The 121,896-nt window shown below is 34.3% G+C and overlaps 11 protein-coding genes and 1 long non-coding RNA gene across 13 annotated transcripts in view; 2 read left to right on the top strand and 10 right to left on the bottom strand.

Moving 5' to 3' along the window:
* Nucleotides 1-1,401: 1,401 nt before the first annotated feature.
* LOC140890838 (cell division protein FtsZ homolog 1, chloroplastic-like) lies at nucleotides 1,402-5,099 on the top strand. The gene is made up of 6 exons (XM_073298954.1): nucleotides 1,402-1,743; nucleotides 2,748-2,847; nucleotides 3,201-3,430; nucleotides 3,980-4,147; nucleotides 4,235-4,468; nucleotides 4,623-5,099. Exons 1-6 carry the CDS (start codon nucleotides 1,471-1,473, stop codon nucleotides 4,893-4,895), a joined length of 1,278 nt encoding a protein of 425 aa, XP_073155055.1. The 5' UTR covers nucleotides 1,402-1,470; the 3' UTR covers nucleotides 4,896-5,099.
* Nucleotides 5,100-8,299: 3,200 nt separating this feature from the next.
* On the bottom strand, nucleotides 8,300-12,413 carry LOC140891946 (grpE protein homolog 2, mitochondrial-like). Its single transcript, XM_073300654.1, has 6 exons — nucleotides 12,206-12,413; nucleotides 10,102-10,303; nucleotides 9,814-10,001; nucleotides 9,543-9,710; nucleotides 8,970-9,098; nucleotides 8,300-8,647 (listed from the first exon to the last, which is right to left on the bottom strand). Exons 1-6 carry the CDS (start codon nucleotides 12,338-12,340, stop codon nucleotides 8,573-8,575), a joined length of 897 nt encoding a protein of 298 aa, XP_073156755.1. The 5' UTR covers nucleotides 12,341-12,413; the 3' UTR covers nucleotides 8,300-8,572.
* A 3,831-nt stretch (nucleotides 12,414-16,244) lies between these two features.
* LOC140892800 (mitochondrial pyruvate carrier 3-like) lies at nucleotides 16,245-17,844 on the bottom strand. Its single transcript, XM_073301801.1, has 5 exons — nucleotides 17,782-17,844; nucleotides 17,617-17,715; nucleotides 16,750-16,802; nucleotides 16,574-16,647; nucleotides 16,245-16,317 (listed from the first exon to the last, which is right to left on the bottom strand). The coding sequence occupies exons 1-5, from the start codon at nucleotides 17,834-17,836 to the stop codon at nucleotides 16,275-16,277; spliced, it is 324 nt and encodes a 107-aa protein (XP_073157902.1). The 5' UTR covers nucleotides 17,837-17,844; the 3' UTR covers nucleotides 16,245-16,274.
* A 2,259-nt stretch (nucleotides 17,845-20,103) lies between these two features.
* LOC140892583 (protein FAR1-RELATED SEQUENCE 5-like) lies at nucleotides 20,104-23,087 on the bottom strand. Its single transcript, XM_073301527.1, has 3 exons — nucleotides 22,882-23,087; nucleotides 20,465-22,501; nucleotides 20,104-20,316 (listed from the first exon to the last, which is right to left on the bottom strand). Exon 2 carries the CDS (start codon nucleotides 22,132-22,134, stop codon nucleotides 20,557-20,559), a length of 1,578 nt encoding a protein of 525 aa, XP_073157628.1. The 5' UTR covers nucleotides 22,135-22,501; nucleotides 22,882-23,087; the 3' UTR covers nucleotides 20,104-20,316; nucleotides 20,465-20,556.
* A 1,300-nt stretch (nucleotides 23,088-24,387) lies between these two features.
* Nucleotides 24,388-29,004, bottom strand: LOC140887247 (EH domain-containing protein 1). Its single transcript, XM_073294366.1, has 16 exons — nucleotides 28,746-29,004; nucleotides 28,589-28,668; nucleotides 28,199-28,267; nucleotides 28,055-28,112; nucleotides 27,878-27,933; nucleotides 27,745-27,784; nucleotides 27,600-27,664; nucleotides 26,892-27,005; nucleotides 26,632-26,734; nucleotides 26,495-26,544; nucleotides 26,107-26,235; nucleotides 25,766-26,017; nucleotides 25,581-25,660; nucleotides 25,168-25,294; nucleotides 24,909-25,052; nucleotides 24,388-24,831 (listed from the first exon to the last, which is right to left on the bottom strand). Exons 1-16 carry the CDS (start codon nucleotides 28,828-28,830, stop codon nucleotides 24,646-24,648), a joined length of 1,638 nt encoding a protein of 545 aa, XP_073150467.1. The 5' UTR covers nucleotides 28,831-29,004; the 3' UTR covers nucleotides 24,388-24,645.
* A 7,415-nt stretch (nucleotides 29,005-36,419) lies between these two features.
* LOC140891827 (uncharacterized) lies at nucleotides 36,420-39,140 on the bottom strand. The gene is made up of 4 exons (XM_073300486.1): nucleotides 38,404-39,140; nucleotides 37,365-37,814; nucleotides 36,956-37,265; nucleotides 36,420-36,837 (listed from the first exon to the last, which is right to left on the bottom strand). Exons 1-4 carry the CDS (start codon nucleotides 38,809-38,811, stop codon nucleotides 36,701-36,703), a joined length of 1,305 nt encoding a protein of 434 aa, XP_073156587.1. The 5' UTR covers nucleotides 38,812-39,140; the 3' UTR covers nucleotides 36,420-36,700.
* A 6,811-nt stretch (nucleotides 39,141-45,951) lies between these two features.
* LOC140890830 (ethylene-responsive transcription factor 3) lies at nucleotides 45,952-47,228 on the bottom strand. Its single transcript, XM_073298940.1, has one exon. The coding sequence runs from the start codon at nucleotides 46,930-46,932 to the stop codon at nucleotides 46,237-46,239; it is 696 nt and encodes a 231-aa protein (XP_073155041.1). The 5' UTR covers nucleotides 46,933-47,228; the 3' UTR covers nucleotides 45,952-46,236.
* Nucleotides 47,229-57,631: 10,403 nt separating this feature from the next.
* Nucleotides 57,632-61,927, bottom strand: LOC140893193 (uncharacterized). The gene is made up of 3 exons (XR_012153057.1): nucleotides 61,872-61,927; nucleotides 58,911-59,487; nucleotides 57,632-58,838 (listed from the first exon to the last, which is right to left on the bottom strand). It is a non-coding gene; the product is annotated as an uncharacterized lncRNA (long non-coding RNA).
* Nucleotides 61,928-87,793: 25,866 nt separating this feature from the next.
* Nucleotides 87,794-89,793, bottom strand: LOC140890442 (glucan endo-1,3-beta-glucosidase 12-like). Its single transcript, XM_073298224.1, has 2 exons — nucleotides 88,343-89,793; nucleotides 87,794-87,987 (listed from the first exon to the last, which is right to left on the bottom strand). The coding sequence occupies exons 1-2, from the start codon at nucleotides 89,727-89,729 to the stop codon at nucleotides 87,953-87,955; spliced, it is 1,422 nt and encodes a 473-aa protein (XP_073154325.1). The 5' UTR covers nucleotides 89,730-89,793; the 3' UTR covers nucleotides 87,794-87,952.
* A 24,200-nt stretch (nucleotides 89,794-113,993) lies between these two features.
* LOC140891040 (small ubiquitin-related modifier 1) lies at nucleotides 113,994-115,988 on the top strand. Of its 2 annotated transcripts, none has more exons than XM_073299271.1 (3): nucleotides 113,994-114,144; nucleotides 115,331-115,480; nucleotides 115,723-115,988. In XM_073299271.1, exons 1-3 carry the CDS (start codon nucleotides 114,067-114,069, stop codon nucleotides 115,786-115,788), a joined length of 294 nt encoding a protein of 97 aa, XP_073155372.1. In that variant the 5' UTR covers nucleotides 113,994-114,066; the 3' UTR covers nucleotides 115,789-115,988. The 2 variants fall into 2 exon arrangements, with proteins under 2 accessions (XP_073155372.1, XP_073155374.1); XM_073299273.1 differs by lacking the exon at nucleotides 113,994-114,144 and adding an exon at nucleotides 114,165-114,289.
* Nucleotides 115,989-117,048: 1,060 nt separating this feature from the next.
* Nucleotides 117,049-118,546, bottom strand: LOC140893165 (uncharacterized). Its single transcript, XM_073302231.1, has 3 exons — nucleotides 118,429-118,546; nucleotides 118,121-118,350; nucleotides 117,049-117,913 (listed from the first exon to the last, which is right to left on the bottom strand). Exons 2-3 carry the CDS (start codon nucleotides 118,310-118,312, stop codon nucleotides 117,773-117,775), a joined length of 333 nt encoding a protein of 110 aa, XP_073158332.1. The 5' UTR covers nucleotides 118,313-118,350; nucleotides 118,429-118,546; the 3' UTR covers nucleotides 117,049-117,772.
* Nucleotides 118,547-119,514: 968 nt separating this feature from the next.
* The window catches only part of LOC140890625 (GDP-L-galactose phosphorylase 2-like), a 2,557-nt gene continuing 175 nt past the window's right edge, over nucleotides 119,515-121,896 (bottom strand). The window contains exons 1-6 of the mRNA XM_073298542.1: nucleotides 121,408-121,896; nucleotides 121,176-121,297; nucleotides 121,015-121,074; nucleotides 120,650-120,892; nucleotides 120,122-120,556; nucleotides 119,515-120,034 (exon numbers count right to left, since the gene is read on the bottom strand). The exon at nucleotides 121,408-121,896 is cut by the window's right edge and continues 175 nt beyond it. Coding sequence (XP_073154643.1) covers nucleotides 119,699-120,034; nucleotides 120,122-120,556; nucleotides 120,650-120,892; nucleotides 121,015-121,074; nucleotides 121,176-121,297; nucleotides 121,408-121,531 — 1,320 coding nt within the window. The 5' untranslated portion in view covers nucleotides 121,532-121,896 and the 3' untranslated portion in view covers nucleotides 119,515-119,698. The remainder of the gene's footprint in view (nucleotides 120,035-120,121; nucleotides 120,557-120,649; nucleotides 120,893-121,014; nucleotides 121,075-121,175; nucleotides 121,298-121,407) is intronic.

Here is a 121,896-nt window from a genome sequence, read left to right as displayed (position 1 = left end):
GATAATATAATAACTACTTTTAATATATATATTTGAAAACCTTCCAAATTGATCAATATTAACTACTATTAATTATATAAATTATCAATTACATTTCTCATGAATTTATTTTTAACAGCTTGATCAATATTTTTATTTCAAAATAAAAATCAAGTTTTTTTTCTAATAAGTTTCCCGTCTAACAAAATCGGATACCATAATTAATACAATTTACAAAAGTTTTGTTATTTTGTCTACCTATCATGACCACCTAATATGCCCAACACGGGGTGTCATTCAATCATTGGATGTGATGAATTGTTTATCCAATGTGATGAATTTTGCATCCAATGATTGAATGACACCTCGTGTTTGACATATTAGGTGAGCATGATAGATATGCAGCATAACAAAACTCCAATTTACAAAATATGATATTTTAAATATAAAATTATCTTTTTTTGTGCGTACATATTATATATATAATTTTGATGTGTTGTCCATCACTCTATTATCTACCTCTGTGCATGTATTTAGAGCTATCATACGGGCGACGGTCCGGCCACCAAAAACCCATTTTTTGGCGGGTCGAGGGCGGGCCGATCCACCATCCCGGCGGATTATAAATCCTCAACCCAACCCAACCCAACCCAACGTGGGTTACGTGTTAGGGGAACCGGCCCGTAGGTTGGCTTACAACAAATAAAAATCATTATAATTAATTATAAATAAATAAATATTAATAGAAACATATTACTAAAAAATTTAATTATTAATTTCATATGTGTAAATTTTATATAAATTAATTATTACAAAAAATTAACAACTTGCATTAAAAAATACATATATCACAATAAAAATAAGAATAAAATAATAATTCTTCAGGCCCGTAGTGGGGCCTAGGCGGGACCTAACCCACTTAAATTGTGTGACACAATTCAACTTAAATTTTGTGGCACAATTCAACCTAACCCACTTAAATTATGTGGCACAGTTCACTGTATCAAGACGAGTCTGTTCATCGTTCTTATGTCTTCACACACACGCAGCCTGAGAAACTTATCAGGGGCACTCATCCTACGGTTAACTTTGGAGTTCTTATGTTATGAACTTTCGAAAATAAGATGCCCCTTATTGATATGAATTATACATATCAAATCTTTTGTAGCTCTCATTCCAAGATCGGTTCATTTATGTCACTCGTTGTTCATTCTTTATAGTGGGGTTTTTATCTTTGTATTAACTACCATATCGCGGAGGTTACCACCTTAGTATTTTTTTGGCTCCAGATGATTAACCTAAATTGACGGCTCTATATGTATCTGTCATTTATCGAATGTATGTATGGAATGCGATGAATCATAGATCCAATAGCTTTGAGTGTAAATAAGAGACAAAAGCATAAAAATAAAACCCTAACAACCGGTGCAAACCGGAGACAAATATACAAAACTCACAGTTTCTGAGACCAAAAAAAATTAGCTTCCATTAATGGCGACGCTTGGATTTACAAACCTTTCTTCCGAGTTATCTTCGTCTCATTCATCCTCCATTTCAATTGGGTTACACCCATTTCTTTCTAAAAATGCTCGCAATTACAATGTCTCCTTCTCATCTACGAATTCGCCGCGCATTTCGAGACGACGACGTAGTAATGGGGTTTACAGCTCGTTTGTACCGATGGACTCCGCTAAGATTAAGGTTGTTGGTGTCGGCGGCGGTGGAAATAATGCCGTTAATCGCATGATTGGCAGCGGTTTACAGGTCATTCTCCAATTACCATTGTTTCTGTAGTTTTGTGATATGGGTGCCCAGTGTTGATTTTTTGTATATCCAAATTTCAATCTTTTAAGTATTATTATTGTCAGCGTGGTGATTTCTTTTAATGCGTGGTGAATGCCATAGCGCTTGAAGTAATATTTTCAGGGGATAGTATGCATAGTTCTATATAGCTAGTGTTACGGTGACAAAAACGAGTTTACTCGTAAACGAGCATTTGAGAATGTGAAATGTACAAATTTAATCCTTTAAATTGTTTCCAGGGCTATGGGTTGAAATTGCCTTTTATGAAATGAAGAAGTTGATATTCTATATAATATATATCTATATATATAGATGCTGTTTCCCTCGTTTTGTGAAGCAGTAGGATTGTTTTTGAGAGCATTCGTTGGCTGTGAGTTGTAATTAGTGTTGCCTCCTTTCACTGTATTAGATACGGCTCACTCTAATTTTGACAAACTCAAAGGTTGCAATCTATATGTCATACAATCATAATAATTTTATTGATATAGTTCCTAGTTTGACCTTGGAAGGCTCTAAAAAAAGAAAGAAAATGAGAAGGAAAGATCAAAGATAAATGAATTCAAGGCCACTTTTAAGCATATCTATTATTGTTCTGGAATTTACAATTCAGAGGAAAGTCCAGACTCCTGATTCTAATCAAAATATAACTTGAGTTAAGGAACAATCTAGATTTTCATTAGCTGTGCGTAAAGCTTAATGACTGAAGTAATCGAACAGTGCAAAATAGTTATATCCATTTGTTATGGTCTTCCAGTTCGGTGCATAAAGTGTGAATCCATCTTAATTTATATTTTCTGGAAAAGTCACTTTATAGTCAATCTAATTATTATCCATGATCCAGCATCAGCATACCAAGGATCAAAAAAACTTTCCTTCTCTGACTTGTGGAAATGCTCTTTCAGACGATCTGATTATTTATTGTTTCAATTATCGGAAATAACTTTTTCTGAGCTGTTTTATCTCAGGGAGTGGACTTCTATGCAATAAATACAGATGCTCAGGCACTATTACAATCTGCTACTAAGAACCCTATTCAGATTGGAGAGCTTCTGACTCGTGGACTCGGTATGTATCTCCATTTGTACTTTTTTAAAATGAAAGATTTGCTTAATATGATGCATACTTCTCTCTTATAGCTTGTCAGGCTAGATTTGGTAGCATTACTCCCTCAAATAGTGGAATGCATGAATCATATTGCTGTCCCTCCATGATAGTTCTCAAGGAAGAAAAGAGTAACCGAATTAACTAGATGTGATAGTAATCTCCCTCATAAGAAAGAGATATACCATATACATAAAAATTTATTGTGTGTACAGATATTTAACACCCAAGTCTCACATAAACTATATATCAGTATTCTAAAATAACCAAAGATTTTCTGATAATAGTTTTTATTTTGAACAATTTCTGGGATGCAGGAACTGGTGGCAACCCGCTTCTTGGGGAACAAGCCGCTGAGGAATCAAAGGATGGTATTGCAAATGCTCTCAAAGGATCAGATATGGTGTTCATAACAGCAGGGATGGGTGGGGGTACTGGCTCTGGTGCTGCTCCTGTTGTTGCACAAATAGCAAAGGAAGCAGGGTATTTGACTGTTGGTGTTGTTACCTACCCATTCAGCTTTGAAGGGCGCAAAAGATCTTTGCAGGCAGGTTTTATTTCCATTCTATATTTACAACAGTTTAAGTATTTTATTTTACTAAACATTTGGACTAGGCGCTTCCTCATGAGTTGGATGGAGAATTATGTCAGAGTCTATGAAAACCATATCTTTGTAGGGTAAAAGGATGAGAATTCGCTGGGGACGCATAATTAACTCCACATTTTCTGCCGGATTCCTAGATTCATGAATTTTCTTAACAATTTCACTTATACCCTGTTTATCTGTGAGATTCAGTTTATTGAGGGGATGGGGGAGGGGAGAATTTGTTTGCCTAGCTCCCTTTCTTGTTGTTTGACTTCTACGTTCTCATCCTCTTTTCCTTTTCTCGATATTTGAATGAAATTTTGGGAAGTTCACTAGTTTGTAGTTGCTTTGATTTCATTTGAGGATTATGCACCAATCCTGCATGGACTTTGGGAATGTTTTTAGCTAGTGAATATAACCTTGAACTGATTGTGGCTTGCAGTGGCATCATCTTTTTCGTAAACTTTCACAGTTTTGATGTTATCGCATTGTGATCTGCCATTGTTTCAGGCACTTGAAGCAATTGAAAAGCTCCAGAAAAATGTGGATACACTTATAGTAATTCCAAATGACCGTTTGCTGGACATTGCCGATGAACAGACCCCACTTCAAGATGCTTTCCTTCTGGCAGATGATGTACTCCGCCAAGGGGTCCAAGGAATATCAGATATTATCACTGTGAGCTATCTTGTTTATCCGCTGCACTTCATGCACTGATTTTTGCTGTAATATGTTGATCTTTTAATGGATTCTTGGTTTTCGCAGATACCTGGTTTGGTAAATGTGGATTTTGCAGATGTCAAGGCAGTCATGAAGGATTCAGGTACCGCTATGCTTGGGGTGGGCGTTTCCTCTAGCAAGAACCGTGCCCAGGAAGCAGCTGAACAAGCAACTTTGGCCCCATTGATAGGCTCCTCAATTCAGTCCGCAACTGGAGTTGTATACAATATTACCGGAGGAAAGGATATAACCCTTCAAGAAGTGAATAGGGTATCTCAGGTATTATATTTTGCCTTCTTTCTTTTCTCCTGAATACATCATTCATTATATTTTTTTCTGGTTTTACGGGGAAAGCTGTTACCCGATAAGATACTAAAAATTATTGTTCACCATTAAAATTCTGGTCACACTCATTCTCCCCATTGGACAATAGGTCGTTACGAGTTTAGCTGACCCTTCAGCCAACATAATTTTTGGTGCGGTTGTGGATGAACGATACAATGGAGAGATCCATGTCACTATAATCGCAACTGGTTTCACCCAGTCATTTCAGAAAACTCTTTTAACTGATCCAAGGGGAGCAAAACTAGCTGCTGATAAATCTACAGGGAGCCTTGACACCCTCAAATCTCCGGTCACTCTCAAATCATCGCCTCCCACTTCTCGAACCCCTGCTTCTACTTCTACAAGGAAGTTCTTATTTTAGCAACCTTTTCTCTTATCTTGTTTTCCTTCCTTGTTTTTGCATTTGCAAGGTTTAAGGTTGCATTTTTAATGTAGTTTTTATGATGCCTTGTATCTCGTGGTCTAGCGGAAATTCCTTTTGTTTTTTATTGTTTTCTTAGGGTTCGGTACATATTACATCTTTGAACCTTTGCAATTGTAAGTGAACAAATTCGGATCCACAAGCTTCCTTCACAAATTAGGCGCCAAGAATTGTTGCAGACACATTCGACTTTCGTAAAATTGAAGTAAACGAGGCAAACATATAATACAAACAATTGAAGTGAAGATTAAAAGGCGTTGATCCTCAAAACCAAAAACCAAGGTATTGATTTATTCTACAGCATTGGCTTCATGTGAGTATTCCAGAATGAAAACCTCAGCCACTTCAGGCGACCTAAAACTCACCTTCTTCTTCAACTTCTCACTTCGACCTCCGTGAAACGTCGAACTATTCACCCGCCCGCCTCCACCTTCTTCAGCCTTCATCGCCATCCCCGCTGAAATACTCACCTTAGATTCATGCAAAACTTTCTCTCGTCTGGTGTCTGCGTCAAAGGAGGGATGAACCCTTCTGCTTGAACATTGTTTAAGCGCATGCAGATGATCACCGCCATGAACGCCACCGTCGTCGAAAGCTGGTGAAGAAAGAATCAAATCCTCCAAAGTTAACATTGTATTGTAGGTGATTTTGTTGTAATTCGCCTGCTCCTGCTTCATTTCCAGAGTCCGAAAAGTCCTCGGCTTAAAAAATTTCGCCATTTTTAGCCCACAATCAGGATCTGCTTCTTTCTTGGCTGCTGATCTATTACTGTTACATGTCCTACTCCCAAGACCGCAGAAACACAAACCCATTTGCTGCTTCTGTTTTTCCGACAAGGAATCTTAAAAACTTGAAATATTCAATCCACTGGCATTCGATGAATATCATGTGGTTATCAATGCGATGTTTTTGGTTTGTGAGTGTTTATATATATATATATATGTGAAATCGAAAATGGATTCTTGGAGGGGTGCGTGGACGGGCGAATCTTCATAGGATGATATTTCTATGTTGTTATTAGCAAAGAATATGCAGATAAGTGTGAAATGAACTAGAACAAGTTGAACATAGTAAATACCGAAGGTTTCGTCTTTGTTTCACTAGATTCACCATAGCACTAATTTTCTTGTTCTACGTATTAAATTCACGCATGAATCCAAAAGAAGTCAAAAAACTATAATTAATTTCGGCGTTTTTGGATCATTCAGTACAAGGATGTTTTGTGGATCTTGCGCACTTTATCCGAGACCATAATGGCTTGCACAAGACAAATTTTTGTTCCGTCTTTGATTTAGTTAGGACGGGAAAAAAATCATGAAATGCCGTCATATCGCATGTACCGTACCCAAAAAAATCGTATATATCGAAAATTTTGGTATATCGACCGTACCAAAATTTTCAGTATTGGTATAAGATTTAAAAATTTTCGATATTTCGATATACCGAAAAAATATTTAAAAAGTCGGTATACACGATATCAGTATACACGGTATCGGTATACCGACTTTTTAAATATTTTTTAAAAAACTGTTTTTTATAATATACACGGTATCATACCGGTACCGAATTTCGATATACCAAAATTTTTTGGTAAGAATTGTATGAATTTATGTCATACCGATTTTCGGTACGGTATCGGTACCGAAAATTTCGATACATCGAAAATTTCGATACCAAAGCGGTATTCGTTGAATATTCGAAATTTTGTATCGAAAATTTCGATATCGAAAGCGGTATTTGTTGAATATCACGGTACACCGTATCGAACCACCCTAGATTTAGTTGTTTCTTTTTTTCTTTTTTACGAGTTATTTGTTCTTGGATAAAGAAAAGTAGTGATAATTGTCCCGGAGTTGTATAAGACAGCTTATTCTTCGGCACGAAAACTTCTGACAAAAGTTACAAAGTTGTTTAAACCTTAGACGATGAAATTGTTTTATTGTAGCATATTGATATCTGCATATACTTATATTAACATAGAATATAAAGAATATAAAAAAAATTCTCTTTCATATTTTCTTGGGTTACCAAACCAACACTCTCTCTTGGTACCATAACTTTCATCTTTGATTGAAATTTTCTTATGATTAAGAGAGAGATATACATGGGATTTTGCCATGCGTGATGGGTGGTTATTATTATTTTTTTGAAAGTAAAATAACCCTCTTTATATTTTTGCAACTTTGAAGAGAGCCCTTATTTATCGACTCGCTTGGGCATCCATGGCTGTTATAGATCGACATATTTATCATTTGGCTGTGGCCTCGAGCTAAACAACTGTTTAAAATGTGGATGTTTTAATGTATTTTTAATGGCCAAAATGATCGTCTTAGAAAATCGAAGTGAAGATCAAGAAACTAATATTAACCCGCAATTGTGAGATTCCCCAAGTTACTTTTAGAAATGTAAGTCGTTAATTTCCAGACGAGCTTCTTTATTGGCAGGAAACGAGTGAAGATCAAATCACGGTATTAGCTATATAAAAATGTCTCTTTCGGAAAGATCGACTGCATTAACCATTAAGTACTGTAAAGACCAAGTACAATGCTTGAGCGGTTGATGAGATGCTAGCATAAAGATAATACCCTTACACTACATCCAAATATGAGATCCACATATTTTCATGGATCCCGCGTATCCAAATCAATTTTGAATCATTGGATCTTACATTAGGGTACTACCATTACGCTAGCATGAACTTATGGAGCATTGGTGGAAAATGGAAATGAGGTGTGAAAGTGAAGGTCCTTGAATGCGATAAACTTATGGCTGCATGATGGGTCAACATGTTTGGCTCTATGATTGGAGAAATATGGACGTGGATAGATGGAGGTGGACAAGTAGGTGGATTCACATATTTTATTATTTGGTACATGGATGAGATTTATCAGGATTTATGGGAGAATGGAGATTTCTCCTACATTACCCATAATATTACCCACAATATGTGGAAGGGTCGACGTAATTTCATAGATTGATGCGTCATTTGCATACAAAATTCTGGTCCATGGTGTGTTCTACGAAGACCGTGGGAAGAAGGATGACTCCTTAGGGTGAGGTTACAACACTGGTTGGAGTTGGATGAAGTTGGATGAGCTCTAAATTCTTCAAAAACCTCTTAATAGATAGAATAAGAGGAATATATCTTTCATATCCGTATGACCGAAAGATATCGGAATGCAGTGGCTGCCGCTCTCCAAATTCAGATTATTAGGACTTTAAGCTACATTGCTGAATTTATTACATTGATGGTGTCGACTACTCGAGAGATGTATGCTGTCTGTGCGTGCACAAGACCAGAACACAAGTTAAAAGAGTATGAATGGGTAAAGGATCCCTTGTATGTATAATTACAGCTAAAGAAAAATTGAAGGTGACATGGGTGGATAGATATCGACTCTGCAGGCTCAAAATTCCATTACTGTGAAATGCATTAAACCGAGACACATTATGGTTGTAACAAAAAAATCTCAAGGATAAAACTATGGTTTATGTTCATTCCTTAGCATTAGAAATAAAATAATGCATGCTTAAGCTTACCGCAACATAACATACGGTCAGTTTGTTCATTTTCTTGTACATCAGTGTGTTTCTCACGACTCCAATCCTTTTTCAGCCTATTCATTGTTCGTTGCCACAGTCACACCAACTTCTGCAGGCCTTATAACTCGATCGTGCAGCATGTATCCAGACTGCAGCAAGAATAAAATAAGTGAGAAAGGTACTTATGAAACTAAGTGCTTCAAGTTAAAATGCCAAAAACCATTGATAAGTCGACATTATAACACATACATAACAGCACCGTAAAGGTCAACAAATCAAAGTAAGGTTGTTCACATTATATCAAGCTAGTAGTCATATGAAGTGATGTGCCAAGACTTGATTTCCAACTCCGTACTTGTTATAAGATTTCATATCTTAAACATCATGAAAAAAAGGGGGGAAATTAATCAATCAACCTCAAACAAACAATTCAGACGAAGTAAAGAATCAGGTAATGGTTAGTTCAAATACCTTGAGAACAACTGCGACATGGTCCGGTGGCTTTGAGGCATCTGGTACTTGGAATACAGCATTATGTCTGTTTGGATTGAATTCTTCATTTATAGGGTCGTATTTCTCTAGTCCAAACTTTTTAAATACCTACAAATGGCAAAATTCAAGCATGTCAAGTTAAAATCTTCATTTAAAGTTTGGATGCCAGTTAGTATCATGTGCCAACCATAGTTTATTGACTCCCCAAATAGCCCAATATTTGGCAATGTATGGCAAAGATATTTAAATGGATGAATGACCAATATTTAACCATTACAATTTACACCCACCAGTCAATAGCATGCGAAGAAATTTTTCAAAGAGACGGTGCTCACCAATGGTTCAAAGTTCATAATTCAGAGTTCAGACATTATAAATCACCTTCCGCATCCAAACCATCTTCAACCAATTCATTTTCTGACTCTTAACAACAATGATTCTCACCATGTACAATAAAACTAATTAAACGAAGTTCCACATACCGATGGCAACAACAAGTATAATATAGTCACCGAGTGAGGTAAATATTACTAGCCAACCAAAAAAAAATACCTCTGTTAATTGTTTCTCAGTCATTTCAACGCCATCGAGGAGTATCTTAAGTTGTTGAACAGCACCATCCGTATCTGTAGATGCATCAATTTTTGCAAAACTCTCTTTTGCAGCAGAGGAAGCTCTCCCCAAATTATCCGCCACATCCAACAGACTCTTAGCGAAATTCTGCAGAATAGTAATCTCATAAATAAGTGACCAAAAAACAAGCACGAACTACACGTGGGCAATTCAACAGTACGTCATAAATTTAAAATTCAAATCCACTAGCCTGAATAGCAAATTTCTTTGCATTTTCTGCCTCTCGTCTGGTACGATCCTTGACGTTTTCCATATCTGCAAAAGTCCTCAGAACCTTATCCTTCATTTTCTCAACTTCTTCCTGCTTTGCAACCAGAAGTTGTTCCTTCTCCACAATGATTTTCATAAGATCCAGTCTTGAAAGGTCATTCTTCAAATCTGAATCAGAATTTTTTTATAAAAAATGCAATTTGTTTAGCACCTTTTTGCCTTCTATTCGCAGTATCAAGCGTACCAGAGCTAGATTTGGAGGAAGAACCTGATTCAGTTTTTTCATCGGAAACTGATACATCTGAATGATCGGGAACATCATCTCTTTCTGTCTTATTTTCCACTTCGCTCCCAGATCGAGCAGTCTCCTCATTTACTTGTGGTGATGAAGATGATGAAAAGCCGAACCATTGGAAGGCAGATGAATTCAGAGATGAATGATGTAACAATGATATGTGACAGCTTACCACCTAAAATGGAAGAAGAGTGTCCTTATTACTACCAGCTTCACAATGCATAAATAATGCACCAGTAACATACAAAAGCAAAGACAGAGCATAAACAAAGTAGATATCCACACAACTCAATAAAGGATTATCCATAGGCACAGATCGTAGTGCACGACTTTCTATTTTATTTCTGATAAAATAGAAGTCTACATCTATGTGCTTCATGAGTAAATGGATGTCAAGATCTGACCATGAATAATCAGTACTGACATGGAGGTATACAGCAATGGGATCTACCAACATGGTCGCAACAAATAACCAGGCAGAGTGAGCAATTGAATCCGACTTCGGATGACAATGATTAGAGCCAAACAATTTCAGTGATTGTGGAGACCAAGGTGGTCAATTAAAATAGAGTACCTCAGCACCTAGAAGTTCTCCTTAGTTCATTGGAACTTCAAGAGATAGAACTATACCTAGGATGATACCATTAGCACCAGCAAAGGTACGACTGTCGGTGTTTTTAACTCAGTATGCATCAGAAAAGGAGAGAATGGGAAATGGGAGACCAATCCCAAAGAAGTAGGCCATGCTCAAGTGTCTCACAGAGGTCTTGAAGTAAATGTTGATGGCAGGTCAATATCGAGTTGTGTAACGATGAAGGAGTTGAGAACATGTTGACAAAGAAAATATACAGGCTGAATTTCCTTTATAACGAAGAGAAACTCAGCAATGTGAAGCATAGTGCCCTCATTTGGAAACACCGGTGTTTGGATGTCAGTAGCATAAGCGTTCTTGTTCTTTCAGAAGATTGGGAATGTTCTTATCCCAAATTTAATCAATCAAGCCAAACATAATTTATTTATTCGACCTCACCCCAGCCAAGTGATCATCGGCTTATTTAATCAACAATATTTCACATCCTACTCAAATATTTTAATAATACAACGTTATTTATCTACACAATCCCATCAACTCAATTGAACGCAACATGAGTACTAAAGCTGCTTTTATATATAAAGGAGACAGTGAAGAGAATGAAATTCTCAGTTTTGAATTTATAATTATTTGCATGGTATGCTCTCATGGGAAAATTGCAAATATGGTCCTTTTTGTTTGTATAATTGGGATTTTGATCATATATGTTCAGTTATTTTCGATTTTCTTGTTAGCAATTTTAGTCCTTTTTTTCCCACATGAGCTTGTGTTCAGTGTCGTGCAAGCACTTTCATGTAAAAAGGAGTAATTTGCAAAAAAGAAAAGAAAAAAAAAACAAAATATCCAAAGGAATTAAAGATACATGATTAAAACTCAATGCTGATAACATAACAGACCAAACACGCGAAGTGTAAGATATCGGGGATGGAAAAAGCCATTTTCTCATAGTTGCATGATAATGCCATGGAGAAAGGAACAAAAAATGTAGAGCATATAATGGCTTAACATCATAACCCAGTTATAAATATCTAAAAATCATGGCATAATTACAAATAAGTGACCGGAAGGATATCCTAAAAATGACTTCTTTTATCCAACAAAAATTTCTCTCGGTGTAACATCGAATGTACCCATAAAAACGATTTAAGATAGCTTCAACATATTAGCCCACAAATTGATGGAGAACACTTGTGCTAAACCAACTCGTATATAAGACCAAGACCACAGGGCAAACAGAGACATGGTGATTGAAGATGGATAGAAAATAAAGAAACTTAAAGCAAAGAGAAAGCAAGCAAATAGTGAACAATAGAATGCATTAAACTACGAGCAAATAGATACAAGCTAAATGATCCCCCCTCAAGCACAAGGCACAAAGTACCAACCTTTACAGAAATCTTGTGAAAACTAAAAACAAGGCAACTCATATCCGAGGAAAAAAGCAATCAAAAAATCAGCGGAAAGCGCAATCAAAAGAAGGTAAACCTTATCGCAGGGATAGAGCTGGTTAGAAAAAGAAGAAACGCAATGCGTATTCTGTCGCCCGAAAAGAGGCCGCTGGTGGCGGAACTGATTCAGCGCCGCCCTCGAAAATCTGGCCGTGATTCTGCTCATCGACATGATTCTCAATCGGAGATTTTAGGTTGGAAAACAGAGGAGGTGTGCAAGGGTTTAAGGGGGGGACGAAACCTCAGCTGAGCTTGAGGGGAAAGAAAAGAATTAAATATATAAAAATAAATAAATGAATTCTTTTCTTTTTCTTTTTTTTTAGGCCAGCGGTTATCAGCACATTAATAATAACAAAGACAGAAACTAAAGTGGTGTAAATTAAATAATATAATATTTGTCTACGGAAGTTTGAAAGTTAAAACCTTTTTTTTTTTTTTTTTTTTTTAATGTTTCTCTTCCTTTCAAAAACTATAAAACGTCACTAAAACATATTCATTATACACAACATGATGATTTAAGATCGATGTAATCTAGATGACTTGACGATATCTGAATTACACAATAAAACAATTTTACGTGAGCAAACATAAAATGAAGTTGGGTTGCAGAATATTGAAGTTTTGGTTTGTCAACATTGGATTAACAAGATGTTGGATCATAAATCCAAAGTTACATTTATATATAAATACTTATGTATTGCGGTTTGTTAAATAAGATTAGTTCATTAGAATAATCTAAATAAGGTTTCGGGTTATTTGAGATTTAATATATATCTAATAGGATGTGGACATTTAATGTTTAGATACTAGTGAGTTTTTTTATTTGATTGATGGACTTAAATAGAATCCGATATCACACGACGAAGTCATACTATATTATACATCATCATGAATAGTTAGAGAGCGTGATAAATTTAACATGATGGATTCTGGATTAATTAACATATTTAACATTATTGTTTTATACTAATTTTGATAATTTAACATGATCGATTATGGATTTATATTATATGATTCTTCTCCAACACAAGAGAACCTTTGATGCTCTGATATGCTTTTGAGAGCTTATTAATGCCCTTGATCCGTGACTCTTATGTACGTTTAACTTCTTGTTACTCATAAATGACTCAAATTAAGATGGGGTACTATTTAATTTATAGCATTTGCCCGATGGTAGAAAACATTATTCTAACACTACGTACACATTAATCCTAGTACATTCTCTGCAAATCATGTTAATTACGCTCATGGGTCGAGGTATCACTTGTTGATTCAAATTTTGTTTTTGGAGTGACATGTACTAATTGTGAAATCTGAGCTTCTTTGATTGTCTCTCAGACTCTCAGTTAATTACTAATATTTTATTGATCTTTACTCTTGAGTTTCTGCTTCTGAATTAAACTCTTACTAATAGCTACTCTATTCTTCAGCAGGTTTGTTAATAAAATATTTTTAAAAAATTATCAAACTATATATAATAAAATGAGGGAAATTTAAAGAATATGATCATCGGACGGATCCTACTCGACTGCCTCCACAAAAGATATGTTGATCGTACATTTTAAATGATTTCAAAATATTTAGAAATCACATAACTTAATATGTACTTCCAGTTAATTTGGTTATTGTTAATATGGCAATTGCATGATTAAAGCATACATTGTAAGATCACTAATTAAAAAAAAATCACCATAAGATCAAATGAATTCATTTAAATTAATGTAAATGCACAACAAGCAATTTGACCTTGTCGCGAGGAGTTTGACATTAATCAAATTTATTCATTTGTGCATCCCACATCAAATATTAATTTAAATTGATGCTTTAATTGCAATTTGCATGAAGTTAAGATTTTTTTATTTTCCCTTTGTTTTCCTCGAAAAAAAACACCCAGGAGAAAATTATCGGCGGAAAGTTGAGTTCAGCCTATCTTTAAAATATTGTCTCAAACATGTATCCATTATTTTATTTTTTTTACATATAAAGTCCACATGTTTCCCTGTAAACCCTATATTTAAGAACGAATAAAGATCATGTGACAACTTATAAATAAAGATTTATAGCAATATATATGAAATGTTAGCGCACGTTCACGGTTCCCTAAGGCCATCTCCAATCCATTAAACTATCTTAGAGGGTGTGTTTGGCTAAACTTATTAAAAATAGCTTATAAGCTTCTAGTGCTTAAAAGCTGTTTTACAAGCTTATAAGTTGTTAGAACTTATTTTAAAAATAAGATGTTAAAGTGTTTGAGTAAACTTATTTTAAACAACTTAAAGATGTCGATATGTTTGGTATTATAAGATCTTTTTATTGTCAAAATTACCAAAAAGGATATAATTCTATGAAAATAAAATTTTGAGTTATACACATACGAAAATAGTTTTAGAATAAACATATATTAAAAAATAAAATTATTTTAATATTTTACTTTAGAAAATTTATGTGATTTGTAATTTTTTTAAAAAATAATATTTAATATTTAATGGGTGGAGGATATGATAGAGATTTATGAAAATATTCAAGGATATTTTAGAGAGATAGAATATTAAAATAAGATCTTTTTGAAAAAAATACCTCCCCCTTACTTTTTTAAAAACAGCTTATAAGCTGTCTAACAGCTGATTTTGACAGCTTATAAGCTGTTAGGTCTTATTTTAAAAATAAGTTCTTAAAGTGTTTGGATGAACTTATTTTAAACAATTTAAAGATGTTGATGTGTTTGGTATTATAAGATCTTTTTAGTGTCAAAATTACGAAAATGGTATAATAATATGAAGGTGATGTAAATATTATATATATACGAATTTTTAAAAAAAATTATGTTAAATGTTAAACTTAAATAAAAAATTATTTTATATTTTAATTAAAAAAAATCCGTATGCTTTGAATTTTTTTTTAAAAATATTTAATGTAATGATATTTTTAAAATTACTCAATAATATCTTGATAGTTTAGTTTTTTAAGTTCTAATAAAATTATTGAACAAAACCTTATTTTAAATTATATATATATAAATATAAAACAAATTGATAAAGGTTGAAATCTGTATGAAGATGGAAGATTTAAATCTATTAAAATGAAGAAGTCGAAGGCAAATGAAAATTTGGGAGAGATTCCGTGCAAAAAAAAGAAAAAAAAATATGGGAGAGAAGAAGTCGAAGGCCACGCGAGAGAAAGCTTTGATTGTGTAGGTAAAGTTAAAAATGGATGGAGGGTATGGTGGACATATGTGAATATATACAAAGATAATATTGGAAAGCAAAATATTAAAATAAGACATTTTCTTAAAAAGTAGGGGTGTATCTACTTTTTTAAAAACAGCTTATAAGCTGTCAAACAACTTATTTTGACAGCTTGCTGTTTATTAAAAAAATTATCAAACACTTTTAAAGAGCTTATAAGCTCTGAAACAGCTTATAAGCTGTTTTCAAGAGCTTATAAGCTCTCCCAAACACCCTCTTAGTGTAACGCTAACTTCAAAATAGTGTAATTCCTACACCAAATACAACACTCATCTCCAACCCATTAACTCTAAACTCTACACTAAAAGGAATATTCTCGGTATATTTATTATTATTTTATTTACAACAATTAATTTATTCCACAAAATATTTTTAAACACAATAATTAAAATATCAGTATTATCTAAAATAATAATTTATATATAAAAATATTAATGAATTAAAATTTTTAATTACATATATTTTAAGAATTATGTTAAAAATTTTAAAATATTTTATTTTATTTATTAAAATATTTAAAATTATTATTTAATTTACAAATTTAATTTTATTTATTTAAATACTTAAAGAATTAATTACAAACAAAAAGAAAAAAAAAGAAAAAAAAAGAATAGCATAGATGATGTTCATCTACTCCAACCTGGCGCTGAAAATAGCGTTGGGTTGGAGTAGATATTGCAACACCAAACCAAATTGGTGTTGCATTGGAGATGGCCTAACAACGAAAACTATGAAACAGAAAGACATTTATTTAGAAATCTAGAAACTTGGAAGCAATTATTAAATCATATTTTCACACATGCAAAATGATGAAATTACTGTTTTATTAAATTCCTCAATAGTTCAATTTGGAAACTTTATTTACGTCTTCACTGGCCCTTCTATCGGCTCGAAGAAGTCCATCCTGTATGACAATATAAATTAAAGGATATATTAAAACGGTAGCCTGTCTCACGGATTCGTCTCACAAAATGCTTACGCAAACTTAAATAGTAAGGTCTTAATTGAAAAATAAAATTTTAAAATGTTTGGATAAAATAAAACAATAGATCCCGGGCCAGGGGTAGTAAAATAATTATCTAACCGAAATAATATTATATTTAGTAATAATAATAACTATATTATTATAATTAATTACTACGAATAATAATCATACTTACTGAATTTTACGTGCCAGCTGATAAAAACATGGAGCAGACATTCCAAGGCTGGCCCCAAACAAATTCCAATTTTTCTGCAATCATAAATAATGATTTAAAAAAAACTGTGAGAAATTATAAATAAATTATGGGCAATTAACAAAATTGAATTAACTTTGTTAGGCGACTAGGTTTACCGGGGTAATGACTGTACTATAGCGAGCCCATATGAGTCCCGCCGTCGCAATGGCTAAAGAGAAATTATACAAATTAATTATAAATTATTTTAGGAGATAATTGACTTTCGCAATCGAAGAAGCTAACATTTTAGTAGAAGTATTATGTATGTAAAATATTGACAACGTTACTATTAATTTGTGTTTGACAAAATTCGTGTTTTAAATATGTTAAAACACATTTATTTATATAAAAAAAAAAGGTTTCACCCGATAAAAACTAAAAGTTATCATTATTAGATCGATGGATTTAAAACGATAAATTTCAATTTCTCAAACTGTTTGGACGGAGAAATTTCAAGTGAATTTCAAATCCGTTGTATGTGAAGTTGGACGTACAATTTCAGTTTTTTTTTTTTCTCAAATCTATAGTTAGAATTAAAATTTATCTATTGTTTTGATGATAACAAACAGTTACTGCCTATTAATGTATAAAGACTGATAAATATCTTTGTATCGTATTTGTGAAAAAATTCAAATCCTCAAGCACACGTTCAATCTATTAATCAAGTTGCAAAACGTGAAATTAATGAAGAGACGTATGAAATTACGATCGAAATCCATTACTATTAGGATCAATATGTTTGTGAAATCAAACGGTATTTAGCTACGTTATCAATAGGATTGTCAAACTAAAATATATTGAGTCAGTCAGAGATATATGATGTATTTTGTATGTAGGAAATTTAATTATATTTGAAGAGTAAAAAAAAAAACACAAAATATAACATTTAATATTTCTGGAGATGGAGATGCATAATATGTATAACACACATCGATTAATTAAATATCCATATATGAAACTTTAAAAATCATAACATAACACACCTATTTGCTGGGGATAAGAGAGTGATTCAGGTGGCTTTGAGAAGTCGGCAATATTTGCTATGGTCACACCCCATTTAAATGTCGGAGCCCAGAAGTGAACTGCACCCATACAATAAATATATATCATAATTCATCATAAATTTGAAATAAGAGAATTAAACATACTGGTTTTAGGGCCAGCTGGATGATTCCACAGTGCTTGAAGCTTGGAAGATGCCATTGATGGTTGCTAATTCTCCATTCATCGTGGACTCTATATATTTATATATGAAATGAAGTCAAGCTAAACCCTGCCTTAAATCAATATATTATTGGAATGTAAATTCTTCTTTTTATAATATATATGTTATTTTTTAAAAATCAAATTTGATACATTAACGACGACATACATGTCAAGAAACTAAAGTTATGCTTGGATTGATGGATTTGAGATTATATAGATTTTAGATCCATTGATTTCAAATTCTTTGACTTGGTTGAATGTCAAAATTGAAGTGGTTTTAGAATATAGTACTTTATATCAAGTTATGTAATTTTAATAGTGATTATGGTGTCGACCATTGAAATATACTCTCAAATACTTCCTCAAATAAAATCTCACATTTGAAATAAAATACATAGATCCAAGCACAACCTAAAGCATTCTAAAATTATTTGCCCAAAAATAAAGTAAGCCTTGCTTGCTAAATAAAATATGAATTTATGCAGTTGTTATATGAATTGTGTATATTCTTCTTTGGTGGTGCAGTGTCCTTTGGTATATGGTGAGAGACATCAAGGAAGGGTAACTACATAATTTCGCATCTTGATGTATGTGAAAGAAATCAATATTATGTTGAGATACTCTTGTTTACACTATGCAGATTATAAAATATATTTGCTTAATTTATGATAAAATTGAGTTTCTTCTACATAACAAACATTAGCTCATTTCTACATAAGAAATAATATATTTGAAAAGCAAATATTTTTATCATGATACTGTTTAGTAGATTACCATAATCAATTCAAACATTGACCAAATACATAGTAATCTCATAGGTTTGATCAGGGGTCGGTTCCAATCATAATTATTTTGAACATTAATTTACAGTATTGATTGTATATTGTTACAATACAAATAACTTTAAGTTACTTTGTGACACAATTTTTTTTAAACTTTCGTACTTGTAGATTTAGGCCCCGTTTGGATTTGGTAGACATTTTTTTAAAAAAAAAACACTTTTTTAAGCTATAATTTTTGGCTTTTGAAAAAGCTCTAATTTTGACTTAAACAAGTGCTTATTTAAGCACTTTTCTGGTCAACCAAACACTTTATTAAATGAAAAGCACTTAAAAAAAATGCTTTTTTGGTCTGACTTTTGAAATCATACGAAGCCTTAGACTTCATGATGTCCTGTTTTTCGAGGCCCCAAAATGAAAGAAGCAAGTCATCAGCGATGGTCATCTTTTATCCCAAGTATCTTGTGAGATTTTTATTTTTTTTTTTGGGCGAAAGAGTTTGTTACCATTAGATTTTAACACGATATTTCGTATTTTTCAAGCATTTATTTACTTTTTTAAGAGAACAATAAAGGCATATAACAATAGTGAAATATCATTACTTTTTTTTTTTTGGCCAACATCTTACTGAAAGAAGTGATTAATTCTAACAAACAATTCATGTGACAGCCACAAGTGATAAATTCAAAGCATGGAGTGGAGTGCAAATGCTAAATAACATCACTTGAATGACGAAACGAAAAATTGCCATCATAAAAAATTATTTGCAAATTCATACTTGCTGAGTATCAGCTTGGTCAAGCTTTGTTCAAAACCACACGTATTTTGTCATCATCACCTCCTAATGATCCAATGACTCCTTTTAATTCATCACTTTTATCAAGTTTGTGAGGATTAGATGGCACTTTGCAGCAAAACAAGATGTTACACACCGGTAAAAGTCATGGCTTCTCTAAGTCCATTTGCTTTTCTCGTGCTAAAACTCCTGGAGTATTCACAATTGTAATGTGCTCCAGAAGCTTTTAACATTCAAACAAATCGTTAAACAAAGAGGCGCATCAGGTTCAAACAAATCTTTAAACAAAAGGCGCATCAGGTCCATTCTGCCTGTAAAATAGTGTTGCTAATAAACAATAAAAACATTCAGGTTCTACTAAGCAACAATGTTCCAAATGAAGGACAATAATAACCATGTACAAAAAATAATCATGCAAAGAAAACAAAATCGGGAGCATCAAGCTAACATGGCTAATGCAAACCAATGAGCCAAGTGAAGAATACATAATGAGTAAGTGCCAACTAATGTGAGACAGAACCATAATAAACATGTGTTTGTGGAAAGAAGACAGTGAAAACTTAACATGACAAAAACAATATGTCAGTCGTGGCCTCAGGCCAAATGTGAGCTCCTGTGAAAAGATATAAAATAAATGCAAGAAATTTCGAGTAATGAAAAAAACTCAGTTAATCAAATATCATTTTGTCACAAGCTGAGTATTCACCATTATCCAAAACGAAACTAACTGAATACAGAAACCATTTCTTCTCATGAAACTGGAAATGTCAGAAGAAGGATATTCTACTAGTAAAGGAGAAACAAAAATCATTAAACTGAAAGTGACTTCCAGGGGCTTCAGCTTCTGAACATAGAGCTTCTTCAGGCCATCAATTATTGAAGTGACAGCACTCAAAAGGTACCTAACATCACGACAAGGGAGGCAATTGGCAAACATAATCAACAACCAAGTGAAATATATTAATAATAGAAGAAACAGAAAATATATTTGCATGCTCAAATTTAATCAAACTGAAAATTTTTATTATTTTCAATAGAACAGGTCATTACCGGTGCTGGTGCTTCATCTCTTAATTGAGCACTATAGGGGTAGTAGTCTTTTGAATATGGTTCAGAACAGGCTTTTGTAAGGCTGCCACACACTATTGATGCCTATGGTATAATCGAAGTTTGCTACTGATATAATCAAATTGTTCCTCCAAGAACTTTGTCCCCTCCTCAGTCAAAGATGCCTCGTCAATTAATAATGAAACTTTATAGAATAATCTCGAGCGTCTTGACATCAAAAGCTTTTCTGGATCATCGATGGCGGACATTCCTCCAACCTTTGCATCTCGTGTCCATCGCCTGAGGATGTACTTATCAGGCAATTGAAACACTTGGTTGATACGAAAAAAAGCTAACATATGTCTGCATGGAATGCCCTCGAACTCAAATTTCATACAACTACACGATATATAGTCCTTTTGTTTGTAATGTGTGAGCACCCTTGGTTTGGAGAAGGAAGAACTTTGAAAATTCATCACGTTGTAAACCGCTAACTCAACTCCAATAGATGCTTGTTGCACACAATAACCATGACTCTCATTTATCTCTCTTTGAAACTCCAAAAACTTCTTTTTCGTGTACACCTTAACCATTTGAGTTTCCATTGGCCACTTTGACATAATCTTGGGATGCTCATTCACATCAACATGGTCAGCAACTAACTCATTGTGTCTTTGGTGTCTGAGTGCCTTATTGAAACGAGTAATAAAATCCACAAATGAGTTCTTATTTGAGACGTACCTCTTGAAAAATGAATGTGAACTTTCAGCTCTTAGACTACTTGACATTCCAGCACAAAATACATGTTTAAAATATGCTGGCACCCACTTGTGTCGCAATTCATACATCAATGATAGCCAATCATTTTGCTCCAAGTTAGTACACTTGATAACCTCTTCCCAAGACTTCTCAAATTCATCAGGTGTTGCCGATTTTTCAATGACATTCTTTATACTTTGATAGTAGTCACAAAAATTCACAGGGTGTACTTTATGCGGCAATTTGTTCAATATGTGCCATAAACTATATCGGTGCACTGTTTGAGGAAAAGCTATCGCAATGGCTTCCATGATAGTAGGATTCTGGTTAGTAATAATCATGTTTGGTTCACCTTTAGGCATGGCTTCTATCAACTTATTAAGCAACCAAATAATAGACTCGGTTTTCTCGTCACTTAGAAAGCCTCCACCAAAAACAATTGTTTGATGATGATGATTAACTCCTACAAATAATGCAAAGATCATCTCATATTTGTTGGTGTTATAACTGATATCAAACGCTACTACATCACCAAATACACTATATGCCCTCCTTGAATCAAAATCCGCCCAAAAGCACTTACTAAATCTGCTATCTGAATCAGTCTCATAATCAAAGAAAAAAGATGAACTCTTCTTTTTTTCAGATTCGAAGAAATCAATCATTGTTTCAGTATCGATTTCCTTTTGATCATCCATTGCTTCCTTCTCAAAATTTCTAAAATCTCTTTTTGTGCAATCCACAAGGTCGGACTCTCCATGATCTTTCTCCAATCTATGGATTTGCTGACCAGTTGGCACATTGGATTCTGAATACTGTTTAGTCAAAGCTTTCTTAGTTGCCGAAACATTACGATGTGAGCGTAGCAAATGCACCTTCGAAGGGGTCGAAAGTGGGTGATTATGGCTTTCCATGAAGGTACTCACAACCCAATTATGTCCATCATGTTCTTTGACAATTGAAACTTTGACTTACAACCAGTTCTGACTTCGCCACGAGCTCTTTCCTTTTTCGGTGGATCATATTTAGCCTTTTTATTCCACCGGTCTTCATCTGTATGCCGTTCTTTAAAGCATACAATTTTTTTCCACACAACTTCGTTTGTACTCTTATTTTTCTTGCTATTACTTATTCTTGCGCTAAATCCGGCTTCTCGTGCATATTGGTTGTAGAACTAAAATGCCTCCTCTATTGATGCGAATTTCATCCCAATTTTTGGCTTTCGATCATCCGCAACTTGGGGAATGTAGAGCTGTTCATCGCCACTGTTTTCTTCCATTACTGGATAATACAACATTGCAAATATATTAACAAAACAATAAAGGCATAACAATTATGAAATATCATTAATTTTCCCCTTATTTTTTTCAACATGTTACAGACTAACAGAAGAAGCGATTAATTCTAACAAACAATTCAATTATCACAATAGGCATCAGGGACTATAATATCCTTCACTTTATCATGCATTTCTTTGTGACAGCCACAAGTGATAAATTCAAAGCATATATATACATATTTATTTATATATATGTGAACTCTAATTATTAAAAGATTCAGATATCTACATTCTACCATAACATCAAAGTTTACTGGATTTTTATACTGAACAATGCTTATACATGTTTTAAATCCATAAATGACAGAGGCATGATACGAACCTTTCCTTCTCACAAGCAAAAATCAGACCAAATTGGCGTCGAAAATCTTCTCACGTGCTTTTTTTCAGTTGCGTGAGATTTCAGGGCTTATAGTAGCTTTCTAGAACAAAAATTAGAAGCGAAACATAGATCTCGGACGGCAGACAAGAGCTGGCGGCGGCGGCGGCGTTGAAGGTGAGTGATGTCTAGGTATGGAGAGTACTAACGTGATGGAATATGGGCTGGGTCAAAATATTTTTAAAACATTGCAGTATATCTTAATGCACGCATCATTTTGTATTTTTTGTTAAATATAGAGAGACCGATATTTGAAATTATTAGTCGCAAAAAATAAGTTAAAAAAAATTAGTAAATATTTTAAGACGGAAGTTAATAACGTCGGTCTCAAATTAGCGACCAATATTTTTTGTATCTAATACGAGAGATTAGTTTTTTTTTTCCTCTATTTCAATTACAAATAAGCAATTTTTTTCTATCGATAATACATGGATTAAGATTATAAAGAAACCAAATCATTATATATATAGTTATTTATTTGAGACTAAAATGTTTGTTTTTTAAATCAAAATATTTAGAAATAACTTAGCTGGTTATCGTTTAATATGATAATTGTGTGATTAAAGCATACATTACAAATTAAAAACACTGCAAGATCAAATACGAATTCATTTGATTTCTCAATGCAAATACAAGCACCTTGACCTCGACAAGAATAAGATGAGTTTAGCATTAATCAAATTTATTTGTTTGTGTATTTCAAAAAAAGAAAAAATTTATTTGTTTGTACATCCACGTCAAATATTGATTTAAATATATGCTTTTAATTGCAATTTGCATGATCATAACATCTTTTCATTATATTAATTTCCTTTTTTTTCCACCGAGAAAAACCCGTGAAATTAATAATCTCATTTTAAGAGACAATTGATTTCATGATCGAAGAAACTAACACTTGGTACAATTATTATGTAGGTAGAAAATTAAATGAAAAATTTTCACGTTAATATCAAACTCAATCTATATCAAGTTAGACAATTTCAATATTTCTCAATTCAATCCACAAACAGTATTAATTATTTATTGCTAGATAATAAATAACTTTGAAATTACTTCAATAAGTAACCCAGATTCTCTGTTGTGCACAATCCGGATTCTCTCGTCTTCCTGGACCCTAAAAAATGAAAAGAGGTTCATATTTTATCCCAATAATCTTTTGACATAAATTATTATTTTTAGATTGGGAAAAATGTGGTCTGGTCTAGAACATGAGACATCTTTCTAAATTCGAAATCTTAGTGTCAATTATATATCAAACGAGTTACAAACCAATGAAAATTCAGTACCAAGTATCGAATGAACTACAAACCATCGGTAAAAAAATCAGTAATTTAAAGTGAATTAACATGTGTCGTACATTATTTATGTATTATTTTAAGAAATTGTAACTTTTGTTAATGCATTATTTTTGGAAAACAAGAAAAATAAATCTCCAAAATAACAACGATATACAAGATAACGAACGTAAATACTTTGGAAAAATACAGCAACACAAATTTCAAAGATGGATGTGTTGCCCACTTCTGATGTTTGCATTCACAATTTAAAAGGGTTGGTGGCGAAAATAGTACAATACATTAATATTGGACTTTCTTCAATTTCCAAGTCCTCTCAAACAACAAAATTTTGTTCAACATGAAATACAGATGACAATGTACACACACTGACAAGTATACATACAATACTCCACCATTCAATTGCGCTTCTCTAATCATAAGGGTTGCGGAAGTTCTTCAAAAGATCGGGGATATCGTATCCAAGCATCTCGTCCACAGATTGTATCATTTTCGGTTTCAACTTCTCAAACCTGTCTAGACTATAACCGCTCAAAACATCTCTGAACTGTTCGACGTTGGGGAAATCCCCGGGTGGAAGATGATGTTCCCTTTGGACCTGAAATTTCGACAGGACAATGAGCCAATATTCGTGCTCATGGAATTTAACATGCAGGGAGAGGAAAGAATATGAACCTTAGCAAATTCATCAGACAGATTATCAATGAGTCTCTGTTGTGTCTTGGCTTTGCCCATCATCGCAGGCATCTCTTTTCTTAGATGACTGATGATGTATGCGTGTATCTTAGCAGCCCTAGCGCGCTTTACAAATTCATTTATCTGCACAAAATTAAAAAAGCATCTACATATATATCTCTTGAACCATGTATCCATGCAGAATGCGAAAATGCCGGATTGAAAAATTTTTGACTTCAAAAGATGGTATTAGACTCACACGTCGATCACAAGCCTTCTTTGGTATGTCTTTTAAGTCGGCGAGAAGGTCCTCCTGTTCTTTTTCGAAAAGAACTTTGCCAATTGGACCAGCAGCAGCCTCGTTTATAGGCCTGTCATTAAATGAACTGGAAAGACAGAAAAACAATAAGCTATACTGAAAAATCAGGGGATTGTAAAAATAAAAACACCCACCACATAGCAAATCCAAGTTTAAAAATTTTAATTTTGGCACTCTATGCAGAACTTCGACCTCCGCCACAGTGCAAATGTTAGCCCCTTCTCTCCCAAATCATCCACAGGTAGAGTATTTTTCACCAGGTGTGAAAAAATGATTATTGGATCATAATCCATGAGCCAAATACATTTCAGGTATTATAAATCAGTACATTATCACAAAAGCACAGAACTTACCCGATATAAACGCGCATAACCTCAGGAGTATTCAGAACTTTCCCAAGGGACCACATCAAAGCTCCATATACCCGCATAAGCTGCAATTAGAGGGCGAGGAGAATCAAGTTGCAAATTCTTTATTACATCACTTGAAAGACGAATGAAAATTTGCCATCATAAAAAAATTATTCACAAATTCATACTTGTTGAGTATCAACTTGGTCAGCCTTGTTCAAAACCACACGAATTTTGTCATCATGACCTCTTAAAGATCCAATGACTCTTTTAAATTCATCACTTATATCAAGTTTGTGAGGATCAAACAAAAGAAGGATTAGATCGCACTTTGCAGCAAACCAAGATGTAACACCAGTAAAATCATAGCTTCTCTGAGTCCGTTGCTTTTCTCCTGATAAAACTCCTGGGGTATCCACAAATGTAATGTGCTCCAGAAGCTTTTACCATTTAAACAAATCATTAAACAAAAGGCGCATGCACTTTACTCTTTATTTGGAAATTTTTTGCAGTAAAGTTTGTAACTCACAGGATGAGGCATTTGTGAACACTCAAACTTTGACAAAAATGATGTTCCAAAATTTGTCAGGCCGCTGAACGGCATATCAGCTTGAACAGCAACCGTGTTACCCGGAATACTTCTCTCATCAGGTCCGTTCTGTATGTAAATAGTGTTGCTAATAAACACTAAAATACCCAGGTTCTACTAAGCAACAAAGTTTCAAATGAAGGACAATAATAACTATGCACCAAAATAATCAGGCAAAGACAACAAATTGGGAGCATCAAGTTAAACTGGTAAATATAAACCAGTGAGCCACGTGAGTAATACATAATGAGTAAGTGACAATTAATTTCAGATAGAACCATATTAAACATATGTGTGGAAACTGGAAAGAAGCATAGTAAAAACTTACCATGACAACAACAAATCTGTCAGTTGTGGGCTCAGGCCCGATGTGAGCTCCTGTGAAAAGAAATAAAATAAATAAAAGCAATTTCAAGTAGTCAAAAAAATTTAGATGAGTTACACCACAGGGAGTCGTTAATATACCTGGATAGCTAGTTCTAAGCAAATGTTTTATGAATGTTGTTTTCCCTGTTGAGTACTGGCCCAGAAGCATCACCATCGGTTTAGCATCAAAGTCACTATTTGTCTTCCAACATACAACACAATATCAGATGAGTCAGAATCAGTCGGTAATACACTTTTGTCAGAAGCTGAATAATCACCATTATCCAAAAAGAAATTAAATGAATATAGAAGCCATTTCTTCTCAAACAACTGAGAAAGTAAGAAGATGGATATTTTACCAGTAAGGGAGAAACGAAATCGTTAAACTGATACGTGACTTCCAAGGGCTTCAGCTTCTGAATATAGAGCTTCTTCAAGCCATCAATAATTGAAGTTACAGCACTCAAAGATACCTAGCACCACCAGGAGGGAAGCAAACATAATCAACAACCAAAAAGAAATATACTAATAACAGAATTAATAAAACCTATATCTTACTTGTACAGGGGGGAAAAAAGAAAAAGAAAAAGAAAAACATATATCTTGCAATACCAAAAAGAAAAAAGGAAAAATTGATGGAAAGGCAACAGACTAACAGTAAGGGAATGATCACATTCATGGACAAAATGGCAATTAATTAAGATTGTATACTACGACCCAATCATCTTTAACTCATAGCCCATAACTTGAATTAGTTTAGACATTTAAAGAAAGTGATAGCATAAATAACTAGTATAAAGCTTCGGACATAAACAACGTATTCCTCCATCCCACACAATAGTGAAAAAGTGAAACACGGCATAGTAATGGTTAGTAGCTGTAAGGGGGGGGGGGGGGGGGGAAAGCTCATCCAGATGCTGAATTATTGAAATATAAGGAAAAAAGGTAATGAGAATTGACAACCAAATGGATGGATTGCATAGTAGGATTACAACATGATAACAAAAATTTGTGGAGACCGACAAAACTAAAAGAAGGTTTTGGGAATACACAAACGGTGGAGTTACCTTCTTTGCAGATTTTGAAGACGAAAACCAACTAGCTGATGGTGAAGACTGCACAGCAGGAGCACCTGAATTGTTGCAAGGTTAGTCTCAAAAATATAACTACCTGACTTTTATTCAACAATAAATTTATCAGCCATCTTCTTACCATTCTGCTCAGGTTCACTTTTAGGAGGACGTTTCATTGTCTGCATAAAATAACAAGCATGTCTCCAATAGTATATATATGCTACTAAAAGTTCAAACTGGAGGTAAATGGAGAAAATTTGTTGCTAACTTACAGCAATGGCTGCATCCAGACCCTCCATGGCTGGAGGATGCAAGTTTTCAAAGTCAACTGCAGGTTATTAGCTTGTTACAATCTCTTCAAGTCATACACAATGAGAAATGGAATAGAAGTCATTACCAAATCATCACACTCGAAAAGAAAAAAAAGCGTTTTATTTATTGGGGCTTGCCTTCAGCATTTAAAATATCACTGGAGAGAGTATGCCCAGCTTGTGCCAACGAGACTAACTGCAAATTAAAAGATAAAGAGAGTTAACATAACTCGATTCAGCAAATTTGCCGAGTAAGCGTAACAGCGAAGAGAAAATCAGAACCTGCATAGCCGTAACAAATTCTTTAAATCCAAGAAAGCCTTGCCTTCTAGAATCAGCAATCGCCCACACCTAATCATAAAATTTAAATGAAACCACTTCAATCCCAAGAACAACAATTGGACAAATATTTATATGTGATAAACTAGTCATTATAATTTGGGTGCGTAAAGTTCCCCATCACACCGTCGGACTATCTTTCAGAAAGATTCAAACTTTTCTTGAGTTATTCCTCAGGACACAATTTATTTCAAGAAAAAAGAAATGGGCAGAGTGACATTTAGATGAGGGAAGCGCAGATTAATCTATTGACACATTATCATAATTGGAAAGCAATAATCAGAACATAATAATAGCAATAAGACGACAAAAGTGGGGGAAATCGAACACAACCAGCTTAAGATCTTGACGAGACAAATTGGCCATGGAAAAGAACTTGGTAGCATCGCCTCCCGTTAAACGTCCATCTCCATCTGATCAAAACATAAAATGTCTCTCATTTTCATCCGAAATGGTCAGGAAATTTCGAATTCAAAATAGAAACATGTACCTGAATCAGCGAAAGAGAACCACTGTTGGTAGATTTTCTGGTGCTCCTTGGAACACCGAGTAATCGGGGCAGAATCGATCTCCATACTAGAACCAGAATCAAATCTCAGAACCCTCGAAAATGAGCGGCTTCGGGGTTCTCTTTCAAATTATATTTGAATGACTCCAGGGGCCAACGAGGCATATGTACAAATCTTGCCCTTTTCTTTGGAAATTTGCAACGCGGCAATTTTGCCGACGCCGTCTGCCAAACGCTGTCGTTTTCAGGCTACGTCTTCTATTTCATGGAAGTTCGAATATATTTGTATCATTTACTTTACGTTTTATGTAGGGGTGAGTATTCGGTTAATTCGGTCAGAAACCAAACCAAATTAAACGAAACCGAATTAACCGAATTGCATTTTGGTTAACTGAACCGAACCAAATTTATACTAAAATCGATTTAATCGAACCAAATTAAAAATCGGTTAATTCGGTAACCAACCGAATTAACCTATTTTTTTTTAAAAAAATTTAAAAAATTAAAATTTTATAAAATTAATAATTTAAATACGATATTTTTATCATTATAAAAATATTTTGAGCTTAAAAAATTAAAATAAGAAAAATTAAGTAAAATATTAAATATAAAAACATTTAAAATATATTATAAATTACATATAAGACCTAATAAAAAAAATTCAAAATTTAATTATTTATAATTCGATTAATCGAATTAATCGAATTTTTTTTAAGAAAACCGAAAACCGAACCGAATTAACCGATTTAACCGAAATTTTATAACATAAAAACCGAATTTCCGAATTAATCGAACCGAATTTCCGAATTGATTCGATTCGGTCGGTTAATTCGGTTTAACCGAAATTTTGCTCACCCCTAGTCATATGTATGGTGATTGGTGAATCCCCGTTAAACATTGAAACGTGTCTTCATTTCATGGAGATTTATCGTATATAATAGTATTAAGAAATTCTCCTTCGAGAGCTGTATAAGTTGGTGTTGTCGTGTATAATAGGTAAACATTTGATCAATAATTATAATTCGATTTTTCTTATCGAGAGTTTTTAGGACGAGATTGTTGCTTATAACTTTTGTAAGCTATTGATTTAGGTGAATGGTTTATGTTGTGTGACCATGGATTTCCACTAGAAGAAAAATATTAGGAAATTCAGATAAATTGATTGCACTTAAATGTTACAACACAAGCAGAATATTTTAGAGCATAAATGCAAAAAATAATAATAATAACGGTAACTATACAAAATCATAATATTTATTAAAACGCACGCTATAATAAAGTAAATGGCAAGAGGTAGATTGAAACGCATGCAAACTACAAGTGAAATTTTGATCGAACTACATTAAAATTTTGGTGTTCTCGTGTTTTTTTTTATATTGTTATTCACCCACATATATAATAACAATGAACAAGTCACTACTTTTTTTTTTTTTTTTTGAAAACACCATATAATAAATCACATTGCAGCGCACAAATTATATATATATATATATCAATTTTTTTAATCACTTGTATTACACATTTATATTCTTGGATTATCAAGTACTATATTTACCAAACAATACCTTGGAAGTTGGAATTCGACCCTTTTTTGTTGGTTCCGAATGGCCGGTTTTCCAGACCACATTGGATTGAAATTAATGTAAAATCGGTTGGTTCTCAAAATCATATTGGATTGAAATTGATATGGGGCCAAATCGGGTCAAGTGAGGCATAGACAAGATTCGACAACTTATAATTTTTAGTTTTATTGGCGTTGATTTGGGCAATGATCGATCATGATGAACTGCGTCGTCTCCAAATTGCTGATATAAATGCACTGTGATGTGATACCCTCCTCATGTGGGACTATGGGACATCATGGTAGTATGCTGTTAACTCCGGCTATTCTATGGCTATGTGAAGGACTCGGTTTATATATGTTATACAATAATGTCAAGATATTATTGTGAATTTGAATAAAAATATTATGGGGTCGATGTTCTAACATAAAATCATACCGAGTGTAGCATAAATTGACGCTTATGTGAAGTAGGGGCGGAGCTGGTGCCCACATTGGGCCCAAAAAAAAAAAGGGATATATAAGCTTAATTATTAGTTAAATACAAGCCCATTAATTTTTTTTATACATTGTTGAGCCCACTACAAATTAGGTCTGCCCCAAATTTTGTTTTTCTTAATTTCTTGTGCAGTTGCGGTATTCTTCTTCTGCTCGCCCCTGGAGTTGGGAATTTTCTGCCTGCAGTTGCTCTCATCCTTCAAACTTCAAAGATCGTCATCCGGCCAGTGATGCCCATCACTTTTCTGCTTTTTTCTACATTGGTCTCCTTATTTAGGTATGTAAAAATGTAAATATGCTAATAATTTTGTCTGTGATGAGATATTAGGTATTTAGGTTTTATCATATTGAACTTCTTATTTATTGTTTAATTGACATTTTAATTATATGTAAATTACATATTAAACTTACAAAAATATGTGAATAAAAAATTAAAATGAATGAAGATTACGTGAGGGTCATTGACAATTTAGCATTATAGTTTTTTTTCTGGATACAATTGATTTTTTTTTATTTTGAATTTTGATGTGTAATTATTGGGTTTGTTTGTTGAAAAATTATTGGTTTTTAGTAGATCAAATGTAAATTGTTTTGTGATGGTTTTATTCTTAATTATTTTTTTGCATTGACCTAGAATTTGTATAATTTCATTGTATGGGTTTTTAGCATATCGAACTACTATAGTATGCCATCGTCTACACTGAAAAAAATTCCTAGCTCCACCCCTGATGTGAAGTACGGTGGGAAGAAGTAGGAATAATATAATTACGACAAGACAACAATATATATATTTTCGTCGATTGTGCGGGCAATTCATGGGGCTTTTCCAGCCTGGCTCCATCTTGCATCACATGGTGTTCCTTGGAGTCCATATATCCTCGCCGAAAATGGGTGAAGGAGGTCCGGGATTGGTGGTTCCATATTTACTAGTATATATGATGATCCATAAGGAATTCCATCATTGGTTTGTATCGAGCAACTCTTAACCGTTTAAGCTTTGGTATTCCTATAATCTATATTAAATCGAGCCATATATAAGAAAATTTTAACTTTTGAATTAGATATATTTAAGTTCGAGCTCGATTTAAGCTCGCACCATTAAAAATATTTGGTTCAAATTAGAACTCGAGTTTGGTTCAAATTATTATTATTATTATTATTATTATTATTATTATTATTATTATTATTATTATTATTATTATTATTATTATTATTATTATTATTTTTATAATAATTATTATTAAAATCCATTTTCTTAACTTAATTAGTGAACTTATAAAGAAACGTCTAGATTATGCCCTCTTTTTCAGTGTCCTTCTTAACTCATAAGGATGACAATGAGGCGGGGCGGGGAAGTCTCCCCATCCCCGCCTCATTCCCCTCGTGAATTTTTCATCTTCATATCCGTGAGACTTAATCCACGTATCCGTCTTGATATCCGAATATATATAATTTTATTGTATATATATTTTTAGTCAAATTTATTTTAAAATACATAAAAAAATTGGTGTAACAAATTTTGATTGTAAAATTAAAATTTAACATTAATCACAATATATTAAATAAAAAATATCTCTTTCAATCAAAAATATGTCTTAAGTGAATGAAAATTGTTATTTTAAAATAGAATATTATACATCAAAATTTTAGTAAGAATATATATTTTTTTAAAAAAATTTCAAATAAATAATAAATATATTGATTAATATTAAAAGTTTATTTATGTTACACAATCAAATAATATTTTTATATTATAAAATATGTTATCATAAACGTAATAATTATATATAATGCATAAAAATAATACAAACTAATAAATACTATTATATTTAATTTTAATATTTATTATAAATTATATATTATTCAAATATTTAATCAAATTTGATAAATAAAAAATATTATACTTCAATATTATTATTATTATTATTATTATTATTATTATTATTATTATTATTATTATTATTATTATTATTATTATTATTATAGCATCCTCATACCCGGCCGAATATGATTCAGTTATTTTTAAAATCTCTAAACCTAAACTCATATTCGAAAAATTTTCTCCATACCCGTCTCGTTTTAGGTTTTTCTCCCGGGTCCCCGAACCCGTGGGGAATATTGTTTTCCTTATTAACTCACTTGTGTTTATATAAAAACATTCATGTTATCTCTCACACAGCCGCTGCTAGTGGTTTTTTATTGCGATAAAGTCTTTTGATTCATATTCATATTACACTTGATGCAGAAGATAATGGGGCTAACAAATCTGCTTTGTCGAGCATTGCAATAGAAATCTCAAGATATTTTAAGTGCAATGGATTATGTTTCAACTACTAAAACTTTGCTTCATACTTTGAGATAAGAAGGATTTGATCTTCTACTTAGTTATGTGAAAGAAGTTTGTGTCAAGTATGACATTGAGATACCTCATATGGAATCTCGTTATAAATCTGGTACATGTCATTCTTGTCAACAAAATGATTCAATCACAATTGAGCACCACTATCGAGTTGATGTATTTACTGTTGCAATATATTTTCAAGTTGAAGAGCTTAATAATAGATTCAAGGATGAGACATTTGAACTTCATAAACTTAGTTTTGCCTTGGAACCTAAAGAAAACTTTAAGTTTCTTAATGTTGATCATATCTATCGACTTGCAGAGAAATTATATTATCTTGATTTCGATGCACGAGATTTGCATCACTTGAGAATGAAATTGGATCACTATAAACTTGATGTTGTTGACCATGAAAGATTTCAGAATTTATCAACTATTTCTGAATTATGTCGAAGATTAATTGAGACAAATAATTCAGAAACCTACAATTTGATTGACATGTTATTTTTTCATTTGTTATACTTTATACATTTATGTCTATATCTTTATTTATTTATCGAGTCTAATATATTTATTTAATTAACAGGTTGATTCGCCTTGTTTTAACTCTCCCCGTTTCTACAACAACAACGGAACGAAAATTTTCAGCTATGAAACTTATTAAAACAACTCTTCGTAACAAGATGGAAGCAGAGTTTTTCGCAGTTTCTATGGTGATCTATACATCGAACGAGATTTGTTTGAAAAAATTGATAACGAGTTAATAGTTAATGAGTTTGATTCTAAGAAGAATCGAAGAGCATAACTTCAGTAGTGTTTTGGCTCCATGTTTTTGAAGGCATTAAATATTAAATACTCTTGTTCCATGTTTTCATAAAGTTAATATTTACATAATTTTTATTTTATGTTTTTTCAGTTAATCATTTATTTTATCAATATAATCTGAGACGGAGCTAGCCACTTTAGATTCTTGGCTCTGCCCCTGCATGCGAGAAGATAGACTTGAAACTTTACAACTTTAAATGTCATCTTTCATGCTAAGCTTTATGTTTTGGACTTCTACTGATAAACATTGTTTATGAATTATGATCCTCAATATTCTTCAATATTGAAAGGAGGTTCGAGCGATATACTTCACACTTCCCATTGGCACGCTCCAGCTCACAAGAAAGCTCGTTAATTTTTTGATCCATGTCATCCTACATATATAATAAGAGCAAGTAAAATTTGTTCATCGACATTTTTATTCCAGTCTTGTCCAATAAAATTAAGTAATTTATCACCACAAAAAGAGACCATGAATTGCCACAAGTTCAACTAGTGAATGGTCCCGGCTGAGGCTTTGCAAAAATTTCTATTAGTGAATCATCAGATGAAGAGCATGAGAGTAATTTCTTGTAAAACTGAGGGTTTGGAAATAGTAGCTTCAGGGTGAAGCATTGAAGCTCCCTTGCCCACCCATGTAACTACGATTTAGCTCAAGTTGAACCTTTGCTGAGAAATCTCTTGTAGGCCCATTGGTAAAAGAAGGCTGGCTTTCCAACATTTTTCATTGCCAAAGCAACTTTCTTTGAAGCCTATGCCGAAGCAGCAGGGGCGGATCTAGGAATTTGGCAATGGGGGCCGTCTATAAGCTAGATAAAATATTAATTAAAAAAAATACAAATTACAGTATCAGTTATATTCAACTAATTAAGCATTAACTATATGTTTTGACAAAATATTTATAACTCAAAGGAATTCGACATTCATTCAAATTTTCAAATCTTCGATGATAACATCAATACAAAGATTTGTAGCAATTTTTCTTTCAATATATATTATCAATGCATACGAAAGAAAAACATCATACATTTTGCTCCGAAGCCTAGTTTTGTCAATATTCATGACTGAGAATGACATTTTCTATAGTAGCTTTAACAAACTGTAATAGTAAGAGCAAACACGATCACTCTTAAAACAAAGGTCGTATATCTATTGTTTTCCCTTCCCTTTTATTTGTTTTAAATATGTTATTTTATTTTATTTTATTTTATTTTATTTTATTTTATTTTATTTATATATATATATATACATATATATATATATACATACATTGTATATATGTAGGACATTTTATTTTATACTTTTTTTTCACACGTGTTGATTTTTTTTTTATGTCAATTGGTAAATAAATTTCTAGGTTTACCCCTATTAATGAATTCATAATGGTGTGAAAAATTGTTATAAAGTAACTAATATATTTAATGACAAACCTGATTGCATATTGATCTTTTAGTAAAAAAAAATAGAAAAAAATATTACTTAATTATCGTAAAATTCTATATCTTTGAGACAAAAAAAAAATGAAAACATGATTTCTATAGATGGAGTATATTTTTAAAGGATAAATTTTAAACATCTCAGTATATATAAATAATTTAGGTATTGTCTTTTCGATTAATATGTTGTCATTTTATTTTTTATTTTTTATTATAATGTCATTTTATTTCTTATAATTTTAGAGAATGAATTTCAAAAAATAAATAATTTGTCATTAATTAAAACATAATAAAAATTCCGATATTGATATTTGGTGACATTAGGAAGAAAAAGAAGGAAAAAAAAAAGATAGTAAATAAATAATTTGCTATCAATGAAAATATAATACTAATTTAAATATTTGTTGACTTTAGAAAAAATAAGTGGGAAAAAGTAAGAAAAGATTCGAACTTGATATCTTCCCAAAACTGAAAAACACCTGCATCCTCCAAGCTACAAGCCTACAAGACTTTTAGTTCCATTTAGTGGGGCCGTTCATATATATATATATATTTAACTTCTTAAAAATTAATTATATAGTTAATAAAAAAAAAATTAATTTTTGGGGGGTGGGGGGGGCAACGGTTTCGCAGCCATAGCGACATCGTAGGAGTCAGAAGATTCAGCGATTCAGCTCCTTCATCTACAAATTTTAATGTCTCGTGGGGAAGGAGTTTTCAAATCTGGTGATGCATAATGCTATTTCGGGAGAATTACATCTCATAATCTAAAAAATAAGATTTATAATAGAGACTCATCTCCTGTCTTACAATCTAATTTTTCAAAGTTCATCGCTGTATTTCGATCATGTAGCGCAGAAAAATCTCGGTTGATCCTTACAACCGAAATCCACAGGGATGTATGTACTAACAGACACAAACCAGTTCGACCTTTTTAATGAATGACAATTACAAACTCAAGAAATACACAACACAAAGAACTGAAAAAGCATCCATGATTCAACACCACGCATATTACATTCTTGATCACTCTTCAAGAAGCAAGATTACAGCAAATGTAAAGGGAAACACAAGTTGAAAGAATAAAAAACCAATCTCCCCTGTTAAGTTAATTTCAATCTTTTGCTCAATCATTCCTTTACCCAAGTTATTTCTGTATTATACAATAACATACATGCCTACCCTTCTGGGATCACAATTCGAGAGTAGATATCACCAACAGATTGAATAACTGATCGTCAATGAATCTCTGAGTTAATGTTCGACGTGCAGTTTTTCAAGAAATGCCGACGGTTTTTCCAAGCAACCAGAGTACCAAGGATAACTCAATACCGAATATGGTGTGAAGAGAACTTCTATCCAACATGAACCCGTACACTGTAATTCCAGCCCCATTGTTCTCGAAGTATGTTACTGTGTAGGAAAAACTCATTGTTATCTCACATTTTTGGGGCCGTAGTTATATCAAAACTAGCAAGTATTTTTCAGTAAAAGAAGATGCAAGAACCGATCCAAGAATGGAAAAACTTACCAAGAGCTTGTCTTTTCTGAAACGAGATTGTGCTGTAGGCATATGATGGAACAAATTTAGTGTTGTCCAGTTCATCTTCTTCATCACCGACGTCATCAAAATCAGACGATCCTTCAGAACTTGCTGTGAAAACTTGTTCATCAGCATCCCGAGCAACTGGAGTCTCGTTATCAGCTGTCTCAAATGAGTCAATGGTAGCACACACATGCCACTTTGATGCAAGGCACGTCACAGATTGCGCCTTATGTGTAATTCGGGTTGCACTTCGTAATAAAATCATGAGCCCTGCTAGAAGGCTAACCGAGCAAAGCTGTGCACAAACGCAAAGTTCAGTAAAAACCATTGAAGGAAAAACATTAGATGATTCAAGCATTATACTCAAGACTAGTTGATAGGTGGTGATTCGTACTGCTAGTTCTCCGGATTTGAAAATGTTGACATCTGCTCTTGGCCGCAAAGTAATGAGAAGAGAGGCGAATTGACTAGCAGTGATAAATATCAATGCCCACAATATGAACACCCGGTACCGATGGCTGATAATCCGTAAATGTCTTCTGATCCGAAGGTGTTCTCTTAGAACTGATTCAACATCAGAATCCGCCTGAAAAACCTGAGCAAAATCTTGGAGACGGAGAATTTGCAGGTAGCAGATCAAACGGAAGAGAACGCAAACAAGGAAAAACACCACAGTTCGGTAAAACCATGAGCATAATTCTAGGATACATGCTACAGTGTTGCTCACAATGGCATGGCCCAAGAATGGAATACGTGTTCCACCCGAACTGAACCACCATATCTTGTATACGCTTTCGGCAGCAAAACAGGGAAGCACAAAGAAAAATAAGAGCTTCAATGATCTCTGCAGATGAAGAGATGATTGTACTAAATTAGGAAACAGATGCTTCAAGATCTAAATGGCAAATACATACATCATTTATTATACATTTATTGTTACAGCCAAGACAGCAAATCCAATTAAGGAATACCATCCGGTGGGTCAAAAAGAATGTGTAACAATAAGTTAAATGCGCTGAAACCCCATGAGATACTGTGTTCTAGAACTTTTTCTATTATAATGGATGTGGCAATATATAACATAGTTCCGGAAAACAGACCACTATTAGCTTGATTTCACACAGATTTAGTCCACAAACCTACTTCATGCTCGGAATACCAAATATCGAACTCACCAATCAAGTATAGCTCTGATGTTAAAAGAAAGAGCCAAATCAAAGGAAAAAAAATGGTACTAAAGTTTAACAGGATGAGATTTATCATCCAAGGCACATAATCAATGCAAAATCTTTGTAACAGTAACATTAAACAAAGGGAAATCTTTGTGATGATTTGTTCCAAGTCAAACAAAAGACCATAAACATGGATTGCAATCTCTTTGCACGAAGATACAACGAGATGAAAGAATCTAGGAAACGACTCGATCGACTTACATTAAACTGTTGGGTATAGCCCCGCCGAACCGTCTCGCTCTCATCGCACAGCTTATCGAAGAACAGAAATCTCCTGAGCCCATACTTGCTGACAAACCTCGTCAAACAAAGGAAAGAGAGGGAAGCGACGCCGCTGAGGGAGAGCTGCGCCACGGCGTCGTACGGCCTGCTGTGGCGGCTGTCGCAATCGCCGCAGGCCAGGACGAAATGCGAGATGGCGGGAACCAGGATGGCGAACACCAAGAACACGATCCACGACAGGCACGCGGTCCACGGGTTGGATTGGTCGACGCACAGCCATCTCAGCCACGTCCTGAATCCGTGCAGCTCGTCCTGCGCGTGCGACCCGCATCGCACGAAAGCCCTGTTCTTGTTGCGATCGAGCAATGCCGCTCTTCCTTCCTCCATTCTACCCGAACCCCTCTTCGTCCCCGATTATCGGGCGTCACCGAAACCTGTTTCTTGGCTCGATTGAAGGGCTTATACAAATTCCGAGATTCCTGCGATGGGTGCGAACTGAAAATGCTTTGCTTTTGGGTCGCTGATTCTAATTTCTATATTGGCTCGGAACCAATGGGAGACTGTCAAGTGTGGAGATTTCTTTTGAATCCGATTCCTCGCTTATTAATTGACAAATCTCTTGCTTCTTTGTCAGGAATTTTCTTTCACTTGCAAATATATTTTATTGCAAATTGGGTTCAATAAAAATCGAACTAGTAGATTTTTTTGTTAGACGATCATTTATCAATAGTTTCGAATGAAAATTTTGTTGGACATTGGTATATATATATTTTTATTAACTTGATATATTAATTTTTTTTATACTTGTTTTATTCAGTTTCAAGATTGAAAATTGATTAAAATACTTGATTTTGGATAGTTTGGTTGATTTTCAAATGTTGGGATCCGCAAGGCCTACCTCCCTTGAGAAATCAATGTCCTATTCTAGAGTAAACAATTTTATGTCAATCATTAATTAATGGTGATTGATCGATCATTTTTTTGGATTTGCTACGTGTTAGTCTCGTTATGTTTTTTGTCGCTATATTCAGATATTCAACTGATGGTAATAATATGAGTAAAATATTGTTTGTGAATCAATCGAATACATGTGCTTGTGTATATATATAATATACTTGAGTTTGTATGTCAGTATGTGTTTTTAAGTTTGTAGATTAGATAAACATTTGTCAATTGTTATAGGTTTAATTTTCCTATCGACATTTTTTCGAAAAAATTTGTTGCATATGTTTGGCTAGTACGATGACTTAACTGGCGTGATACAAGATAATACGTTAATCCGAAAGTTTATATGGTGTACATCAATAAATAAATAAATAATCTATTATATTATATTATATTATATATAAATATATATATGAGTTTTTTTTTTTTTAAGGCAATATATATATGAGTTGAATGGGCAGAAGATGGGACATGTCACTAGTTAGGATTCCCAAAACATATCATTTTCGATGCATAATGACTTTTTAAAAGTTTTCCATAAGATTGAAATGCATATATTTCAAAAAAAAACGTGGACGCAAGGAACCTTAGCTTTTTTGTATATATATTCTTCAATTCTTGTTAATATTTTTATTTTAATTTCAATTCAGAACATGGGATAAAGTCCGTCTTATACTTGTAAAATTGTACATTTAATCAATAAGTGAATTTACAAATAAAAGGAAAATGCAAAGTGGAGTCAAACCAATTCTATGATGAAGATATTAATTTATTAAACACGTCTTTTAATTTTTATTTTTATTTTCCAAAAAAGGGACATTTAAAACTATTATAGTCGTTCATCAGTATATAGGAATAGGACAACACATCATCCCGCCGAACATGTGAAATTAGCACTAAAGGAGTTTTAAGAATTCACGCTATTACATTAATTAACTAATTTGCATACCCTCTTCGATTAGTCATTAGTGAATGACTGTTGAGTCATTGGAACATATTTAAATATTGTTACCTTTCTCTATTTTTTACTCTCTTTCTCTTGTTGCATCTTGTTACTTTGCAAATGAATGTTTTTGAATGGGTATTTTTACAAGAACTTTTGAACATATTGGGATATACATAAATATGTCAAGATTTGATATAAGACCTCCACAAATCAGGCAACAAATCGTATGTATGAATAAATTTTTCTGACTAGAATCCTCCTCGTTTAGGGGACTATTGCTCCCAACCCAATAAATACCAAATATGTTTTATGAGTTAGATACACTATAAGTCACTAACACATTGTTCCACACTCATAACCACTCTCTTGCACTATTTGCTCTAATATTTCTAATCTCGAGCACTGAATTAGGCATTCAAAGGGTCACATCAAAAAAATTATCAACCCTAAGTTTCTAATCTTTGTTCATATGTGCATGAATTAGGCATTCAAAGAGTCACATCAAAAACAATATCAACCCTAAGTTTCTAATCCTTCTTCATATGTGCAGATCTACCTCAACCCTTATTTGCCAACTAAAACACTCGCTTGTAGAAGATTGCGCACCCTATTGAACTTGAGACAATTTTTTTGCTACATCAAATTTTATACTAATAAAATATCAACACTCACGAGTAGTTTTCGGATAATCAAATAAAGTAATTTGACCTCAAGATCGGCTTGAATTCAATGATTTTAAATACGAAAAAAATAATTATTATAAAATCGGCTCGCAAAGCTTATGAGTTAGATTAGTTGCTTTACAAACCTTAATTGAGATGTGTCCAGCAACATTTTTTTTATATTTTAAAAGAACATAAAATTATGGGAAGAGGCCATGGAGGTGTCGCAACGTGTGGTGTTTGGCGGCTCGAATCAATAAAAGCGAACTGCCTAAACAGTTGTAATCACATGAATTAATCAAATAAAGTATTCAGTTTGGTCAACAAATTTGGTGTCTATGTGTATTCCTTGTGATGCTTTTATCGCTCTTCTTTTTCTTTTTCCTTTTTCAAATAATATTTGTTATGACGATTATTTTTTAAATAAATGTAAATAAAACAATCTAAAATTAACTTATAACATAATACATCCCTATGCATAGATAAATTCACATACGCGGCCATTTCCATTTTCAAAAAATTATTTATAATCATAAATATTATTTTTTCGATTTTATTGATATGTTTTGTTAAATTTTTTTATTTAAACATTATCAAATATTATACTTTATGCATATGCTTTACATAAACCTATTCTTACACATCGTTAAAACTATTAAGTTTAGATAAGCCTATATTTTTATGAATAGGTCGCCTGTACAATTATCTCATAAACCTATATTTATGAGAATATATCGAACTTATAATTAAATTGAAAATTAATAAGTTCAACATAAAAAAAATTAAGAGCTAACTTATCATTTTTTTATTATGCTGCTTTTTGAACTACACCAAACCAATTTCTTTTTTTTTAATATATTCTTTAAAAAACAAACAAACAAAAAAATATTGATAAAATTATATAAACGACCATGTATTTGCTCACTAATCATTCTAGACCTCTAGTTACGTAGCTGTTAACGTGGTGCCAGGTGTCTTTCTACTATATATATAAAAATAAAAAATAAAAAAAAATACTGCCGCGACAGGTATACGGCGTTCAAAAAGTTATTAAAACGATTATTATTTAATAATTGAGTTAAAATTAATTTGTTACATGAACTATTAGTTAAATGTCAAATTGATACATAAAATTTTATTAATAGCTTAATCGGTACATGTCCACTTGATTTTGACCAAATTATGATAAAAAAAATGGTATAATAGTCTTTTGATAATACAAATTAATTAAAACGATAATATTATTTTAGTTCAAAACGAGCTTCATCATTTCTGTCCGTCAGAAAAACCGAAAACGACTTTCAATTTTTTATTAATAATCTTCACTTATAAAATTATTGTTTTTAAATAAACTTTCAATTTTTTATTTGTTGATTAAAAAACATATGACACGTTATGGCATAGTTTAATTGGTGTTTTGATGAGTTTTTCTTATAAATATAATTTGAAATTAATTTTTAGTAGAACTTACGTAATATTTTTATTAAAATAATATATTCAATAAATTTTTACATAGTTAAAATATTAAAAAATATTTTATCACAATCACTATTTATTTAATATTTTTTTCAAAATATTATTGAGAAAATTATGTATACAAAAATCAGAATTTTAGTTAAAAAATATTTATTCAATTTCTGTGATATCAATTTATTTATTTACAATTATTTAAATATTATATGCCTTAAAATAATTTATCTAATTTATTTCATTGAAATATATAATCTATTTAATCTATCTAATATAATAAATATTAAGTACAAATAAAAATTTTAATTTTTACATATAAAATATAATATAAAAATATATCTAATTAAAATTAAAAATAAAATGTGAATTTTTTTTGTAATAAAGGGCAAATTGGACATTTTACGTAAATGTCAACGGAAATTGATCGGAATCCGGCAGACATGTATCAATTAAGTCATTAAAAAAAGTTCGTGTACCAATTTGACATTTAACTAATAGTTCGTGTATCGAATTAAATTTTACTCTTTAATAATTTATTAACAGTGTATGATAGTTTTTGTAGTCTATAATATTTTTTAAATGGATTTCGACTTTCAGATGAAATAACTAAGTTCTGAAATCATTTAAAATTTTATTAATACCCGAACTCAATTCAATTCAATTTACGACCATTCAATGTTAGATTAAACTCGTATGGAACTCGACTTCAAGGGGAGTTTGAAAATAATATAGATTTTAATATATAATCCAAAAAAAAAAATTTAATTTTATTTGCTCTTGTTAATAAAATTTCCAAATTAAAATGATCATATAAACTTCTTTGAGACGAGTCAATTTTATGAGAGAATATCCGACCTGCACGAGTAATGAAATAGTTTTTTTAATTTTTATGTCAAAATTATCAATTTTCGCTACAGATGTAAATTGATCATCGATCAATCTCACGTGTAGATCTGCGAACTATTTCACAAAACTTACTCAAAAATAATCGGGGTTGGTAATATAACATATAACTTCGAAATATGTTTATTATTCAGAAAATACATAGAAATAATTTTTTTGATATGCTTTAAAGTTTATTTAATTTTAAATTATATTAGTAGTATATGTAAACACAAAATATTTTATTTTATTTCAATAAAATATAATTTTATCTAGAGTTATAGGCCCAAACTAAATTTAATTTTTGGGTGCAGAATTGCATGGCCTTAGGCCCAGAAAACAAGTGATATAAATTGTAAAAAAACGGGTACAAAAACGGGTACACGAAGCATATTTATATTATTGTAATAAATAGCATTGATTTTTATATATCTTTTTTATTAAGAATGATAGTTAAAAAATCAATGATAAAAGAAACAAACACTTTTATAAATTTAAAAGTTTTTTAAAATCATATACGATACTATACATCAAAATTAGTTAATATAATATATTCATGCTTTCTATAATAACAATAAAAATATAGTCTAGTGTAATATAGAAGTAAATATCAAAATATGTATATATAGAGCCCGTTTGAATTTTGTAGAGATTTTTTAAAATAAGTGCTTTTAAAAGCTGCAATTTTTAGCTTTTGAAAAAGCTCTAATTTTGACTTTAAAAAGTGCTTATTTAAGCATTTTTTTGGTCAACTAAACACCTTGTTAACTGAAAAGCATTTAAAAAAGTGGTTTTTTAGCCTGACTTTTGAAACCAAACGGAGCCATAGTGGAATCGGGGCAGGTCAACTTTAGCTTTTTAAACCAATTATTAAGATTTCATTTTTCAAAATTTTCCCCCTCGAAATAAAGAACCTGCATCAATTAAAAAAACAATCACTTAAAAATATTTTGTATTTTGCTTTTATATTTACTACTAAATTATGATTTATATATATATATTAACTTTTGTCTTTTAACCCTTTCTTCATGTATCATAACATTCCACTCGAACAATATTAATTATATTTTCAAATTATAAAACAACACACAATAGTAACTAATTGCATTCCATATGATGTCATTAACTCAATACAAAATATACAATTTCTTGGGGTTAGAAAGTTCGTGGATTGCAGAGATTCATGAAGTTTTATTTTCGGATGAGTGAGGGCTTTCAGAACATAAAACGTCAAGCTAACTATGTCGCCCATTTTTAAGCTAAATTTGCAACTAATGGTTTTTTTTTTAAAACTTAAATATATATATATATATATATACACACACACACCCACACAATCTCTTGGAAAATAACCAGCATATATCACCATTTCAGCAACTAACAATGATATTTGTGAGCACCTCGTCAACTATGCTATAATTTTTGTTATTTTTGGACATCTAGATAATGTTTAAGAGAGCTTCTAGAAAACACTTATCAGCTTTTACTAAACAAAATTTCAAAATTATGTCAAAAAAAAAACTGAGAATTGATTACTAGAAACTGTCTCAAACACTACCTTAATCTCCAGCTCGGTTTTTTTTTTCTATGCTACATGGGGTGAAAAAGTGCAGAAATCTCCGGATTCGAGACCTTATTCAGCAGCTTTGCAAACAAACAGGGTCATAATCAGGAACCCAACAATTACCAGATATGATAAGACAAACATGCAAGGAAAGAAAAGATACCAAACATAAACAACTCCCATCTCTGTTCAAAAAGAGAGAATTTCAAAGATAAATGCATCCACTCCACAATTATTATCTACATTCCTTAATCACATACTAACATTTACATTCATTATCACATTCTATAACCAAGAGTGGTGCATGCGTGCATATATACATGCATAAATGAACGTGCGGGTACGTGTGCGCATGTTTGTATTTCTACCATTAGCATGCTAGTAGTAAAAATAACAAAGACAACAATAGAAACTACACCGAACAATCTGCGTGCAAGGAAAACGCGGCCACAAATATTAGGAACAACGGTAGATTTATCACAGTTTCACGGCGGAACTAAGTTTTGATGACTTGTCTTTTGCAATACCTTAACATAGGTATGAGAATCATCCATGGACATTAAGAATGCACACATGTGGTTGTCTAAATGAATAATGTCGTGTTACCGACCCAATGAGGAATAACTGATCGCAACAGATGCAGGAGATTAGAATCATAAAACTCAAAAGATAGTCCTGCAGAACCTTAAAAGGGCATCTTAATGAATGAAAACAACCCTAAAACATGAAACGAAAGCAACACCAATTCATAGAAGGCGGAAATGATGTAAACAGCGAGCAAATAATCTGAAGAGAAGGGGCTCAAAGTAAACTAACATGTAAATATAAAAGAACACAACTTGAACAACAATGTTTGCACAATTCACAATCGATATCATCATAGTTACTCAATAAGGTCTGCTTCGATAAAGTTTCTAACTTTACATCAAAATGTGGGCAATTTAGCAAATAAGAACCTGAAACAATAAACAAGGGAACAGATCAAGGTATGGTCAGAACGTTATACAAATATTACAAATCGAAACAACGATTTCAAAGGTTTAAAACAACACAGAACATACTCAAGATATCCATCACAATATCTGCTATTATCAATGACATTGAAGTTTATAAATATAAAACACGTAAATCCTCTTCAGACAACAGACAATCAGCTCGAGATATGTATTAGATTTTAGGCCACAACAAGTCTTCAGCCTTGTCTATGAGAATCAACTCTCCTCCCCCTCTTTTCTTTTTTCTTTTTTTCATTTTCTTTTTCAGCAAAATAAATATAAAAGAAGAAACAAACTGAGTAATTTTAACCAAATGGGTTTTTCCCAATCATCATCTTCTGAGACCCCTTAGAGCCGGAGGGCGGTGCAAGCGAGCTCGTCCATGTCAACGGCGGAGTCGAGCGGCGGAGGCATGTTAAGATCAAAAGGAAGGGGCTTTTTACAAGAGGAGGAAGCGATGTCACAATCAGCATCATCAACCACGGAGGAGGAGGAATCACAGTCGCTGTGACAATCATCTGGAGCAGCTGGCGGAAACCGAGGTTGCCTCCTCTGCTGCTGCTGTACGAGCGACGGCGGAGGCGGAGGCGGAGGCTGCTGTCGAGGCCCACTAAAAGATTCCACGGTGCTGCTCATGCTGCTGGACGTCGGCCTCTGCTGGGCCATCATCTGGTGGTCCTGTGGATAAAACCGGGAATCCACGAACGGATCGTTGGGGTTACTGCTCATCCGAATATGGGTCGAGTTTTTAGCGTTGAAAACCGGGAACAAAGCGCCGTCGGGAGGCGAGGGGAAGTTAGTCTTGGCTTTGGGCCCCCGTAGAGAGCGGGCGGCGGCGTCGTACGCTCGAGCTGCCTCCTCAGCCGAGTCAAAGGTGCCGAGCCAAACCCGGGTCTTCTTCCAAGGGTCTCTGATCTCCGCAGCAAATCTCCCCCACGGCCTCTTTCTCACGCCCCTGAATCTGATCTCCGTAGATCCTCCAGATCCGTCACCCTGAACCACCGCAGCGGCCGCCTGCCTCGCCGCCACTCGCCCTCGCCGCATGACTCAAATTCAAGATTCACCACAAGAATCGATGGGCAACCTCAAAAAAAAAAAAAAAATTCAACAACACAACAACATATATACACCAAAAACAAGCCACCACCACCAACGCAGAAAGGAAAATGAAATTAGATTTTGCTTATCTGATTCATCTCAAGATTTCTCTCTCCAATGAATGTATTTTTGTGGGTTAAAAAAGAGAAGAGGGTCGAAAATTATTATTTTAATTTAATAAAAATAAAAATATTATTAATTAATTTAGAGTTTTTGGGTGGGCACCAGCCATTCCTTTATCTTGTCACGAACCAACTACGTTCTTGATTTCATGGATTTGGCCCTTCCTTCTTCCAATTCACAGTAGGAAATTACCAAAATCCCCCTTTGATTCCTTCAATCAATGAGGTCCTTTTCAGTAATCAATTATACTCTATATTTTAATTTCGTGAAATTAAATTGCGGCCAGATGACCAATGGTACATTACATACATACAAAGATGATTAGGGTTTATCAATTTGTAATAAAGTATAAATGCATGTAGGTCGGTTCATATATTTAATGCTACGATTTCAATATATTATATTAGGTGTACTCCCTCCCACCCGAATTTATTGAATTTTCTTTCTTTCTATCTTTCTTTATTTTTCAAATCGAACTAATTTTATAAAATCAAAATATACACGGTATATATACTATGTATGGAAATTAAGAACTCGCGATATTTGAATGTTTGATATACATCTGATATTCGTGATGTTGTATCGTATTTTTTTTCAAATCTATATATATATAATAACTGAGTTTTTGCCATTTTTGGCAAAATCCCGCCAAAATCATATTTCCAAAAACGGAAATAATATTATGTTAATTAATTACATATAATTAAGTGAAAAATAAATTTTTAAATAATGCATAGATGATATATATACACGTATATATAATTATAGATTGATATATAGATAAAATAATGTTGCTAAATTACCATATATTTATAAATCTAAATTCCATGATTTCATGTATTCCATATATGATTATTGATTTTCAAAGAAGTTAAAAATGAATTCCATGATTTCGTATATTCCATATATGATTATTGATTTCCAAAAAAATTAAAAATTATTTTTTTAGATTAAAAAAATCTCGCTTAATACTTTCATATATTTATATACATGCACAATATTTCATTTTCAAATTGACAATTACACATCTAAAATTTAAGAAATCATTCCTGATTTGTATTTCTGAATGAAGTTTGGATATTTAAAGCTATTTTTTATATATAGCATATGTTTATACGACATATTCATATTTTTTCACTATTTAATTAGGGTCCGTTGATTTCAGTAGATTTTTTTAAAAATAAGTGTTTTTTTAAGTAGACTTTTAAAAATACTTTTTAAAGTAAAAATAAGTGTTTTTTTAAGTTGACTTTTAAAAACACTTTTTAAAGTAAAAACTGAAATAATTTTTAAAAAATACTTATTTTGGCTTAAATAAAACACATTTTAGTTAATAAAAGAATTTTTTTTTAAAAAAAAACATTTTTTCTTTATTGTCTACTGAAATCAAACGGGCTTTTGTCATGTAATCTATCATAACATAATAACATCAAATCAAATAAAATGTATAAAAAAAATTATATATTTGTGTGAGAAATACATAATATTTCCAATTTGAACTAAAATTAACGTCCATCTTTCAAATGAAAAAAATTAATATTGATAAATATTAAAATTACACCAAAAATATTATATATATATATATATATATATAATTTCCGTATGAATATGAAATCAATAAACATTTAAATGGTCAATATAGATAACATAATGTTTCTAATTTACCATATATATATATATATATATATATGTATAAATCTCAACTCCGAGATTTCAACATTCTATACATAATCATTGATTTCGAAAAAAAAAATAAAAATCATTCTTAAAGATTCAAAAATAAAATTATGCTTAATACTTTCAAATATTTTAATCAATATACAATATCTGATTTCCAAAATATTGACAATTTTATCTTTATAATTCAAAAAATAATTCCGACACAATTAAAAATTATAAAACATAACAAAACTCATTAAGAATTTTCAATATTGGTTTGAAGATACTTACTGTATAAATACTATTTACGAGCAGAAAATATTATTCAATATTTCAAATTTCAATAAAATATTTAACACTCAATTGCAAAGCAAATGATACCTTTATTTAAAATGATCTGAGAACTAGACCTTTTAGATTGACATTGAGCGTTGAAACTACGGTTAGTACATTTCTACGATCTACCTTCATATCAAGACAAACAAAATCTCACGATGAAATGCATATTTTAAGATGTTGAGGTATACATAAACTTTTTGTGATTTTTTTTATATTCAATCTATATATCTTCGATTTTATTATAACATTTTCTCCATTTTTTAGGGAACACACATACATATCATAATTTGTGTATTTTACACCGATTATTTAATGAAACATATATTTGAAACATTTTTTCACTAGGTTCAAAATACAAGTGAGAGTTGTTGACATCACCGGAAATATGAAGTTTTCTTATTTTGGGATAGATAGTGTGCTGAACTTTTTGAAAAAATATCTTTAGAGTTGAAGACTGAAACGAAAATCAGGTTTACGAAATAAGTTTTTGATAGTATAATGTATTTTTTTCATTGTAGATGATTATTAAATATAAATCTTGCATATATTATTTCATGGTATGGATGCTACAGAAATGTTGAAAGAATTTCAATATATAGCTTATCGAAATGTTTTGTTCAAAATTCAAGTGAGATAACCAAATTCATGGAAATAATGGAACATATATTGTCATCAAAATGGTAACATACCCTATAATTGTAGAAAAAATACGTTGGAAATTTTTTTGAGAGCCAGGTATAATATTTTTTCTTCGAAAGTCATTATTTCAAATTTAATATATTATTTTTTAACATTCTCGAATTGTTACAGGAATCCGATTTATTTTAAAAACTGAAAATGACATAAACTGGAGATGTGGAGGTGTGCTAATCATGAAATTAAGTATAACATCTAGAAGAATTTGCTACATTACCTAATAAATATTTTTTCCCACTGGTTTTATCGTCGTAATGTGAGGTTTCTATACAATTAAAATTTACAAGCAAAACTCTTATTTCACAAGATGGTTTGAAGGATTATACTGTGAAAGAAACGTAGATGAATGATTTTTCTTCAACAATAATAGAAAAAAAATTAAAAACTACCATCAAGAAGGGAAAAGATTGAAATATATTTTTTAAAATATAGAGTGCTAAATTCAAATTTTATGTAGTGGTTGGAGTTTCATTCGTCAATGAGTTTTGATTGGTTTAAACATTTTGATAATTCTAGGATTTTTAATTATGTTGGTATTGTTCAAATAATTTTATTAATAAAGTTTAATTGCCGATTTATAATTTTTTTAATACATTCACTTTTTACTTTTGGTATTACATAATCTCTATAAAATATAAACATCTATGTTAAATTAATGCAACTTCAAATAAACAATTAATGATATAAAAAAATTTAAAAAGTGGACACTTAAACAATAATTATTTATCACAAGATAGTCATAATGATGGAAAATATCACAAGTTTTGGATTTAATCCCATAATATTTGATTTCTTAATATAGAACATATTAATTAAAGGAATAATGCTACAGGTACAACGAAATATGTACAACAAATCTTACAACACAAAAAATTCAATACAATAATTTAATTTATCAAAATCTCACGATACATTAAATGCAAAATCTCGCGATAAAATAGCAAAATCTCGCGATAAAATAGCAAAATCTCACGATATTATTGTTGTAAATATCGCTGTACACGATATTTGTTGTACCTCTAGCATTTTCCTAATTAAAGATTCAAAACATCTATAATAAAATTAATTTCTTAATTTAATTTAAAACTCTACATAAATACTTTAGTTTCAATCAAATACATGCAAATATGACACCATCTAGAGCAGATTAAAAAACATATATTAGAAAATTCATGCAATAATTACAATAGAGTATGATCAATCTTATCAAAATTTCGAATATATTTATTTTCTTAATATACAGTATCAACTAAAGATTCAAAACAATATCAATCAACATAATTTCCTTAATTTAATTTAAATTTCAACTTTTATATTCGATTTATTATGAGATATTTCATATTAGATTAAAAATATGCAGACTAAAAATTGATACGAATATTGTAATAATTTATTACATGTCAATCAACTTGGCCAATCAACTTTTCGAATATTTCCGTAGTTAAATTTTCAAAATTAAAACCATTCGAAAAAGGAAAATTACATAAGTAAGGGATTCAATCCCATAAATATAAACATCTACGTTAAATTCATTCTTTCACATAACCAACTTAATAATACACAAAAATTAAAATACCGTACATTGAAAGCAATAATTATTATTAAAAAAATTTAAAATTTTATAACATTGTTAGCTTATGAATAATATCTACTAATTATTGTTGCAAAAAATAGTCATGATTATGAAAAACAAACAAGTATGAGATTCAATCTCATAATCTCTGTTTTCAAAGTATAGAACATATCAATCCAACTTTAGAAAATCAATAAATCAATCAATCTAATTTCTTGATTTAATTATATATTTAATATGAATACACATTTTAGTTTCTAAATGTTTCTGAAAAATATGACACATTCCATAAAAGATTAAAAAAACATGTAACTGAAAAATTCAATGTAAAATTACAAGAAATCGTGACCATTCAATCAAATTTTTGTGTATATTTCCTTTGTTGATAATTGATATACAATATCAATTAAAGATTTAATAAATAAATCAAAATAATTCGTTAGTTAAATCAACTTTATATATAATTTAGTTTTAATGAAATACCAGCAAGTCTAACATATTCCATATTATATTACAAACATATAATTTGTGAATTCATACTAAAATTATAATATATATAATTACCCCAGAATCAACTTTTTTTTTAAAAAAAATATTTTATAATTAAGTTTTGGATTCAATCCCATAATCCATGCTTCTCAAATGTAGAGCATATTTAATCAAACCACTCCTCTCATCTTCTTGGAAAAAATTTACCACCCAATTCAATCTCAAATCCAAACTCACATATTTTCATAAACAATCATCACATAATCTCCCATATGGAGCATATTTAAGGAAGTATTTCAAAAATTTTAAGATAATTTGTTTGTTTTTTTAATTATATGATATATAATCCATATTTCGATTATTCGTTCAAATATTCATTCTTATAATTTTTATCATTAATTTTATAAAATAACTTCACGTGCATCGCACAACATATTTTTGTTTAAAAAGTTTTTTGTTTCTTTTTAAAAGTACTTTTTTATCATTATTCTTATTATTTATTGTAAAATTAAATTTATTTACAATTTAATTTTATATTCAAAATTTTCATTTAATCTAATTTAATTATATTATACACAAGATATAATCCGTGCATCGCACGGGTGAAATACTAGTAATGTAATACACTGAAGTTGGATCGACGTTTGGAATTAGACAACGTTTAACAAATCTATTTTAACTGTTTACGCGTTGACGGACTGGATTTGAAGGAAGCATGGATGCTACAACTCCATCATGCCTATATAATTAAGTTTCCCTAATTAAGTTTGTGTCTTGAAAATATATCATTTTTGTCCTTCGTGCTAAAATTCAAACAAAAGAAAAACAAGAACAAAGAAAGATTCATTACATATGCTTGCTAGTTACATAACTAGGAATTAACAAGCTATTACGCTCTTGGACATGATTTGAGGTTATGGTCGAGCATTGGACAATAGAGACATGGCTAGCTCCTTTCGAGCATTGGAAAATAGTGACAATCATGTCATGAATATTGAATATCATAGTTGTCGGAAACTCATAGTCGGAGATGTTATTCAACTACTGGTCAAACTCGAACTGTTTTCGTTGGATTCCTTCCTTCGTAAAATCTAAAGCTCTGAAATATAATTTAGCGAAAATGCTCTTCCAACCTTTAGAGAAATATAAATAGACCATTACACAATCAAAAACTCAAAAAGTACACATATTTTCGTTCATCCCATATTGGTGTATAATACTTTTATTATTCATAGGAAAAAATTCAAAAAACATCATAAAAGTTCGCATTGTTTCATGATTTAGAATCATATAATCACAAAACATAAAGAATCATATAATCACAAAACATAAAGCTTTTGTGTCTGGAGACATGATTGTCACGTTTCATAAACACCATATATGGGACTGTCTCAAAGAGATCGAATTAAACTCTAACCTCGATTACAATATGTTTGTGCTTTGTTTTAGAACTTTTCGTGACAAACTCTGCAACAATTTCACTACAGTTTCATATTTACACACCTCACGTACCCAATATATACCGTCCTTGTGTTATAAAATTGAAATAGATGATAACCAACATAATTTTTTTGAGTAATTAGATGTTCATGTATTTTTATTTTTTTTTTGTAAAAAAATAATTTAAAGTACTTTTACCTATAAAACTATTGAGCTCATATAATATATTTTTTTTGCTTTTATTTTAAGCTAATTGAATAAAATAACACACACACATATATATATATATAATTTTTTTGAACCTTGTCGAATGCTCCCTAAGATGATCTATCGTCTCATATAACTCACCTCTATCACAGTTTTGACTCTTTTGACACCGATGCATTGTTAGCGGTTAAAGCAGTATATGAACCACTGCGATTGAAGCTCTTCTTGTGACAAAAAAATCCGAAAAACTTGTTCTGTATTCGTTGCTCATTTTCATGGTTTTCGGAGTATTCATCATAGGGTCTCGGTTGATTTTAAAGTTGTTGTACCTTTTTTTTTGAAAAAAATTGATGTAAATTCAGATCGTCCGTGATGATAATTTTTTGTCGGAAAAAAAAAAAAAAAACTTTGTGTGAGGTGCCATCAATAGGCATCCCAAACATCTAATTGCAACTCAGCCCCAAAATTCCGCGTGAAAAGAATATTTGGTTTACTTCGTTTTTGTCCCGTGACATGAAATAATCAATATTATTATTTCGTTTATTATTATTATTGTTATTATTAAATTTTTCTATAATCAAAACATCACATTTTCTATTATTATTTCCGTAGACTTTCCTATTTTCATTGTTTTAACTTTTAATTTCCTAACCCACAAAAATATCTTCTTACGGAAATATAGCAATCTCTTCATCATGTATATTGACATTAACTATACAAGCAATAATTTGATATGTAATAATTTTTCAAAAAATCATGTAATGCAAAATATTTATTTTGAAAAGGAAAAAGATCGACATAGTAAGGATTGTTGCCAGTGGCGTACCCAGGATTTTTAACCAAGAGGGGCGAACTCAACAAATTTAAAAAATTAATACAACGCAAAATATATAACAAATGTCATATATAATTAACTTCATATGTTTTTACAATAACACTTACCAAGATTTTATAATCTGAAAATAATGAATAATACTCAATAAAAAAAATGATGGATAATTCATATATTATCAACTGTCTCAAACACACATCGCTCAATATATGATATCAAACAATCATTTAACAACATATCATCTCCCAACCTATTACGAAGTGATGTTTTGCTGATAACACTATCTTTACAGTTGCAACAATAATAATAATGTTAAATTTAAAAGTAAATCTGTGTACCAAATGATATAATTGATATTTTTATTGAACCATTCTTTTAGCAAGTTCGCTAATCTCAACAACTTCAGATAACTAATTGTTATTTTCAAATGTAAAAAAATAAAGTTATCAAGTTGGTACTAAAATATGTTTAACTTGATGAAATCAGATGCCTAATTAAAATAAATTTCCTTTGTCACATTCAAGTCAAAAAGACTTTTCATTTTCGATCTTTAAAAAGATATGGGATAATAAAAAGCATAATGCCAAATTTATTATATCCCAAAATAAATTTATTATTATCTTATTTATCAAAGACTTTTTAATCAATATAAAATTATATTAATATTTTAGATATATATATATATACATAGTACTAAGTTTTTATTAAAAATAATTTCAAAGAGGCAGTTACAATTAAATTTATATTTAATAATGATATTATGTATATAGTATTAAATTTTTTTAAAATTTCAAGGGGGGCGATCGCACCCTTTCGGGACCATGTAGGTCCGCCACTGATTGTTTCGTGATAGGAATGAAAATAATGAGGAAAAAATATGTAATTAATTGTGGTTAGTTAATCTACCATGCAAAATTTATATGATAAAATAAATATGTACAATGAACGTTACGTACATGATCACTTTATTTTTGAAATTACAAAAGACCACATATGCACTTTTAAAATAAATATTTCAATTAAAGTGCATTTGAGGGATAAGTCGATGCTACCCATGAGGGTAGTGCCCCATGGATAGCTGTCAGACCTAGATTGGCCCAATGCATGTGGGCCCCACACAAATTATGTGGGACCCACATCATTTGGGCCAATCAAGGCCTGACACGCTGCACACAGGGCAATCCTGTGTGCAGCGGCTTTGTCTATGCTAGCACATGAGTACTGCCTATGTGCTGCATTCAATGACCCATATTTTTTTGAATTTGATTTGATCTCATTTTAAATGAGATCATATCAAGTCCAAAAAAACATGGACCGTTGGATCCCGGGCACTACCCGAATGGGGTAGTATAGACAAAACCGTGTGGAACATCGAATTTTCCGTATTTGAGATAATTTTGTAATTAAAAAATAATGTGTAACGTTTGTATGTTTAATCTTATTTTGTTCATATATGATATAAACGTAACTCTTATTATTATATATAAACGATTAAATATAAAGCCACTTTTTTTATTAAATAATTTAATTAATTAAACAAATATAACAAAAGAAAACAGAAAGGACAAAGTTGTCAAAAAAGGAAAAGAAAGAATATGCCACTTGAAAAATCGAAGACAGCTGACCCAGAACCCGACCCGAAAACTATAGGCAGGACCCGGATCCACGTGCTCCTCTGACATTTCCAGCCACTAAAATCGAGATCTTCGGTGCCTCGATTGACCGGCAACAGGCTGACCCCGTCCATTTTTCTGTTCCCGCAAGCAGGTAATAATAACTACGGGGCAAGTGGTACGGACAAACAACTGGTGACACGTGTCGATCAGGGGAAATACTCAATTCGATAATTCTCATACTTTTCGGGGGGTGAGTCGATGCTGGCTCAAGGCCAGTGCCCTGAGCCAGCCAATGCATGACACGTGTCATAAATTTTTTAAATTTAATTAAAAGTAAAAGCGGATGGGCTTTTTTTAAAAACCATCAGATGTCTTTGACCATGGTTAGCAATAGTTTGGTTAGATCTGTAAAAAGTTGCATCCTCCCATTCTCATTGACCATTAATTTTCAAATCTTTTGTATAATCCTTTACGAGGGTTTTTCTTTACGAAAAACTTTTGGTTTGGAAGATCGAAGAGGTGCAGATCAAAAGTTTGAAGTTTTTTTTTTTGGGAGGGCAACTGATTTCTCTACGCTTTCTAATACAAAGTTCTGATTATTTTTCCGAAACCATTAATGTTTAAGGGTTGTTTTATCCTCTTAGACACTGTTTGGTTTGACTGATAGGATAAGTAATTCATAGATAATTAATATAATATAAATCAAAAATAAATAAAAAAAAATAGTTAATACATGATTTGATTTTATGGATAGATTATAATTTATTTAATGTAATTAATGTAAAATTATTAATTAATAAATAGATAAATAATATGAGCAAAATTAATTGGGATAAATTATACATAGATTAATAATGCATCAAATCAAACCATGCCTTAATTTACAATTTAAATCTCTACCGCTGGAAAAATCGCTGCTTCGAAGAACTGCTGATTCAGCGCTAGAGGAGAAGAGATTCAGCGCTTTTTGTTCGAGAACGAAGCGCTGATGCGCTGCCTAATTTTGGAAAAAAAAAATCAATTTGAAAATTTGATTAAAGGGATCGATGGGCTTTATTTGTTGGGCTTTGGATAAAAGGGAAATTGAAGAGCAACAAGAAGGGGAGATCGGCCGCACAAATCGAGAGATGCTTAGAGGCGTAAAAAAATCTGCAGACAATTGAAGAACAGCAGTAAAGAAGATTGAAGACTTTATCGAATTTCCCTGTTCATAGATTTGCTATTATTCGAAGATTTTAGACGAACATAAATTTGTATTGATTTGGTATTTGTTAGAAGATTTTAGACTATCGTAAATGTGTATTGATTTGACATTTATTCGAAGATTTTAGACGATCGTAAATGTGTGTTGATTTGGAACTTTTCGAAGATTTAGACTTGGCATTTATGCAAAAATGTATATTGATTTGCATTTATTCGAAGATTTTAGACGATCTTAAATTTGTGTTGATTTGGAACTTTTCGAAGATTAAGACTTGGCATTTATGCGAAAATTTTAGACGATTGTGAAAAGAAACTAAGCTTCTTTTGCCAAAAATATTGCTGTAACTAAGCTTCTTATTTTGCCCCTACGCCTGCGACTTTGATATTAAACCAAAATTTTGTCATCATAAAAACGTATCCAAAGAAAAGTAAGCATTATGTTTCAAAAAATTTCTTAACCACCGCATCAAATGAGAGATCAATTCTGTTTCAAAATATTTCTTATAACTTTTGACAACTTCTCCATTAAGCATACAAAAATGCTCTTGCTACACAAGAGGATGTTCTTGGCGACGAAGACGATTGCTGTTCTTTCTCCTTTCTTGATCTTTTATCAACTCTCCTGCCAGCTTCCAACATCTCCATTCTCTCCAAAAAACCAGAATTCATGAAACCAACTAGTTACAAAAAAACTCTTGCAACTATAACAATTCGGAAAAAACCAACACAGCAAATGAGAGATCAATTCAAATGAGAGGAAACAAAGTCACATAATTTGTTTGAAATCTCTTCTCCTATAAAAAAAACCAGAATACACCAAACCGACTAATTCAACAAAACTCTAGCAACTAAAACAATTTTGAAAAGACTAACACAGCAAAATATCAGAATTCACAAAACCGGCATAAATTGTAGCGCAAAATACCAGAATTCACGAAAACAATTCAGAAAAGTTTTGAACAACGCAAAAACCAATTTTTTACACCACATCATCTTTATTATTTTAGCTTAGACACAAAAGAAAGGAGCAAAATATTTACCTCGAGAAGCCGAGACAGCAACCTTCTAAAACCAAGGGAAATTTGATGATTGTACCAAAAGATCATGAAATTTCAGGTTAAAATGAAAGAGGCTATTCTACTATTCAAAAGTCCTGTCAAATACAATAGAGAAAACCACAAGATGGTATTGTACAAGGTTAAGTTTTATAACGGAGATCTTAATGTTATTAGCATGAACAACTTGATAAGGTTAAACCAAGAAAATATTAAAGAACACAACACAACAAACCACCACATAATCTTAGCGTTACAAAATAGAAAGGACATGACTATACACCAAAAGGAGAAAAAGAACAAAACTATGAACTCCATAGCAGGGTTGGTTCTCAATCTTAGTCACCAGCAAAAACTGTATGAATTTTGACCAATTCAAACTTGAAACAAAGCAACTAAACGGCTCATTTTATCCCTCTAAAAGGTTAATTACCCACCATATATGATGAAACCAGTACAAAGATTCGGTCTAAAAACTCTCAGCTGAATCTTCCCAAGCTGACTTATTTTTTTCAATGCAACAACGATAAAAATATTAACAGCAGTTAAAATTTACTTCGAGAAGCCGAGACAACGCGCAACTCTTATATCGAGCTATTACGGTTACTATCAGCGTGTCCCTAAATATATTTAAAAAAAAGTGAGAGATAAATTTATAAACAACTTTAACATTCTTTATCAATTTTTCTTACTTGGAATGAATGAGGATTTTCAAACTGATATAAGAATAAATTCATCTGACCATTTGAATATAAATTTGTATTACTTTCCTGCATTTCAAGTACAATAAATGTAAGATGATGAGAGAATTATCGGTATATGTTAACCCAAGGGAAACAATAGTAATAACCCAATGATATGGTTGATTGACATGAAATCGAGATCCAATTGATGAAAATTCAAATGGATGATTAATATTGATTTGTGATGGTGGGACAGTAGGATTTTGTTGTTGTTGGAGATAATTTGTTTCTTGGCTTTTCGGGCATTGAGAAGGTTGTGAACTTTGTCCTTTGTTTTTTGCTCCTTTTGCATCTATATCATGACATAAAAATAAAAAAAATTAAAAATAACAGAACAAAACAAAACACGTAAAAAAAATCAATTTACAACTTAACTTACTTGATCGATCAACTTTTCCCTTTCCTTTCCTTTTCTTACTTTTATCATCCCAGTGACGTTGTATGTTTTTATTTGTGATTCCTCTTGACTTCACTTGAGGAGGATTACGCACGAGCTTGTCATCTTCATGAACCCCGTCGTCACAAACTTTTGGATCTTCCAACTTCAGATTTTCAAACAAATAATCCATTTGTTCCAGCGCACCATCAAGAATTTCTGTCAACTTATTTCTGGATTTTTCATGAACTTTACATCTCATGCTAAGAGCATATGTTGATCTCATGATTTGGTTCACAAAAACCAACTCAGATTCACGACCACTTCGACTTCTACTGCCACTTCCACTTTCATCCAAAAAAAAATCAACAATTCTGTTTCTGGTATTTTTCATCCACCGCTTTTTCAAGTATTGTTTTGGCAGAAAATTCACATTCATAAAATTGAAGATCATCAAAATGTGCTTGCACAGTATTCCCATTGACTCAAATTTTTGACAACTGCATTTCACTTCAAAAGTCTGCTTGTTGAATAACACCTGTCTAACCCTTGAATTCTCATCATGAGATTTTACTTTAAACCCAAGGGAGAATTCACTCAAATCCGAAGGCATCTGAATCAACCGCATATTCAAAGAATTAATAAATTCTAATTCAAATAGCTTGTACACGGAAAGTGTATAAACATCAGCAGCAAAATTCAACAATGGATTATTTTTTAGCATTGTCGGAGCTTTCGTATGATGACAACGCGTATCCTCTGCCTTTTCTTTATCACGCCAATTTTTTTGGATTTTTTCGTAATTCTGCACAAAATCATACAATGAAATGGCGCTGTTACCTAATCTCTTCAACACTGCATTTGTCCCCTCACTTCTAGAAGTTGCCATAAGGCCAGCACTGAACCTATGATTGCTAAATGAAGTAGCCCATTTGTATCTCAATGCATACATATTATTTAAGCATTTATGACCACTGAGATCGTATTCATCAATCATAATCCTCCATGTGGCTTCAAATTCTTCCTCAGATTCGCAATGACTCATGCATTTATTCCACAATTTTTTAAATCTCGAATCACCATTCAAACTCCCTAAGTGTGAAGGAGCATTTTGATTGATGTGCCATTGACATAACCGATGGTGTGAATATGGAAATACTGTTTCAATTGCATTCATCATGGCTTGGCATTGGTCTGTGAAAATTATTTCAGGCTGTTTTCCATTCATAGAATCAAGAAAAGTTTTGAACAACCATTCGAATAAACTCTCAGTTTCATCCGACATGAATGCCAAGCCAAACATCACATTTTGCTTATGATGATTAATTCCAAAAAAAGGTGCACATATCAAATTGTAACGATTGGTTCGATAAGTGGTGTCAACTGACAGAACATCACCGAAATACTCAAAATCAATTTGACATCTCGAATCCCTGAGGAAGAAGTTCATGATCCTATTGTCATCATCTAACTGCACATTCCAATAAAAATGTGACTCCTTATTCGCCTTATTTATAAAGTGATGAAGTAGTGAAGAAGCATCCCCATTCTCAACTTTTGTATGCTTTTTTATACGACCAAGGTGATCGTATACATCTTTTTGAATAAAGCTCAAATTCTGTGGGCCTTGGGCTTCATTTTCCATATAAGATACAACATTAGCCACAGATATCCCAGCATTCACCATTGCTTCTAAAGTGGACTTTTGAGCATGAGAAATATTACATGATGATCTCAACAAATGTCTTTGATCAACTGCAACCATGTCATGATTATGATCAAGGACAAACCTACCAACCATCCACTCTCCCCTTTTTTGCCTAGTTATTCTGAGTTTAGCTTTACATTTACTTCTACTAGTCGGTTTCAAGTAAACAGGAACTTTTTTATTAGAACGTTTTTCATCCTTACTACCTTCACATGAACACTCAAAATCTTTAGCTTGTAATTCAGTAGTACCAGGAAAGTAGCGTTGATCTCCTTTCTTAACGCTAAACCCTTTAGCATGCGCATAATTGCAATAGAGTAAATACGCATCTTCGACACTTCTGACTACTTCACCAACAAGTAGTTTACTCTCCAATTGATCTACAATAGAGTTGGTAGATGATACCTCAACATTTTCAGGAATTGTATATTCTGAATTTGCAACTTCAACCTCTTCAATATTGTCTTCCATCAAGTCTATAAATAAAAAAAATGATTCAAATATAAATAAAAATAATAATGATTCAATGTAAATAAAAATATATAAGTTGTCAATAAAATAAGGTTCTAAAAATTTAGTCACAACTTAAGTCCCAAAAACAGTGAATGAAAGGAACAAACAATGTCACAAACAAATTCAACAAATTAAGTATAGAACCTACGTAGGCAATCATTGATTTTTCTTTTCTTTCTGAGTAAGTAAATTATTTATTTCTATTATTAGGGTGCAAACCGTTTGGTGACCTAGTTCCACCTTGAAGGCTAAAAGAGCATTACTCTCCTCGATCCAATTATTGAGGACCATACAACATATATAAAATATATACCTGGAATTTCTGAAACTTGCTTATGCTGCTCAGCTTGTAATCTGCCGACTATGCTGTCATTGAGTGTCTCGGCCAGAGCTTTCCCCAAGAAAAATGCATCCAAGATTGTTCTGCTCTCGTTCTCGCTCTCGCCTGCAAAGAGTTATTGTGGATGATTCTATTTCAATAAAACAATATGTATTGTTATCCAACAAAGTAGACGGAGAGGTGTTTGCTCAATTTTTTTTAGAATTTTGGGATTTTTTTCCAAAGGCAAAGGCGGGTGGGTTGGAGAGATGACGAGAGAGCGCGAAGAAATCAAATTTTTGGGTTCTAACTACGGTTTGCAAGATGACTGGAGTAAGCCAAATTTTCATTTTTACAAAAAAAAAAAAAAAAAAACACCAACACATGTCGTGCATTGGCTGGCTCAGGGCAGTGCCCTTGAGCCAGCATCGACTAAACCCTTTTCGGGGAAAAAAAAAACTCGTTTTGGTTTTATAATTTTATCTATGTTTTTAGTCATGTAATTAGTTAATTTTGGTGTTGGTATGTTACCTTAACTTTAAACTTTTGATTATTTTAATCTGATTTTTACACAACTTTTAATCATCAAATTTGTTGTGATGTAATGATTTTTACCGTCTATTCGACAATTTTTCGATTAAAATTGTACATTCAGGTAAAAATCAAACAAAAATAACCAAAATATAAAAGCTAACAAACCAATACCCAAATTTGATTAATTACAAAGCTGAAAGAAAAAAAAAAACATGTAAAGTTTTTAAACTAAAATAGATTTTCTCACCCATAATTCTCAACTCTCAAGTCTAGATATTATTGTTTATGTAATTTTGTTTGAGTTAAGACTTAAGTTCCGATATAAATATATTAGAGGTGTTCAATTATGGTTTAGTATAGTTTAAGAAAAAAAATTCAAACCATATCAAACAATGAAAATTTTTATGACCAACCCAATTACCCAAACCACCAATAGTTTGGGTTTGGTCCAATTTAGATGAATAATTTCAAAGTTTGAGTTTATAGTGTCATGATTGTGCATGATAACACAAAGAAGAAATCATCAACGTTATTAAAATGCACAAAAGTTTTCGAATCACCATGGATTATTCATCCGCTCAAGCAAATATGTTTCCATCTATATTTCACACCTCAACATATATATATAACTTGTCGTCCATTTCAGCAATATGTAGGCAATCTGTTAGGACATACTGTCTTGTAAACCGACTGAATATGCTATGAGTTTTAATCGAGAGTAGTGTTACTTCAATTGGAGTTATCGTTAGGTTTGTAAAACGCGACATATTTGTATAAATCAAAGTTTTTTATTGAATTTTTTTTTTTTTTTGGAAATGGAGGAAGGAATAATATAGCGAGATTTCGTCATTTGAACGTCAAAAACAAATGCATATGCTTATTCATCTATTTTTTTAATAATAAGTTCTGACATGCACTCGATTCACAAACACACACATTTTATCTGTTCATGATCTTTTGTGTATCAATCTGACCAAACTATATATTCTATGTATTCAAGTTATTTTTATATTTAAACTTAAAATTACTCGATTGATAATTGTAAATGAAGAATAATTTCATTGATAGTTAATTATACCCACATTTGAAGCATCTTTTAGGATGTCCCGGCCCAAATGCATCCTAACAAATTTTACTGTACGTGCACGCCACACACGCACAATTTAGGAGTATTGTTTAAATATTCATGAGTTATATATTTATGAGTTTAATTTATTTATTCAATTCTGATTTATATGCATTCATTCTAAACCATATTAAAATTTTAAAATATTTAATTTATGCTAGTGCAACTGATTTTCGTATTCTATATGTCATATGTATATTTTTTTTCACGAAACACAATTTATAAATTGAAAAGATAAGAATATGTGCGTGCGTGTGTGTGATTAAACTAAAACAATCTACTTCGATCAAGAAAAATTTGCATTCATTGAAAAATTACAAGTTCATCTAAATTAAATTTCAACAGCAGATTGACAGGTATATAATGTTTAAATGTTTTTGTGTTACGTTCATGTTACAAACATAATGTTAAAAAATTCGAAGAAACATTCAAATATATATATAATATACCTAACAAAGAACATATAACACAGTTGCTTCGGTTTTGCTCATGAAATCTTATATATAAAGACTAAAATCAGAAAATTAAAAACCAACCAAATAAACACAAAACTAATATCTTCAAGAGCATTAATTCCAAGTATAATCAATCAATCTCACATGGTCGAATCCATCGTCTTCCTTTTCATCCCCGTAAGCCTCATGTTCTCCGTGCTGGCCGTTCCCTCCATAGCTACAGATTTCTCGCACGTTGTACGATCTTCTTTCGACGTCGAATCATCAGCAACATCCGACTTTTCGGAGCTGTTCGAGCAATAGTATGAGCTGGATGAAGATGTAGCCATGTTTTCATCACTATAATTCTTCTCCATACCCTCGGAATCCTCTTGTAAAACATCCCTTTCCTTCTCAGGCAACGGATAATCCAAGAAGTTCCCGAACGCGCGGCGAAAATAGCCCGTGGGATCGTGATGATCGATGATCTTCTTCAACTCCCGAGGATCCCCGCTGAGAAGTGCTTTCTTCTTCGCCAAATACGTCTCCGGAGTATCCACCAAATGAGGCTTCGTACCTCGGCGGCCCCGCTTGCCCGTCACCGCCGCCCTTGGCGGCCACAAAGTACTCTTGATGGAATCCTCTGTCTCCAAGATTTGAACAGTATTCGGGGGATCATATTGTTCTGAATCGGCCGCGAGTATTTGCGGCGGCGGCGGCTTCGTGGCGCCTCTTCTATCTCTTGCCGCGGGGTGCAATCTCATGTGACCATGCAACCCTTTTAGCGACGGAAAACCCTTGCCGCAGTGGTCGCAGGTAAATTTACCCATCTGGGAATCCTTGGAAATCTTTGTCCCTTCCGTGGAATATTGAAGTTTCTTGAGTGCTCCATGGCCACTGCTCGTATGGCCTCCCAAAGCTGCACCAGTGCTGAAAACCCTACCACACTTCCAACAACTATGGCCTTTTACTTCTTCCGCCGCCGCAATCGCCACCGTCACAGCTGCTTCCCTCCTCTCCACCACCAAATCTCCGCCATCTCCGACTTCTAATTGGCCCATTGTTTCGACGCAGAATTAAAGAAACCTAATCAAACTCACACGGCTATATATAAGATTTTGATGTACAGATATTATTCCATATATAAATCTATCCTTTGATGGGAAGTAATTTTGTTACCTTAATTAAGATTCCTACTGCTATTGTGTTTTTATTTTTAAAAACTCTCTCGTTTATTTATTATTTTATTTTATTTTATTTATTTATCTTCTATTTAATATTTAAACTTAGTTGATGATCATATAAGTAGATTAGATTAGATTATTTAAAATTTGTATGTACGGAATACGGTATACTATCAGATTGAGTTTACATTTCATTATCATGAACATAATTTAAATTCCAATGTTAATTTATATGCAAGATTATCATGTGTTTAATTTGGTACTTAAATCTTTTAAAAAATAAGTTTAAATTCGTTTGCATACTTGTGAATTAAAATTATATATCTATCTATCTATATTATTATTATTATTATTATCAATTAAGGGACAATTTGGGAAGAAAATTGTCATTTTTTTAAAAATGAAATTAAAAAAGAAAATTATTTTAGTTAAATTATTTATTTTCCTCTTGTATCCAAATTCTCATATACATAAATGTCACTTCGACATCTATTAATTATTCGTTCAAATGCTTCTGAAACTCAAGAATTTTTAAAAAACAAATACTAATAATATACTAAGTAAAATAGCATCAATCATACACAAATTAATATTAGTAGAAGTTTTTTTTAAGGGAAAAACAAACTTCATTCCATAATATCATACAATACAACTTATTTTTTTTAAAAAAAATAAATTCGAAAGTTCATTTCATAAAATATAAAATATCAGTCGAACTTGGTCCTACTTAATTAATTGATTTTTTTTATTCAAGTTAAATAAATAAAAAAAAATCATATTGTAGCATAAGATAATTATCCAAAATGGAAAATTTCAACCCATAATCACAAGCTAGCAATTAAGTCTGAGATATTACGAGTCATTTTGTTTAATGAGTTGGGTCAAAATGTTTCTTGGAAATTTGACTAATTCTACTGGTGTATTTTATTCGACCAAGTTTAAAAAAACTAAATTTTCACTTCTTCAATACAGAATATATGTATATATATATGGAATAACTGTAAACTTACCCCATTTGAAGTAGTGGTATTTTCACGATTTTCTTGTTGATCTCTAAACACCAATCTCATATATATAGCTGTGTTCTTCTTCTTCTTCTTGATATCGATCTTCTATTATTTTGGGAAGGCTTCAAATTAAAGTTTGTAATTCTGCGTCAAATCATTAATGGACGAAGAAGAAGAAGTTTCCAGCTCGGTTGAAGATGGTGAAGATTCGGTGGAGGAGACGGAATTAGAGACGGCGGCGGCTGAAGAAGTGAAAGGCACCGGCGGTGAAGCTTTGAGAGGCCGCACGCATATAATCAAGAAACTTGAATATTCGTCGACTTCCAAGAATTCCAATGATTTGGAAAATATTATCGCGGGTGGTAAATATTGTCCACCGGCGGGTGATGGTTTCATCAAGAATTTGCAGGAAAAGACGGGTAAGCGCGGCCGCCGAGGTACGAAGCCTCATGAGACTGATACTCCGGCGAAAAAGAAAGCACTTCTCAGCGGTGATCCTCGGGAGTTGAAGAAGGTGATCGATCATCAAGATCCCACCGGCTATTTTCGACGCGCATTTGGCAACTACTTGAATTCAGAGCATTTCGATGATGATGATGAAGAAAAGTCCGGCGCCACTGCTGCTTTATCCAGCTTACGCCACGACCGTTCCCAGAACTTGAATATTCGCATGAAATCAAAGAGAAGTACTCATGAACATGGATTAATAATGGAGGGATCATCGTCCAGCATTAATGGGAAGAAAAAGAAGACGATGGATTCGGATTTTGCTGAAAATCAAATCATCAAGAAGATGGACGACCACACTCATGACGATTCACACACGGAACATGAAACATCATACGACGACGAAGACGACGACGAGTTTCCCTACTTCTTATCAGGGTCTAATTGATCGAAGGTTAGCACGTACTTGAGATGATGGACTTTGCATGCATGCAACAGTACTCTAGCTAGTGAAGAAGAAATCCAATGTATAGTATGGCCAAGTCATGTTTTAGGGACTCAATTAATTGTTGGTTTAGTTTGTGTTTTTAAAGTTGGTTGATTGTTTTCTTCTTAATTCATGAGCAAACCAATATCAAAGCAACTGCGTTGCATGTGTTAGATCTACTATGTGAATAATTAGCTAGGTTCTTTGATATATACTATGAGATTTGGTGTGAAGGAATATGATATATACACACACTAGTTTTATCAGACATTTGATTCGATTGAGTACAAATGAATGAATGAAGTCATATATATCATTTCGTTATTCATTTATATCAATTTAACATCATTAGTCGTCTCATCCGACAAATGATCAAATGGTGTCTAAACTGTCTGATTTTTAAAATGTGTTATTGCCAACCATTTGGATATGTGATTGGAGCCACCCAATCCAATGGCTCCGGCCTGTGTAGGATGGAATAGGCATTTGGGGAAATGAGTTCAAGAGCAAATAATTAATGCAAAATAATATAATGGGTCGGTTTTCAATTGAACCCCATTGATCGATCAGGCTTTTCCAAGGACCGAGCCCAGTTAAAATTAGTATAATAATAATAAGGAAAAATTATTTTTTTGGTCCTGTATGTTTATCACTTTGCGATTTTAGTCCTTTATATTTTCAGATTTTAGTTTTAGTCCGCTATCTTTATTTTTTTGGCAATTTTAGTCCTTTTTCCGACGTGGCGCTGACGTGGCACCAATTCAGTGTTGATGTGTACAGTGCCACGTAAGCATTTTCGAATAAAAAGGATCGAAATTGCCAAAAATCAAAACATGCAGGACTAAAACTGAAATGTGAAAACATAGAGGACCAAAATCGCAAAGTGACAAACATACATGACTAAATTTGCAATTTTCCCTAATAATAATACAATAACACCCAAAGCTTTTCCAAGCCCACAAGGATGTAATTTGTGAATAAAAGAAATCAAATTCACATTAATTCTTTCTAAAAAAATCACTATATTTAATTTGATTTGCTTGAGAAAATCCCAAAATTTACTTATCTACAATTTAGAGGGCATTCCGATGGAGAAATATTTTTTAATAACAAACTTTTTTTTTAAAGGCACTTATTCGTCTAAATTGAAAAAAAGAAAAAGAAAAAACATGTCCTATATTGGTCGAGGAAGAAACATGACCTGTATTCCGGCCTTTGCTTCTTTAGACATTTCTAAAAGATTGTTTCCCACTCTTGATATCAAATATTAAAATTTTTATGCATGATGATGATGATGATGATGATGATAAATTTTTTTGAAAGGATAATAAATTTTTTTTAGCCTGCGGTTTCCATATATTTACTCAATCTAGTTTCCAAAATCAAGCATATCTTTGTAACAATAGACTCAACTATATGATGGTGCTCACTTTAATTTCACGAGACTTGTGCTCCAATGTTCATGTCACTTCATTTCATATATCAGTTGCTAATGTATAATTTATTACTATCGATTACGTAAAGAGATTTTTAGTTTGATTTTTTTTATATGCTTACAAAAATATAATATAAATTATAAAAAAAAACACAGACACACACACATACATACACACAAAAACTGCTTCCTTCCACTATCCCATTTTTAGGCGCCTAGGCTCCTCCTGGTTTGCCCAAGCAGCAAGGCTAGTGCAGGGGCGCTGTTTTCAGCGTCCCTCCACCTCAATCAATTTTTTTTTAACTTCTCAATCATTTTTTTTTTCGAACTTTGCATTACTTAATTTCAATTCATTAAGCATAATACAATTTTTTAACATGTACAACACATTATGTTTAGATAAATGATTTCTAAAATTAAGTTGTATTTAAAGAACTTTTTCAAAATTTATAATATAATTTGTTTATTTTTAAATTGTACGATATATATACGATACATTTAAATAATATATATTTAATTAGTTGTTAAATTTCTCTTACTAAGTTTTATTGTTAATGACATATGATAATTGCATTTTGTGTGCATTATTTTATGTAATTTTTATGTCTATTTTGCATGCATTTGTATTCTCTCATTGTGTTTACGTGTTTTTATTGTGATTTATTTCATATGTGTGCACTTCACTCTTCGGATCGATTTTTGTAGGAATTTGTGAAGAAATCAAGAATTTGGAACAAGAGTGGAGTCGCAAGAATGAATTACGGAGCAATAATGGTCAAAAATTAATTTTTAATGATTGAGATATTCAAATCCAATCTCCACCGTGCAGATTGTAGTTCATGATGTTTTAAAGCTTTTATCAAAATTTCAGCATGATCCGACAATTAGATTATGAGATATGATTTTTTGAACATTGTCGCACGCTGTAGAATAATATATACGAGAAACACACTTTTGGGACATAACATTGGGCGCCGAGACGGGATTTTTTAACCTCTGCTACTTGCTGCCCAATATCGTACAGGTACATATCAGAAAAATTGAATGTTTGTGAATTGTGCTTTTGGTACTTTATACAATATAGACTAAAGTAGATAAATGGTTTTATAATAGAAGAAAATTAAATAAAAAGGAAAATATAGTATATATTAATTAGATGATTATAGAGTGTTTGGAGAATTTTGAAGGGGTTTGGTAAGTTTATTAAAAACAATTTATAAGTTTTAAAAGTTTATAAAGAAAAATATAGTATATATTAATTAGATGATTATAGAGTGTTTCGAGAATTTAGAAGTTCTTTGGTTAAGTTTATTAAAAACAGTTTATAAGCTCTAAAAGTTTATAAGCTGGTTTAGGAGCTTATAAGTTGTCACGATTTAGTTTAAAAATAAGTTGTTAAAGTGTTTGGATTAACTTATTTTAAACGAATTAAATATGTTGATTTGTGTGATATTATAAGATCTTTTTATTGTCAAAATTATAAAAAAAAAATTGTATAATACTACGAATTTTATTTTAAAATAGTTTTAAAATTTTATCATAAGTATTAAACCTATATTACAAAAAATAAAAAAAATTCATATTTAAATTTAGCAAATTTGATATTCTTTGTGTATTTCATTTTTAAAAAATATTTAATATTTTATAAGTGGAGGACATTGCGGGAATTTATGAAAATATAGAAGGCTATTTTGGAAAAGTAAAATTTTAAAATAAGATCTTTTTTAAAAAAGTAGGTTCACCCCAAAAGCAGCTTATAAGCTGTCAAAAACTTATTTTAACCGCTTATATGTTGTTTAATCAAATTATTGTCAAACAAATTAGAAGAACTTATAAGCTCTAAAACATCTTATAAACTCAGTCAAACACCATTTAAAAAAAAATATATTAATAATAGTCTTATTATTCTTATGTTTACTTGCTTTTTGAGGGTTCGTATTAACTCGTAAAGTTCATCGATATTTATTTAAGTCTTGATGTTTATTACAAATAAATTGTATGGTAAATATTCATTTTTAACTAATTATGTTATATATATAACATGGATATAAATTTCAAATGATTTAAGGGTATATTAATACATTTCAATTTGATTTTATATATGAAAGATCCATTTAAAAATTAAAAAACATGAATAAAAATTCTAATAATTTAAGATATGATTCAACCATTTCATTGGATCTTATCCGGGATAATTCTCAATTTGGTCCCTCATTTTAGATCATCGTTTTGATTTGGTCCTCCGTTCTTTCATTGACCCTAGTCCTTCATTTTCACCAAGTTTTCGCAATTGGTCCATCCGTTCAATTAAATGTTAAAACTAACAGGCTTTACATACTTAGCACATTCAAGCTTTACTTCGCACATCTCCAACCCGTCAATCCCAAATTCATCAATTTTCCTATCTCCTAAACGTTGTAAACCTAATATATTCCCTCGTTTCTCTTGTTTTGTGGTGGCCCATCAGCGGCCAAATGCGACAGTGCCCCTATTTCGGCAGCTTAGGATAATACGTCCATACCTCTAGCAGTAACCTCAAGCACTTTAGCACCTTAGTAATCCAGGTACTCACGGTTTAGGTATATAAGAAATAATTACTATATCACTTATAATATTCTAAAAGTCTTAACTAAGCTATATCATACTCTCTAATCTCTATAGGGATCCAAAGTTATATCTGAGTTCGAAGTCAGCCTTTTGATGACGATTGCCTCAGAACTTAGGCATATCTCCGCGAATGCCTCAGAAGCGCTCTGCCACTCCCGGATTTCTGATATGACGCCTAGAAACCCATAAAATCGTCTGAAAGGAGCTAAGAACGAGATAAGAGTTTTGGAAGGTGTAACTGAAATGAAGCCCTTGACCCTCTATTTATAGAAACAGTTTGGACCGTCCCAACTCCCCATGCACCCACGTCCAAACATGTGTCCTGGCTTGAGACATCATTGCTGACGAAATATGATCGGAACGTCCGAACCTAGTCTTCGGATCGTCCGATCTTAGTATCCTGTCAAATCAAATCCTTATCCGCTTATTTGATTGATTTCGGACTGTCCGATCCTTATTTGGAGCATTCGATAAACAGAGATCCTCCAAACTAGGGGTGTAAACGAGCCTAGTCACTCGTGAGTAGCTCGGTCAAAGCTCGACTCGAGCTCGATTTGACCGAGCTTGAGCTCAAGCTCGAGTAGCTCGAGCATGCAATCGAGCTCGAGTCGAGTTTTGAAACTATGTGATCGAGTAGCTCGCGAGCTACTCGATAAGTCACATATATAAAAAATATAATATAAATAAATATATATAAATATAATATATATAATATTATATTTATATATTTATTTATTTATAATATTTATATATTTTATTTATTTATTATATTTATATATTTATTTTGAAACATCCTAAACTTATAAATTTCTAAAATGCGGAAAATTTAAAAAATTTTCTTTTTCTTTTAATTTTAAAATAAATACTAAGTAAAATATTTATATATATATATATACATATATGCCCATACATATATGTACAACCATAAAAGAGATTTAAAATTTAATAAATAATTATGCAACATAAAAATAATTACTAAAACGTCTGAATCATGCAATACTTAAAATAATTCAAAACAATTTAATCAACAGTGCATACACTAAAAAGTTGCATAAAAATAATACTTAAATCTCAACACTGGAATAAAATCTTCAAATAAAATAGTGTTTAAAATATTCATGCATAGAACACTAGCACGATGCAGACTACGGTTGTAACACCCGGTATTTTTAAATACGTAAATCCGCCTGCATAATTAGGATATTTAATTATTTAAATTTATGATTTATGGGTTAAATAATTATGTGAATTATTTATGCATGATTTAAGTTATTTTTTTTTTCTTTTTTCTTTTTCTAGCATTTAACCCATAAATAGTGATTTTTATGATTTTTAGTATTTTCATTATTTAATCGCGTAGACGGGACCGTGGACGGACGAGATGACAACTTTCTAGCCAAATTATTTTATGAGCCTTCTTGGAGCCCTAAAATATTATTTTGAGTTTTATTATCCCAAAATTTTAAGTATTTAAGTTTATTTAATTTTAGGGGTCATTTTTATCCAAAATTAGTCAAAATATTGACTTTTTAGTATTTTTAAAATTCCCCTAAATTATTATTTCGAGATTTATTTTATGGTTATCAGATTTTTAAAGTTTAATTAAGAGTTAAGTTGTATTTTAATTATTTTTAAAAACTTTTTTTTTATTTTATTATTTAACCTATATCTTAATTAATACAAAATAAAACCTAATCTACCAAACCCTACCCTAGCCGATCCATTCTTCCTCACCTGTCAGCCGTCACATTCTTTCCACCATCTCCTTCACCGAGCCAACCTTCAAGGAGACTCCATAGCCATTTTCGAAGGTTCCAAGCAAGCCATCGTCGTCCCGGCGTCCCGAAGTCCGTCCTACGCGTGTTAAATCCTTATCTTCGGTGGAAGGCATGTTCTTTTCTTATTTTTTTTGCTATATCAGTATATATATCATGTATATTACAGTAGACATCCGAATCTTTTAAGAACTTTTCAGAAAATCGTTTGAAGTTTGTTGTTGGTGCATTACCTTCGAATTTCATGGCATGTTCACGTTTTTTTTTTTCTATCCATGCATGGTTCGGCTGATGGCTAGGCTTCCGGGGGTGTGGGAACGTGGTCTGGGCTCGAGTGGCTCGAGTGGTTCGAGCCAAACGAGCCCAGGTGGTCACCTTGTTCAGCAATGTGTTCGGCCGAGTAGCAGTTTAGGGTTCTAGGTTTGGAGGCATCGGGTTCAACGTGGGGGCAGCATGGGGTTCGGACCAGGGGGTGGTTCGAACCGGCAGGACCCTGGGGAGGTCCTGCCGGCGGGGCTCCGGCCACGGCGGCCGGAGCTGGGCTGCAGCAGGCCGGGAAGGCCTGCTGCTCAAGCTTCGGCGGCCGAAGGAGTAGGAAAGCTAGGGTTCGGGTCTAGGGTTTCTGATGGGTCCGGGTCGGGTCTTGGGTCCGGGTCGGGTCTAAAATAATATGGGTTAAGTTAAGTGGGTCCGGGTCCGGGTTATTTTAGTTGGGCTCGGGTATTGTTATTTTTAAGTTTTAAGTTAATTAGGAATTTAATGGGCTAATTAAATTCCCAAAAATTTAATTAGTACCATTTAATTTATTTGGAGTCCATTAAATTATTTTGGGTTATTTTATCTATTTTTGGGCTTTCAATAATTTTTTATTTAAATTTTTAAGTTGGCCAGAAATTTTTATGGGCTTGGGAGCCCATGAAAGTTATTGGGCTTGTTATTGGGCTTTTGGGCCCATTGGGCCAGGGATAGTGTTATTGGGCCTAAGCTAGTGTTAATGGGCCAAGTCTTAAGTTAAGTTAATGGGTTTGAGTGTAGGGCCAGCAGTCCAGAACCATCCATGAGAAAATTGCATGTGTCCTGATTATATATTTAATTATTTTTATGCATTTAAGTTATTTTAATATTTATATGTTAGTAAGAAAATTAAATTAAATATATATGAAGGACACACAATTTATTTAAGTACATGCATTCATGAAATCCATTTTTATGCTATGATTTAATTTCTATGGTTGAGCAAATAAAATTTTTAGGTGGAAATTGAAGTAGTGTGGCCATTTATGTATGGGCAGTTTCTGCCATTTATGTATGGGCAGTTTTCTGCCATTTATGTATGGGTGGTTCGCCACCAGCCTCGTACGATGGTTTCTTAGACTGATCAGTCGCACTATGGGTCACACTTACGGATAGGACCATTCGATGTTAAGAAAATAAATGCTCAACATTTCAAGTATGTATGATATTATGTATGTTAGGTATGTTTATTTATGTAAGTTAAGTTATGTAATTTTTAAGCATGCTCATTCATGTATATGTATGTATTAGTATTAAATTGATTTAAATTATTTTAAACCCTTGTTAGTATGCATGTTGGGCCTCTAGGCTCACTACACTGATATGGTGCAGGTGAGTACATAGAGGAACAGGTTACTCCTACCGGTGGTGAGGATGTATGAGCAGCGCTGCAGTAGCCCCGTGACCGTGACAGCTTATGAGTCACCGTACTGATGTCTTATGATACATTTTTATATTTTTAAGAGTTGAGGGTTATGAATATTTTATTAAATATTTTTAGTGCATGCACGCTTTTTATTTATTTTATTTATGCAGTACATTTTTAAATTCTAGTGTTGACTCAGATGTTTTATTATTTTAAAGAATTCATTTTTTTTAAGTTTTTAAATTGTTTATTTATTTAGTCATGTATTTATTTTAAATATTTTATTCTGTGCATATATGTGTGGGCATATATGTACATGTTTTATCTAGTAGTAAAAAAAAAAAAAATTTCCGCATATTTATTTATTATAGAGTTAGGGTCGTTTCAGTTGGTATCAGAGCACGGTCCTTGGAGGGGTCACTACTGCTTTGCGAGCTCAGAAATCCACGCTACCGGTCTGTAAGTTTTAAATGTTTATAGTATGATTTAATTTCTATAATTTAAGTTAGCCTTAAATTTTAAACACTTAGTTATGCAAGGCGATTTACGTGAATAAATATGTGGTGGTGCAGAATGCCTCCCAGACAGGTGAATCGACGTGGGAGACCTCCACCTCCACCGCCACCTCAGCAGCACCCCATGACAGCACTGGAACAGGCCAGTGCCACGATGATGGCGGGTATTACTGCCTTGCTGGAGCAGCAGGCTGCCCGTCCCAGACTGTCCCATGAGGAGGACGTCGCCGAGAGGTTCCAGAAGAAGGGGCCTAAGGAGTTTTTGGGGACCACCGATCTTTTGGTGGCTGAGGGATGGATTCGCTCTCTTGAGTCCATCTTCGATTATATGGGGATCACAGACACCGACAGGGTGAGCTGTGCGACTTACATGATGCGAGGCGATGCAGCCCTTTGGTGGGAGGGTGCAGTTCGAGGAGTCCATCTACCTACACTGACGTGGGCCGAGTTCAGGCGTATCTTCTACGCCAAGTACTTCACTGAGGACGTGCGCAGTCGCATGATCCGAGAGTTCATGAGTCTCCGTCAGGGGGACAGATCTGTTGTGGAGTACGTGAGCCAGTTTGAGAGGGGCTGTCACTTTGTGCCCATGATTGCTGATAGTCCGCAGGAGAAGCTGCGGCAGTTTGTGGAGGGCCTGAAGGCTGAGATCAGGCATGACGTACGTATGGCAGACGTCTTTACATATGAGTCTGCAGTCAGCAGGGCCTTGCGTTCCGAGGAGGGACGGAGGGAGATACAGAGAGAGCAGCAGGGTAAGAGGCAGTTTGTGCAGACAGGGTATCAGCGACCATCTTCGCAGCCACCTGCGAAGAAACAGTCTACAGGGCCATCTAAGGGCCCGAATCAGCAGAGGCCTCAGGGGAAGCCACAGCAGCAGACTAGGGGCGGGGCCCCTACTCCAGGGAGATATCCAGTGTGTCCGAAGTGTCAGAAGATGCATTCCGGGCAGTGTCTTATGGGAGCAGGAGTCTGCTATCGTTGCAAGGAGCCAGGGCATCAGATTGCCAACTGCCCGAAGAGGCAGAATGTCAGTGGGCGAGTTTATGTGATGCAGGCTGAGGAGGCAGACCCAGATACCTCCTTGATCACCGGTATACCTAACCCCTAGAACTTTTTCAATTCTTTGTTTTTGTTTAATTGCAATTATATCTGAATGCCTGTTACATGAGTTTAATTATCAGCATGCTAGAATAAGAATTTTGTTTCTTTGTGATTAGAATTAAGGATTTTAGTGTTTTAACCTTGGGGGCATAGTGGTGTGAATTGTTGGGAATCTTCTGCGTGCAGGGAGAATTCTAGTTGGAGGCAACTCCACGTTTGCGTTGCTAGATTCAGGAGCCACGCATTCGTTTATCTCCCGAGATTTTATCAGACGGATAGGCATTTCACCGGAGGTTGTAGACAGTGGTTACGATGTTACCATGCCATCCGGACAGGTTATCACTACCACTAGTGTCATCAGGGATCTGGCATTGGAGTTGCAGGGACACTCCATTCGAGCAGATCTAGTGGTTCTTCCATTGACTGGGTTTGACTTGATTTTGGGTATGGACTGGCTATCAGTTAATGGAGCTTCGATTGATTTCCGACGTAGGACAGTGTCAGTGAAGCCAGCAGGAGGTGAGATGTTTACTTTCTTTGCATCTCAGTCTAGCAGTATTCCTCAGATGATATCATTTGTTCGTGCGAGGAAACTGTTGCGCAATGGATGTCAGGGTTTTCTTGCTAGTGTGGTCACTACCTCAGATGTTTCTAGCAGATCTTTATCAGATATAGAGGTGGTATGTGACTATCCAGATGTTTTTCCTGACGATGTTGCAGGAGTTCCACCAGTGAGAGAGGTGGAGTTCAGTATTGAGTTGTTTCCGGATACTGTGCCTATCTCTAAGGCACCGTATCGACTTGCTCCTACAGAGATGAGAGAGTTGAAGGAGCAGATTCAGGAGCTGTTGGAGAAGGGCTTTGTTCGTCCTAGCTTTTCTCCATGGGGAGCTCCAGTGTTGTTTGTGAAGAAGAAGGACGGCAGCATGAGATTGTGCATTGACTACCGAGAGCTCAACAGAGTCACAGTGAAGAATAAGTATCCACTACCGAGGATAGAGGATTTATTCGATCAGTTGCAGGGAGCTTCGGTATTCTCCAAGATCGATCTGCGATCTGGTTACCATCAGCTGAGAGTCAGAGATTCAGACGTGTCTAAGACTGCCTTTAGGACACGATATGGACACTATGAGTTCTTGGTGATGCCCTTTGGGTTGACCAATGCTCCAGCAGTTTTTATGGATCTCATGCATCGTGTCTTCCAGCCGTATCTAGATCAGTTTGTCATTGTATTCATTGATGACATATTGATCTACTCGAGAAGCATTGAGGAGCATACACAGCATTTGCATACAGCCTTGCAGACTTTGAGGGAGCATCAACTGTTTGCAAAGTTCAGTAAGTGTGAGTTTTGGCTGGAGCAGGTGGCGTTTCTAGGCCACATTATTTCTAGGGATGAGATTGCAGTAGATCAGTCCAAGGTGCAGGCAGTGCGGGATTGGGGGATTCCAAAGAATGCTTCGGAGATTCGTAGCTTCTTGGGTTTAGCAGGATACTATAGGAAGTTCATCAAGGGTTTTTCCTCTATTGCAGTACCCTTGACTTCCTTAACCAAGAAGAACGCGAAGTATAGTTGGAGTCCAGATTGTCAGAGGAGCTTTGATCAGCTGAAGGATGCACTTACTTCAGCACCTGTGTTAGCTATGACAGTGCCACATGAGGAGTTAGTGGTGTACACCGACGCGTCCAAGCTTGGTTTGGGCGCAGTACTTATGCAGAGTGGCAGAGTTATCGCATATGCGTCGCGACAGTTGAAGATTCATGAGCAGAACTATCCGACGCATGATTTGGAGCTTGCAGCAGTGGTATTTGCGTTGAAAATCTGGAGGCACTATCTTTACGGCGAGAAGTGCAAGATTTTCACCGACCACAAGAGCCTCAAGTACTTCTTCACCCAGAAGGAGTTGAACATGAGGCAGCGTAGATGGCTTGAGCTTGTTAAGGACTATGACTGTGACATTAGCTACCATCCGGGTAAGGCTAATGTAGTGGCAGATGCTTTGAGTCGAAAGTCGTCAGTGGTATCATGTTTGACTGCACAGTTACCACTACAGACCGAGATTCAGAGGTTTGGGTTGGAGTGCTATCCGAGCGGCCATGCACCGAGCTTGTCAGTGTTGACGGTGCAGCCAGTTTTGAGAGATCGGATTAGAGAGGGACAGTCCACTGATGAGGAGCTACAGCGATGGAGACAGAGAGATGAGGCCAGAGGTAGTCTCTTGTATACAGTGGAGGATGACATCGTTCAGTACCGTGGGAGGATGTGGGTACCGAACGTTGATCAGTTGAGAGCCGAGATTCTAGCAGAGGCTCATGCATCTCCGTACTCCATTCACCCCGGAAGTACGAAGATGTACCGAGACTTACAGTTATCGTATTGGTGGCCCGGGATGAAGAGTGACATCGGGAGAGTGGTGTCAGAGTGCTTGACTTGTCAGCAAGTCAAAGCAGAGCATCAGCGTCCAGCAGGACTACTTAGACCTCTCCCTATACCGGAATGGAAGTGGGAGAATATTACGATGGATTTCGTGGTTGGCTTACCGAGGAGTACCAGAGGGTGTACAGCGATTTGGGTGATTGTGGATAGACTCACCAAGTCAGCTCATTTCTTGCCGGTAAGGACTACTTACACCTTGACACAGTATGCAGAGCTTTACATCAGAGAGATTGTTAGACTGCATGGCATACCAGTGTCTATCGTGTCAGACAGAGATCCGAGGTTCACCTCAGCGTTTTGGAAGAGTCTGCACACAGCTTTGGGGACTAGACTCTTGTTCAGTACAGCTTTTCATCCCCAGACAGATGGTCAGTCCGAGAGAGTGATCCAGGTTCTCGAGGATCTTCTGAGAGCTTGTGTCATCGATTTTCGAGGATCTTGGGAGACTAGACTGCCATTAGTGGAGTTTACCTATAACAATAGCTTTCAGTCGTCTATAGGTATGGCTCCATATGCAGCACTTTATGGGAGGAGATGCAGATCTCCGGTGCATTGGGATGAGGTTGGTGAGCGGATTTTGTTGGGTCCAGAGATTGTGCAGCAGACAGCTGACATTGTGATGCAGATTCGAGGCAGGATGAGGACTGCACAGAGTCGGCAGAAGAGTTATGCGGATGCCAGACGACGCGATTTGGAGTTCGCGGTAGGTGATCACGTATTCCTGAAGGTGTCACCTATGAAGGGAGTAGCGCGTTTTGGGCGGAGAGGCAAGCTTAATCCGAGATACATAGGGCCATTCGAGATCTTGGAGCGAGTTGGCACGTTGGCCTATCGTTTAGCTCTACCTCCAGGGCTAGCGGCAGTGCACAACGTTTTCCATGTATCCATGCTTCGGAGATATGTCTCCAATCCGTCGCATGTATTGGATTTCGAGCCCTTACAGTTGCCACCAGATCTTGTTTACGAGGAGAGACCAGTGCGGATCTTGGCTAGAGAGGAGCGGAGGCTTAGGACGCGGGTCATACCGATGGTCAGAGTCCAATGGCTGAATCACTCGGAGGAGGAAGCTACTTGGGAGACCGAGGAGGATATGAGGACTCGCTACCCGGAGTTGTTCGGGTAAGTACTTTAATTTCGAGGACGAAATTCAATTTAAGGGGGGGAGAATTGTAACACCCGGTATTATTAAATACGTAAATCCGCCTGCATAATTAGGATATTTAATTATTTAAATTTATGATTTATGGGTTAAATAATTATGTGAATTATTTATGCATGATTTAAGTTATTTTTTTTTCTTTTTTCTTTTTCTAGCATTTAACCCATAAATAGTGATTTTTATGATTTTTAGTATTTTCATTATTTAATCGCGTAGACGGGACCGTGGACGGACGAGATGACAACTTTCTAGCCAAATTATTTTATGAGCCTTCTTGGAGCCCTAAAATATTATTTTGAGTTTTATTATCCCAAAATTTTAAGTATTTAAGTTTATTTAATTTTAGGGGTCATTTTTATCCAAAATTAGTCAAAATATTGACTTTTTAGTATTTTTAAAATTCCCCTAAATTATTATTTCGAGATTTATTTTATGGTTATCAGATTTTTAAAGTTTAATTAAGAGTTAAGTTGTATTTTAATTATTTTTAAAAACTTTTTTTTTATTTATTTAACCTATATCTTAATTAATACAAAATAAAACCTAATCTACCAAACCCTACCCTAGCCGATCCATTCTTCCTCACCTGTCAGCCGTCACATTCTTTCCACCATCTCCTTCACCGAGCCAACCTTCAAGGAGACTCCATAGCCATTTTCGAAGGTTCCAAGCAAGCCATCGTCGTCCCGGCGTCCCGAAGTCCGTCCTACGCGTGTTAAATCCTTATCTTCGGTGGAAGGCATGTTCTTTTCTTATTTTTTTTGCTATATCAGTATATATATCATGTATATTACAGTAGACATCCGAATCTTTTAAGAACTTTTCAGAAAATCGTTTGAAGTTTGTTGTTGGTGCATTACCTTCGAATTTCATGGCATGTTCACGTTTTTTTTTTTTCTATCCATGCATGGTTCGGCTGATGGCTAGGCTTCCGGGGGTGTGGGAACGTGGTCTGGGCTCGAGTGGCTCGAGTGGTTCGAGCCAAACGAGCCCAGGTGGTCACCTTGTTCAGCAATGTGTTCGGCCGAGTAGCAGTTTAGGGTTCTAGGTTTGGAGGCATCGGGTTCAACGTGGGGGCAGCATGGGGTTCGGACCAGGGGGTGGTTCGAACCGGCAGGACCCTGGGGAGGTCCTGCCGGCGGGGCTCCGGCCACGGCGGCCGGAGCTGGGCTGCAGCAGGCCGGGAAGGCCTGCTGCTCAAGCTTCGGCGGCCGAAGGAGTAGGAAAGCTAGGGTTCGGGTCTAGGGTTTCTGATGGGTTCGGGTCGGGTCTTGGGTCCGGGTCGGGTCTAAAATAATATGGGTTAAGTTAAGTGGGTCCGGGTCCGGGTTATTTTAGTTGGGCTCGGGTATTGTTATTTTTAAGTTTTAAGTTAATTAGGAATTTAATGGGCTAATTAAATTCCCAAAAATTTAATTAGTACCATTTAATTTATTTGGAGTCCATTAAATTATTTTGGGTTATTTTATCTATTTTTGGGCTTTCAATAATTTTTTATTTAAATTTTTAAGTTGGCCAGAAATTTTTATGGACTTGGGAGCCCATGAAAGTTATTGGGCTTGTTATTGGGCTTTTGGGCCCATTGGGCCAGGGATAGTGTTATTGGGCCTAAGCTAGTGTTAATGGGCCAAGTCTTAAGTTAAGTTAATGGGCTTGAGTGTAGGGCCAGCAGTCCAGAACCATCCATGAGAAAATTGCATGTGTCCTGATTATATATTTAATTATTTTTATGCATGTAAGTTATTTTAATATTTATATGTTAGTAAGAAAATTAAATTAAATATATATGAAGGACACACAATTTATTTAAGTACATGCATTCATGAAATCCATTTTTATGCTATGATTTAATTTCTATGGTTGAGCAAATAAAATATTTTAGGTGGAAATTGAAGTAGTGTGGCCATTTATGTATGGGCAGTTTCTGCCATTTATGTATGGGCAGTTTTCTGCCATTTATGTATGGGTGGTTCGCCACCAGCCTCGTACGATGGTTTCTTAGACTGATCAGTCGCACTATGGGTCACACTTACGGATAGGACCATTCGATGTTAAGAAAATAAATGCTCAACATTTCAAGTATGTATGATATTATGTATGTTAGGTATGTTTATTTATGTAAGTTAAGTTATGTAATTTTTAAGCATGCTCATTCATGTATATGTATGTATTAGTATTAAATTGATTTAAATTATTTTAAACCCTTGTTAGTATGCATGTTGGGCCTCTAGGCTCACTACACTGATATGGTGCAGGTGAGTACATAGAGGAACAGGTTACTCCTACCGGTGGTGAGGATGTATGAGCAGCGCTGCAGTAGCCCCGTGACCGTGACAGCTTATGAGTCACCGTACTGATGTCTTATGATACATTTTTATATTTTTAAGAGTTGAGGGTTATGAATATTTTATTAAATATTTTTAGTGCATGCACGCTTTTTATTTATTTTATTTATGCAGTACATTTTTAAATTCTAGGGTTGACTCAGATGTTTTATTATTTTAAAGAATTCATTTTTTTTAAGTTTTTAAATTGTTTATTTATTTAGTCATGTATTTATTTTAAATATTTTATTATGTGCATATATGTGTGGGCATATATGTACATGTTTTATCTAGTAGTAAAAAAAAAAAAAATTTCCGCATATTTATTTATTATAGAGTTAGGGTCGTTTCAACGGTCACGGGGCCACTGCAGCTCCGCTCATACGTCCTCACCACCGGTAGGGGTAACCTGCTCCTCTACGTACTCACCTGCACCATATCAGTGTAGTGAGCCTAGAGGCCCAACATGCATACTAACAAGGGTTTAAAATAATTTAATACACTTTCATACATAATACTTAACCTATAAATTCATGAGCATGCCTCAAAAATAATAACATAAATGTTGCTTAAAGAAATCACTGAATTATACATAACATACATAATATCATACATACTTGAGTTGTTGAGCACTTATTTTCTTAACATCGAATGGTCCTATCCGTAAGTGTGACCCATACTTATAGTGCGACTGATCAGTCTAAGAAACCATCGTACGAGGCTGGTGGCGAACCACCCATACATAAATGACAGAAACTGCCCATACATAAATGGCCACACTACTTCAATTTCCACCTAAAATATTTTATTTGCTCAACCATAGAACTTCAATCATAGCATAAAAATTGATTTCATGAATGCATGTACTTTAAATAAATTGTGTGTCCTTCATTTATATTTAATTTATTTTCTAATATCATATAAATATTCAAATAACTTTTCATGCATAAAATAATTAAATATAAACTCAGGACACATGAAATTTCTCATGGTTTGATTCAACTGCTGGCCCTAGACATACAAGCCCATTAACTTAAGACTTGGCCCATTAGTGTACTTAAGCCCATTAACAACTTTTCTAGGCCCAATAAATCAACCAAAGCCCATTAAGACTAACTTAGGCCCAATAACACTGTCTCTGGCCCATTGGGCCCAAAAGCCCAATAACAGACCCAATAACTTTCATGGGCTCCCAAGCCCATAAAAATTTCTGGCCAACTTAAAAATTTAAATAAAAATTAATAAAAGCCCAAAAATAATTAAATTAACCCAAAATAATTTAATGGAGCCCAAATAAATTAAATGGTACTAATTAAATTTTTGGGAATTTAATTAGCCCATTTAACTCCTAATTAACTTATAAACTTAAAAAAATAAAAATACCCGAGCCCAATTAAAATAACCCGGACCCGGACCCAACTAACTTAACCCATATTATTTTAGACCCGACCCGGACCACATGACCCGACCCGGATCCACCAACAACCCAAAAACCCGAAACCCTATTCTTCCCTCCTCCCCCTTGCCGCGGCCGCACGAGCAGCAGGCCGTGACCAGCTCCGACCACCGTGGCCGGAGCCCCGCCGGCAGGACCTCCCCAGGGTCCTGCCGGTTCGAACCATGCCCTGGCCCGAACCCCATGCTGCCTCCTTCCCCAACACCGAACCCTCTTCCAAGACAACCCTAACCTGCGCGCCCATGGCTTCCCTTCTGAAACTCGATCGGCCGTGACTCCTAGCCCCAACCCAGCCAAAGCCGACCCATCTAGACACTCTAGGGACCCCGTAGGACCTAGCCAGCAGCCCCCTTCAAGCCGTGGATAGTAAAAACGTGAAAATGAACATCACAAAGCCAAAACCGAGTGCATAAGAGAAAGAATTTGAAAACTTGCTGTCAAAAATGATAGATCTCGATGCTACACACCCACACACATACATACACTGATATAGGATTGAAAAGAGAAGAAAATCATGCCTTTCACCGTAGACGAAGAGAAAAACCGAAAGCGAGACGATTCCGGGACGACGGGGCGACGACGATGAACTTTGGACCTTCAAGACCGAGACTATGGAGTTTTCTTGGGGATGACTGGCCGAAGAAGATGAATATTGAATGGGGTTGGCGGCTGAGCTTAGGGAAATCGTGGGTTTGGGTAGCTTAGGGTTAGTCTAGGTTTTTAGTTTTAAATAAAAAAAATAGGTTTTAGGATAATGAAATAATAATTAAAAGTTTTAAAAATACTAAAAAGTCAATATTTTGGCTTATTTTGAATAAAAATGGACTCCTAAAATTATATAAAATTAAATACTTAAATTTTTGAGATAATAAAACTCAAAATAATATTTTAGGGCTCTAAAAAGGCTCATAAAATAATTTGGGTGGAAAGTTGTCATCTCGTCCGTCCACGGTCCCGTCTACGCGATCAAAACAATTAATTAAAATACTAAAAATCATAAAAATCACTAATTATGGGTTAAATGCTTAAAAATAAATTAAATCATGCACAAATAATTCACATAATTATTTAAACCATAAATCTAAAATTTAAATAATTAAATATCCTAATTATGCATGCGGATTTACGTATTTAAAAAAATACCGGGTGTTACATATTTATTTTATAATATATATAATATTATATTTATTTATTTATTCATATATTTTTAATTTATATATATATATAATTTTAAAGTTCCAGCTCGAGCTCGAGTACTCGAACTACAAACGAGCTCGAGCTCGAGCACATATTTTACTACTCAATCAAGCTCGAGCTCGTGTAGTAAAATATGAGTCGAGCTCGAGCTCGAGTAATGTGCTACTCGAGCTCGGCTCGACTCGGCTCGTTAACAAGATATTTGATTAACTTATATTTGTGACGGATTACTACATTATTTATTTTAATTGAGGATGTCATTGGAAGACCCGTGGCAATAGATTCTTCGAGAAATACAGAAACCGAATGGCACTCACGAAGACTAATTGACTTTGTTTTAGAAGACACGCAGTAAATATTAATTAATAGCTTTTTCATTTATATAGTATTTATCAATTATTTCATATTTCAATTTTTACAAGAATGATACGTTCACATCCACTTTATGGGAAGATTTTTGGACAAAATGAAAACTTATTTAGAAAATGTTGGTACAGAAGCTGTAATTGTTATTATTTAAATGTGTTGAGCAAAACTATATAAGGGTGAAATCCGTGTATTTAATGTCTTTCATATCATGAACTTGATTGTGAATGGGGATTCAAATGAAGTTATTTACTTTCGGAAAAGGTATTTCTCACCTTTTCCTAAAATTTGATTTAAAATAATTTATTTTTTTTAGATTTTACTAATTGAGTATGCATTTAGGTTGATGTTGGACAACAATACACCAAACACAATCGCCACTATCTCGGCATCAACTAACACAATTTTAGAGGATCTTTCGAAATACAATATTCGAACCATAAAAAAAAATCTCAGAAGATAATCAGGTAAGAAAACATCATAAGTAAACTCATTGGTGATACCCCGAGAAAGGCAGGAGCATTAGGGCTGTTAATCGTGACATCGAGCGGAATTCTAGCCCGAATATTTTTGGAGGAAGTGGTGATACCCCGGGAAAGGCAGGGGCATCAAGGCCGTCATTCGAGAAGAAGGAGTAAGGGTTAAAAGAGCTGAGCTAGTAGCTCAGAGTCGAACGTATAGCTTGTGCTAGGCGAGTATTGAAGGAAATGGGTGAAAAGATAAAATCGCAATGACCTAGTCAATACCTATTTTTCAGGAGCATGTTCTCCATGTACTGTCATGACCTTCGGTAGCCCGACCTGATTACCAACAAAATAAGAACGTGACTAGCTTGACTTCCCATGATTAAGATCATGGCCACTACCCGGAAAAGGCGAAGCAGTCGTATAGTTTTAAGCCCTATAAATACCTTCTAGCAGGTATTAGAGAGGGATGTTCACGAAAACCTAAATTACTATAATTTTATTCTCTACTTTCCTAAAAGCCCACTTTTTCATCTGAGTCTGATTTAAAAATCGAAGTGGCCCCACCGAAAAACCTTTCGAAGTCCCACTAACGAGTTTTTGGTGTATTTTCCCTATGCGCAGATATCATTACGCAAGGAAAGTGGTAAAACCATTAGATTATTTATCCTACAACCCTCTTAGCCCGGCCAGTCAATCAAACCCACTCTTCTACCTTGTTGACCCGGGCACCTGTTTAACAAAACTTCTTCACTCATAACCAAATATTATTGAATGATTAGTACATTTAATAGTAATTTTTCATTTAATTATAAAGGTCGGAAGCTTTTGGATTTGCGCTAAGATTGTAGGTGTTGAATCCTCGAAAGAATGGTCATATTTGTCATGTAAAAAATGTCCAAAGAAGGTGACTCCTGAAGATAATAAATTCTACTGTGAAAGGTGTGATCGTTTCGTTGTGACTGAAAATTTGAGGTCTGACTAATAATATACAATTAAATCCTATTTTTAATATCTTACAAATTTTCTCTAGTTTATTATTTAATTAATTTTTTGTTTTAATAAGTTTAAGATTCATATTCGAATTGTTGACCATACGGAAAATGTTTTTTTGTTACGTTGGGATCCGGAGAGTTTGAAACTTATAGGAAATGCAGCACTAGATTTGAGGGATGATGAGGAGGTTTTTGCCCACCTCGAAAATTCAGTTGTTCAACCATTCCTATCCACCTCGTTTCCGACCATTAAAATCCGGTACCAGGTTTTAGTTTTTTTTTTAATTTTTCGTATAACTAAAACACGGTACCGGGTTTTAGTTGTCGGGAACGAGTTGAACATCATTGGTTGGACAGCTGAAAATTTTTCTACATATATATATATATAATATTAAGTCTAATTTAATACACTAAAAAATAGTTTCATGTTAAGGTACCGTTTGGTTCGATGATAGGATAAATAGTACTTGGATAAGTAATATAATGTAATATAAAATAAATAAAAAAATGATAGTTAATATAGTATTTGATTTGATTGATATATTATAGTTTATGTGATTTGATTCATTAAATTTTTTTATATAAAAATAATAAATTACCATTTCGCCTTTTTTAAAAATAAATAAAATATGAATAATATTATTTATAAGGATAATATAGTAATTTAAATTCAATGATTTGATTGATATAAAATAAATGATTAATGATTTGATTGATGTAAAATAAATAATTAATAGATGAATAAATATTATGACGAAAAGAACGAATGATTAGATAAGAAAAGTTATCCAAGTATTATTTGTACTTGTACCAAAACAAGCTCTTATATAAAAGTTGAGCCTATTATAGTAACAAACTTTGAGAACATCAAAATTTTATATAAAATAATTACCCTTTCTTATTCATTATCTCAATAAACCTCTCTCCCAATCTATTTTTTGGTTTAAAAAAATTTATTTATTTTACACATAAAGCATGCGCATTTGCACTAGTTATATTTATGTGTGTGTAAACTATCCCTTCCATGTCAATTATCGATGGGGGAGAAAAATATTCACCAAATTCAAGATATACAAGTGAGAAAGTCACAACCAACTAGGCAAAACATAATATGATACGAAAAATCCGCAAGTCCTATCAGAAACCTAATAGGATTAATTAATAATATTTATTTGTACATGAACCAATTAAGTAGTTGGATAATTGTATAGATAGATATATAAAAGTCAAAAAGTACACGAAACCAAACATATCTAATCCCTTCTATGTTTCTACATATAAAAAATAATAATGGTAAAAAGAAAAAAATTAAAAACAACTCCAAGAAAGGCTAATGAAACAAGCAAAAAAATGGCCCCTCCATCACCCAGCAGTTGGGAACTTGCAGTTACCAAATTCTGCAAAAATAAGATTAGCCATTATTTTCTGAGTAATGTTATTTTACCATGTACTCTTATACATAGCATTAAATAAGCTAATAAATAGATTGATCGACTCGATTTATTTATTTATGAAAAATGATATGATCTAAAAAAGTTTTTGTACGAACAGATAATTTTTCAAGAAAATCTAGCGAGTAAAATGATAATATTAATTTTTTTCCACCAAAAAATATATATTATGATTTTTGAAATGGTGATAATATTTATCACCTATAGTGTAACATATATTATTATTATTGAAACAAATATTGTGTGTATAAAAAATGTATAATATACCGAAAGATATGAAAATTTGGACGCGGAGACTTACTGGGAGGCTGAGTAACGACGTAGGCGGCGCCGGAGAAATCGCAGGTCCAACCGCCGCGACCATTTCTCTGGTAGAAGCTGTTGAATGCATAAGAAGCGTGCGCCACCAGGTTCTTCGGGTTGTAACACGCCGCACCGGGCTGAATCGGCCGGCAATCCGCGCCACCTTCGCCGCAAGCGTAATCCAGCGCCGCCTGCAATCTCTTCTCCCCCGCCTGTTCGTTAGCCACGCACCACGTCTGCCCCACGGTGCTGGTGGAGAAGTCCCCCGCATCTCCGCCGCTGTTGCTGGGAGGCTTCGCCACCACCTGGCTTTTACTCTCGTTGTTCATGATGATGGCCTCCGCCGTGAGAGGGATGTCGTACACTTTCTGCTCGTTCGGGTAAAAGAGCCCGTAGTTCCTTTCGGAAGTCGGCCCGTTCTTCTGGTTTTCGTTGAATAGTGCGAATAAGTAGACGTCGAGTGGCTCTTCGGGCCGAAGTGGGGTCCCACCGCCGGCGAGCACTCTGCGAACCAGGTTCCCGTTGTAAGCTGCCGCGTTTGGTTCACTCGCGCCGATTTCATTTTCGTCGCCTTTCGATGGCCACCCTGTTTCAGACACCACCATTTTGATGTCATTGAATCCTAAAGCATTCGTCGCCGCGAAAACGGCGTCGATTTGGGCTTCGAACAAGCTTTTGTAAACAAGCCCATTGCTCTGATCTACAACGCCGGGGTTGTCTCGGAACAAGGCGTAATCTAAAGAAATGGTGTCTGTATTCGCCGTGTAGGCGAAAAATGGGTAAGCGTTCACCATCAAATAGGAACCCGTTTGTTTGATGAAATTCAACATGGGTTTGATTACGGGCTCGACGAGTTCTGTTTTGAAAGAACCAGAGGACGAAGGGTATGAAGTCTGGAGCGCACTGAGGGCGATCGGGGATGAAACTTTGATGGAGGAAGCTACGCCGTACTTAGCGAGTGAAGCATACACGTTTTTCATGGCTGGAACGAGAAAAAGGGTCGTGTTTTGTGGATCCACGAACACTTCATTCCCAACAGAAATGGCCTCGATTTGGGTGTTGGGATGGTACGCGAGGATGTTGGATTGGACCCACGAGTCGGTAAAGGATTGCGCGGCGGCGGCGGAGGCGAGCTGCTCGTTGGGAAGAGCGACGATCACGGAGATGCCGGAGCCGGAAAGCGCGGAGAGGACGGTGGAATCTGTGTCGTAGAGCTTCACTTTGGTGATGCCCTGTTTTTGGAGGAGTTTCACCACTTGCGGCGGCGGCGGGAGGTTGTCTGCGATGCGGCCGTAGTTGATTCCGACGGTTCCGGAGTCGCAGAGGACATATCGGAGAAAAGGGAGCAAGAAAAACAAGGTGAAGAGGGAATTGGAGAACTCCATTGGAGAGAGTGGGAAGATTTAGTGGAAATGGAGAAGATATAAATAGAGGGGGAGTAGTAGTGGAGTTCGTGGGGAAACAGGGGAATGCAATGGAGTAGTGGGAATTTCTTGCTTGGAAAAATATATAAATTTCTAATTATAAAGGAATTAAATTTGTATTATATAATATTCATCTTATAGAGTTATTTTATGATGCCCAACATTATATGTCCATTTCATGCCCACCATGTACAATAGATGAGTGTACATGATGGGCATGAAGTGGGCATATAATATTGAGCACCATAAAAGAACTCTCATATTATATATATATATATATATATATATATATATATATATATATATATATATATATATATATATTATTACGTGTAATAATTTTGATTTCATAAAATTTTGATTTAGTTAAAATATTAGCAATCAATTAGATTTTGGACCAAAATAAAATATTAAATTCAAGAATTTGGATGAGTTGATCAAATATATGGTGGTTTATAAACAATAATGGATAATTGATAAGATAATTTTGAGTGGAGGTTAAAAGAAAATAAAATTTAGAAGATATGTTTGTAAAATTAATAAAGGTTTCATCAAATTGATTACGAATTCGAGAGTAAATAAGATAATTTTTTTAATTAAATTATAAGATAATGACTATGCTTGGTGATTTAAAAAGTAACAAAACTATATTGAAAAATTATATTTTTTGTCTTGTGATTTGAACTTTTTAATTTTTAAACCTGTTAATGATGAGTTTGTATGTGTAGTCATGCAACCTACATTTTTTCCCTCTTGGTATAGCGATTTGTTTTTATTATGTGACTCGTACATCATTTTAGTATTTTGTTCTTCGATTTATATATATATATATATAGCATTTTTAATATTTTTTTACTAGTAACACGAATGAACTTCCGAAAAAAAACCAAAAAATGGGGGGAAAATTAAAATGATGATGTTTAGTTTTTGGTTCAATTTTTAGTTTGTATTCATCCTTTTATCTTTAATAATTTAAAAATAAAATGATAATGTTGTTATCTTAGCATGTTGAGTTAACAAATAAGTTTACTATCTTAAAAATAATTGGATTACTTCATCAAAAAAAAAAAATTAATTGGATTACGTACGGATTCAACCATCGCACTCCAATAAATGGAAAAAAAATTCTTTTTGGGGATCATGATTTGCACCATCATTGATGAAAAAATACATTTATTTATGGATTAATTACGTTTGAACGTTTTTGTTTTATTTATTGTACTTGTTTAACGTTAGGGTTTATGTTTATGAATATTTTATGAAATTGCTACATTACAAGTTAACGATGAATACATAGAATGTGATTATCGTTCATTTTTCGGAAACAAATATTAACAGATTGTTTAGCAGCGGAGTGTTACATAAAATATTAAAAATTGGTGAAAGAAACTCACATAACCATTTTAACCTAATAACAATCCACTCTAGCATTAATTAGCACTTCGAAATTATTCTTAAAATATTACAAAAAAAATTAATATAAATTTAAAAAACTTTTTTTAAAATTCCTTTTTTGGATCCACTGGAGAATGTTACTTGGGCGACTTGCGCATCGCAAAGCTAGCTAATTCGCTACGCAAATGGGCGATAACGACTGGAAAAAAGAATACTAAATTTAATTTGCTTATGAAATCATATTCACATAGCAAAATGTGAACGTTGGACTTGCCAGTCGAGCATGTTAACTTGGTTATTGTACAGTTAATGTGGGCCAATGTGATGCAATTATTGTGTATAATAATTTCCAACGGATAGGATTTATTATGTTGGACAAAATGAATGATTATTGTTTTTAATTTGATGTTGCAAAATAAAATTATCCCATTTTCATTCGATCAAGGTCACCTCAATTACAATGATGTATAGGTTATGACAACGTCCGGATTTATTAAGGGGTAAGAGAATAACGTTCTTCTTTAGGGATTCGTCCGACCAAACACGAAGATTTGGGTTATGGAAGAAAAAAACACTTAAAATCGTTGATTAAAACAGAAACTCATATTTCATCGTAAATCTTGATCGATAACTTTGTCAAATAAATAAATGTTCACGGCACAAATTCCTTGATCATGTGAATATGGTTTTGATTACGTCTGATGCGAACATCATAAAAAATGAATAATCAGGCGTGGTTTCTTTCTTGAGTTGTTGTTTTTGTTTTTTCCTTACTTCAATTTTTTTTTTTCATACCCGTTTGTATTAAGGGGCCTCCCTTTTATATGCATTGACCCGGCCTCTTCCATGATTGCCCAGCATGGCCCAACTGACAACTGTTTTTGTGATGGGATAGTTGTCACGTAGTATTGACCCCCCCGCAATACTAGGAAGAGCCCATACCGAGCCCATACTGTTACACCATGTTGCCTAATGATTTGATTTGCAGTAAGAGTCTGCCACACGTAAAGGAGGTATGGGATTTCTTTTATATAAAATGACCCTGGGCCCACCGAGTATTACGGGCCCCTGGTTTTCGGGTATTTATCCTTGATACTTGGGCCCCTGAAGGAGCTCCTGGGTTCCCGGTTTATGAGATGACCCCGGGCCCATCACCCCGGACTTACCGGGATGATGCCGGGCTCCCGTCTTGCAAGCCGACCCCGGGCTCACCGTCTGGGCCTACTAGGATAACACTACACCTTCGGCAAATAGTCGGGCTAGAACCTGTTTCGCTGTCCCGAGAGATTAGTATGGCCCTTCCCCGGTGGTCCTGTGCGATACACTGAGCTCCACGTCAGCCCTAAATGCTTCGTAGTACGCGTTGTCAGAGATCTTGTCAGAGGTCGCTTTAGCTTCCCAATCACGCTTTGCGCATCTCTTCCGTTCAATTCAAAATAGACGGCTTAGATTGCCCAGACATTTTATTAATACTCCAGCACTTGTGCTTTCTCTTCACCTCCTCATTGTCTCCCCCCTCTTGCGCGATTGCCTCTGATTATCCGTCCTTCGCTTCCACTTCCGTCATTCGTCTCCCGCACACTTTCACTCGCCTCGTAATTACGTAAGTATTCTTTCTTCCTTCATGTCTACTGGTACGTCCTCTACCTTTGGGGCGAATGCCAAAGGCTCGCCTAGAGACGAAGAGCCTAGCGGTGACTCGAGCGATGCTCGTTCCGCTTCGGCTCTTCCTTCCCGACCTCGCTTTTCTAGAAAAACTTCCCGCGCCAAACACTCCGTAGCCTCGTCCTCCAATGCGAGGGAAAGAGAAAAAAAGAAAGTGCAGAACCCCCTCCCCCTTGCCTCCGTTCCGCCAACCCTGGGATGGTTCACCCATCTTCCCAGCACCTTATCGCAGGGGGCGGCAGAGGAATTGCGTAGCTCGGGAGAAATCCCCCTATCTTATACTTTGTTTCGCCCCTTATCAGGGAGCACACCCGATACCCCTCCGTCGGGTTGTCATACCTTTTTTCGGGATCAAATCCGTAGCGGTCTTTGCTTTCCCATTCCTCCTTTCTACCTGGCGGTTGCCGACTTTTTCCGAGTTCCGGTTAACCAATTTCATCCGAACTCCTTCCGAATTATGGCATCCACCTACATTCTTTTCAAAATGCATAACTTAGCCATCACCCCCCTCATATTTTTATCGGATGCTGCCCGGCGAGAGACGAAGATGCATCAGGCTGTGATAGAGAAGATGCAGGCAGGGTTAGTTGCCGCCTGGACAGAGGCGGGCCTGTCTCGCCTACTAGCCGAGGATGCCGACTCCTCTTTGAAGAAGCAGCTGATGACCGAGTCTCAGTGGAAGCAAGATTTTCTGGCCTCAAAAGATTTCAAGAAGATGGTGATAGACCAATCCTTTGACTTCTTTGAACAGGGTTTCGACCTATGTTCCGTTCAATACGAAGAGGCCGGGTTAAGTCAAGAGGGGGTCCCGGACATCCATCGAGCTATTGCATCCCTGCCCTCTTCTTCCATGACCGGGGAGGAGACATCTCCTGAAGAAAAGTAAAAACTAGTGCCCGAGGCGTGTCCTTATCTCTTGTTCTAATACGTTTCTAGGGATATTTTGTTTTTTTTTGTAAAAAACTTTGAGTAATGAATATGTTTATTTGATTTTCTTTGGCTTTTTGTCACCTTGCGTATTTGAATTCCCTGTTTGAGTATCGGGACGTTGAATTATCCGGGTGTTTAGGTGTCAGGGTGGTGGGTCATATTTGCATACCGGGTAGATCACCTAGATTCATATGGAATTACCACGGGCCTTTGCATACCGGGAGGAACCATAACTTACCAGGTTGAGCTCCCGGAGCACCATAAGCGTCGATCACCTGGTTAAGGGGATCTTCCACCCGGGTACTCAACCCGTAAGCTATCATATTCTCATGCGTTAAAAGGACAGGGAAAGAGAAGTTTTGGTTGCCCACTAAAGCCAGGCTGCGAACATAGGGCTCCTCAACCTTATAGTTTTCAGGGAGTTCAGGTTGAGGGGGAAGGCTGGACAAAAATCCGGTCCTAAAAGAGAAAGGGACCGGGGGGCGGATGAAGAAGTACCTTTCTTTCCAGCCCTTCAGGGAAGAAGGGATATCGGAAAGGAAGCGAGCGTTCTGCCGAGCGGCCAAAGAAAAGGCCCCCTCGTTAAAACGGCAGGAGAAAAAGTAGTGAAAGATGAGGGGGGTGATGGCTAAGTTATGCATTTTGAAAAGAATGTAGGTGGATGCCATAATTCGGAAGGAGTTCGGATGAAATTGGTTAACCGGAACTCGGAAAAAGTCGGCAACCGCCAGGTAGAAAGGAGGAATGGGAAAGCGAAGACCGCTACGGATTTGATCCCGAAAAAAGGTATGACAACCCGACGGAGGGGTATCGGGTGTGCTCCCTGATAAGGGGCGAAACAAAGTATAAGATAGGGGGATTAGTAAAAAACTTTGAGTAATGAATATGTTTATTTGATTTTCTTTGTCTTTTTGTCACCTTGCGTATTTGAATTCCCTGTTTGAGTATCGGGACGTTGAATTATCCGGGTGTTTAGGTGTCAGGGTGGTGGGTCATCTTTGCATACCGGGTAGATCACCTAGATTCATATGGAATTACCACGGGCCTTTGCATACCGGGGCCCCTGAAATGACCCCGGGTTTACCGTCCGGGCCTACCAGGATAACAACGTCCTAATTTGAGAAATATTATACTCCCTCCGACCCAATTATATTGTTCACGTTTCTTTTTTTGTTTGTCCCAAATATATAATCATATATTATATTTAGTAATATTTTTTTACACTTTTTTTATTAATATATCATTATTAACTAAACCTTGAAAATTGTGCAATTATTTTTTAATACATTAAGTAGGGATAAAATAGGCAGTCTATATAAAATTTACTTTTACAATAATTTTTTCTTAATATGTTTTAAAAAGAAAAGAAGATAATATATATAAGACAGAGGAGTATTAAATACATCACATAATGATGCATTAATGAACATCGACGTCTCATCATATGTATTTAATCTCGTGCGATTTGATAATTTTTTAGGATTATATGTTTTGAGATATAGAAGTGGAAGAAATTAAGTGGATATTTATTTAGGAGAGAAAATGAAAATGAGAATGTGCCGTAATATATTCAAGTGGGTTGGGCAAGTAAAATGAAAACATATGAAAGTCAAAATTTGAAAGAATATATAATTCAGAAGCAATCGATTTTGCGACGTTATGTAGCTGAAAATGAAGAAATTTCACACCTAAAATCGGTTGGGAATGGATTGAATTGAATGAATGAATAAATGTGTGCAAGAAAAGCCGACTTATCATTTGATATGATTTGATGGTATTTCATGCCGTCGACATGAGCGGATATATATGTAATTTTAACGAAATAAATCGTAATGTAGGTATCATTTCTTTCTTAAAGTATACAAATTTTTATCACCAAAATATTAAGGTCCTGTCCTACCTTAATTCCTTGAGAAAGGAGGTGGTGTTCTCTCACTTCCTTGTTTTTTTTTTTAACATTTATGTGAAAGGGTTTCATCCCTAAGACGGGTTAATCCTACCCATATTTATAATAATAAGTAATATTTTTGGCATAAAATGTAATGTTTTTTAATTGATAACACATATAAAAGACTAATCTAAAAAAAATGACCCTTGTGACCGACTCATAGCAATTTTGGTCCTTTTTTTTTCACATACGCATGGTATTTTATACGAAAATGAATTTTGTGAAACGGTGTCACAGATTTTCATCTATGAGACGAGTTGACTTGATCCATATATTTATAGTAAAAATTATTTTCTCGGTCCCGATTATATAGGCCACCTTCTTTATCTCAAATATATATGTTTACATTATATTTAGTAATATTTTTCATGCTCTTTTACTAATATAATATATATTTATAATTACATATTGAAAATTAAGCAACCATTTTTTGAACACATTGAATAGGGATAAAACGAGAAGTATGTACTCCTTTCGTTCCACTCATTTAGGCCACTTTTATTTTTTTATCCATCCCAAATATAGTATATTTTCCAAACTTAATGTTATATTTCTTACTATTTTACCAATTTTCCAAATTAAATTAATGTATTTAACTATTTATACAATTATTTTATTTTATTAAAATTTTCATTATATATGGGTTAAATGAAAAATTGGTTACTAAAATTTACTTTTTCAATCTGTTTAAAATACATGTCTATATCAATGACACAATAAGAATATATAATTTATGTTTTCAATGATTTTTCCAAACTTGTGTGTGACAAAAAACATGACTATAAAATCAGAACGGAATGAGTAATATTTTTTTTCACGAATTTGATGAAATATCTGTGAGATAAAAAATTGACTTGAGGACCAATTTCATATGAGATTTTATTATTTTATATGTGATATACACGCGTGTGCACAACAAGAATCAATCCATTCCGACACGGCGAATTATGTCATTTAATCATGAACCTGATTAAAGATATTGGTTATTGTTTGTTCCCTTGGCTCACAAGTCAAGCAAAGATTAATTTTATTTAACAAACCCATTATATTGAAATGTATTTTTCATTCGATTCGGTGCTTAACAAATCCATTATTCAAAAGTTTTGTCCTGTATAATGCATTATATTAATTTGTCAACCTTTAGACTAGAGTCGTTAATTTGGGTTAAGTCCGTCGGGTTGGCCCGACCCGCCACACAATTTAAGTGGGTTAACAAAAGGTGGGTCTTAGATGGGCCAACCCGCCTAGGCCCGCGACTCACGCGGGTTGGCCCGTCGCGGGCTTGGAAAATTAATAATTTATTTTTATTTTTATTGTTATATATGTATTTTTTAATAACTTTTATAATTTTTTATATTAATTAATTTATATAAAATTTACACACCTGAAATCAATAATTAAAATTTTTATTAATATGTTTTTATTAATATTTATTTATGAAATTATATTTATAATTAATTATAATATTTTTTATTTATTTTTATTTGTCGTGATCCAACCCGCGGGCCGGCCCGCCTAACCCGCAGGCCTCAACCCACCTTGGTTGGGTTGGGTTGAGGATTTCTAGCCCGCCAGGATGGTGGGTCGACCCACCATAGACCCGCCAAAAAATGTGTTTTTGGTGGGCCGCCCCGCCCCGCCATGGGTTGGCCCGTTTGACAGCTATACTTTAGACCTTTACCTATATATATTTGTGTATGTACCTGAATAAATACGTCGTGATCAAAATTGACACGTAAAATGGTCTTACGTAAAGTTTTTTGTGTTACTTTAAACCAAAGTAAAAGTGTTTTATTATCATCTAAAAAAAACGTGTTTTATTATTTTTGGCATAACTATATTTTTTAGTAGATCCGATAAGATCCGATATTTATTTTATAAAATTGACTCATGATAAATTTTTTCGTAAGTTTTTGTATTTTTTTACCATGATAAACATGATTTCTAACTACTGCATTTTCTAATTTGGTTCATTATATGTTTAAATTGAATAAATCGCAATTGCATTCTATGTGTGTGTATATGTCGAATCGGAATTTTGTGTATGTATCTATGCAAATTTAATATATGAAAAATTGAAATCAAACCCATTAATTATCTTTCTAGAGACCTGAATTGAAAAGTTAAAGTCTCATTGAGTTCGTTTTGAATTCCAAGGAACACCAAGACTTTTAACTCGATCGGCGTAGTCCAAACGTTTTAGAATATATATCATGTTTACCAATGATGTGACACTATTCTATTTGACCACATCTTTATCACATCCAATAGAATAGTGACACATCATTGATGGACATGGTAGTGGGCATGATAGGTGGACACTTGAAAAAAATTATATATATATATATATATATATATATATATATATATAAATTAGAAGTTATGTTTGGAAATTAAATCTTGTAAATTGTTGACGTTGCGTTAATAAAACGATATTATGTAATGCCAAATATAATATAAGAACAGAAAAATATGCCAAATCTTACATTATGTTTATATAAGATAAAAATTAAACTGAAAATTTTGAAGGAGAATATATAATAATTTGATTTCATTTTTCTAAAACTATGATAATTGAAAAAAAAAAACTAATTTATAATTTTATATGGAGTTGAATCCAAAATGGAAAAGATTGGGTCTTTGGAGTCGCTGGTGTTGATAGTGTTAGGTTGGTCTCCCATTTACGAAGGATCCTAATGATTTTGCGGTTGAGTCTATTCTGACATAAATGTACATAATACTTTAATGCAAAATCTAATGATCTAAAATTATATTTAAAAAAAATGTGGAACACACAATTGAATTTGTATAATTAAATGTAATGTAATGTAAAAACACTCTCTTTATGCTAACATCCCGTCAATTATAACATTTTATGACACGTTTATAATTTATCTTAGGTACCGTTTGGTACAAGTACAAATCATTAATTATTTATCTTACATCAATCAAATTATTTAATTTAAATTATTATATTATCCTTATAAATAATATTATTCATATTTTATTTATTATCAAAAGAAAAAAATAGTAATTTATATTTTTAATATAAAATTCAATCAATCAAATCAAATAAACTATAATCTATCAATCAAATCAAATATTAAATTAACTATCATTTTCTATTTATTTTATTTATAGTAATGTATGTTGACTTCAATGAAATTTCATTTATGGGGAAAACGAGTAGCACCAACTATCCTTATTCAAGAAGAAAGAATTAAATGGGTTGGTCGTTGGCCGTTTGGCCGTATAGGACTAGGCTCAACGCCCCTGTAGATTTTGTCAAGCTTTCTTTTATAGTTCATTTATTACCAATAATGTTGATTTTTTTTTTATTTTATGATGTTCATTTTTGAATCCAACAACAAATTAGAATTGATTGATATATTTTAGTTTGAGTAAGTATCTTGTGAGACAGTTTTATGGATTTTTATCCGTGAGACGAATCAATCCTATTTATATTTATATAACAAGTAATATGTTTTGCTTAAAATGTAGTCTAAAAGAGTAACACTCATGTGAGACGAGTTAACTCTACCCATATTTTATTTATAATAATAAGTAATATATTGGGCACCGTTTGGTTTGAGTGATAGGATAATTAATACATAGATAAGTAATATAATGTAAATTAAAAATAAATAAGAAAAAATAGTTAAAAATTATTTGATTTGATGGATAAATTTAATTTATTTAATTTAATTGATATAAAATTAATAATTAATAAATAGAAAAATAATATAACAAAAATAAGGCGAAATTGATTGAGATAAGTTATACATAGATTAATAATACATCAAACCAAACAATGCCTTGACATACAATGTAATACTTTTTAATGGATAACCATACAAGAGACTCGTCTCAAAAAAAATGACTCTTGAGACCGTTTCATATGAGTTTTTGTCTAAAATGTAATACTTTTTACGTGGATGACCCAAATAAATAACTCATCTCAGAAAATTAACCTGTGAAACCGTCTCACTGAATGTTTTGTGATTTAGTTTTTATTCGGATCAAATGGATCCAAAATGTTCATTCCACTCAAAGTAAATGACTCTTTACACAGAAAAACTGAGATAACCGGATTATCCGAAAGAATATATTTTAAAAAATGAATCTACATAGACATAAAAATCATGAAAAAAATTACATTTTTGGTCTTGTATATTTGTGTAGTCTTGATTTTGGTCTACTACATGTTGAATTTGTAGTCTCTTTGTTATTTTATGTTTTGGTAATTTTAATCAATTTTCAGATGTGACATCAATGAGAAAGTAATTTCATATATTTATTCGAGGAATTCATTAATATTGAATCAAAGCAATAAATCGATTATTTTAATTATCGATTTTCTTTCATCACTTCGGTAAAATGAGTAAAACTATCAAAACGTATTTCGACAAATTCCTCACCCCACCCTTAAATTTTTCTCTCAGTGGGACCAAGTTTAAGAAGGTGAAGATATCTCAACATTTCCTTGAAAAGTTGACATTGGATCAACAAATCCATTTGAACACGTCAATTACTTGAAAATTGGGCGATGGAGCTGTTTGATGCATATTTGGATTGTTGATGTTTAGCATGTATATATACGTACGTAGAGTTTCCTAACTCAACTTAATTAAAATAAACATGAATTAAAGAAATTGTCGAAGCTTTGAGTTTAATTTGTGATGAAGTGGGAATGGAGATAAGATACCCTTTTCTTCTTAAACACATGATCCATATAATTCTTGATATTTTTTTTAAAAAAAATTGAATTATAATTCTTGATTTGAATATATGTAAATAGCAATTGGGTTTGGAATTAATTATGATGTTTGAAAAAAATTTAAATTGTAATTTGGAATTTGTTTAAACCATAGTCAAATTTTATAAATTAAATTTTTAGTATTAAAACAACGATTTTTTTGTTAATATAAAAAATTATTTGTTTAAAATTTTGATATAAAAATCATTTTTATTGATTTTGAATAATTTTTTCGAAAATATATGTATAATATAAGTGTGTTAATTGGTAGATATAATTTTTTTTGATAAATGCTAATTTATAAATAAAATGAAAAGGACTTAAATTTATGATTAATTTATATAGTTTTGTTAGAAAAAATAGTTTTATTTTCATCTATAACTCAAAATGTATGAAATCCTATTAAGCAAGGATTTCATATAGTTAAATAAAATCTAATGAAATGTCAAATCATTTTAAAATTCAATATTTTCAAACACTAAAATTAAATTTTAAATCCCACCAAATCCCATAATCGATTTTCAAACAATTTGTAACCCTGTTACAATCATATAATGAATCATGTATGCTATAGGGGGGCTTGTCGATCCTACAGAGGGGGTATAACCCCCTCTGCATTTCCATCAGGGCAGTCTTGAGGTAGGGCGAGTCGGGTGACTATCCAGGGCCTCACCTTGAAACGAGCTCCCAATTATTTTTGAATTAGTATTTATATTAATACTTATATAATTTTAGTTAATACAAAATTATATGACATAATAAAAAAAATTGATTGTATGTTTTTATAGCAAAACTTTTACTTTATCAGTTAAATCACCACAAACTCTCGTACATCATTATTTTTTTTAATTTTATCTTCTCTTCTACTGCGGTCCTGCAAACAATTTACTCTAAATACGAAAATTTATCGCAAACTTTCATTAGTTCATAGGTAAGCATATCATTAATTTTTTCTTAATTATTATACAATTAAACCATGATAATTACTCAGATTGCAACTTTGAAATTGTGTAATTTTTCAAAAAAGGTAACATTTTATTCATTTAAATTACTAATTGATTGTTGCATTGTTATTTTATTAATTAATATTACACTAATTTATTATTCTCCTATATATATTTATTTTTGTTTTTTTTCGAGTTCATTATTTAGTATTATTTTTATATTGCATATGGGTTTAGTATAGTTTATTCTTGCACAATTATTTATCGTACGTAAAATATATATATATATATATAAAAGATGACTTTGCTTCAAAAAATGCGAGGAGAGTGCATTTTAAATATTATTGATTGCTGAATAAGTTGTTTTGAAAAAATATGTAGAACGTTTGTGATGTGTAATTTCTTTAATTACATATTATCGTTATAATATTCGATTATTGATTTATATATATATATATATAAAATATATATATCTCGCTATGTTCAAATTAATGAAATGATGAATTTTTTTATTCGCCCTGGGCCTAATATATCTCAGGACGGCCCCTGATTTCCATGGTCATGATTAGCCAAATTTCATGTGGGATACAGATGAAATTGTATGTGGCCCAATCATGGACCTGAAATACCCCCTCTGCATGTTCGAATTCCCCCTATAAGGATGACAAACGTAGTTATGAATTACATAGTGATCACAAAAACTTATATGAAACTGTCTAACAGATCAATTTATATAACGGATCTTTGACTCGACTCGACTCGTAAAATATATATATATATAGAGTTTCTTTCAAGTGCCCACCTACCATGCCCACCAATGATGTGACACTATTTTATTGGACCTACAATTTATCACATCTTTATCACATCCAATAGAATAGTGTCACATCATTGGTGGGCATGATGATGAGCATGGTAGGTGAGCACTTGAAAGAAACTCTATATATATATATATATTTTTTTCTTCTTTTAATATTACTTTTTACTACATTTGTGGATCAGATCAATCCGTCTCACAGATATAGTGTAACACCCGGTATTTTTAATTACATAAATTCGCCTGCATAATTAGGATATTTAATTATTTAAATTTATGATTTATGGGTTGAATAATTATGTGAATTATTTATGCATGATTTAATTTATTTTTAAGCATTTAACCCATAATTAGTGATTTTTATGATTTTTTTAGTATTTTTATTATTTGATCGCGTAGACGGGACCGTGGACGAACGAGATGACAACTTTCCACCCAAATTATTTTATGAGCCTTATTAGAGCCTTAAAATATTATTTTGAGTTTTATTATCTCAAAATTTTAAGTATTTAATTTTATATAATTTTAGGAGTCCTTTTTATTCAAAAAATTAGCCAAAATATTGACTTTTTACTATTTTTAAAATTCCCCTAAAATTATATTTCGAGATTTTATTTTATGTTTCAGATTTTAAAGGTTTCTTTTAGAATTTTAATTAAGTTATATTTTATATATACGTTATATCCTTAATTATATAATTAATTACCCTATTTCCTAATTAAACTAAAACCTAAACCTACTAGCCGACCCCTTCCTCCTTCCCAAGCATCAGCCGACACCACCCCCATTCTCCATCTTCATCTTCATCTTCTTCCTCAAGCCAAGGTGACTCCATAGCTTTTTCGAAGGTTCCAAGCAGCCAAGACACCCCGTCGTCGTCCCGTCGTCCCGAAGTCCGTCGTACACGCTTCTAAACTCCATAAATCGGTGAAAGGCATGTTTCTTTCCCATTTTTCGTACGATATCAGTGGTATATTATATGGAATGTGTAGACATCGAATTTCTTTCATTACTTTTCAGAAAAATCGGTTGAAGTTTTGTGGTTTGCGTGCATATCCATGGTTCACGATTTTGTTTGATGTCATGGACTGGTTCAGGGCTGAGGGTTCGGTCAAGAGGGTCCTAGGGAGCCTTAGGGTCGGTTGGAGTCGGACGGTTCAGGCTGGAAAGGGAGCTATGACCGAGCTACATCAAATCGGCCCCAGGAGGTCACAGTTTAGGGTTTCGGAAGGGGTGGCTTCGGGAACTTGGTTTGGTCGTGCATGGGGCTGGGGCCTGGTCAGGCTAGGTCCGCCCGGACGTGGGCTACGTTCGGGCGGCGGCGCTCCGGCCAGGGGCGGCCGGAGCCGGCCGGCAGCAGGCCAAGAGGGCCTGCTGCTCACGGCCGAGAGGCTATGGGAGAGGGGGGATCGGGTTGGGCTAGGTTAGGGGTCTGGGTCGGGTCTGAGTGGTCCGGGTTGGGTCGGTTAGGTAGTGGGTCGGGTTAGTGAGTCCGGGTCCGAGTTTGGTGGGCCGGGCTCGAGTATTTTATTTTTAAAGTATTTTACAAATTTATGTGTTTTTGAGTCAAATAAATTGAATAAAATTATTTGGACTCCCAAATAATTTTATTTGGACTTTTAAAATTTTAATTAAGTTAGTCCATTTATTTTATGGGCTTTTGGGCCCATAAAAGTTAATGGGCCAGTCTTTGGGTTTTTGGGCCCAATGGGCCAGTTTAAGTGTTATTGGGCTTAGTGTAATTTTAATGGGCTTTATTAATTTAATTGGGCTTAGAATAATTATTTGGGCTTAAAGTTTGAAATAATGGGCTTAAGTATGTTAATGGGCCAGATTTAAGTTAATGGGCTTGTGTGTAGGGCCAGCAGTCCAGGACCATCCATGAGAAAATTTGCATGTGTCCTGAATATATATTTAATTATTTATATGCATTTAAGTTATTTTAATATTTATATGTTAGTAAGAAATTAAATTAAATATATATGATGGACACACATTTTATTCAAGTACATGCATTCATGAAATAATATTTTATGCATGATTTAATGTTTAAGTTGAGCAATAAAAATATTTTATGTTGGAAGTTGAAGTAGTGTGACAATTTAAGGGGGATTCGTCCCCATATGATTGAAGGGCAGTTTACTGCCAATTTAAGAGGTGATTCGTCACCGGCCACGTACGTAGGTTTCCACGCTGATCAGTATTTAATGTATGATTTAAGGTTACACTATGGATACAACCATGCTATGTTAGAAAATAAATTGCTCAATAATGTTATGTATTATGTTATGTATTATGTTTATTTAAGTAAGTTATGTTATGTAATTTTTAAGCATGCTCATTCATGTATACGTATGTATTAGTATTAAATTGGTTTAAATTATTTTAAACCCTTGTTATTTTAGCATGTTGGGCCTTTAGGCTCACTACACTGGTATGGTGCAGGTGAGTACGTTGAGGATGACATTGTACCCACCGGAGGCGAGGACGTATGAGCATGCATGCAGTGGCCCCGTGACCGTGAAATATTCTGAGTCGCTATGCATGTTATTGTTCTTGTCAGCATGATACATTTTTATTATTTTCAGTGATTGAGGGTCTAGAATATTTATTTAATATTTTCAGTGCATGCAAACTTTTATTTACTTATGCAGTATATTTTAATTAATGTTTGACTCAGATATTTATTATATTTTTAAGAATGCATTTTTATTTAAGTATTTATTTGATTATTCATTTTAAATATCTTTATCCGGTGCATATATGTATGGGCATATATGTACATATTTTATTTAGTAAGTATAAAAAAAAAAAAAAAATTCGCATATTTATTTATTATAGAGTTAGGGTCGTTTCAGTTGGTATCAAAGCACGGTCCTCGGAGGGGTCCTCACTGCTATGCGAGCTCAGAAATCCACGCTACCGGTCTGTAAGTTTTAAATGTTTGTAGCATGATTTAATTTCTAGAATTTAAGTTAGCATTAATTTTAAAACACTTAGTTATGCATGGCGATTTACGTAAATAAATATGTGGTGGTGCAGAATGCCTCCCAGACAGGTGAATCGACGTGGGAGACCTCCACATCCACCTCCACCTCCACCGCCACCTCAGCAGCACCCCATGACAGCACTGGAGCAGGCCAGTGCCACGATGATGGCGGGTATTACTGCCTTGCTGGAGCAGCAGGCAGCCCGGCCCAGACTGTCCCACGAGGAGGACGTCGCCGAGAGGTTCCAGAAGAAGGGGCCTAAGGAGTTTCTGGGGACCACCGATCCGTTGGTGGCTGAGGGATGGATTCGATCTTTGGAGTCCATTTTTGACTATATGGGGATCACAGACGCCGACAAGGTGAGCTGTGCTACATACATGATGCGAGGCGATGCAGCCTCATGGTGGGAGGGTGCAGTACGAGGAGTCCATCTACCTACTCTGACATGGGCTGAGTTCAGGCGTATCTTCTACGCCAAATATTTCACTGAGGATGTGCGCAGTCGCATGATCCGAGAGTTCATGAGTCTCCGTCAGGGGGACAGATCTGTGGTGGAGTACATAAGCCAGTTTGAGAGGGGCTGTCGTTTTGTGCCCATGATTGCTGATAGTCCGCAGGAGAAGCTGCGACAGTTTGTTGAGGGCCTGAAGGCTGAGATCAGGCATGACGTGCGCATGGCAGACGTGTTTACATATGAGTCTGCAGTCAGCAGGGCTTTGCGTTCTGAGGAGGGTCGGAGAGCGATCCAGAGAGAGCAGCAGGGTAAGAGGCAGTTTGTGCAGACAGGGTATCAGCGACCATCTTCGCAGCCACCTGCGAAGAAGCAGTAAACAGGGCCGGCTAAGGGCCCGAATCAGCAGCAGAGGCCACAGCAGCAGAGGCCGCAGCAGCAGCAGAGGGGCGGGGCCCCTAATGCCATAGCTCATCCCATTTGCCCGAAGTGCCAGAAGATGCATTCGGGACCTTGCCTATTGGGAGCAGGAGTTTGCTTCCACTGCAGAGAGCCGGGGCATCAGATTGCTAACTGCCCCAGGAAGAAGAACACCGCTGGTAGGGTGTTCGTGATGCAGGCTGAGGAGGTCGATCCAGACACCTCCTTGATCACCGGTACATCCTATCCCTAGTATTTTAATAAATTCTCCTTTGGTTAAAGATTTATTATTTAATTTGAAATTCTTGTTATTTGGGTCATTTAACTGCATGTTAGAATAGGAAGCATGTTTTACTTGTGATTAGAATTAAGAACTTGTAGTGACTCGTTTGGGAAAAAAATTAGAAGTGGTATGAAACTGTTGGGAATTTTCTGCGTGCAGGGAGAATTCTAGTTGGAGGCAACTCCACGTTTGCGTTGCTAGATTCAGGAGCTACGCATTCGTTTATCTCCCTGGAGTTTATCCGGCGGGTAGGCATCACACCTGAGAGTAGTGACAGTGGGTATGATGTTACTATGCCGTCAGGGCAGATTATGTCTACCTCGAAGGTTATTCGAGGACTGGAGTTAGAGCTGCAGGGACACTCCATTCGAGCAGATGTAGTAGTCTTGCCTTTGAGTGGTTTTGATCTTATTTTGGGTATGGACTGGTTGACAGTCAGTGGAGCTTCGATTGATTTTCGTCGGAGATCAGTGTCAGTGAGACCTACAGGGGGTGACCCGTTCACTTTTCATGCATCTCAGAGCAGTGATATTCCTCAGGTGATATCCTATATTCAGGCGAGGAAGTTGTTGAGACGGGGTTGCCAGGGGTTTCTAGCGAGTATTGTCACGACTTCAGAGCCATCTAGCAGATCATTATCAGAGTTAGAGGTGGTTCGTGACTTTCCGGATGTCTTTCCGGAGGATGTGGCAGGAATTCCACCAGTGAGAGAGGTGGAGTTCAGTATTGACTTAGTGCCAGACACCGTGCCTATCTCTAAGGCACCGTACAGGCTTGCTCCTACCGAGATGAAAGAGTTGAAGGAGCAGATACAGGAGTTGTTAGAGAAAGGCTTTGTTCGACCTAGCTTTTCTCCTTGGGGAGCTCCGGTGTTGTTTGTGAAGAAGAAGGATGGCAGTATGAGACTGTGCATCGATTACCGAGAGCTTAACAGAGTCACAGTGAAGAACAAGTATCCACTGCCGAGGATAGAGGACTTGTTTGACCAGTTGCAGGGAGCTTCAGTGTTCTCCAAGATCGATCTGCGATCTGGTTACCATCAGTTGCGTGTTAGGGATGCAGATGTGTCCAAGACTGCTTTCCGGACACGATATGGGCATTACGAGTTCTTAGTGATGCCATTTGGGTTGACCAATGCTCCAGCGGTTTTCATGGATCTCATGAACCGAGTCTTTCAGCCATATCTGGATCAGTTCATCATAGTCTTTATTGATGATATTTTGATCTATTCTAGGAGCATCGAGGAGCATAGACAGCACCTTCAGACCGCATTGCAGACTTTGAGGGAGCATCGGTTGTATGCCAAGTTCAGCAAGTGCGAGTTTTGGCTTGAGCAGGTGGCATTTCTTGGCCACATTATTTCGAGAGATGGAGTTGCAGTCGATCAGTCTAAGGTAGAGGCAGTGCAGAATTGGGGCATTCCGAAGAATGCTTCAGAGATTCACAGTTTCTTGGGTTTGGCCGGATACTACAGGAAGTTCATCAAGGGTTTTTCCTCTATTGCAGTACCCTTGACTTCCTTGACCAAGAAGAATGCGAAGTTTATATGGAGTTCAGACTGTCAGAGGAGCTTCGATCAGCTGAAGGAAGCACTCACTACAGCACCAGTGTTAGCGATGACAGTACCACACGAGGAGTTAGTGGTTTACACCGATGCGTCTAAACTTGGTTTAGGCGCAGTGCTTATGCAGTGTGGTAAGGTTATTGCGTATGCGTCGAGACAGTTGAAGATTCATGAGCAGAACTACCCGACGCATGACTTGGAGTTGGCAGCAGTGGTCTTCGCTTTGAAAATCTGGAGGCACTATCTTTACGGCGAGAAGTGCAAGATTTTCACCGATCACAAGAGTCTCAAGTACTTCTTCACACAGAAGGAGTTGAACATGAGACAGCGCAGATGGTTGGAGTTGGTGAAGGACTATGATTGTGACATTAGCTACCATCCGGGTAAAGCTAATGTAGTGGCCGATGCTTTGAGTCGGAAGTCATCAGTGGTAACATGTTTGACTGTGCAGTTACCACTACAGACCGAGATTCAGAGGTTTGGGTTGGAGTGCTATCCGAGCGGTCATGCACCGAGCTTGTCAGTATTGACGGTGCAGCCAGTTTTGCGAGATCGGATTAGAGAGGGACAGTCCACTGATGAGGAGCTACAGCGATGGAGACAGAGAGACGAGGCCAGAGGTAATCTCTTGTATACAGTGGAGGATGGCATCGTTCAGTACCGTGGGAGGATGTGGGTACCAAACGTTGATCAGTTGAGAGCCGAGATTCTAGCAGAGGCTCATGCATCTCCGTACTCCATTCACCCCGGAAGTACGAAGATGTACCGAGACTTACAGTTATTGTATTGGTGGCCCGGGATGAAGAGTGACATCGGGAGAGTGGTGTCAGAGTGCTTGACTTGTCAGCAAGTCAAAGCAGAGCATCAGCGTCCAGCAGGACTTCTTAGACCTCTCCCTATTCCGGAATGGAAATGGGAGAATATTACGATGGACTTTGTGGTTGGCTTACCGAGGAGTACCAGAGGGTGTACAGCGATTTGGGTGATTGTGGATAGACTCACCAAGTCAGCTCATTTCTTGCCGGTAAAGACTACTTACACCTTGACACAGTATGCAGAGCTTTACATCAGAGAGATTGTTAGACTGCATGGCATACCAGTGTCTATCGTGTCAGACAGAGATCCGAGGTTCACCTCAGCGTTTTGGAAGAGTCTGCACACAGCTTTGGGGACTAGACTTTTGTTCAGTACAGCTTTTCATCCCCAGACAGATGGTCAGTGCGAGAGAGTGATCCAGATTCTCGAGGATCTTTTGAGAGCTTGTGTTATCGATTTTCGAGGATCTTGGGAGACTAGACTGCCATTAGTGGAGTTTACCTATAACAACAGCTTTCAGTCGTCTATAGGTATGGCTCCATATGCAGCACTCTATGGGAGGAGATGCAGATCTCCGGTACATTGGGATGAGGTTGGAGAGAGGATTTTGTTGGGTCCAGAGATTGTGCAGCAGACAGCTGACATTGTGACGCAGATTCGAGACAGGATGAGGACTGCGCAGAGTCGGCAGAAGAGTTATGCGGATGCCAGACGACGCGATTTGGAGTTCGCGGTAGGTGATCACGTATTCCTGAAGGTGTCACCTATGAAGGGAGTAGCGCGTTTTGGGCGGGGAGGCAAGCTTAATCCGAGATACATAGGGCCATTTGAGATCTTGGAGCGAGTTGGCACGTTGGCCTATCGTTTAGCTCTACCTCCAGGGCTAGCGGCAGTGCACAACGTATTCCATGTATCCATGCTTCGGAGATATGTCTCCAACCCGTCGCATGTGTTGGATTTTGAGCCCTTACAGTTGCCGCCAGATCTTGTTTACGAGGAGAGACCAGTGCGGATTTTGGCTAGAGAGGAGCGGAGGCTTAGGACGCGGGTCATACCGATGGTCAGAGTCCAGTGGCTGAATCACTCAAAGGAGGAAGCTACTTGGGAGACCGAGGAGGATATGAGGACTCGCTACCCGGAGATGTTCGGGTAAGTACTTTAATTTCGAGGACGAAATTCAATTTAAGGGGGGGAGAATTGTAACACCCGGTATTTTTAATTACATAAATCCGCCTGCATAATTAGGATATTTAATTATTTAAATTTATGATTTATGGGTTGAATAATTATGTGAATTATTTATGCATGATTTAATTTATTTTTAAGCATTTAACCCATAATTAGTGATTTTTATGATTTTTTTAGTATTTTTATTATTTGATCGCGTAGACGGGACCGTGGACGAACGAGATGACAACTTTCCACCCAAATTATTTTATGAGCCTTATTAGAGCCTTAAAATATTATTTTGAGTTTTATTATCTCAAAATTTTAAGTATTTAATTTTATATAATTTTAGGAGTCCTTTTTATTCAAAAAATTAGCCAAAATATTGACTTTTTACTATTTTTAAAATTCCCCTAAAATTATATTTCGAGATTTTATTTTATGTTTCAGATTTTAAAGGTTTCTTTTAGAATTTTAATTAAGTTATATTTTATATATACGTTATATCCTTAATTATATAATTAATTACCCTATTTCCTAATTAAACTAAAACCTAAACCTACTAGCCGACCCCTTCCTCCTTCCCAAGCATCAGCCGACACCACCCCCATTCTCCATCTTCATCTTCATCTTCTTCCTCAAGCCAAGGTGACTCCATAGCTTTTTCGAAGGTTCCAAGCAGCCAAGACACCCCGTCGTCGTCCCGTCGTCCCGAAGTCCGTCGTACACGCTTCTAAACTCCATAAATCGGTGAAAGGCATGTTTCTTTACCATTTTTCGTACGATATCAGTGGTATATTATATGGAATGTGTAGACATCGAATTTCTTTCATTACTTTTCAGAAAAATCGGTTGAAGTTTTGTGGTTTGCGTGCATATCCATGGTTCACGATTTTGTTTGATGTCATGGACTGGTTCAGGGCTGAGGGTTCGGTCAATAGGGTCCTAGGGAGCCTTAGGGTCGGTTGGAGTCGGACGGTTCAGGCTGGAAAGGGAGCTATGACCGAGCTACATCAAATCGGCCCCAGGAGGTCACAGTTTAGGGTTTCGGAAGGGGTGGCTTCGGGAACTTGGTTTGGTCGTGCATGGGGCTGGGGCCTGGTCAGGCTAGGTCCGCCCGGACGTGGGCTACGTCCGGGCGACGGCGCTCCGGCCAGGGGCGGCCGGAGCCGGCCGGCAGCAGGCCAAGAGGGCCTGCTGCTCACGGCCGAGAGGCTATGGGAGAGGGGGGGATCGGGTTGGGCTAGGTTAGGGGTCTGGGTCGGGTCTGAGTGGTCCGGGTTGGGTCGGTTAGGTAGTGGTCGGGTTAGTGAGTCCGGGTCCGAGTTTGGTGGGCCGGGCTCGAGTATTTTATTTTTAAAGTATTTTACAAATTTATGTGTTTTTGAGTCAAATAAATTGAATAAAATTATTTGGACTCCCAAATAATTTTATTTGGACTTTTAAAATTTTAATTAAGTTAGTCCATTTATTTTATGGGCTTTTGGGCCCATAAAAGTTAATGGGCCAGTCTTTGGGTTTTTGGGCCCAATGGGCCAGTTTAAGTGTTATTGGGCTTAGTGTAATTTTAATGGGCTTTATTAATTTAATTGGGCTTAAAATAATTATTTGGGCTTAAAGTTTGAAATAATGGGCTTAAGTATGTTAATGGGCCAGATTTAAGTTAATGGGCTTGTGTGTAGGGCCAGCAGTCCAGGACCATCCATGAGAAAATTTGCATGTGTCCTGAATATATATTTAATTATTTATATGCATTTAAGTTATTTTAATATTTATATGTTAGTAAGAAATTAAATTAAATATATATGATGGACACACATTTTATTCAAGTACATGCATTCATGAAATAATATTTTATGCATGATTTAATGTTTAAGTTGAGCAATAAAAATATTTTATGTTGGAAGTTGAAGTAGTGTGACAATTTAAGGGGGATTCGTCCCCATATGATTGAAGGGCAGTTTACTGCCAATTTAAGAGGTGATTCGTCACCGGCCACGTACGTAGGTTTCCACGCTGATCAGTATTTAATGTATGATTTAAGGTTACACTACGGATACAACCATGCTATGTTAGAAAATAAATTGCTCAATAATGTTATGTATTATGTATGTATTATGTTTATTTAAGTAAGTTATGTTATGTAATTTTTAAGCATGCTCATTCATGTATACGTATGTATTAGTATTAAATTGGTTTAAATTATTTTAAACCCTTGTTATGTTAGCATGTTGGGCCTCTAGGCTCACTACACTGGTATGGTGCAGGTGAGTACGTTGAGGATGACATTGTACCCACCGGAGGCGAGGACGTATGAGCATGCATGCAGTGGCCCCGTGACCGTGAAATATTCTGAGTCGCTATGCATGTTATTGTTCTTGTCAGCATGATACATTTTTATTATTTTCAGTGATTGAGGGTCTAGAATATTTATTTAATATTTTCAGTGCATGCAAACTTTTATTTACTTATGCAGTATATTTTAATTAATGTTTGACTCAGATATTTATTATATTTTTAAGAATGCATTTTTATTTAAGTATTTATTTGATTATTCATTTTAAATATCTTTATCCGGTGCATATATGTATGGGCATATATGTACATATTTTATTTAGTAAGTATAAAAAAAAAAAAAATTTCCGCATATTTATTTATTATAGAGTTAGGGTCGTTTCATATAGACCCGTGACTTATGAGACTGTCTCACAGAGTAGGAAATTTTTTTTACATACTAATATTATATTTTATAGAACTTGGACTTTGAGTCAAATATTAAATGAAACAAACGTATAATCAACTAATGTCTCGTCCTTCGAACTAATCAGTCTTTCAAAATGATTGAGTAAAGATATATGTGCTTAGTTATATGATTTTTCGTCTCCTAAAAGTAGGAAGATTTTTTTTTATGAATATGGGAACATTTTTACCCATAATCATCTATATATGCAAGTGAGTGAAGTTAAAAAGGCTTAAGACTGGAATGTAGATAAAAATTTGTTCAACTAAATCTTCATCTGCCATCTAAACCATAAATCAAAGCGTGTCCACAATTTTTTTTTTATTTTTTGCGAGGGAAAAATAATTCATTTTAGCAAACAGCATAATTAAATAATCAATCCTCCTATACTTTATATAATTTATTTATACATATTAATTTTATTTTGGATTATCCAAAACTATATGATACATGAAATTTGATCATCATATTACGGAATAAAAAAAACAAGAAAAATCACAATACGTAGGTCCACTATATTTTAATGTTTAAACTTTAGTCATATTTAATATTTTGTTTAATGCTCCAATAATTACACTTCAATAAATGATATATTATTCGATAAACATGATAATTGATGTCTGCATACGAATTGGGCCTATGGCTTTACAAAAGTAACACCCATTGGCCCAAGTATGAAATTATTATCCAATAAAAGTGATCGAATTTAATAATTTTGATACCAGGCCCATGTATGTAGGTAACAAATTCAGGACCAATATGTACTTTATGCTAATATAAATTTATAAAATTTAAAACAAAAAAAAGCGATATGAACACTATTCCATGTTGTATATGTGAAAACTGAAAAGTGTGAAATTCTATTGTTAATATATTACACGAGGACATTTAGGCCATTTAATAATTTTTTATGAAAAATATTTTTTTTATCGATGAAAAATATTGATTAACAGAAAAGGCGCAAGTATCAAAATATAAAAAATATTAGGAGGGGTAGTGCTAAATATATGAAGTACAAAAGTGGTTACAACAATCCCATTTTCACACATATTAAGGAATCATTGGTAAATACAAAAAAAAACTTCTTTTATGTTTTTCAAAACTTAGTAAATCGAGCTATATGAATAAAAACAAGAAAAAAAAACAAATATGAAAACCAAATTACATGCTCTACTTAATATATAACCGAAAAAAGAAAAAAAATAAACCAATATAATCGACATTTTTAAGTATTTTAATTTTTTTAATCAAACAATTATTTTTTTTAATGAAACAATTATTATTTATGTAAAAAAAATCTTTGCCAAACACGGTCGTATAACCGGAAACAAAACAAAATCGGAGTGTCCCTTTGTCTTCCCCGAATATTTATACTCTTTAAAATAAGAAAAAGGGGAAGAAAAGTAGTAGAAATGTCGACTCTCGGTCAAGAAGACGACAAAAAGCCTGGCGATTCATCGGTTCATATCAATCTCAAAGTCAAGGGCCAGGTTTACTACTTCCTGTAAATTTATTAAATTTTCGTTATTGCTTGTGGGTTTTTGTTCGCTTCGTTGGTGGAATTCTACTTTGACGATGATCGAGCTGGGTTTTTTTTATTGATTGTGTGTGATGGGTTTTCACATCAGTATCGTGGTCGGTGACGTAGGAACTATTAATTTGTTTTTAATTGTTTATTCCTATTTTGTTGGCGTAGAAATGGGTTGAATGTGCATGTACTCTGAGTGTTGTTTTTGCCAGTATTTATTAATTTTGTTTCCAGAAATTTCTCTTATAGTTCCGAAGGAGCCGATGGTACATGATTTGAGTTATTAAGTAATTTTGTAGGTTAAAAAATGAAGGGTTTTTCCTTTTGAAGTTCTGGATTATTTACTCTTGTCAATTGGAAGTGTTGAGTTCCTAGTTATTCTTCCTGATGTGAGGCTTTTGCTTGCTTATTAGGTATATGTGGGTAAATTTGTAGGGAAAGTTCTTATGCTTGTCACCAAGATATTGAATTCAGAATCTAGTTTTTCGAATGATGCTTGTGCAGGTGTGCCTACGTTTGTAGTATATATCAATTGTTGAAGAAGTTGTAAAATTTTGGGATTTGGTTTATGTGCATCCTACTGCTGGGACATCAATAGATACTTTTTGCTACATTGAATTTTATCCGAGTCTGCTATTGTATTTGGTGCTTGCAGTCCTTTTTGGTCTTGAGAGTTGAGAATTCTTTGTGCATAGTTGTTGATTTTCTTTCTTGCTTGGGAGCTTGATAATTTTTACTTTTGATAAACCTTTATTCAAATGATATTTCTGGAAATGCCCTTAAATTCAGAACCTTTTTCCTTCCTTTTTGTTCAAATGGTGTCCCTGTTGTGTCTCTAGCAATAGTTTGGTTAGTGAATTAAAATTGTCATATGACTTGAAAAGTTGATTTTCTTGATGTCTTGGAGGCATTTGGATGGTACTTGGCATGAAGAAATTAATTGCAACTATTTTTTCTTTCCTGGAACTTGTATTTTGAATATTGTCGATCCTCACGGTCGTGATTTGTTTTTTTGTGCTGTTGATGCCTTTTAGTGTCTTATATAGTTATATATAAAGTTGCTGATCACCTTGTCCATGCCAGTTTTTGTATTCGAACTTGGATGTATTTTGATTCTGACATATGTAAATTTGTGCTTCTGTTTGTAGGATGGAAATGAACTTTTTTTCAGGATTAAGAGAAACACTCAACTCAAGAAACTCATGAACGCTTATTGTGAGAGACAATCAGTGGATATAAACTCTATTGCATTTCTATTTGATGGTCGCCGAATCCGTGCAGAACAGACCCCTGATGAGGTCTCCCATCCTTCTTTTTGAATTCGCACATTCATCATGCAAGTTATAGATGACCAGAAATGGATGGAACAAGAGAATAGAATTCTTAAAATAAAAAAATAAAAAAAAAGCGACACAGAAATTTCAAAAATTTGTGTTTGAAGATAGTGTGTATCGAGCAAGTCTACTTTGAATCTTTTATGGGTCAGTGCTTTGTTTGATCTCATGCATTTCATATTTTGTTTCTTGTCCTTTTTTTACAGTTGGAAATGGAAGACGGTGATGAGATAGATGCTATGCTGCACCAGACTGGAGGTGCTCGTGCATAATCGAGGAATGAGGATGATGTTCTTATCGATCGCTTACACCAACTGACTTAGATTCCTTCAGAAGTCTACTTGTTCCTGGTTTTTTTGGCCTTATGTTTTGAATGAAGTTTCATTTTGAACATTCAATCTCCCATAATGGGATGTTGGTTCTCTCATGCTTATTGGGAATGAAATGGGAGGGGATAATGTATTATGTTTTACATTGCGTGATGATGTCTAGTTTGGCATGTGTACTCTATAATACTGCTGCCCAAAAATTTGATGATTTAATTCTCTCAAAAAAAAATTAAAAAAATATATTATTACAAAATATGATTAAAGAGTACTCGACCTTAATAATGAGTTTTATCTGAAAAAAAAATATGGTTTTGTTGTTTGATATTTGTAAATTTCGAAAATACACTTGAACTTTTGTTATTTAGGCCAAAACAGGATATTTTATCTAATCGAAAATAAGAGTTAGGATTTTATCTTAAGTTAGTTTCATTTTCTTTGGGCTGGTTTGTTCATAACAAAAATTCTCATAAGAAAAACTCTTATAAGAACGTTTTATAAGTTGTTTTATAAGTTAATTTTATAAGGCGATTTATTATTTGACATGACTCTTAAAAAGATAATATTTTTCATATCAAAATATTATTTTTATTAGAAGCATGAATAGGGTCGACAATCGACTCCTCACCGCAGAGCAGGTCTTGTCGATATTGCTATATATGGTAAATGCGTTAACATGCGAAATTTATTAATTTAAACAAAAAAGTTATTGTTCTGAATATTTGTTCTTATATTTTATCAGATTTAAAAATTTTAATAAGAATTAATTGATGGCGGATCAAAATGTTAAATTTAGCAAATTTTTTATGGTGTTGTGTACACGTAACACGCACGACCTCCGCCAAAACGGCAAGTTGAAACCACCAAATTGTATTTCTACATGTATTTATTATACACACATATATATCACAATATATATGATCTCACCGCATAAGCTGCAAACCAACACATATTATGCCAGATTGAATTCACCAAGAACCATATTCTTGCAACCAGTAAACTCAAGATACTTCACAATGCTGCTGACAGAATCAACAGAATGCAAACCATTCATACAAAACGAGATCGAATCACCATGTTAAATTTAACAGCCATTTGAGCAAATGAATAAAGTATCAGATTCTTGAACTATAAAATATTCGAGCCAAAGACAGTCAGCATCTCTAAACATCAGCTGAAGGACAAACTTTCAGAGTATTTACCAGCAGTAGATGGACATCATTCTGCGTATCGCATACAGAAATAGGCTTGTAGGAGGCCATGAAACTCAGAGAAAATCCTGTATACCATCATTCAGAAAAATAAAAAACTTCTGGTGTCTACAATGTTGTTCTGGAAGGAAGAAACAGGAGAGAACCCAAATAACAGTTCCTTAATTAAAGAAGGAAAGATGGTGGATGCTGTGTCATTCTATCACAAGGCTAAACTCTTTTACGTGTTCCATGAATAGTTTGCATAGTTCAGCCCACATCCTGAAGGATACCATTCAGCATCCAAATCAGCTATAAAAAATACATGGGGATTAGTTTCCATCTATCCTTTTCCCCATGTATCAAAGATAAGATAATTTCATTAAAATACAATGCTGAGACTTGATTCCCACAATAAAGAATATATATATATTCAATTTAACACGTCGTCGTGACTTCTTTTCGAGTAGCCTGCGACTATATCAGCAACAAAGGTAAACAGACTTATGAAGATTATAGAAAACCTCCAAAAATAAAGTTACAAATAGATTAGAACATCAAATGAAAAAAGGATGAGCCCAAATAAATTATACTTCGGCATCTGAACTTGAAACCACAAAATTTAACAGGGTTGAGACCAATTTATTCAGAAAAACAACTGAGAACATCTCCAAAAGTACATGAGATGAAGTATGGCAATCTACATGAAATAGCTAATCCTCAAAAAGCAATTTAGCAGTTTAAGTTGAAGGGCTTGTAACCGGCATCTGATTCTGAATATGATTCACAACCAAAGGCGGACGCAGAGCTTGATGATTCACTTGCTTCTGCTTCCGAGCATTGTACATTTCCTCTGTCTCGATCACAACCAACCTTTTCACCTACATTCAAAGAAAGACCAGACATAAAAGACTTAATCTTTAATTTTTCGCATCTCCAATCAATCTCATGTCCTTAGATGAAAACACAAAACATCAAAAAAAAATTTTATACAATTTTGTTTCTTTAAGCCACTCCCACTGAATTCGCACTCATTGTACAAGAAACTCATCGAGCTACTAGGCAGTACAAACCAGATTACGGATTACCTGTTGAAGCATACCCCGGACAGTAGGCGTATTCCATCTCATGACGGTACGGTTGCATTTGGTAAGGCGCAAGGCTTCTAACGTGCGGCGGTGGAGCCTCCTCGTACCCGGAATGCCCCTCACCAGTGTTACGTACAGATTAGGGCTCCACGCGACTGGGACATTAGCTTTGAATGCGTTGAAAGCACTCATCTTTCCTTCTCCAGCTGCAGCCTTGCTCGACTTTGTGCCTACGGAGAATTATCAGCAAATTAATAACGAAAAAATAAGATTACAACAAAGATTTAACAGATTATCGAATACAAAACCTGGGAATCAAATGGAGAGACGGTCACGGATCAGCAGAACAGATTAATCAAATTGGCTTAGGGTTTTTCCTCAAAAAAAATTGGCTTAGGGGTTTAACAGAAATGGGAGAGTGATCTAACGACGTCGTAGGGGGATCAAGATTGATTTTAATAGAGTTTTTATATATTTATATTTATATTAATTATCCAAATAATAATTTAAATTGATAGAAGAGTGATTTTATAAAATTTATATGGTTAATATAAAAATACTAGTATTAAGGTGAAATTACCAAAGTATATAATAATTAAATTTTAAATTAAATTCATTTGATTAAAATTTATTTTGATTAAAATCTATCATTGTACCTTAGAGTCGTTGTATTACGTCGAGCTCAGATCCAAAAGTGTTAATTTAGTAAAACAATTGATATATCACAGTATATATACTGATGAAAAGTTATTCTAGAATTAAAATTTTAAAATGAATTAGTATTCTATAATGCAAATTTAATCTCTACTTTAATAGATAATATTAACGAGATGATCATTTGTAGGTACAATGTGTTATCAGTGTTATATAAGTCTCTGTTTACAATTACACTACTGTTACACAAATAAATTTATTTACAGGTGGATTTTCTTAAATCATAGTAAATAATTAAAATCAACTCGCTAAATCACAAAAAAATATTTTAATTAAGAAAAAAAATATTTTTCGTAGAGGGTTAATGTATGTTAAATTCTATATTAAACTTTTTTTAATCAGGTTAATAGATTAACATAAATTTTACAACTGTTTTTTTTAAATCATTAGAATTAATTAAAAGTTTTTCTTACTCGTTAAAAATATCAGACATATTATCAATTTTGAATAGTGAGTAAGAGTCATAATTTGCTCGACAGCACAAATGCAAGAATTGAGAATCTAATATTTTTTGTTGGAGTGTAATCATAAAGCGTCAAACGCTCCATCCTACGACACAAATGATTAGCGACATCTATAAAAACATTTGCTCGAAATTGGTATTCGATCCCCGTTGGAACTGGAAATCAAAGCCCGGAGGGTGATGAATAGAAACACAAGGTGAATTACTACAAAGTTAATTAACACTTGAATCAGACAAGATTGTTGAATTAAGCATACATCAATACATAAATCACACACCAGTGGATAAACATATCACTCCACAGATGCTAAATCCATACTAGTAAACACAACTGTTACTAATCAGGCAAATACAAAGCCAAAACACACAGAGACTTCGGCTCTGAACTCGGCGAGATTCTGCTACACGGGCACCAAAGCAAGGTGGGAGCCTAAAAGGGTATCTCCATCATGAGTTTGAGGGGCGTCCGCTGGCTCTTCATCGGCGGTGGTCTGAACGACGGTGTCGTCAAGATAGCAGCAAATGGCTTCAAATATAAGCTCCTTCACTTCTTGGATTCTCTCTTCAGAGAGAGAGACCTCAGCCAAGAGTCTCCAAGCATTTTCATTGGATGCCTCATCATAATCCTTCTTCCTTTTCAGCACCATATGTCCACTTATCTCCCAAACTGCTGGATTCACTTGAGTGTCGAGTAGCTCCGAACTCACTTCTCCCAGTGCTTGTTTCTCAGCATAGCACTGCTTGTCCAAATGAAAACAACTGTTAGCCACAATTCAATTTTAGTAGCATGTTCTTCAAATAATCTAATTCGAAGGCGTCTTTACCTGTGGAAAGAGGAAGATTCGCTTCCCGGAATCAGCTATAAGTACATTGTGAGGAATGTTGTTCTCTTGCAAGCAAATGCAAGCATCTGACACCGCATTTGATAAATCTTCTAAGCTATTCCCACCCTCGAACACAAGACCTCGTACCGGATAATCGAGGATATCTGAGATTTTCACTCCATCCTTTGTGGTGGTAATCTTCTTACAAGGAGCCCTTTCGATAGGAAAAGGCGTGGCCAAATAGTAGGCCTGAAAATGGAGATGATTAATGGTTGCAAATGCACCTAAGCTATTGTAGCCCACACGGAAGTAAGGGTTTCCAGCTTCCACAGCCATGTAAAGTGCAAGCAAGAAGCTCTCCCGGTCAATCCTCTGAGGCAAGCATTCCAGAATCCGAGGGATAAGCAGTACATGGCCATATTCAATCGGGCTAACCTGTAAATTAAACCAGTACCAGGATTAACTATACAACCGCAACCAAGAAATCCAACAAAAGCTAAACATAGCGCACATATATAGTATACATACATTAATGGCAACAACACTAGGCGAGTTATCGATATCGAACGGTGCATTTGGAAAGAACTGGACTTCATCATTCTCACTGGCCTCAAACTGGAAGAGCACTTCTTCTTGGCCAACCTTGGTAAAATTGAACTTGCTTTCATCAAAAGGCTGCAAGACCTTATCCACACGAAACTCCGTCGGCCTCTTCTTGAGGTGCCTGCCCTCATTCAGCTGGGCAATGAATCCATAATCACCAGGAATCACCTAAGAATGAGTATTATCAACAAAAAGTTAGATGCTAAGTAATTAGCGATTGGCTAATACTAGAATTAAAGACTCAATCCGGTATCTAGTGTGGATTTAGCAGAGCCAAGAAGAAGACAAACCTTAGTTTCGCAAGCAGTGACATCATAGCGAAAGAGACCTCTCTGCATACGCTCCTCCCACTACAGCCAAGAATAATAAGATTGAGACAATATAAAAAGAATCTCGGTGAAAGTGAATATAGCAAATCAAATCAGTGAATCAGTAAAGATTGGTTTTTTACCTCCCCAAGAAGAAGGGAGTCCAAGAATTCAACTGGAGGCTCTTTCTTCTCAGAGCCGAACAAGGCCTTTCCAGTGTCCACCTTGTTCGTCTTCTTGAAAGCATACAACGGCAGCTTTGCCCCTAAACAAATCAAGATCCCAATGAATTTAAAGACATAATCTTTTTCTAGTTTTTCACAATAACAAGAAACAAAATAACATTGTACACGCATACGTACAATCAACATATACCTGGAAGGCAGCAGCTTCTGAGACAATTGCGGCCACAGCCGCCGGCATGGCGACCGCCATCCTCCATCTCTTCCTTTTGGTAGTTGGAGACAACAGTAGGAACCCTCTTAATCCTTAGCATCATCTTTAGATCTGTTTATTATAAATATACTCCTTCTTTCTCGGTATAAAAAGGATGCAAATTCTTGATTTTTCACACAAAAAAACCAGGCAGATTCCCGGTTATATCAATAATACGCAATACGTTCACGGATTTATGGAGCTAATACAGAAGGCAACCGCCGCCGGCGAGGAAAAGAAGGTCAGAAGGGCTGCCGCCTTCGGAGGGCGAAGCTCCACGTCCACCGTGCGTCGCAGGGTTGCTCTCGATCACACAGCCCTTGCGTCGTACAGCCCGGACATGAATAACAGGGCGATTAACTCGTAATAAAGCCGTGATTTCGACAACTTTTCGTTCCGGGTTTCACCCCTTGGTCTCGATACAACAGA

The sequence above is a fragment of the Henckelia pumila genome, chromosome 3 (assembly GCF_033568475.1).
Source record: "Henckelia pumila isolate YLH828 chromosome 3, ASM3356847v2, whole genome shotgun sequence".
Classification (NCBI taxonomy): Eukaryota; Viridiplantae; Streptophyta; class Magnoliopsida; order Lamiales; family Gesneriaceae; genus Henckelia; species Henckelia pumila.
This window is presented reverse-complemented; position numbering and strand designations above follow the sequence as displayed.

Excerpts from the sequence above, each read along its gene's own strand:
- LOC140893165 (XM_073302231.1), bottom strand. The coding sequence starts at position 118,312 with ATGAGTGCTTTCAACGCATTCAAAGCTAATGTCCCAGTCGCGTGGAGC. Across the intron at positions 117,914-118,120 it reads TCCGGGGTATGCTTCAACAG|GTGAAAAGGTTGGTTGTGAT; the intron begins GTAATCCGTAAT and ends CTTTGAATGTAG.
- LOC140890830 (XM_073298940.1), bottom strand. The coding sequence starts at position 46,932 with ATGCGGCGAGGGCGAGTGGCGGCGAGGCAGGCGGCCGCTGCGGTGGTT.
- LOC140890838 (XM_073298954.1), top strand. The coding sequence starts at position 1,471 with ATGGCGACGCTTGGATTTACAAACCTTTCTTCCGAGTTATCTTCGTCT. Across the intron at positions 2,848-3,200 it reads GCTTCTGACTCGTGGACTCG|GAACTGGTGGCAACCCGCTT; the intron begins GTATGTATCTCC and ends TCTGGGATGCAG. Across the intron at positions 4,469-4,622 it reads AAGTGAATAGGGTATCTCAG|GTCGTTACGAGTTTAGCTGA; the intron begins GTATTATATTTT and ends ATTGGACAATAG.
- LOC140892583 (XM_073301527.1), bottom strand. The coding sequence starts at position 22,134 with ATGGAAAGCCATAATCACCCACTTTCGACCCCTTCGAAGGTGCATTTG.
- LOC140891946 (XM_073300654.1), bottom strand. The coding sequence starts at position 12,340 with ATGTCGATGAGCAGAATCACGGCCAGATTTTCGAGGGCGGCGCTGAAT. Across the intron at positions 9,099-9,542 it reads CTGAGAAACAATTAACAGAG|GTATTTAAAAAGTTTGGACT; the intron begins GTATTTTTTTTT and ends TGCCATTTGTAG. Across the intron at positions 8,648-8,969 it reads ATGTCGCAGTTGTTCTCAAG|TCTGGATACATGCTGCACGA; the intron begins GTATTTGAACTA and ends TTCTTGCTGCAG.
- LOC140891827 (XM_073300486.1), bottom strand. The coding sequence starts at position 38,811 with ATGGAGGAAGGAAGAGCGGCATTGCTCGATCGCAACAAGAACAGGGCT. Across the intron at positions 37,266-37,364 it reads TCAAATCCGGAGAACTAGCA|CTTTGCTCGGTTAGCCTTCT; the intron begins GTACGAATCACC and ends GTTTGTGCACAG. Across the intron at positions 36,838-36,955 it reads TCAGAAAAGACAAGCTCTTG|TAACATACTTCGAGAACAAT; the intron begins GTAAGTTTTTCC and ends TTTCCTACACAG.
- LOC140891040 (XM_073299271.1), top strand. The coding sequence starts at position 114,067 with ATGTCGACTCTCGGTCAAGAAGACGACAAAAAGCCTGGCGATTCATCG. Across the intron at positions 114,145-115,330 it reads ATCTCAAAGTCAAGGGCCAG|GATGGAAATGAACTTTTTTT; the intron begins GTTTACTACTTC and ends TTCTGTTTGTAG. Across the intron at positions 115,481-115,722 it reads CAGAACAGACCCCTGATGAG|TTGGAAATGGAAGACGGTGA; the intron begins GTCTCCCATCCT and ends CTTTTTTTACAG.
- LOC140887247 (XM_073294366.1), bottom strand. The coding sequence starts at position 28,830 with ATGGAGATCGATTCTGCCCCGATTACTCGGTGTTCCAAGGAGCACCAG. Across the intron at positions 27,785-27,877 it reads GTCTGGATGCAGCCATTGCT|ACAATGAAACGTCCTCCTAA; the intron begins GTAAGTTAGCAA and ends TATTTTATGCAG. Across the intron at positions 27,665-27,744 it reads AAGTGAACCTGAGCAGAATG|GTGCTCCTGCTGTGCAGTCT; the intron begins GTAAGAAGATGG and ends GCAACAATTCAG.
- LOC140892800 (XM_073301801.1), bottom strand. The coding sequence starts at position 17,836 with ATGGCATCTTCCAAGCTTCAAGCACTGTGGAATCATCCAGCTGGCCCT. Across the intron at positions 16,803-17,616 it reads CTCTTATCCCCAGCAAATAG|CCATTGCGACGGCGGGACTC; the intron begins GTGTGTTATGTT and ends ATTTCTCTTTAG. Across the intron at positions 16,318-16,573 it reads CAGCTGGCACGTAAAATTCA|GATGGACTTCTTCGAGCCGA; the intron begins GTAAGTATGATT and ends ATTGTCATACAG.
- LOC140890442 (XM_073298224.1), bottom strand. The coding sequence starts at position 89,729 with ATGGAGTTCTCCAATTCCCTCTTCACCTTGTTTTTCTTGCTCCCTTTT. Across the intron at positions 87,988-88,342 it reads CGTCGTTACTCAGCCTCCCA|AATTTGGTAACTGCAAGTTC; the intron begins GTAAGTCTCCGC and ends TTATTTTTGCAG.